This window comes from Schistocerca cancellata, chromosome 3 (genome assembly GCF_023864275.1).
Source record: "Schistocerca cancellata isolate TAMUIC-IGC-003103 chromosome 3, iqSchCanc2.1, whole genome shotgun sequence".
NCBI classification, from domain to species: Eukaryota; Metazoa; Arthropoda; class Insecta; order Orthoptera; family Acrididae; genus Schistocerca; species Schistocerca cancellata.
In genome coordinates this window covers 472631039-472775217 of record NC_064628.1, presented here as the reverse complement: position 1 = coordinate 472775217, position 144179 = coordinate 472631039, and positions in this window count along the sequence as shown.

Sequence of the window (144179 nt, the reverse complement as noted above, 5' to 3'; positions counted from 1 at the left end):
TTATGTTTAAGTAGTTCTAAGTTCTAGGGGACTGATGACCTTAGAAGTTAAGTCCCAGAGTGCTCAGAGCCATTTGAACCATTTTGAGCTAGCTGACGCCCTTCTAGCCAAACAGACAGTTTTGACACACTTCCCTCTTCCGGTGGAGTGCATATGCAGAGTTCACATTGCAGTTGTTTACTTTAAAGACAGCCAACCCCCAGCAACTCTCCTGGGAAACATGGTACCACCGAAGACATCTCCAAACATACCAAGCAAGTACGGCCTCCCAAGAAAAAATAGAATCTATTCCCCAAAACACTAACCAAATAATTTCAGTTCTTAACCACGACATTCATTTAATTAACGAATTAATTAGCCCTGCTCTCAGAATCAGCCATGCTCTGTTACCACAGTGATACATTGCCAGCCGTTAGTGGTTGCTTGGGGAGGAAAAAAATGGTTCAAATGGCTCTGAGCACTATGGGACTTAACATCTGAGGTCATCCGTCCCCTAAACTTAGAACTACTTAAACCTAATTAACCTACGGGACATCACATACATCGATGCCCGAGGCAGGATTCAACCTGCGACCGTAGCGGTCGCGCGGCTCCAGACTGAAGCGCCTAGAACCGCTCGCCCACACAGGGCAGCTGGGGAGCGGAAGGTCCGAGTATTGTGAAACTAAGCGTAACAGATACAATTTATTAAGCTCTAAGGTGCTGCGATTTATTATATATAGGAATTACAATGATGCAATAACTATACCAGGTGGCTTCATGAGTTACAGTGAGCCCATTCCCAGCAAAATATCTGGAGACAGGACTGAAACCCCAGCATTGCTTACACGCACTGGCTGAGATCTCAGGCACAGGGTACTTCTCAAAGACATATATAAAATGCCTTGAAACACATTCATCAAGTGCAAATACAGCGAACAACTGTCACTACTAAAGATGAAACGACCAAAAGAGATACATGACTTTCCCATCAGTTAATTGGTACCCGAAAGATGAAACTAGCAAAAGAGAATAAGATACAAACCCATTCTAAAAAAGATCATGCTACGGTATTCAAAAGGTAGTCTGGCAGAAGTTTATCAAGGTAACGCCCCTCCCAGTTACAGTTCAATGAATGCACAATAATGCTTCGGTAAAATGCGGGATGGAGCAAAATATGCAGCAATTTCTTAATGAAATTTCCTCAGCGATTAACGAAGTGCACTTAGCAGAAATAAAATAGATTCCATGAGAAAGTCCAGAAAACATTTGATGCATAAGAATGATTTCAATAAGCTTCTTAAAAATTATTAATTACAGAGAAGATGATTGAATGTCTGTATGAAATGTACGTCAAGTGAAATTAAGCAGTACTGCTTATGAAGTAATAGTATTTCTGAAAGTTAATAAGTAACTCTTTAAACACAGAGAACAAGAATGACACTCTTTTGTAAATGTAACCTACGAATGATTGAGCTGTACCTCTGATCGAGGCATTGAAATTCTGAACACTTGAAATTACCGCAGGGCTAACCCAACAGCAGTTTAGGTCGCAGCTAAATTCAACACAACAAGCCTCCCAAACTATTTTCTTTATTTTTAATTATTTATTTCTTTGTCAAACCTGATCTGAGTAGGAGCATGAGATCCTCTTATATCGTACCATGGTTTCACATATACAATACGTTTTTTACATCACAGTTACCGAAGAAATAATTTTGGCATGACAAACAGTGTTCAAATTATTTGAATGTCAATAGTGAAAATGAGAGTAAATAACTAATGGAGTGAATATTGGCAGTAGTTGTACAACTGCTTCTGCTGCCATTAATAGATATAATGACAATAACAATAATGGTAGACTTAATAGGTGTAGAATTTATACGTGTACTAAATGCCTAGACGTACTCATGTCACTCCAGATCAAACGATGCATCTGAGAAAGCACGATTTTAAATCTATTCAAAAACGCGCGCGCCTTGTATAGGCTTTTGGCAGGCGTCTCCCCGGTCGTATCAGACTCGTGTACATATTGTGAGATCATGGACGACGGTTACCTCTGCTGACTGCTTTCCACACGGCGGGCCCCCTGTCCAAATCTTAACTGACCGACGCTGTTGTAGCGATGTATATCGAGGCGCCAGTGGGGTCGGCCGTGCTCCAACACGGACTCAGGTTGCGTATCCGTCGTCCCAGCCGGGAAAATTGGTACCTTGGGTGTTAAAGGCGTACTGTTTTCTTCAAGTAAACATGCCCTAGTCCATAGTGGCAGCTTCCGCTAATAAATATCGCGGTGCGGGATTCGCGTCCCCAGTCGGCCTACTCTCTCTGGAATAAAATTTATAAAATCCAGGAGCGTAGCGCGGACAGTCGATCATTGCAGCGCCCCTTGAATAGCACTGTTATCACAGTAACAGACCACATCTAATCTTCGAAACGAATCTGCAGATTTCATGACTGGCACATTCATTACTTAAATTTTAATAGACCTGTTAATTAATATATAAATGCCAAGTAGCTAGCACTGAAAACATTATTCAGTTTTTAAATGAACTTACAAAGACAAAGGAGGAATTACCAAATACAGTTAATGAATGAATCACATATATTTCATCGCCAAATGCTTGATTAGTTCAGATGAGATTTTTTAACATACTCAAATGGAAAAAATTCTTTGTGTAAATATTATATCATAAGTGACCCTAATATTCAACATTTTGTTTTACACGACTAATCGTCATATAATTTTAGATGTTGTAATCAATATGACTTAGCAAAAAATACTTCCAAGGCTGAAATGCTTCATCATCAGCCACTAGTGCAAACTGCAAACAAAAAGCAAACGGACTCGGAACAGATGCATTTCTCTTTCGTTTTAAATGCATTGGCAGTGTATAAATTGTACGTGAACAATACGTACTCCGGATGAGTATTTCCTTTGGTACTTGTTATAAACAGTTAGTCTATAGCCGGCCGCGGTGGTCGTGCGGTTCTAGGCGCTCCAGTCCGGAGCCGCACTGCTGCTACGGTCGCAGGTTCGAATCCTGCCTCGGGCATGGATGTGTGTTATGTCCTTAGGTTAGTTAAGTTTAATTAGTTCTAAGTTCTAGGGGACTGATGACCGCAGCAGTTGAGTCTCATAGTGCTCAGAGCCATTTGAGTTAGTCTATAGTCATAGTTGGTGGCGTTAAATGGCATCTGTGTTTTCCAGACACTACATCATCGTTCACTGAAATGATAAACAGATGTGAAAAAGAGATGTTCCCTAACAATCACGAGTTTCTTAGAATACGTCCAATGACCCGTGAGACAACAGAGAGGAGTAGCTGTATACTAATGGATGAAATTATGGAATACAACATCGGAAACAGTTACAGCTCCCTCACTCATAAATGCATATTTTATGTAGACATTAACGTTGATGAAATCTGTTAGCGCAAAATGGACTCCGTATGAATATTGTGTTCTAATTTGTGGTTGATTTTAATTTTTAAAGTCAGTGTATTTTGCTGTGTAATAAAATAATAAAATAAATAATAAAATATTTAATATATTATTTTTCCATTTTATACTTTTATATCACCGTTTGGTGCTTAAATCAGCACTTGGAATTTTTCCAGTTAGCTTAAGAACTTATCGTAACAGATTGAGAAAACATCTTCGTTTACTGCACAGAAATTGGGAGTCAACACACGCAGCTCCACCCTCCATATCCAAATATTGGATTCCAGGATACGTCACTAGTGCGCATGATGTAGTACTGCAACATCCCGAGGACTACGATTTGATGTGAATAAGCTGTGAATTGTGTAGTGTCACTCAGTGGACTGAAACTGTGGCGCGAATCACACGAAGCAGGACACCGAATATAGAAACTTAGTCCGAAAACACACTATGTGATAAAAGTATCCGGACACCCCCAGAAACATACGTTTTTTTTCTATTAAGTGCATTGTGTTGCCACCTACTGCCATTCACTCCACATCAGCAACCTCTGTAGCCATTAGACATCGTGACAGAGCAGAATGGGCCCTCCACGTAACTCAGGGATTTCGAATGAGGTCAGGTGATTTGGTGTCACTTATGTCATACCTGTGTAAGCGAGATTTCATCACTCCTAAACATCCCTAGGTCCACTGTTCCCGATGTGATAGTGAAGTGGAAACGTGAAGGGAAACGTACAGCACAAATGCGTACAGGCCGACCTCGTCTGTTGACCGAAGGAGACCGCCGTCAGTTGAAGAGGGTCGTAATGTGTAATAGGCAGACATCTATCCAGACCATCACACAGGAATACCAAACTGCATCATCAGGAATCACTGCAAGTACTATAACAGTTAGGCGGGAGGTTAGAAAACTTGGATTTCATGGTCTAGCGGCTGCTCATAAACTACGCATCACACCGGTAAATACCAAACGACGCCTCGCTTGTTGTAAGGAACTGAAACATTGGGCAACTGAACAGTGGGAAAAGGTTGTGTGGCGTGACGAATCACGGTACACAATGTGGCGAACCAATGGCAGGGTGTGTTTCATCTGCCAACTTGTGTAGTGCCAACACTAAGATTCGGAGGTTGTTATGTTGTGGCCGTGTTCCTCATGGAGGGAACTTGCACCTCATGTTGTTTGGCGTGGTAGTATCTATCACAGCTCACTCCTACATTGATGTTTTCAGCGCCTCCTTGCTTCCCACTGTTGAAGAGCGATTCGGGGATGGTGACTGCATCTTTCAACGGGATCGAGCAGCAGTTCATAATGCACGATCTGTGGTGGAGTGTTCACACGATAGTAACATCATTGTAATGGACTGGTCAGCGCAGAGTCCCAACCTGAATCCTATAGAAAAGTTTTGGGGAACGCCTCACCGGGCGGCATCGATACCTCTACTCAGTGCAGCAATCGATGAAGAATGGGCTACCATTCACCAAGAAACCTTCGAATACCTGATTGAATGCCTGCGAGAGTGGAAGCTGTCATCAAGGTTAAGGATGGGTGAACACCGTATTGATTTCCAACATTACGATGGAGGGCGCCAGGAACTGGTAAGTGGGTTTCAGTCATGTGTCCGGATACTTTTGATCACTTAGTGTACATCACGTACGTGACTTTCATGTTGCGAAAGCTTTGCAACTGTGATATCACGACATCAAGCTCCCCACGACATCTACAACAATTGATGAGTCTTATCATTGATATATGACGGATTTGTAGACCTTATTTTCGACAAAGAGACGTCAAACACCAGCATTAGACGTCAAAAACCAGCATTACACGTCAGAGGCAAAGCAAAATTTTTTGGAAGAGACTGCTGAATAGTATCAGGAAGTCAGTAGCTAAGGTCGTGTATTATAAGTTTTCTCTTCAGAATAAAATATTGTTTCGCTTGCAGTATTGTCTTAGATGGACAGCACTGTCACCGGAAAGAAGCAACACATAAATACAATGATTACTCCCCATATCACCCCACCATTTTTGTGTTAACTTGTGAAATAGTATGTAACATGCATTCAGTGCATTTACCATGTTTTACAGATTGATTTCCCACGTCATAACTAATTTAAACTGTGAAGTGGACAGAGTTGCAATCCACCAGTACTCTGTGTGCGTGAACCGATCATAAATGTACTTTGTACCGACAATTCGTTTGCATGTGTTTGGTGGTCATTTGTTAACAATAGTATGGAAAGTACATGGGTAGGGTGCGTCGGTATATTTCCAGCGACTGAATGCCTTTATGGCTGCATGTATTTTTACTAGTGGGTACCCAAATAACAGAATTATTTTTTTAAAAGCTGTATATTTTCAAATTGTTCACAAAACAACTTTATGCCCTTCAAAATACTTTCCAGTACAACTAATTCATTTGTCTCACCGGTGATTAAACTGTTCATTTTTAGAAACGGCTGACAGTTCCTCTCTTTTTTTTCTTGACTTCTTCAATGTCGCCAATTCGGTTTACTTTCATGCCCCTTTTCATGCATGGAAATAAGGAAAAGTCGCACAGGCTATCAAGGTGCTTGGGGCAGCGGAACCATGCCATTTTTTGCCGAAAACTGTCTAACGCAGGTGGCTGATTGTGCAGGTGCGTTGTCGTGGTTGAAGAACCAGTCTCCTGTCTGCCACAAGTTGGGTCTTTTTGGATTAACACTGCAACGGAACCTTCTTAAAACTTCTAAATAAAAGGTTTTATTGACGGTCTGACCTGGGGGAACAAACTCTGAAATAACTACGCCTTTGGGATCAAAAAAGCAAATCTGCATTGTTTTGATGTTGGATTTGAGTTGATGACATTTTCTTGGACAACGTTACGATAACTCCTCCACTGGCTTGACTGTTGCTTTGCTTGTGCGTTGTAACCATAGCACCATGACTCATCACGAGATATGACCTTTGACCGAAATGTGGATCAGTGTCAAGCTGTTGTTGTAAAGCACGACATATTTCAATTCGACGTTGACATCCCTTGTGGCTTTCAGTCAGAACCCGAGGAACAAACTTGGTAGCAACCTCTTTGATTTCCTAATCTTCTGTTAATATTCGCTGAACCGAGCTTCAGGATAACCCACTAATCTGACAATAGATTAACTGTCTGTCGGCGGTCTTTGAGCACAAGCTCTCAAATTATTTCGATATTTTCATCGATTCTGGCAGTTGGTGGACGTTCCGAACGATGTCTGTCATCAATCGACAAGTCGCCATTTCTAAATCGAGCAAACCACAATGGGTAAGCGACTTGCAACTAAAATGTACCCCTGTAAGGGAAATATATAACGGATGTACGATTACACGTTGTGTACACATGGTTGATTACATACTGAAGTTTGGTTCTGGCTTCGAGTCATGTTCAAACACCCAAATGGTATGGCGACCACTCGTGATAAGCGGAATAACGTGTTTAGAGTCCCATTCGGCACAAATTTTCATTGTCCTCGTTCCGTTATGCAGCTGATGGTTATCCATGTTGGCAACTGCGAATAAATTTCATGACTTAATTACAGTGTCATTACTATATTTAAATTTTGGTCGACCATCCCATTTTGTTATGAGACTTCTAAAAATACATTAAATCTTACCACTTAACGCATATTTCGGGAACAATATAAAAAAAATTCGGTATCTATTACTTCCCTTTCTGATAGAGATAATTATTCAGAGGTATTTCGATGAAACGGACTTTGTCAACACCAATTCGTTATTGGTTTTGTGAACTATATGTTGCTAGACGGAAGCCTCATAGCCACGGAACTAGTTAAATTGTGTCGAACGATCGTAGGTACACTGACGTGATGAACTACCTGCTGCTTTGGTAAGCAAAGTCCATATTGACTGACGTTATGCAAACATACATTCCGGGGGCTTCAGCGCTGGCAGTGGCAAAACAAAAAAAGCACGTTTGAGTTTGCCAGTAACTGCGTCTATCGAAGCCATCGTCCTGATTTGTCCCTGTTGGTGCTAACTGACTTCTTTCAGGTACTAAGTTAAATAATAATGTCTTAAATGTCTTACAAAATCACTGATATACGAGTTTCCTATGCAGACACATGACACACCATTTTAAAACAAATTCGTAGTTGTGGCTTCGATGTGTGTGTGTGTGTGTGTGTGTGTGTGTGTGTGTGTGTGTGCGTGTGCTTGTGTGCGTGCGGTATAAAGCCACAATCAGTCACAACGAAAGGGTGGGGGCGAGCTAGCGAGAGAGTGAGAGAGACAGACAGAGAGAGAGAGAAAGAGAGAGAGATACAGTGAGAGATAGAGAGAGAGAGAGAGAGAGAGAGAGAGAGAGAAAGAGAGAGAGGGAGAAGGATATTCACCTATTTTGTTCTTATTTCCTGACGATGTGAAGCGGAAATCTTTAGTCTATTGACATTGCAGGGATTGCACCACAGAGCGTGCTGTTATAGGTAGACATACACAGTGCTACGGTACCATTCTTTTCGCTCCTCTCTTGTTATATTTCCGAAAGGCACAAGGGGAGAATAATCACCTTTCCTTTGTTTATAGTCGAGATTCTCTAATTTTACCGCCGTGATTACAGCATGCAACATACCTTAGACGTCATGTATCTACTTCTCCACCTGTTTGTAATGTAGACGCTCTGAAGTTTGTTAGGAGTGCACAACGTACAGTACCGTTTTTGTAAAGTTTCCCATCGTTTGCGTTGGTACTTTCTTGTTGACTAAAAAAGGTTACAGGAGAATATTGAATGGGGGAAAGAATGAGACACGAGGAAGTCTAACTGAGTTTTGTAATAAATCTCAATATTGTGTTCAAGAATCACAAGAGGAGAAGCCTATACTTCGAAAAGTCCGGGTGATCGGGAAGATTTCATATAGATTACGTCATGGGCAGACAGAGGTTTCGAGATCGTATACTGGATTGCAAGGCGTACCCAAGAGAAGATACAGACTCAGATCAGAGCGTAGTAGGCTGAAGTTTAAGAAATTAGTTAGGAAGGACCAATACGGAAATGAATGGGATACAGAAGTACTGCAGCATGACGCTTAAAGCTCCCTAAGGCAGTTGAAGAGGAATGGACTCCTCTGAAAAGGTCAGTCACGAAAGAAAAATATAGGTACAAAAACGTAATTGCAAAACCGCAGTTAACAGAAGAAATATTTCAGTTGATATATGAAAGAAGGAAGTGCTAAATTGTTCACAGAAATTCAGGAATACAGAAATACAAGTCGCTGAGGAATTAAGTAAATAGAGAATGCAGAAAAGGTATGACGAAATGGCTGCATTAAAAATGTGAAGAAATCGAAAAGAAACAATTGTCGGAAGGACTGAATCATCATATAGCAAAATCAAAATAACCCTCTGTTAAATTAAATACAACGGTGTTAACATTAAGAGTGCAACGGAAATTCCATTGTGCAACGCAGAGGAAAGAGTGGGAATTTGGAAAAAGTACACTGAAGGCCTTTTTGAGAGGGAAGATTTGACAGATATGATACAAGAAGAAACAGGAGTCGACTTTGATGAGACAGGAGATGCAGTATTAGTATGAGAATTTAAGAAAGCTTTGTAGGACTTAAGATCAAATAAGGCAGAAGGGTAGATAAAACTCCATCAGAATTTGTAAAGTCATTGGGGGAAATGGAAACAAAACATGTCTTCCCTTAGATGTGTAGAATGTAAGTGTCTGGCGACATACCATCTTACTTTGGGAAAAATAACATCCACACAATTCCGAAGACTGCAAGGGCCGACAAGTGCGAGAATTGTCGCACAATCAGCTTAACAGCTCATGCATTCAAGTTGCTAACAAGAACAATATTCAGAGGCATGGTAAAGAAGACTGGAAATATGTTACATGATGATCATTTTGGGTTTATGAAAGGTAATGGCACCAGAGAGGCAATTCTGACGTTGCGTTGATAATGAAAGCAAGGCTAAAAGAATTAAAACACGTTTATAGGTTTTGTCGATCTGGAAGAAGCGTTCGACGCTATAAAATGGTGCAAACTGTTCGAAATTCTGAGAAAAAAAGTGGTAAGCTATAGGGAGAGACGGGTAATACGCAATATGTATTGGAGCCAAGAGGGAAAAATAAGAGTGGACGACCAAGAGCGAAGTACTCTGACATGTAGTTTCGCCTCTACTGTTCCGTTGAAGAGGCAATGATCGAAATAAAAAAAGGTTCAGGATTTGAATAAAAATTCAAGGTGAAAGCATATCAATGATACCATTGCTATACTGAGTGAAAGCTAGGAAGAATTACATGATCTGCTGAAAGGAATGAAGAGTATGGTGAATATAATAGAATATTAACTGGGAATAAATCGAAGAAAGGTGAAAGGAACGGGAAATAGCAAAAAAGAGGTGACAAACTTAATATCAGGATTGATTGTCACGTAGTAGATGAAGTTATGGAATTCCACTACCTAGCAGCAAAATAATCAATGACGGGTGGAGCAATGAGGTCATAAAAGCAGACTAGTACCGGCAGAGACAGCAAACCTGCCCACGAGAAGTCTCCTCGTGTCCAACATGGGCCTTAATTTGAGAAGGAAATTTCTGAGAATGTACGTTTTCAGCACAGTATTGTATAGTAGTGAAACATCGACTGTGTGGAAACCGATACAGAAGTGAATTAATGCATTTGAGATGTGGTGCTGTAGACGAATGTTGAAAATAGGTGGACTGATAAGGTAAAGAATGAGGAGATCCTTTGCAGAATCGGAGGTGAAAGGAATGTGTAAAGAACACTGACAAGGAGAAAGGACAGTGTGATAGGACATCTGTACATCTGTTAAGACATCTGGGAAAAACTTTCATGGTACTAGGGAAGTTGTAGTGGTAAAAAGTGTTGAGGAAGACGAGATTGGAATGTATGCAGCAAGTAACTGAGGATGTAGGTTGCAAGTGCTACTCTGAGATGAAGAGTTTGGCACAGAAGAGGAAATCATGGCATGCTGCATCAAGCGAGTGTGACAACTGAAAATCAACAAAAAAATTGATAAGGACGACCATGAACCTATAAAATGAATATGATATTTGTTGTCAAAAGTCACTTTTAATATGAAGACATAAATTTTCGCGTAAATTTTATTGAAAAAATTAAATTTTTTTCAAAATTTGGGAACATAAAATGTCAGACTATCGTATTATTGTTCAAAAAGTTGGTATGAAATACTCCCACCTGGTATTGTCAGGGTTAATGTACAGAACTGCACCCTCACAATTCAACTCAAGCACTGCTTCTCCATTTATATAAACAGATGATATCTCACCCCTTAACAAACTGATGTTAAGAGGCAAATAATCCTGCTGGGAAAACATCTGCAACTGAGCATTAAAGCAGAGTTTGAAAATACCGCTGCAGTTGTAAATTACTTTGTTTTCATACAAAGAGTTTCGGACTGCTTTGAGACCATCTCCCTGTGTCGTACTGGATTTAGCAAAAGACGGGAGTTAATTTTCATGCGCCAGAACACACATAAAAAAGAAAAAAAATTGTAAAAAATTAAAAAAAAATATTTCGAAACCGCTGGTCATGCTAGGTGCTGTGAAACCTATATCAGTACGAAAGTGGCACCAGACAGTGCTACGGGCAACTGCCTGGGTAGGGAAATACACATATACTACAACACTTAATGCTGTGCTGTGGTCCCTGAGCGCCCCGTGTACCAGGTTCGGTGTTCTGCCTATGAGCGCAGAACAGGGAGTAGCGGATGTGAAAGAGGAGGCAAATTGGTAAACCAGAGTGGCAAAAGTGCTGCCACCTACCGAGGGCGAAAAGAATGCAGGGCCACTAGCCCGGCCGTTCACTCTTTGAATTTCGTGGTTTACATTTTTAATGAAGAATAAAGAAAATAATTACAAAATAGCCGAAATAAGTTAAAAGGGCATTCTGCATAGTAAAGAAGTGTGCAATATTGTATAAACTGTCAATCACAATGAAAGTTTCCTTTCACCCCACTTTTAAAGTGTCCTTTTAGTTTTATTGCTGCCAGGTATTAACTGGTTTCGCTACTTACCTTGTTGAGCAGTAAGAGAGCTTGTAAATAAGAATGGCACATGTGTATGTTCTTTTACCTGATGACTGTGGCACTTAGCTCCACATTGCCACTTACATATCCCCACTAAATTTAAAACTTGTTTGCCATTCATTTAACAGGAAAGTTTCATTGCACTTTATGGTTTATATAATAATTTTATATTACACATTCCACTCAGTTTTACTACAGTTCTATACCGACCTGTTAAATAGGCTCCTTTACAATGCATAATGCCCTTTTAACTTATTTCTTCTATTTCTTTGTTTTTTCTTCATTTTAAATGTAAAACATTAAATTTTGTGTGGCTGGGCTAGTGGCCCCGTGTTCTTCTCTCCGTCAATAGATGGCAGCACTTTTGCCACTCTGGTTTACCAATTTGCCTTCTTGTTCACATCCACTAGTCCCATGTTCTGCGCTCATAGGCAGCACACCGCGCCTGGTACACACGGCGATTGGGGACCACAGCACAGCATAAGTGTCTTAATATATGTATATTTGTTATTGTTGTATATTTGTTATTTAAAAAGTATAAGAAAGTTTTATTCATATTAAGTAATCAAAACTTCAGGTTGTAATATATTGTAGGTTTAGTTTTTGTTGAGCTCTGATAATTTAGTGAAAATTTCTACAAAATATTACTGAAATGGAGAAATTTATTTAATAGAGCATTTAATAGATTATTAGCAAAGTAATTCTTCCTGATTTTTTACTCTAATTAATGCAGACGATATTAGAGTGCCACATTTTTTGAAAGGAAGGATTTAAAGTGTGAAACTGAAAATTCTCAAACTCAGGAAGTTAAGAATTCAGTAAAATTATAATTGTTGACCAAATGTTTCAATTTTTAAAAAATTCACTTTTCTAATTTTTTGTTCATTTATGCAATTAAAATACGTTACTAAAAACTCTGTGCTCTGAGTCATAAGTTATATTCTTTTTATTGTACATAATTATTTATTGAATTACATTAAAAGTACATTTTCATTAAAATCTCTATATAATTTCACTGTTGTTTTTTTGAATACTTAAAACATTTATTTTTGCACTCAAATCTATAACATAGATAGGACAGTTACAAATAAAAAAACTCAGTGGCTTGATTTAAATGAAGAAATAATACAAGTTTCTCTATAAAACTATCATTATGTTAAGTTGACATTCCTTTAAGCTAGATTAAAATTGCTATTTATTAATACAAGTGGAGTGATTTTAGGAAAAAATTATTAGTGACTGCTGTCCCATTAATGTCAATAATCTGATCACCAAATCCTAAAATTTGACCAATACAAACATCTTTGTACCTAAACAATTCACATCACATACAATAGTAACTCTGTCTACAATCCTTACAGTCCTCTGTTCTTTAATGCCTGTATTAGGTTTTTTCAATTCAATGAAATTTCCCAAATTATTATAAATATATAGGCTAACTAGAGTTTCTGTCATTCTATTCTGATGTAATATTTTCAGGTAAGAAAGTTCCATAAAAAACGACTATTGACACAATTTTGGAAATTTCTTTTATGGGAACATTTAATCTTCTTTTGGAGCAGACAAGTTATTGCTAAATTGACGTAATCTACGCAGTTATATATAAATTATGTAAATAAACGTTGGGTTTGGAACTAAAAATGAGATTTCCTGGAAAAAAAACAAAATATAAATATGGTATACTTTTACAGCTTTCTATTTGATGTTCAGCAGAAAGACCAGTGGTTATGAAAAACTACATCAATAATCGATAATAATATTCAAGCTCCAGTATGTTTCAAATGGAAAAAATTAATTTAACTGTATATTTATTCTACAACCAAGGTATCAAAACTTTATAAAATAATGTGATTAGGTGGAAGATAAAATTAGTGAAAATATTGATATATTTGTTGAATATAATGATGAAGTAATTTTTTAAATGAATATGAAGATAATTCAGTCATAGCTTCTGATGTCTTCATTGTTGAAAATTAAGATAGAGAATAATTTACTAGAGGTAAATGTCAAGGAAAACATTGTTTTTAATTACCTCAAACTCATTCAAAAATATCAAAATAATTAGGTATAGATCATAAGTTTTTAAATACTTTCAGCCAAGCTATTAGAAATTAAACTCATATTTATTATGAATTCCTTTGTGTATTAAGTGTTGGAAAACCAGTGAATTTGGTTTTATACCTTTAGATATGGCAAGAAAAATTAATTATCGTTAGTTCAGTAAAAAGATTAAGAATTTTTTAAACATTAAGCATAAACAATGTTAAACTTAGATGTTGAAGATCGAAACACTGAACATAAAGGTCAGACATAGGAACTTTCCACTTTAATGTCAGCATTAATAACACTGAATGTAAATATTAAACATAACAACAGTGAATATATATGCTGAACATAAACATATAGAATCGAAATTAAAAAAAATGTTATTGTATTTTTATCCTTAAGAAATGTGTTCAAAACAAGATCCACGATCTGGTAGAAAATGTGGAAGAAATGGAAAAGCAACCAACAACAAGTCATGAAAATTTTTAAAAAGGTGAATAACCAGTCATTGATGCAATCAAACAAGACCAATAATTAGTGAAGCGTTAGGTGATTATGTACTACAATCAACTGAAGAAAACAGAGAAGTTGAAAAATAAAGGGTTCCATAGAATGATCATTATTTGTGAGATTTTAACAGGTTTCCAACAATTAAACAATATGATAGAGAAAAAGGGGATAATACACAAAATGAAATACAAATACATATATTTGTGAATAATTATGAAGAAATTAAAAACAGAAAAATTAAAACAGAGAGATGCTAAAAAATAAATGAAGGTCGAAAATTTTCAAATATTCAATCGTAGTGAACATACGATGTTTGGATTAAGGTATGTTGGTAGTTTTAAATGCAGTGGTGATAAATGAAAAATTGTTGAAAAAGAGTATGAAGTTATAGATTATTTAGGTAAAGGAAATGATTACCTTGATTTACAAAACTGAACTAGAATTTTATTTGACTTATGTTATGGTAATAATCCAAATAAAATTAAATCAAACTTTGGAAATAAATATAACTAATTTATAAATCCAGTTTTTCTAGATAAATTTCCCATTTCTACAGAAAGAAGTTTTAATTATTTTTGTATATGTTGTTGAAGGCTTAGTGAGATAATATTAACAAAACCCAGTTGAATGTATTTGGATGTATGATGTAAGTTAAATGATAGATTACCAGTTATCCATAGTGAGGCATTGGCTGAAATAAAATTTATTTAAACTAAAAGATGGAATAAAAAATGTTTGCTAGTAAGTAAATGATTTCATAATTATCAAACTAAAGGAATTCGATATTTTATTGAAAATTGGGTAAGTTCCCACATGCATTTAGAAAAAATGTCAATGTGGAAAATCATTATTTAATGATTCAATTAATAATATACCATTTGAAATACATTCACTGGTTTTAATTATTGGGGCTGTAGGACCAAAGTAGATAAGAATCTAGTACCTGGTGATCCAGGAAAAATAAACTAGTTGATACATGCAAACAACTACCATGAGCATCTAGACATTGAGCTAATAAAGAACATTAATTAGATGCAAAACATTGCTTGTATGCATCACATGCCCCAATAGTAGAAACATTAGCAGCCACTCTAGTTAGAGGAATAATGTGAGCAAAATGAAGGTTAGGGATTGGATTAAATGATGATGCAATGAATGAGGAAAAATAAACTATCAAATTTCGAAGTAGTATAATAAAACCATAGTTATTCGTTCTGTCTGTGTGCTGTATGAGTTTCGAATACTAGAGAATCCTGCAGATGGTTCTTTGAATCCTCTGACTTAAACGTGATTTGCAGAGCAACCATTTAGATGCAGAATTAAAGTTACTTTCAATAATGAAGAATTAAATAGTTGAGACAATTTTGAAATGTTGCACAGATATAAAATAGAGGTAAACCTTTAGTTGAAATATAATGATTTCATTAAGGGAATAATGTTGTGAGAATAAAGATTGAATATTTAATGAACAAAACAAACAAAATGTTGAAGTTGATTTTGCCATTATTACTAGCTGCACTACCATACCTACCAGCTATAAGGTCACTCACTGGTGGATCAGCAGCAATTTCAAATTCAGTTATCAAAGAGAAGAAAGCTCAAAAAGAATTAGAAGAACAAAACAGACGCACTTAAGCAATAGCAAGTGAGGTAATTATAAATTTAATACTCCTTTATCTAATTCTAGCAATCAAGAATTAGTTCAACAATAAGAAATTAAATATTTTCGTGTCATTTTTATGTCTGACGAATGACCTGAGAAATCAAATATTTGAATATGCTATTTCAAATTTGCATGCAGCATATCATGATGGTACTCATTGAATTTTTTCAATGAAAAAAAGTTAAAAGTATTTTTTGAGTCATATGTAAGAAATAGACCAACATATTGTGTAAATAATTTAGGAAAAATGGTTTATACTTAAACTTCGAATAGATACTAAATTTTAATGAATTTATTTGTGGTCATTTGCATTGATTTGTTTTAAGACTATTATATAAGAAATTTAACTTCAATGCTATTTTAAAATATTACATACACAATATTGGAAATAAGCTACATTCTAAACTCAATACCGACTTAGAAAAAGTAATAGACTTTCTGTCATTAGATTTAACAATGACTTAATTTAGAAATTTAAGGTATTTAAGTCAAAAGTCAAAAATTTTCAATCAACTATTAAAATAATTAATAAATTATACATCAACAAATTCAGGATTAACTTTTAGCTGAATTTTAAAAAATTAAATCATCGTTACAGTATTTAGGAACAATATACAAAACATTGAGTTATGAGTAGGCTCAGAAATGGAAAAAACAATTTAAAAATTTTAAGTACGAATTAAATACCTTTTATAAAATAAATAGAGGGTAATATCAGATTTAAATCTAGTAGAATTGTAAATATTAAAGAACGAATTGACATAAAAGATACAACAATAAAAACGTATTTGGTTCATGAATTAAACAATCTTGCTACTAAAGGTGAATATACAAGTATTTTAATTCAATTGTTCAATTCATGCCAGTAAAGTGGATTATAACAAAAAAATAAAAATAATCTATCTTATTAGTTTACAGAAAAGTTATGGAATAAACAGTTTACTTATCAAACACTGGTTCAGTCACATACTTAATTAATTTAAGTAATGTTAAAGGATAAGTATATGCGAAAGTACTAACTCAATTTACTTTTATGACTGTAAGTGAAAAAAAGGCAAAATTTCATTGAATATGATTTTATTCTTAAGAAGTTGTTGATTTAGGTAAAAATGTGAACAGAGGTTTAACAATTAATGATTCTAATGTTCCAATGATTGTATCTGCAATACGTTGCAGGGTTACTGCTGACATCTGAACCATTAAAAAAACAACACATACAACTGTCTACCTACAAGATAAAAACATTCAGGTAAAATTTTTCCATTTCATGTAATGCTAATTATATTTTATGATGTAATTCAAATCTTTTTTATGCTATACAAATAGAGAATCATAGTCAGATTCACTGTTGGAAATGTGAATACTTTACTCAACCACAATCTTCATAAAATAACAACTAAGATTGGAAATCATAAGTTTGAATGCCAACATTCAGGTTATAAAAATAAGAAAAGGCTGTTTGTTAAAATAGATTGGTAGGTCACAGATGAAGTATTCATGAACAAATTGTTATTGAATTGACAAATGTAACTTCCTTTGGAGTGGGTGATTTACAGTAATCTCATTCAGTCGAAATGGATTCTGGAAAAGTAAATGGTATTTCACAAATAAATAAAAGATGTAATTATTTATTAAGTGATACAGAACTTATTTGATTTTGCTATTACAGATATATATTCAATATGGAAAAATAAAAAAGTTGTGAAAAACAAATAATTTACAAACAGATTATCATAAGGGATTTATAATGAAGAGTTTCACAGATTATCGAAAAAAATTAATCTTGATCATTACTCAACTTTTAGTGAATTAATATCACCTGTTGTTGAGTAATTTAATAGAACATTAAAAGAAAATATGGAAAATTTTGACTCATAAGGAAATTATAAATTGGCTAAACTAGTTTCCAAGTTACTTGATGAATATAATATCATGTAGAAATGAAAATATTTCCAAAGTATGTAAACAAATACACTTCAAAAAATCACATTCAAACTGTGTGTTTAAAAATTTTTGGATACTATTGCTAAATATAATATAGGTGATAAAGTAAGAATAGAAAAATTAGTATATGTTTGTGAAATGAAGTTTTTGAAATTTAAGATGTTATTCATACTAATAGAATCACATGTAAATCGAAAGATTCGAGTAATGAATAAATAAGACGAAAATTTATTTGCATTGAGAACTAATTTGCAGGATCTTGCTGAAATTTTTTTGAGAACAAGTACATGATACATACTTGGTAATTCACACAAAATATTGGGTAATTTGAAGGTATGTAACTTAAAGGCTAATATTCAATACTGAGTATTGATAATTTCAAAACACCTCCAAATTCACTAGGTTTAAAATTTTATATGTAAGATCTTTATAAAACTTATCTAAAGATTGAGTAATTATAATTAAAATTTTTGAAGTTATTACAATAATATGTCTTATGCTTACTATTTCATTAAAGAATGAGATTTTCACTCTGCAGCAGTGTGCGCTGATATGATACTTCCTGGCAGATTAAAACTGTGTGCCCGACCGAGACTCGAACTTGGGACCTTTGCCATTCGCGGGCAAGCGCTCTACCATCTTAGCTACCGAAGCACAACTCATGCCCGGTACTCACAGCTTTACTTCTGCCAGTATCTCGTCTCCTACCTTCCAAACTTTACAGAAGCTCTCCTGCGAACCTTGCAGAACAAGCAATCCTGAAAGAAAGGATATAGCGGAGACACGTCTTAGCCACAGCCTGGGGGATGTTTCCAGAAAGAGATTTTCACTCTGCAGTGGAGTGTGCGCTGATATGAAACTTCCTGGCAGATTAAAACTGTGTGCCCGACCGAGACTCGAACTCGGGACCTTTGCCTTTAGCGGGCAAGTACTCTACCATCTGAGCTACCGAAGCACGACTCACGCCCGGTACTCACAGCTTTACTTCTGCCAGTACCTCGTCTCCTACCTTCCAAACTTTACAGAAGCTCTCCTGCGCACCTTGCAGAACTAGCATTCCTGAAAGAAAGGATATAGTGGAGACATGGCTTAGCCACAGCCTGGGGGGGACCTTTGCCTTTCGCGGGCAAGTGCTCTACCATCTGAGCTACCGAAGCACGACTCATGCCCGGTACTCACAGCTTTATTTCTGCCAGTATCTTGTCTCATTAAAGAAGATAAGGTTAAATAATCAACTGAATGACTGAAATAATGTAAAATTTGAAGTAATGGAACCAGATGGTTTGAATGAAATTTATAACTTAGGTGTATCTAAACAATAAAAATCTAAAAAATTAAATTAATCTAAAATTGAAAAATATTTAGGAAAGTAAGTTTCATTTTCTAAGAAATATTAATTACATTTGTCATACAATTGTTCCAGTGAATGGTGATCCAAAAAGTTTAAATAACTTTGGCAACTTACAATATTCAACTTTTCATTAATACTTCCCTTTCGATTTGTTGAAATTGGACCACAATTAATGTTTATAAATTCTTCACAACTTCAATGTGTCATTCTAAAATTGGATATATGCTTTTCAACACTTTTAATCTTTGTAGGAAAACATAATATCATAATTGAAATTACTACATAATCTGAAAATAACAACAGTGGTAAAAAATTGGTAATATTTTAATATATGTCACATAAAATTCTAATATATATATATATATATATATATATATATATATATATATATACACAAAAACATTTTTGGTTGTAGACTATCAATTTCATTCAGGATTTAATTGTTCCTGTATTCCTAAAACTTTCTTCTTAACATGACGAATTCCATGAACATTATCTTTTGAATTAACACTTGAATCATTATTGTTATTCATTGAGTTCATTTCCTTATGAAACTCTTCACATCTTGTATCATAAATAAAAGTATCTGTACCCATGTGACATATCTCAATATTTTCGATTTTCTTTCACTTTATAATAAAATAATAAAAATCAAACAATTTCAATTTTAGAACAATTTAGAATAATCATTCCAATATTTATTGATTTTTTTATTTTTTACTTAATTTTTTAAACAAACACCAACTACATTTTCTGAATATAAGGTAGCATATTCATAATTTGCTTATTTAATACGTTATGCTTGACCTGTCATTATTTTAACATTATTTTTATTTCTAACATTTTCTTTTCCTTTTTTCAAATAGTGATTTATTCATTAACTCATACAAATATTTTTCAAATTTGTGAACTGCGTTTTCCTCAGTTAATTATTAAAATAAATTTTCAACCTTAAGGAGATATGAGTTTTCGTAAATTTGAATTCAACATGAAAACGTTCTTTAAAGTTTCTATATTGTAAAACCCATTTTTCTTTAATATTTAACATTTGTAATAATTTATTTCCTCCTTCTCATGCTGATGGTTTTTTCAATATTTTAAATCACTTTCTAAAATATACCTGTATTTATTATCATCTGGTATTTTAAGAGCTATTTTCAAGATTCAAACATTTTGGTTCTCTCCTACTGAGATCTTTGAATGGTAAAAATTAAGTAACTGGCCAACCATATTAATTATTTCCTTCTAAATATTCAGTATAATGTGATTGTTCTTCTGCCTCAAAATTTTTCATTTATTTATTATTTGTTTCACTATACCTATGAATACTTTTACAAAAATAAACTCAAATTCTTTTTTCAAGAAATATATTAATATCGTCTTTTTCTAATAAAGCTGATTCAATTATTGTCATTGTTAACATAGAATCCCAATATATATCAGATTCCCTAAAATGGGAAGACTGATACAATTTATTGTAATTAATACAAGTATCTCTAAAATTTTACGGAATATCTGCTAGTACTTAAACATCAGATTTATTACATTATTTTGAATATTATTTTTGATTCTTAATATTAATTTTTTCCAGGTTTAAATGGTTACCTCTAATTTATTAAGCCTAAAAAAATGTTTTTGTGATGGAATTATGTTTCCTTAAAATTTCTTCACAATTCATATATTCATAAAGATAAACTTCTTTTTTAGTTATTAAATTTATTTGTTCACCTTCAAAACATTTTACTGTTTCTGAAAATAGTTCTTTTGTGAGATTAGAATATAATCTATAACTACTTGAGACCATAAATTGGAGTATATCAAGAAATCTTAATGTTAACCCATCTTCTACTTTTCTGCCAAAAGGAACATATTGTGTTCATTACTTGCAATAGCAGTAATATCTTGATAATCTGTTGCTAATACATTTGATACAATAAACGAACTTTGTACTTTACTGAAGTATGTTTATAAACTGGAATAAAAATTGTGTTATTATGATCTAGATTACAATCTACATATTCAGCTACTAGATATTTCTTATACTGTATTCAATTTAAACAAGTACTGTGTTGTTGTTATTATTTATTTGTCACAAGTTACGTGACATATGGTTATTTGTTTTGATGTAGACAGTGAATTGCAGCTCCTTGTGCTAGCTATTTTATGAACTGTTATTTTAAGATATTTTGTTAAACTGTCTTTTAAAAATTAAAACCTGAGCTGGATAGATGTTTAGGGCTATGTTATACTATACATGTTGGCCATTTTATGAAGTCTTTCTGTTTATTACTGGTGTGGTGCTAGTTTTTAAGAATGTATATGGACTGTGCCCCAATATTATCTTGACCTGCTCGGTATGAAAATGTAGGAAAAACAAACCTCACATGCATCAGGTGAGGAGAGATGTTTTATCCACAGATATTTGTCACTTCCAAGTATTTCTTGCAGGTTTCACACAGTCGCCTCCTTCCAACCTAGTGGTAATTACAGGGGTTGGAAAAAATGTGGAAAAACTACGAGAAATTCATGCTTGGACAAAAAGGCAGATGCTAGCCAAGCCCACAGTTTGCTCTGTTGTATTGGACCATGGGTGGCACCATTTCGATATCCTCAATGTGTTGCAAGTGTCAGTCATAGTCAGAACAGTGTTCCATGTGACTAAGAGTGCATAATGTCTTGGCTAAATGAATTCCAACGTGGGAAAATCGTTGGTGCTCTTATGTTTGGTACTTCTCCAACTATGGTAGTCCCAGTGTTTGGTGTTCAAGATGTACTGTATTGAAAATTTATTTTACGTAGAGTGGAAGTGGAAAAACATCATCTTCCAAGTTACATGCAGATGAAAGAGTGTGTTGTGTGATCGTGACAAGGGGCATTTTTACGGTAAATGAGGACTGCAGGTGCAAAAGGCACTGCAGGACTGAATAGCACATTCGCAAACCCTGTCAGCACCAAAACAACACGAAGGGCACTCCATAAGCAGGGATTTGCAGGGAGTACTGGAATGCCAAAACTATCCATCAGTGATTAAAGCGACCATAAGAGAAAGCCTGGTGCGAAAGCAATAAAACCTGGACTGTGGAGCAATGGATGAAAGTCATTCGGTCGAATGAGTCTTGTTCCAGACTATTTCCAGTTCTGGCCGGTTTTACGCCTGGCGAGTGAAACATGGCGGAGTTTGTTGATTATATGGGCAGATATATCGTGGTATTTTATCAGCCCCAGGGTTACCCTACATGGTCACATTGCCAAAAAGGTTTATATGATTATTGTGTCTTGAGGCCCATTCCTTGAGTCAGTGTTAGTTACCAACGCCGATGCTGTTGTCCAAGACGAAGGGGCACCTGTCGACACCGCTCGCATAATTCAAGACTGGTTCTCTGAGTATGAGAATTAATTGTCATATCACAATCACCAGGTATCAATATTATTTAATTATTGCGGTCTATTTTATGGAGAACGGTGCTTGATTGTTTTCCACCTCCCTCATCGTCTCCTCAACTTGCCACCACTTTACAGGAAGATGGTATCAAATCCGCTCGGAAGTCATACTGGACCAGTACGTAAAAATTCTGAGACTACTGGAAGCTGTTTTGAATGCCTGCTTTCAGGGATAAGGCGTACTTCTAATTGCTGTAATCGCCGATTACAACTATGGGTAAGACACATTTCTTAAAATTTAAACATTGTTGGTATATACGTTTTCTACAGTTTCACTTCCGTGCATACTTCATACTTGTAAAACACGCTATTAATATACTAACATTTAAGAGATTAACGGCTGTCAATGTAACAGGCGCCACCTTGGAAGGTCACAGACGCTGCTCAGCTACTTGCTACATTGCCGTAACTTCCCACCAACCGCGATTAACGATGCGCGCACATCCCATTGCAAGGCCCATCGCGTGTCTCGCGTCCGCTAGAGAGAGAGGAGGAGGATTGTACACTTGTTAGAGGTAGTTGATACTTGTCTAGCGCCAACGATTTTAAGGTCTTCTACAGACTTCTGTGGTATTATTTCCTGCGCAACACTACTGATAATGTTCAAATACAAATCAGGATTTAATTTTTGTATATCATAGTGTTTTAGTACGTATTATTATCTATGGATTATAGTTTTAGTGAACATGTGTATTTTAATGATATTAATTACTACCTGCTTAGATGTAAAGATGGTTTGCTGAAGCAGTATGGACGAAGTAGCGGGCTCCACAAAAGATACAGACATATCAAACTGTAAATGTGTGCTGGAAAGCCTGTGAAAATATTCATTTGCAGGACTCAGTTTTCGGGGCAAAGTGACGGTTATCAGACAGGGACGACCTACACTGGGTTTTCCACGTTTAAATACAGTAACAAAAAGTCATATCAGATATCGTCAGGGATCTTGGTATGCCGTTAAAAATGGTTACATGCCCCTAGAAAGTCACAAAAGTGGTACCGTTTGTGTTTAGACAAAGTCAACATCTCACCTCCTATGGTCTCATTGAATGACTACCTGAATTAATTTTAACCATTCCAGGAGCGTGTGCTTCAGCAGAAGGATCAGCTGCTCCGTTCAAGAGGACCAAAATATGTCTTTGAATTACAGAGTCGCAAAACACATTATCTCACCTAGCATTCCAGAATGAGATTTTCACTCTGCAGCGGAGTGTGCGCCGATACGAAACTTCCTGGGAGATTAAAACTGTTTGCCGGACCGAGACTCGAACTCGGGACCTTTGCCTCTCGTGGGTAAGTGCCCTGTCAACATTTTTTTTTTTAATCTCATTTTGTTCGTTATTGTTCGTTTCAATTCTTCGTGGTGGACGTCACCTGACGCCCGTTGAAGTTCGTTATTGATCCATTCACTCACTTTTTTTATTAGAGAAGGCAGCTAACCCTCCGACCGAACACGCTGAGCTATCGTGCCGGCTTAACTGAGCTACGCAAGCACGACTCGCGGCCCCTCCTCACAGCTTTACTTCCGCCAGTACCTCGTCTCCTACCTTCCAAACTTCACAGAAGCTCTCCTGTGAACCAGTTTGGAAGGTACGTAGAGCGCTTTTCCGCGAAAGTCAAAGGTCCCGTCTTCAAGTCTCGGTCCGGCACACAGTTTTAATCTCCCAGGAAGTCTCACCCAACTTTGTTGTCCGTTGAAATACGATTGCTCAAATTTAAGAAACAACTAATGCCATTCTCCAACTCGGTGATCCGATTTTTCGACAATTAGTATCACTCAATTCATCTCACATGTAAATAATTCTGTAAGTATCGAGGCTTTTAATATCATCCACATTAATGTATTTCCCAAGTATCCGGTATGGCTCAGTACGCCTAATCTTTAGCAGGTTGGGCCTCATACTTTATTACACGGCATATGATGGTATTCAGTGTAATAATAGCTCGCAATGTGAAGCAATAATTGATAATCGTAAACAATATCATAATAGTAATAATAATACCATTAACTACAGTATAGTTACTTGGGCAATCATAAACAGTGACATACTGACAATAACAGTGACAATATTAATGACAATAATTAGAAGTGATTACAGTTAAGCCTCTCCCCTGCCAACAGTTTTCCCACAACGCATTAGACGTGGTAATGTGTTATGTTTTTTCGGATCCTCCGTATATTTGTTCTCTCCCTGTACGTGTAACCCAGCATAGACAACTAGACGAGCTTGTGCTCCTTTTCGAGTGGATGCGTATTGTGAGAGGTAAGTGTAGCACCCCGCGTTGCGTGTATCTTCGGCAAATCGACCGCTTGAGAGTGGAGACGTTGCCGGCGGCAGAGATTCGCAGAGGTGTCGCTGGACCCCGGCAGGCGGCCGCGGTAGTGAGATCAATATTGCAGGCCGCCCGCCGGCCTAGCGGTGCAGAGCGGCGTGGCGCGGCGCGGCGAGAGGGACAGAGCCGCCGTGCTTCCGGCGAAGGCCGCGGCCGCTGCCGCTGCCAGGTCCCTCGCGGCCCGTGCTGTCTGCTGCCCCAGCCGCGACGGCGCCGTCTCGCTGGCTGGCTGCCCACTAGCGCAGCGAGCGTCCAGCCACAGCAGCGAACGCCTGTTACAATGCTTTCCTAATGGTGGTGCCAGGTAGAGCAAATCCAGGCCACGGTGCATTTAGTAACTGCATTCTCACCACATGGTCTACATCTACATCCATACTCCGCAAGCCACCTGACGGTGCGTGGCGGAGGGTACCCTGAGTACCTCTATCGGTTCTCCCTTCTATTCCAGTCTCGTAATGTTCGTGGAAAGAAGGATTGTCGGTATGCTTCAGTGTGGGCTCTAATCTCCCTGATTTTATCCTCATGGTCTCTTCGCGAGATATACGAAGGAGGGAGCAATATACTGCTTGACTCTTCGGTGAAGGTATGTTCTCAAAACTTTAACAAAAGCCCGTACCGAGCTACTGACCGTCTCTCCTGCAGAGTCTTCCACTGGAGTTTATCTATCATCTCCGTAACGCTTTCGCGATTACTGTAATGAAGCGCGCTGCTCTCCGTTAGATTGTCTCTATCTCTTCTATCAACCCTATCTGGTATGGATCCCACACTGCTGAGCAGTATTCAAGTAGTGGGCGAACAAACGTACTGTAACCTACTTCCGTGGTTTTCGGATAGCATTTCCTTAGGATTCTTCCAATGAATCTCAGTCTGGCATCTGCTTTACCGACGATCAACTTAATATGATCATTCCATTTTAAATAACTCCTAATGCGTACTCCCAGATAATTTTTGGAATTAGCTGGTTCCAGTTGCTGACCAGCTATTTTGTAGCTAAATGATAAGGGATCTATCTTTCTATTACATTACATTTTTCTACATTGAGACTGAATTGCCATTCCCTGCACCATGCGTCAATTCGCTGCAGATCCTCCTGCATTTCAGTACAATCTTCCATCGTTACAACTCTCGATACACCACAGCATCATCTACAAAAAGCCTCAGTGAACTTCCGATGTCATCCACCAGGTCATTTATGTATATTGTGAATAGCAACGGTCCAATGACACTCCCCTGTGGCACACCTGAAATCACTCTTACTTCGGATGACTTCTCTCCATTGAGAATGAGATGCTGCCTCCTGTTATCTAGGAACTCTCCAGTCCAATCACACAATTGGTCTCATAGTCCATATGCTCTTACTTTGTTCATTAAAAGACTGTGGGGAACTGTATCGAACGCCTTGCGGAAGTCAAGAAACACGGCATCTACCTGTGAACCCGTGTATGTGGCCCTCTGAGTCTCGTGGATGAATAGCGCGAGCTGGGTTTCACACGACCTATTCGAAACCCATGCTGATTCCTACAGAGTAGATTTCTAGTCTCCGGAAAAGTCATTATACTCGTACATAATACGTGTTCCAAAATTCTACAACTGATCGACGTTAGAGATATAGGTCTATAGTTCAGCACATCTGTTCGACGTCCCTTCTTGAAAACGGGGATGACTTGTGCCCTTTTCCAATCCTTTGGAACGCTGCGCTCTTCTGGGGACCTACGGTACACCGCTGCAAGAAGGGGGGCAAGTTCCCTCGCGCACTCCGTGTAAAATCGAACTGGTATCCCATCAGGTCCAGCGGCCTTTCCTCTTTTGAGCGATTTTAATTGTTTCTCTATCCCTCTGTCGTCTATTTCGATATCTACCATTTTTTCATCTGTACGACAATCTAGAGAAGGAACTACAGTGCAGTCTTCCTCTGTGAAACAGCTTTGGAAAAAGACATATAGCATTTCGGTCTTTAGTCTGTCATCCTCTGTTTCAGTAGCATTTTGGTCACAGAGTGTCTGGACATTTAGTCTTGATCCACCTACCGCTTTAACATAAGACCAAAATTTCTTAGGATTTTCTGCCAAGTCAGTACATAGAACTTTACATTAGAATTCATTGAACGCCTCTCGCATAGACCTCCTCACACTACATTTCGCTTCGCGTAATTTTTGTTTGTCTGCAAGGCTTTGGCTATGTTTATGTTTGCTGTGAACTTCCCTTTGCTTCCGCAGCAGTTTTCTAACTCGGTTGCTGTACCACGGTGACTCTTTTCCATCTCTTACGATCTTGCTTAGCACATACTCATCTAACGCAAATTGTACGATGATTTTGAACTTTGTCCACTGATCCTCAACACTGTCTGTACTTGAGACAAAATTTTTGTGTTGAGCCGTCAGGTACTCTGTAATCTGCTTTATGTCACTTTTGCTAAACAGAAAAATCTTCCTACATTTTTTAATATTTATATTTACGGCTGAAATCATCGATGCCGTAACAGCTTTATGATCGCTGATTCCCTGTTCTGCGTTAACTGTTTCAAATAGTTCGGGTCTGTTTGTTACCAGAAGGTCTAATATGTTATCGCCACGAGTCGGTTCTCTGTTTAACTGCTCAAGGTAGTTTTCAGATAAAGCACTTAAAAAAATTTCACTGGATTCTTTGTCCCTGCCGCCCGTTATGAACGTTTGAGTCTCCCAGTCTATATCCGGCAAATCAAAATCTCCACCCAGAACCATAACATGTTGGGGAAATCTACTCGAAATATTTTCCAAATTACGCTTCAGGTGCTCAGCCACAACAGCTGCTGAGCCAGGGGGCCTATAGAGACATCCAATTACCATGTCTGAGCCTGCTTTAACCGTGACCTTCACCCAAATTATTTCGCATTTCGGATATCCGTCAATTTCTTTCGATACTATTGCACTTCTGATCGCTATAAACACGCTCCCCCTTCACTGTCCAACCTGTCTCTGCGGTATACATTCGAATCTGAGTTTAGGATTTCATTACTGTTTACGTCTGTTTTCAGCCAACTTTCTGTCCCTAGTACTATATGGGCGTTGTGACCGTTAATTAATGAGAGCAGTTCTGGGACCTTTCTATAGACGCTCCTGTAGTTTACTATTAGCACATTAATATTGTTATTCCGCGTTGCATTTTGCCTACTCCTACCTTGCCGCGTCTCAGGAGGCGTCTTGTCGGGCCTAGGGAGGGAATTCTCTAACCTAAAAAACCCCCATGTGCACTCCACACGTACTCCGCTACCCTTGTAGCCGCTTCCGGGGTGTAGTGCACGCCTGACCTATTCAGGGGGACCCTACATTTCTCCACCCGATAGCGGAGGTCGAGAAATTTGCACCCCAGATCTCCGCAGAATCGTCTGAGCCTCTGGTTTAAGCCTTCCACTCGGCTCCAAACCATAGGACCGCGATCGGTTCTGGGAACGATACTACAAATAGTTTGATTCCACCCCGCGAGCGAGGCTTTCCGCCTTCACCAATTCCGCCAATCGCCTGTACGAACTGGGGATGACCTCTGAACCCAGACGGCAGGAGTCATTGGTGCCGACATGGTCAACAAGTACTCACGTTACAAGGCGGAAATGTTTTGCCACCATACATGCAATAATACACAAATTCTCTTGCTTATTTCGTTCGATATCTGACTACGATTTACGATGGGTGATCGGATAATTAACCATTTCTTTCGTTGATATGGTCAATACTAAGATCTTGTTCAGCACTCCTTGCGGAGCCCTCCCGGTTGGTCGTGCGGTCTAACGCACGGCTTTCCGGTCGGGAAGGAGCGCCTGGTCCCCGGCACGAATTCACCCGGCGGATTTGTGTCGAGGCCTGGTGAACCGGCCAGTCTATGGGTGGTTTTTAGGCGGTTTTCCATCTGCCTCGACGAATGCGGACTGGTTCCCCTTATTCCGCCTCAGCTACACTAGTCTGTGTTTGTTGCGCAAACAAGTTTTCCACATACGCGTACACCACCATTACTCTACCACGCAAACATAGGGGTTACACTCGTCTGGTGTGAGACTTTCCCTGGGGGGTCCACCGGGGCCGAACAGCACAATAACCCTGGGTTCGGTGTGGGGCGGCGGTGTGGTGAAGTGGACTGCGGTAGTCATCGTGGGGTTGTAGACCACTGCGGATGCAGCGGGGACGGAGCCTCTCCATCGCTTCTAGGTCCCCGGTTAACATACAATACAATACAATACAATACTCCTTGCCTATGCATTTGAGATGCACGCTAACAGCAGGGAACGGTGACCGTTACATGTTACTGAGGGAGAGGGATGCTTTCCATCTCTAAGGAGAACAGAGGGGAGGCTGTGGCTTTACAGCCTTTCTGGCAGCCTCACCGTGGCGAGGCTGGTGAACCAACGTGACGTGCACTCGTGCCATTAGAAAAAACTCAGTGAAGACTTTTGGATTCTGGAGTCCGGGGGTGGAGACTGGCAGCCTATTAGAAGAGAAGGGGACGTCCATTTAGTATGGATTGCACAGGGGTCACGAATGGTGGATGCGAGTTGACCCTTCACAGGTCCTCTCATGGGAGGAGACAAGCCAATTTTCCCGCTATTAAGTGGAGAGGTGAATCTGATTGGTGGAGTACTCGCTAATAGAAGGGGTTCTACAATGTCCCAGAACAGTGTATAGGAGTATGAACTGCACGCAACTGGTTGGTGGCTTCGTGACCCGTAGTGGAGTCACTGCTTTTGTAACAGTTATGAGAATTCATTCAAGGGAGTGCACACTCAGGCATCACTAGTCTTGCCGGAAGCTGGGTTACTGCGTGGAGGGGAACTATCCTGAGTGTGTTGATAGAGAGCACATTGTGCAGAAATTGATTAGAGACCTCATTGGCAAGAACAATGAAAAATCTCTCTGTTATACTTGGCAAAGTGTTGACCTCCCCACTAGGAGCGACCTAAATCGTTTCTCTGTTAGAGTGACGATTCTTTGCTTCTCTGTGTTTTGTGAACCCTCGTCGCCAGTTCTGTAAAGGCATCGTAGCTACTGCTGTAGAGGCCGAATTGCGATTGTTGTCACGGTAGGGCGAATTCGTGCGTTCGCGAAACGGCTTCTGCTGCAGTATATCTCTAAGACTATTTCTTTCTGTCAATATTACACAGCTATGCCACAGGGTTAGGTCACAGCAAATGCAATTTACAACAATTGTCTGTTCACTTCTAGGAGTTTACTAAATGTCTGTCGTGCCTTCCTGTCCTGCAGTTCCGTGTCCCGTGCGACCCGATGCTCCTCCCCCACTTCCATCCAGTCTCTCCATTGACTTCAGTAGTCGGCTACGGTAGTAACGAGCGCTGTGATTGGCTAGAGGCTCATGCCATGTCTCCAAGCCAATGCACACTCACAAACATATTTAAACACATTCGAAATACTGGATTTACATTTAAAAGACTTCAAATTAAATAAATATTCCTACGGCTGGACCAAAAACACGCTCTAACACACATTATTAAATTCGTAATCAGATTAAATAAACATATATCAAAGGAACGGAAGAAAAAGTCAGCCAGTAGCCTACTGCTTCTCTGCTTTCTAAAACACAGTAAATATTTGACCAATTTCTTCATGAATAATATATATCGGATATAGGCAAAGACATAGACAAATAAATATATTTATACTCATGTTGCTACCGTGTTTTCGTGTAACTATGGAGTACTTATGGCCTGACGCGATCAATAGAATTCAAGTTACATGCCTGTAATTCATACCAATTTAGGTTTACACTAATAGCTTCCTAAAGACATGTCGATCGACAAAATCGGATGAACCGATTAGATTTGGGAAATTTATTACTTGTATAATTTACAGTCAGATACTATACTTTAAACTAATGAAGATACTGAAAATCAGATTACACCACCAGAATCATTATTCAAATAATGGTAATGTACAAGTTTCTTTTTAAGGTATCATGATTCCTCTGGCTACTAATTTATACATGAACTGTGAAATGTCTGCAATTTTTGGCACTCCTGACGTACATATCTCCTTCATCGACACAAAGCACAGTCCTCGACACAGCGTCAACATGGAATTCCCAGCCACACGGTCGGTGTGGACCACGTGCTGGGGCTACCCCTCTTGCTCTGGCTAACGTTCAGCACCATGCGGTTTCCGACGAGCCCCGGCTTGCCTAGCGGCCCGTGTTGCCACGCCGATTCCGACCTTAGAACATTTTTATGGAGTCACGACTCGCCCGTTACCTAACAAGGTAAACCAAAATATTTAGACATACTGAGGTGAAAAAAGAGCCATAGGATAGGGACACGCAAGTATACAGTTGGTGGAATTATCACGTGCACAAGGTGCAAAAAGGCAATGCTATGGCAGAGCTGTGATTTGCTCTTAGGTGGTTCATACGAACAGGCTACCGATTACAGCCGAAATAGGGAATTAACAGACTCTGAATGTGGAATGGTATTTGGAGCTAGACGCACGGAATATTACAAAAAAAATGGCTCTGAGCACTATGCGACTTAACTTCTAAGGTCATCAGTCGCCTAGAATTTAGAACTAATTAAACCTAACTAACTTAAGGGCATCACACACATCCATGCCCGTAGCAGGATTCGAACCTGCGACCGTAGCGGACGCGCAGCTCCAGACTGGAGCGCCTAGAACCACTCGGCCACTCCAGCCCTCTTACATGCAATGAACTCGGTCCTCTGGTTCATGTGAACCGATCAGTGACTAGAAATTGTTATGTTCCAGCTACTTGGAGACCATTTGTAGCTATTCATGGACTTCATGTCCCCAAACAACAATGCCACAAATACGGATCGCAACTGTTCGCGATTCATTTAAAGGAACATTCTGGAATATTCAAGCTATTGATTTGGCCACTCAGATGAGGCATAATGGAAATTTCAGTTCATGCAAAACATTGTGGACCGGCAACACTTTCGAAGTTGTGGACTACTACAGGTGCAACATGGCTCAGTATCTCTGCAGGCGAGTTATTGTGTCCACGCCACGTCGAGCTACAGCACCACGCCTTGAGAAAGGAAGTCCCGCGCCCGGGTTCCCGGGTTCGATTCCCGGCGGGGTCAGGGATTTTCTCTGCCTCGTGATGACTGGGTGTTGTGTGATGTCCTTAGGTTACTTAGGTTTAAGTAGTTCTAAGTTCTAAGGGACTGATGACCATAGATGTTAAGTCCTATAGTGCTCAGAGCCATTTGAACCATTTGAGAAAGGAGGTCCAACGCGGTACTAGGAAATATCACGCGACTTTTGCCACTCAGTATGTAAGGTTCATTAGTATATCAATACCCATTTTGTTCTAACACAGACGCTAAAAGGATCGCTTTATGTTTTGATTAACCAACAGTCTTATTGAGAATTAAGTCTGCAGGTTAACATGAGCCTAACACTTTTCACAGCCTTCGAAAACGGGGAAAATGTCGGCCGATGGTTTTGTACTTACATTCCTCATAATCGGCAATCATAAGCAAATATTGACGTCCGGATCAGCCATCGGGAGTTACTCCATGACTTTTTTCCGGCGCAGGGTGTTAATGGCGGAAGTAGAAGTATATCCTAGTCAGAGAATCGAGATACTGGCAGGCAGTCTTAAACAACTTTGCCCGAAGGTCAAAGAATATTTGGATCAAACTGGTACATGGAAAAAAAGTTAAACGTAACAACTTATTACTTTAACGGCATAATACAAAAGTGTCTTTTTGATCGCTTGATCTATGGAGATGAAAAATGGGTCATCCATGATAATCTAAAACGCAAAAGACACTGGTTCTCTGCTAATGAATTGCCACGATGTACAGCTAAACCGTGTTTTATTTAAAAAAAAAAAAGAAAAGGAGAAACGGCGCTTTCTTTGTTTGGTGGTGAGCCGATCTTTGACCGGAGGCCAATGAAACGAGTTTGGCTCCCTCTGGGTGGGGGTGGGGGGGGGAGGCATGGCGAACCACAATTTGGTTTTACGCCTCTCAACAAGGTGGCCTGAAGGAACATTGTATTCGTCGTTTTGCATCTTCGAGCAGCGTGGAGTTTATTACGAGGGAGGTACCTGGCTGTCAGAGGCGAGCGCACTATGAACGACGGGTGTTTTTCTTTGTTCAATTCGTAGCTATTCTCGTCTCCATGGGGGTGGATTTCAGTAACTTTCCTGTGGTTAAGAGAACGAGCTGACATTAAGGTCTGTTAATTTTTTTTCTCTTCTGTGGGACTTTCAAGCTGTCTACTTGTGCTTTTGCTACGATGTGCTGTTTGTATGAAATTTTATTACCTTATTGAATTATCTTACTGATCAGTAATTGATGTCAAGTGTTCTTGAAAAAAGGTTCCACTATGCTCAGCAGCCGTGCCTGTTCCTGTTTTCTGTCTGGCGTTCTGGCAACTCAGCTTGGCATTTAAAGGAACTTCAAATTGTAATTCTCGTGCATGATTGAAGCACGAGTCACGAATTAATGTCGTAAATTGTAGCCTGTGCCAAACTATTTTAGTGGAATGAATTTTCATATATTGGTTGGCTTTTGTTTCTATATCGGCACTAAATTAGGTACTCAGACTATTCTGGTCTTATTTGTTAGTGCATGTTTAAAGGGATTTCGAGATTTGTCTTAAATATCAGCCTTTAATTTAAGTTTCTCGAGATTGTGTTTTTGCCGCAGTGGCTGATTGATGTGTGTTTATTGTAAGAAAGTGGCTCAAGTAGTAACCAGTCTGCTTCAGCAAATACTGTATACAGGTGCCTTAACTGCCTAGCGCTAGAATATATTGTTGGGGAGGGGTAACTTGGTAGTGTCTTTAGAGTAGTCACTATCTTAAAATATCTACTCTGTGCTGCAGGTATGTGTCGTTGAGATTTCTCTAACGGGATCGTCGGGATTCATGTGGAGCAGGCCCATTCTACCTGAGGCTATCTGCCAGGCTGGTCCCGCCAGCATGCTGTCCTGGTACTTGAGTACGGCCGCGGTGATAGTGAAGTACTGTAATTGCCACCATTGTTGATAGTATTTCAAACAATATGGTGCAACATTTGTTACACCCAGTAATATGGGGAAAAGATTTGTATCCATGGCAGCCCTACAATAAAGACAACTTTTATTTGCAGAAGGGCTAGTCATAACTTGTTGTCAACAATTGTCCCAAAGCTACCACAAATATACCATGTCTTGCAGAACGCCCTACAACTTGATCTCTCAGTGTAACTACCAGCCCACCGGCCATAGAAAAATAAGGTCGGGTAGTTTTGTGATGCTACTGGCTGACGCTGTGACGTCATTAAGGGACTGCTTCCTCCTCGGGAATAGCGCTATAATACGTTGACCGCGCGTTTATAAGATGTATTTGTGGTATGTCTTACTTTCTGTTGCAATAATGAGACCTAACTTACTATTTTGCTCTTGCTGGAACGTAGAATGTTACTGCTACATTCTGTAACTTGCCTAACTTTTAAACAGACGCAATTGGGACAAAAAATTATATAAAATAAAATTAAAATAAAATAAAAATGTATAGAATCTAAAGATGCAAAAAAGCGAAAATATATTTAGCTTTTGTAGTTTTCTGTCAAAGTAAGTGGTCGAAAAGAATAGGTGATTTTCTGAATTAGTTAGGGAAAAGTTTTAACAAATAAAGTACCTTATAGCTTCCATTTTCATTTTCTATTCGTCACTAGTTTAAAGGCACTACAATTAGTAGCTGGACGCCGTCGTTTCCACACAAGAAATTATGCAAGCGCCTCATTTGCAGAAGGTTTTTGAATTAGCCAGTCTCTGTAAGACCATCTTCAAGCAACCTGCGTGGCAACTGAAACTGCAGTTTGTCCCAGAACACAAGACTGAAGCTGTAGATAGAGTATATCCGATATTTCTCTTGAGAAAATCTTAATTTTTCTGCGAAACGGCGCCCAAAGTAATCAACTAGTCTTTATGTCTTTCCCAAAGAACCCTTTTCCGACGCTGGAACAAACTTCTGATTTGGTTATTTCAAAATATTTTCCGCAATATTCCATTAATTTCACAAGACACTGCAGCATTTTTACTAGTTTCTTCATCGTGCAGATGTTTTCGTTGATGAGATTTGACTGAAGATTTTTACTGTGTGCTTGGAATTTCATGCACTTGTTTCTCAGGTTATCATTTCTCCCCTGTAGCGCTACTATGGAATTCAGTTAACTGATTTTATCTGAATCCTTACAAACAACTTCGTCAGTAAATTGTACATTTATCAGCAGTTTTCTCGGTGGTGAATGTTTTTCTATGGTGTCTGCCCTTCTTCTACCTCAAGTTTGTAGAAACGTTCCTTCCTCTCTTGAGTGCTAACTCCGGCGCCACTACAAGACAAATTACACGATGGAAATGCTGCATTCCTAAGTGGTCGTTTGCTCGGTGAATTTAGTAGTTCAGAACGCAAGTTTCTAACATCAGCAGCTTCTCTGAAATTAGGAGAACATATTCTAGCCTTTGCAACATTTGCAGCGTCATTTGTACAGCTACAGCGTTTCTACAGTTAAATCGTGTACAGGCTTGGATCGTGAAGGAAAGCGTGAGGCACTAACGTCATTCTTTTGGTGTTGTGATTGTGAGAATTACAGGCAACGACAGCACAATCTAACATTACTTGTGGAAACTGACAATACTATTACTTTAAAATCCCTCACTCTACAAAAGTAACTAAGAGAAAACGACAATACTAATAAAACATAAAGCCAACAACATTATTACCCATGCACGTAAAGTGAGCGGTGTTGTGGTTGCTGTAAGAGTAACAGAAGTAAAGTATTTTTCTTACTATCGCCTGACTAATCTCGGTAATCAAACAAAATCAATTCAATATGGTGAAAGAGGCATCTTACATTGCAGGGTGATTGAATGTTGCCTAGAAACCAGACTTCGCGATCCTATGTTATGCTTAAGCAAGTACTAACATTTTACTACTTCACAGTCATTCATGATATGATGTCGCCTCGGAAACAGACCTTCTTTTCTCTGACGACGAATTTACTTGTTCTTCAGTTCTAGTGCATTTCAACATCAGCCACTGTCCCATTCGAACGCTACACAGGTCTGAATATGGCCGCCAAATGGAGAACAACAATGACATCACTTCCGAACCAGTCAGGTACTGAATACGTTGTCTCACGAATATTCGACATCTGCATGTCTTTCACAGGGATCACCCCAAACATCTGACGCTGTTCACACCCGTTCTATACGTCCTTGGCCTGGTAACAACAGTGAACACGAACACTTTTATGGCTGCTGTGCTTGTCAAAAGAATTACAACTCTAAACTGTTTATATTCCTTCCGGTGGTGTGTGGGTGTACTAAGTTACGCTGACATCCGACCATTTCCCGTGAATGCTTATCTCTTTTTGTCACGAAGGGTATGGTTTAATAATAATGAAAATCGTCAAGGATTATTTGATGTGAAATCCTCGGACTCACTTGCGTAGGGACTGTTTCACTGCATTCCCTAGTAATACAGTTACGCATTTGCAAAAAATATTCAAAGATACTGCGAGAATACGGTACCGTAATATGTTGCATAGCGTGTCGTCACACGGAGCACAAGAGGTAGTGGTTACAGAAGTAAACGTCAGCCAAATGCCTGGCGAGCTACAGCCTTCATTTGCAAACGGCTGTCGACCATGAGTTATTAACTGGTTTACTCGGTGAGAGTGTACGAAAAATCTACACGAAATAAGTGCATAAATTACTATTACTATCGTCAATCTTAATCAGAAGCAACCGCTGGCGGGCTGTATTATTACTTGAAGATTTGGTAAGGCTACCTTGAGCTCTTGTAGTGTGATACTTAAAATTGGAAAAATTGGAACAAAATTTAACTTGTGATCGGAATATGGCTGAGAAGTGTGTTACTTACGAGTCCTATAGACGAAGCAATTATTATGAGCTGTTGCTCTTTCAGAATAACTTTTGCCGCTTAAATTGAAGAAGTGATGATTTTAATATTCGTAAAGAGAAAGAGACATGTTATTGTTTTACGCATCTCTGTGAGATTTCGTACGAAGCGTATTCTTCCAGTCAGTCATGCGTTATTCATGTCCAATGGTCGCGAAGAAAATTACTTCTGTTAGCAATCCAGCAAATTATATTGGACTGGATGTTACTTTGGTTGCACGACAATTTTGTTACTGGATGATTACTTTATTAGTATAAACAAGGTAAAATGATTTAATGGTAAGCTATTAAAGGCTGACTGATTATACACTGGGGCTTCCAAAATTTCCAAAGCGCTTTGGGAACGCATGGCCTGCACGTAAACGATTGGGTGAAGTTTAAATTACCATGTTACAAAGTCCAAGGCAAACGGCCAAGGTGGAGACGATTAATCACTCTCGGTCCCGAAACAGAAGACGGTAGAAGTTACGGAGTGAAAGGTGAGCGGGACGTCGTATTGCCCCGCCCCACGACAGGTGGTCGCGGCATCTCGTCCCGTCCCGCCCCTTCCCGACTCGTCACAGACTGGCGGCCTCTACAGAGAGCCCGCTACGCGGGCCGCTCGACATCTAATTTCCGAAGTGGAACTCGAAGGCAGCTGCGGCGGCGGCGGAGGTTGGGATAGAGGCCTCCCTGCCGCCGCCTCAGCCTCCCCTCCCGCCTCCGCGCCACCCCAGCTGCGCCACCGCCGCAATCTCTCCCCGTCCTCACGCGCCTGTCACCATCGGAACTGCTTCATGGTATTATTCCACTCTCGGAGCACCAAGTCATCTTACGTAGCTGTTCGCCATCTAAAGCGGATTGGTAGTAGCTGTTACCTCACTGCCTCAGAACTCGTCTTTCCTGAAACTCTGCAACCGGTGAAACTTCCTATTGCTACGATATCTCTCCTGACGTTACCGCAAAGAAAACGAGCGCGCCTACGTTTTGCAGTATTTTCCTCACAAATGCTTATCATATACCCTCTCAGCCTAAGAAACGACGCATTATGAAGGAATTATTCGAACGCCACGGAAATCAGTGGATATGATGTACTTGTACAGACAAATGATTACAATTTCAGAAAAATTGGCTCATATTTTGAAGAGAAAGTGTTTCACAAACTGAACAAGTCAGTAGCGCTTTGGTCCTCCTCTGACCCTTATACAAGCAGTTATCCGGCTCGGCATCGATGCATGGAGTTGTAGGACGTTGTTCTGAGGTATATCATGCCAAATTCTGTCCAACTGGCGCGTTATAGTGTCCAAACCCCGAGATCATTAGAGGGCTCTCCCCACAATGCTCCAAAGGTTCTCCACTGGTGAGAGATTCGGCGCACTTGCTGACCCAGGTATGGTTTGACGACCTCGAAGACATGCGGTAGAAACTCTCGGCTTATTCGGGCGGGTTTTATTTCGCTGAAAAGTAAGTCCAGTGTTGCTTGTCATGAAGGGCAACAAAATAGGGCGTAGAATATCGTCGACGTACGTGCTGCACCGGTGCCGCGAATGGCAAACAAATGGGTCCTGCTACGAAAAGAAATGACTCCCCAGACCATCATTCCTGGTTATCAGGCCGATGGCGAGCGACAGTCAGGTTCATATCGCTGTTCGGAACATCTCCAGAAGCGTCTTGAGATGTCATCGAATGGAGTAGAATTGTCTGCAGTCACGAGTTCCTCATTGAACCGAGCCCCAATGGCCAGTGAAGATATTTCCCTCATGTCTGTGAGAAGATACAATTAGATAAGTAAACTGTGGGAAAACATGTGAAACAGCTGCATTTCAAACAGTTATTTGTACAACTACATACTTGAACAGTATTTGTCAGCCACTTCGAGCTGCTCATGTATACATTCTTGAGACTAAGCAAAATTTCCGCTAATAGTTCTCCACAAAACGCTCTGAAAGTATGGCCTAGAGTCTCTTACAGTTCTAATCTACACGACTCGACTATTGTGCAGCTCACATTTAGGTGCATGTCAGAGAGTCTATCGATCCGCCTTAAGACTATTTCTTGACCATTGAACTCTCGGAGAGCGTGCAAAAACAAACAATTTTCACGTGCATGCTCTGAATTTTCTTATGTTTTTACGATGGGCAGTTTTCCCTATACAGGTGACCATCAACGAAATATTTGCATGTGCCGAGGAGAAAGTTTGTGATATAAATTTCGTGAAAACATTTTGCTGCTACAAGAAACAAGTTTTTTAATAACTGCCACCCAGTCTCGTGCATCGAATCACCGTCTCTCTTATGTTTCGAGATAATACAAAACCAGCTGCCCTTCTTTGAACATTTTCGATGTCTTCCCACATCTCGAGGCAATACTTCAGACGAAAATGGAAAAGCATGGTGTACGAAGTCACTTTAGTAAACCACGTGCATTTCTAAGTGCTGTATGTGATTGTTCCAGTTTAAGTTGTTCGTAATTGCAATCCGAAGGTATTTATTTGAAATGACAGCCTTTATGTTTGTGTGACGTATCCTCTAATTGAAATTTTAAGGATTCCCTTTAGCACCCTTGGGAAAGATCTCACACTTTACATTATTTAGAGTCAATTGCCACTTTTCACACCAAATAGATACTTTGTCTAAGTTATTACACAATTGGTTTTGATTTTCTCATTACTTCACTAGAAGGTAAACAACAGCACCATCTGTAAACGATATAGGAGTGCTACTCATATTATTTCCTAAATCATTTATATAGGTTAAGAAAGGCAGAGGGCCTATAAAATATCTTTGGGAAAACAAGACATGACTTCTGTTTTACTCGATGACTTTCCATCAATCATTACGAACTGTAAAATTACTAACAGGAAATCACGAATACAGTTGTACATCTGAGACGATACTTCATAAGCACAGAAGTTCATCAGAAGTCCCTCATGAGGAGTGGTGTCGAAAGCCTTCTGGCAATCTAGAAATATGGAATCAATTTGAGATACCCTGTTGATACCACACATTACTTAGTGCGAATAAAGAGCTGGTCGTGTTTCACAAGAACAATATTTTCTTAATCAGTGGTATGTGTCAAAAGAATTTGAACATTTGTTTATTCTGACTCGGGGAAGCATCTGCTGGAAAATAATGTGTCCGCCGTTTGGTTGTAGTTATCCATCCCCTTTCTCATAAACAGAAAATATACATAGCACATACCTCTTTTGCCTATACACATTTCCTTACAAAAAATAGTATTGGTTAAAACAAGAAAAAATATTCTGCGGTGATATATCTGGAAGCCAATATCTGGTTAGATATGAACCAATCTCTCCTGTCATTCCCATCTACTTGTAACGTAGAGAAAATAGTGCTGTATGTGGTACGTGACACGCATCCTCATACAACCTTCACCCTTTCTTCGCAGTGAGCCACATACTATTTCAGAAACACCTGGCTGCATTCGCATTGCGTCACATGTATTGATCACACGATTCTGTAACATTTGCTCATTTTTGATGGGTTAAGCACATTCGAATGTTTTAAATGTCCCCACAGATTCAGGGCTGGCAAACAGGGAAGCTGTGCTATCTGACCTCATCGCCCAATATATCGCCTACGAAACGTTGAGAAATTCTGCTGCACAATACGTAGAAAATGGGGTATTGATTTCTCACTAATAAACCACAGTCCTTGCCTTTATACAATAATAACGTACTCCACTAACGCTAGCATCTATAGGCACTTCTAGTTTTAATTAATATACGTCCTGTAAGACAATTTTCTCTGAATCACTTTGAATACACAAGTACTCGTTTAAGGGCAAAGGACCAAACTCGAAATCCCGTGTTTCTCTAACCCCTTCACGGTGTTACGAACATCAGTTTTGTAAGTCACTACTGGTATCATACTGATACCTCAGTGCCAAGTGCCAAACTTAAAACACAGGTGTACGTATGTACGTAAATCCGTTTTCAGACAAAAAGGAGGGATAAAATGCAGAACACTCCGTATTCTGCTAATACGTCCACGTGTGGTAGCTGTGAATACTGTGAAATCATCTAGGTTCCGGTACACAGAATGTATACACCAGAACAACTGTAGTTTTGCCATCCCGTACGACTAAGCAGACCTCTCATGGTTGTATTCATATCGGGTCTCTAGACGGAACATACCGTCATTTGGACACAATATTTCCGCAGTACACCTCGCCGCCATCTTCAGGTGAGTAGGCCGTCGCACTAACCCGCCGGAACTGAAATCAAACACACCGACCGTGGGTCCACCGCGCGTGAGTGAACATAACTGCCCTTTAGAGCAATGCACAACATCGCACCTGTGGTGAAAGCTCGCGGGAACAATAAACTGTTGTCAAACACTATTGACACCTTTTCATGACCGAGATAAAGATCGTTGTTTCTTAATGTCAAACAGAACAGGTTTCTGGCTCGTACTTAAGGGATACCCCTTATCTCTGTTTATAATATTGTCCGATACCCTATTTTCAATGGCCTCTTTCACTACACAGTGCTAATACCGCGACGCAGAGCCAACGACTTGTGCCTCACCGTACAACATTTTATGTCCTTTAGTAAGACAATGTTCCGTCACAACAGATATTTTTGACTGAAATAAACGCGTGTGGCGATGATGCTTTACGCAACGACCCTGGACTGCACGAATCGTTTGTCCAATACAGGCTTCCCCGCAATGGCAGGAAACCCCGTAGAACCCGGGATTTTTCAAACCCAAATCATCCTCCACTGAGCCCAGCAGATCTCTAGTCTTAGCTCGCGGACGGAACACCCTTTTAATATCAAATTTCCTTAAAAGTCTTCCTATTTTAGAAGATATGCTCCCGAGAAAACGCAGAAATGCCATCGATATGCTTGTATCTTCTTTTGGTTCTTGTGAAGGTCCGATGTGTAGAGCACGACGGTTCTGCTTGTCCCTATAACCACTCTGCTTGAACATAGCTTTTAGAAGATCCAGTTCTTGAGTCAAACTATCTGCATCTGAAATGGCGAAAGCTCTTTTTATCAATGTACGTAGGACCCCATTGCATTGCAACGACAGATGACGACGCATGGAGACATCGGTCCTTACGCGTAGGCTTTAGATAAAAACTATGTCCTAATGTCCCATCATCACTCCTGTAGATCACGACATCTGAGAATGGAAGTTTTCTATCCTTTCCTACTCTCATCGTAAACTTAATATTGGGATGAAAACAACTATAATGATATAGGAAACTATGCAGAGCACCCCTCCCATGTGGCCATGCCATAAACGTATCGTCGACGTATATCAAGAAACAAGTCTGTTTTGAGAACGCCGTCTTTGGTGCCATGTCCTCAAAATCTTCAATAAAGAAATTGGCGTGTATGGCGGATAATGGACTGCCAATAGCCACTCGGTCAGTTTGTTCAATGTAATTGTCATTGAGTAAATATGGTCAAAGACATAAAAGTTTTCAGGGTTTGGTACCGCGTCATAATGTAAAAACCACTGCTGCTGGAGGAAAACCACTGCTCTACCACTTCCGTACCGATTCTTATCGTCCCGAAACGTCCCTCACCCCCTCACACCAAGTTAAGATCTTTGGTAGGCAATCTACATTTGACGAAATAATGCACAGATCTAGGGACCAAAACGGCAAACGGAATTTTTTACTTTTCATTGTAACTTCAACGTGAGGGATTCTTTTGAATTAAAATTCATTTCGATCTGCGACACTGCGTTTGAAGTAAGTTTGTAAACGTCTTGCAGCTCAATGTGTAAAATTCAAAATTGAAATCCATTCTGAGGGACAAAATCTATGTAAAGGAATATGACGTAATACATTCACTGAAATCAAGATTGGGAGGGGTCGCAGAATTCTGAAATATTCCTTACATTCTGATACGCGGTTACCCCAAATAATCCTCTCCCGTCACGTTAACAAATTCGGAAAACGATCTACATTTGACGAGATAGCGCATAAACTCTCGGATCAAGTGGAAGACCCAGCACAATACATTAAAGTGGCTTACCGAACTCAAAAAACCTCAAATGGGTAGCCCAGCTCATTGCTTTAAAGTAAAGTGACTTACAAACGTCCAAAAACCATATTTACTACTTCCGACATTGATATTAACAGTTACGGCGATTACTGTTAGAAAAATTTACTCACTTTTTTGCCATCTGTCCCGTCCTCATTCGACGGCTCCTTTTAGACACCATTTCACCTAGGAATTGTTCAGCCTACTGAGAACCGACATTTTGCGTATGACGTGCCTGACATAGATTGTTTGATATAGACTTCGCTGCAATACGTTCTCGCAAAATACAATCCAAGAATTGCTTTACTGTGAGTTCAAATAGCTCAAATTACCTTGAATTAGGAATATGGAAAGCAATTAACGACTGTGGCATAACTTTGAAGATGGTAAAGAGCGGCAGAAAGTTGTCGTTTCCATTCTATCATTATTAAAGTAGATCGAGGTTTCCGCTAGTAACTAGACATTATCAATGCTAAAAATATAAGTACATAAAGTGCAGTACACAAAAATTACATATGTCTACAGCTGTTGCTCTGGCTTCTGTCACGGTTCATTAAGGACTCCTGTGTAGTGAAGGTAGGCTTTGCAGAGAACACATCGGTTGGCTGGGGTTTACAAGGACTTATAGACCTTTGGTGCCAGTAAGTTACTTTAGTCTGTTGTGACATGTCTGTTGGATGGTTAGTAGGTGTGGTGAGTTAGTTATTTAGCTGGATAAGACGGTTGCAAATTGTAAGGTAGAAGCCATAGAGGTGGAAGATGCAAGTGATTTCTCCTGTATTTATTGTCTGGATTGTGGAGGGTTGAACTTGAGGAGCAATTAACTACAGCACGAGATAAAGTGATTGATGTGAATTTGGAGGAATCGTTGGGTCTTGTAGAGTGTTGGGTAGAGGATGAGGAAAGCAGTGTCATCAGCATACTGGAAGAGGTGGGCTGTTTGGGGTAGAAGAGATAGAGGATAGAAGAGAGGACAGAGCCTTGGGGCACTCCTGCAGTGAGGTGGAAGGTACAGGTATTGGTATCGTCAGTTGTGAGAAGGGATGGGTGATTAGATAAGAACGATGCAGTAAGGCGGATGTACGTAATTGGAATTGTGTATCTGGAGTTTGAAAACGAGACCGTTCTACTGGAGTTTAATTGGTGGGGTAGGAGATGAATGATGTGCAGAAACTGGTCATCTTACGAGAAAGTTGTATGGAAGCCACATTGGTTAGTAGGAAGAAAGTGGAAATGGTTGAAGTTTGATGAATGAATCAGAAGAGGATAGATTTGAAAACCTTCCTAGTCACTGAGGCGAGGCAGATGGAGAAGAAAGCAGTAGGAGGTATGTGGAGTTTGAGGATGTCGGATTTTGGATATTTTCCATTGTTGAGGATAGTAATTTGGGGAGATGATAGTTGTGTAAAGGATTGCAAGAGTAATGAGAAAGTAGAAGAGACATTCTTTAAGGTGTGAATTAGTAATGCAGTCCTGACCAGGGGAAGAGTTATTTTTTCATGGAGTACTTTTTTTATGTCCAGTAATCAAAATGTGGGACTTCAAGGATGGAGAGGTTGTCTGACATATAGGATGCAAACAGATTAGCTTTACTCAGGTTGTCAGGTAAGGTTGTCAGGTTTATCATGGAGAAGCAAGCAATATGGCATGAGGTAACTGCCAGTGAGTCGATGGATTTATTATTCCCAGTACTTGGTGTGTAGTGTTGAATTTGGTGTATGTCTGGCACCAGTCCCAGTGGTTTTTTTTTACATTTAATAAATTCCTCATATGTCACCATATTTGCTACTGGTATGTAAGTGTATCCTGGTCACGAGTCTGCAAGAAGGAGCGGTATGTATGACAGGATTCTAAGAGGAGTAGCAGGGCTTTTGGGGGAGAGAGGGGTAGTGAGGATATATGGTCTTGGTAGAAATGTGGGTGGATACAAAGTCTGACAAAGTCTATCACAGGAAGGATGTGGTCTGAGGGACATCGTCAGGTTGCTGAAAGAACATGTGGTGGCTTCTAATCTCGGTTTTAGTGGATTTCAGATAGACATTCCAGTTGGCGACTTGGATAACTCATGGATGGAGATACATATGGGTTGTAAAGGAGTGAGATGGCGTGGAGGAGATAGTGAGGAGTACAAGCAGATCTACACTTCTAACCAGATCAGCAGTGATGCATCTTAGGGGATTGGGAGATGCTACAATGATATTTGGGTCGTGTTGCTTTCGGAAGACTGTGGTGGTGGATGGGGACAATGTCACTTTGCAGGGAATCAGTAAACTGAAGCCACTGCTGGAGTCCTGTAGTGGATCTGTTATGAATGTTGAGGTCAGCAGCAATAATCTGTGTGTGGGGGGGAATCATACAGGATGGGTTGATTAGATCAGATTCATATGGTGGTACAGGTAATGGTTAGGGTTTGGAAAAAGAGGGTAAGGATAAGATGTTCAGTGCGAGTATTGTATAAGGGTTTTGGTCGAAATGGATGTTCTTATTGTGGCCAAGTGTAACTCTACCTCTGGCCAGGGGAAGGGGGTTAACTGTGCAGTGAGGATACTGGGAGAGGTTTCGATGTTATGATAGGGTTGGAATAACGTTTCTTTAAGGATAAATGATGGATGATATGATGGGGTAGTGTATGCTTCAAGAGGTGTTTATTGGCGGAGAGGAAGCGGATGATATGGTACACGATTCTATAGTGCTGTCATGCCATTGAAAGAGATAGGAGTGGTAAACGAGGTAGATCTAGTAGTGGGAGTTTATGAGTGTGTATGTATATTAGAATGGATGGATGTTTCAGAGGACTATTGTAATAAAGTTGATAATATCTTCAGCAGTAGGAGATGGATGGAGGGTCTTATTGGGTTGAGTGGGGCTATCAGTTTGATGGTTTGGGACAGTGAGCTCAGGTTTTGTAGGTTGTGACTTAGCTTTGCAATTTAGAGAGTAAGTGGGGTGGGAGTCATTCTAGTTTTTGCAGGTAGGAGGGGACGCTAGGTCAGGGAACTGTTTAAGAAACTGGAAGTTTTTACAATATTGACAGGTAGGTAGGATTTTTATAATCTGCTTTGAGGTTGTCACTGTACTGAAGACGTTTTTGGCGGCAGTAGGACTGAGAATGCGATTTTGAAGATTCGACCATGTGGCAGTGGTAATAGATCAGTACTCTCTTTTTAGGGAGAACGTGTATGGTATTGGCAGACTCTGAAAAAGAAACAGACAAGGCCAGTGGAGCCTGGGTCATTATTTATCCATAGAGATTTCAGGACTTCTAAATCACTCTGGTTGTTCAGTTCACATACGACCTTCTCATCTGTAATCTCAAAGCTGACTTTTGTGATATCTGCAGTGAGGATTGAAGGACAGCAAGGATGTTGTGGCTGTTTGTATCTGGATGTGATGGTGAGAGGTGTCAAGGAGGCTTTGTGATCAAAGGTAATGAGAGGAATTTAGGGCAGGAGGGCAGTATTGAAGCTGCAGTGAAGGGGCTTTAGTAAGATGGAAACTTTTCGTGGGATGATTTGTTGGATGTGGAGGCTGGATAAGTATTTTTTGATTTCGAGGATGAGTGATTTGGGTTTAAGGAATTTTGGGTAAGGGTCGTCTAGGTAAAAGGTGTGGACAGTAGGGGAAGAAGCTGGAGACCTATTTGTATCCATATTATAAGTGTTCCGTTTGAGGCTTTTTGGGCGTGGGAGTGGGAGAGATGGCAGTGATTTCATGTGTTGTACTTCTCTTAATGGCTGTTGGAGGGAACAATGGGGGTGGGATGGGTGTGGTGAATTATGACGTAGTTGGTTGTTACAAGGGAGATGAGCAGGTCCATCAGCATAGTTGGCATTGGTCAGCGCTGTGAGGCTCAATGAAGTGATGCCTGGTACATCATGCATTACGTCTGTCATTCAGCATGTGGCGACTAATATGACAGTTGTGGTGGTGGCTAGTGAGTTAGGGCTGAAAGAGAAAAGATAGGGGGCACTGAGGACTGAGATAATTGCATGTGAAACTGCTGCAGTAGGACAGAATGTGGTAGGTAAGTTAGGTTAGATGTAGGGAGTTACGGGACATGCTCCATGTGGTGACAGTAGGGCAGGAGGTGGAGAGGTGTAGACGACTGACGTAGTAGGGTGATCCATGATGGCGGAGACTGATGAACAGCGTTGACGGTGATGAGCGGCCGCCAAAGTGGCGTTGGTACGGCGTTGACGAACTGTGGTGAAGTTGTAAGCAATGAGAATGGCACCAATGTGACGTGGATGGAAGCAGCTACATCAGACGTACTGCAGGGCTGCGATGGACAGATGGAGACAGCGGCGGTTTCAAACTGTCGATGAGGTGGCGGTGACGCTTATTGAGGCGAAGACTGATACTGAAGACCTGGGCTAGCTATGATCACTGGCGAGGGCGAGTTGTAGATGTGAAGATGATGATGGGTAGCGCAAGTAATGACGTGTAGCGAGTGCTGGCGATGCCACGTAGCGAGATCTGCCACTGAAGGCGACGGCGATGACGACGTCTGGAAACAATTCCCTGTCGTAATGTAAATCCTGAGATCAGCGTAGGCAGTTCTTATTCCCGTGAGAAAGAGGGCTTCCGACCCTCAAATGTTGAAGCCTATTTAATACTTAATATTAGAAAATACAACGAACTCCAGATTCACTCCTTGCGAGCCAATTACTTTGTTAATCCTTAAAATCGTAGCTTATGTCAGTTTCATATGGAAATTTTCATAAACTTCTTTAGAAATCCCTAAGAGGCACTTGATGTGTGCTTTGACAATTGGAATTGATTTGATTTGAGTAATTTCTCTTGTACATTTTAATCGTAGTGGTGGGATTGGTGGCTCCTCTTACTTAATGAGTAATACATTGACGGTGACAAATATCATCAAAATAGATCGTTGGTGTGATTTGCCATTCCGAACGGTTGAAGAGAGTACTGACCTCTGTGCTGCTTCAAACAGATTTTTAATTATAAGTACAAAAAAGAACTTCCTGGATCGCTGTTGTTAACAATGAAGATACAACTAAATCAATATAGCACGAAAAAATTTATGTACGTTCTATACCATAACCACTATACTCGTACAGTATTAAGTCGGTGGCTGCTACATGTTGCCCCAAAGGACGGACTTATTGTGACCTGGTGATTTGGGGACCTCTTGAGCCGACTCACACTCCCTCCCCCTGCCATCAACGTCCAGATGTCCTTGAAACTGTTATCACCCAAGGACGTGGGATTGACCCCCGTCTTGTTACTATCAATGACTTATCATCGAACCATGATCCTTTTCTGGGGTCGCTGCCACGGACGAGTCACCTACCGAACCAGCGAATTTTCCAGGAAAATAACGGGCCCCAGTTCAAGAGGTATATAAATAAGAACATCGTGCCTACACTGGAGGTTCAGACGCCGGCCCAAATCGATTATGCCATCGATACCTTAACGCTAAAGCTCCGGAAAGGACACAAACTGTCCGTACCCACGATCCGCTGCCTCCCTTACCTGAAAAACTACGGATACAGCAGAACCAATCCCGGAAGTTATGGCAGAGGTCTCGCAATCCAGCTTACCGCCGATGGGTGCATACCTGGAAAGCCAGCTTCGACGACAATTACTCGAATGGCGAATAGAAACGTGGCGGGACAAGATGTCATTCGTCCTCCTGCAAATCGGAGAAGAATGGCGGTTAGTGAAATACTTGAGGGCCAACGCCATGCCCAAACGACCGCTTCAGACTTCTCAGGGATTAACAGAAGACACAAAAGTGGAAATATTGGCGATAGCATTTGATCGACAAGTGACGCTTCTGAGTGAGCCTCGGAGCCCAGAGAGACCACAAGTATGCCACCACACAACTCGTCGATCAGATCATCATCTCTCCTGACCGGTTCCGTCCCCGTCTAAATATACCCAGCGAAATTAGAACCATACCCAGGAAGCAAAATGGGAACAAGGCACCTGGAAAACTTACCATGTAAACCATTGGAGCTCTCGACAAGAATTTGAAATGGCTGTCTCTTGACAAAGTATATCACCACTGTGTGGAAGATTGCCAAGGTAGTTCCAATTCCCAAAGCACACAAGGACGTTACCTTGTGACTGGTTTGGGCAAAACTGTTGAGAGAATCATCCAGGTTCACCTTCCGGAGCCGCTGGTAGGAGACGGTACAATGAGGCCAGGACAGTATAGTTTCCAACGTAAATTGCCGGTGGAGCAGCAACTACTACGTCTAGTTGAACACATCGCCAGAAATTTCAATATGGTGCTACTGCAGCGGTCTTCTTAGATATTGAAAGGCCCTATGATAATGTTTGGAGTAAACAACTAATTCGGTAACTGAATAAAGTGACGTCTACACCCAAATGTTACGTGAAACTTGTAACCAGTTTTTTGAAAGACAGAAAGATGATCGTTAGAGTATATGGCCAATCGTGTGATAGCCGACCGGTGCAGGAGGGGCTGCCTCAAGGATCCCTTTTATTCCCACTATTATTTAATCTCTATGTGAATGGCAAGCTAACTGTCATATTGGTACATATTGAGGAATTGGCCGATGTTACTGCTTTCCTCACCAGCGGCAGGCATACTCACGCCACCTTTCAGCTAGATGTTACAGATACCTGGTGTAAGACCAATAAAGTGAAACTAAATCTCACCGACAGCCATCTATTTCAGCAAGAAACGCCCTTTGAGACTGCATGGGCGGGATACCCCCACGAAGGGAACGGCGACTTACCTAGGTCACCTTGGACATGGTATGGCGAAGAAACTCGTCCCTTTTTTCAAGAGTAATGACCTCAGTAGCACAGCAAAGCTTCGATTACATAAGACGACGGTACTGTATGACAACTCGGTCTGGGGTCTCGCTAGTCCAACAGAAATTGGGCCGCCTACAAGTCTTACAAAATATAGTACTCAGCTGGATACTTCGCTATACTAGCATCGTTCACTTGCACCTGCCCTCCATATCGATGCAGTACTAGAAGCAGTACTTAAAAGCACGAGGACCTTGCACAACAAAATAGACATTTCGCATAACTTGGCGTACCACATAAGAACTCTGGGCAATACTCCTCCCATGGCATGGGTACAAGGTACCACTTTCCTCGGTACTATGACATCCTACCCCATTCCCCCAACTGGCGATATTTTACGGTGCGATCGATTTATAGGCCCTAATAAGTTGTCCCCATACTTTTATTCATATTAAAGTGAACTCAAGCACTTAATTACCCTCCACCATGAAGTCTGGATCGCTGGACGTTGTCGACGATGGTACTTTGATTTACAGCGTGTCAGAACAAAACCACTAGGTCGTTTTTTCCACTGCTTCCAAGCAAGCAGTTCAAATAATTCCCAAATATGGGCATTTTTCATTATGACCACATCACTAATGTAGCTGCATGCACCTGAGGTGCCACTGGCGACTCTCAGGGGCTGCCCTTCTGTGCCACCCAAGGTGTAGAGATTGGCAAATGGCTGTCAGGATCTCAGGAAATCCTTCCAGGTCTTGCCCGAGGTTCCTCTCCTCACTGCTTCCAGAAGGTTTTTGCAGACGGGTGTGTTGCCTTGGCGCGTCTCGTTGTCATGATGTATGGCCTCTTCTTGATTATCTCTTAGCAATGTAATCCTGCAGTTCATAACGTGATATTTTAGCTGTTCAGCTTATGCCACAGTTCCTCATTTCTTGTTATATTATGATCTGCAGCATTTCTGTCTTGGTCTGTAAAATCTTGTGTAATGGCACATTTCCAGGCAATGTGATTCAGTAACTTCACGTACTTCGTGATCATCAATTATCATGTTAAGTTTCTCTCTGTCCTCATTTTTTCTACTTCTCATTACTTTCGTCTGTCTGCGATTTACTCTCAAACCGTATTCCGTACTCACTTGACCGTTTATTCCATTCAAGGTGTCATCTAATCGTTCTTCACTTTCACTTAAGATAGCAATGTTATCAGCGAATCTTATCATTGACATCAGAAAACTATTATTCGCATACCGCTCTAGTAATTCAGAACAAAGTTTATGATGCCATGCTATGTCTTTTATCGTTGTGTCGTTCGAACACAAAGTTCTGAGTATGTAATGACGTCTCTCCATCTGTCGTCATCGTCGCGTCTGATCGTCTCAGGGTTGATAATATAGAGGGAGATTGAATCTTATTTGTGGTAAGATCGTATGGAAAAACCAAATCATCTGTTACCGTTTGGTCCTTAACGTAATAGTACGATTTTTTACTCTTGTTTTAGTAGTGCTTTATATTGGCTTTTGACTGTTCGATACAAATAGAGCCTTTTTGTCGTTCTGTTCCCAAAAGAGATCTTTGGTAGTATCTCCCCGCCTGCTTTGTTCTGCGTCATAGGGGCTGTAGTGTGGGACTCAAGGGGATTTTAAATCCTCTTCATTTCCCAACAAATGTTTCGATATTCTTGTCTTGCACTGTCTGCAGTGCTCGCATCAATTCGGCCACTTTGTCGTCTGCATGAAATCCGATGACCTCCAGTGGTTTTATCTCGAATTTTGCCTTTAAAATTTCCAAATTCGCTTTGGGTAGATTGTTTAATAACTCGGGCTGGATGTTAGTGTCTAAGTCATTATCATTTGCTTTTGTAATTGTGAAGTAAATGGGATTATGGTCACTTCTAAGTCCATCACAGTTGGCAATGTGTATGTAACTGACTTTCAAATTTGCGATGTCGATATCTATATTTATTGCTCCACGCGATTTTGGAAAGGAGGCGGGTTGAGAGGCCTATTTATGACGTGAACGCCAAATTCTTGTATAGCGTCCTGAAGGAAGACACGTTTTCATCTGTTACTCTGCTATACCACAATGCTGATTTCTCTTTTGCGTCGATTACGAAAATGTTTCTGTCATGTATACTCAGTATTGCTGCAATTTTTAACTTTTTTATATATGGTTGTATCTCCTGACTGTACTGAAGATATTGGTTGGTCATGTAAAATTTTCATATGGCATCAATTATTTCGAATGTCACCACGTGCTCGTTACAGATTCAATGTATCTTTGTCACTATTGTGTATTTATATGGCACCATAAAGGCGCCGTTGGATGATGACCCGATGTTATATGTGCTACACCTGGCATGTAGAGTAATGCCCCGTTTCCGGAATGGTTCCTGTACACATAGTATCTGTTGGTCCAACTCCACCAACACTTTCCCGAGTTCATCCGTCACCACGACAACGTGCATAGCATTTATATGGCCGGTATTAGTCATCTGTCTTTGTTCCATCGCCTGGGAGATGCGCTCTGATTGCTGCAGGAACCTAGTGAGCACATAGCTATGGGGTCACACTAGTCTGTAACCATATACAGTTTGGTTTGTGTTATCACTAATTGTCTATGCAAATGCTCAGTATCAAGCGTCTTCTGGCTCCTCTTACAGACGACGCTAAGTGAAGTCTGCAGTTCATTTGCATTTGTAGGCTAGTTATTGACACTGAACTAAATGTGATAAGCTTTCTCCATATCCTGCCAAAAACTTCTTCCAGTTTTCATTTCGTGTCCATTACTATTTGTATCCTTTTCGTAATTCCCCTTGTCACCTGTAGGTTGTATGATATGTGTATTCTCATAATCTTCCTCTACCAGCTGTTGCGTGCTATTAACCTCCGCTACTGCAACTTATTACGTGCTCTCGCACTTTCCATTCAGTGCACTTTCTACTTTTTCAGAAATTGAGAGTAGGTCCTCCTATGTCTTCCTTATCTAAAGGTAGGCATACTGCCCGTTTCTTGTTTCCCTTTCTTCTTAACCACTCCCAGAAAGTCCACTCCTACTTTCCTTTCTTCTAATTATTGGCCTTTTTATTGACCACCTAGTTATCACCATTGGCCGTACCGTCAGTCAAGATTTCGGTTTGCGTCGCTATGTATATTCTCGTTCTACTCTTCAGACTGGACCAGAATATTTTGGCTGTTCCTCATCTCACTTTCCCTTCGGTGGAGGTTTCCGTTTCGCACGAAGATGACAGGTAATTTTATAATCCTTTTGATCAGTGGATTCGATCAATGATTTTCTTTTTGGACAGTGTTTCATCTTCTTCGACTGTCATCGTTATATTTGCTGCGTTTATATTTACTCTGTGATTTCCTGTGATGTTCGCCAGTGGATTACACAACGATTCAGTATCCACATTCGGCTGTTTGAATTTTCCGCTCTTACAACATTTGGTATATCGCACATTATATATTTACCTCGCTGGCAGCATGACTTCCTCCTTTTCGCACACGGGATGCACACTGGAGATTGCTTGTTATTTTTACAGTTTTTTATTGTCACACTCTCCATAGTGGGAGCATGTCGAATGTTTTCCTTAAAGTACTTTGCAACGTGCCAGTAGTCAAAGCAGATATACCATTTGGTGAGTGCAGCTTAGTATTTCAAAACCGGCAAAGACAAATGCCTGAGTTAGTGCCCAGGAGCCCACTGATAACGTTCGCAGCAGAGACGTTCATGAAGAACTGGTAAAGAAATATCTGGCCGGAAAGATGAGAGCACAAATGAAGAGATTTTCGAACAAAGGAGACGCAAGCGCATCGTTGTGCGTTAACTGGAATCCATAGGATCATTTCCGGTGAGGATTAATAATCTGACCCTGCGTTCTCATCTGAAAAGAACGTCTAATTGGGCCGCTGAAACGTTGTCTGTAAATGACTGTGTAGTCCGACTAGAATATAACGAAACAATATGTCGTGGAAGCTGACACCTTTTACTTTTAAGGAATGATAGCCTATGCATGTGAAATAACTTTGTGAAAAAAATAAAAAACATGAACGGATACAGAGACAGTGGAATAATTTCTGGAAAGCAACTACAACGAACTCCACGGGCCACTAGTAACGAGCCAAGTCCACCTGAGGAACGCCATTGAGGGCGAAATTCCACGGGTGGGGCCGGCGGCTATAGCCAGAGCTGCCTTTGATCTCCAGATCGTCGTGCACGGAATAAATTAATCCACGGGGCCCAACCCACCCCATGGCTGCGAATTCAATTTCACGTCAAGCGATTACGCGCATAAACGTCACCCAAATACCTGGCCCGCTACAGCCTGCATATGCAAACGGAGCCTAACAGCTTCTGTTGACACGCGGCTCTCCCGCGGCCAAAGCTAATTCCCTTTAAATTAGAACGAAAACTGCAGAATATTTTTTTGATGAAGAGGTTCTCCAAAAATCAACTCATGTTTTTCAGAGCCTGCGTGCACGGTTAGTTGCTATAATACTAGAGAAAAGGCTCTGTAGCATTATTTGGCCCCTGGAAATTGCATAGGGAAAGACAGTGCTGAAATATTTACAGCAATGGTTTGTACTTTCCTTTTATAATATTATTTCTTCACCGAAGCTACCTACCAAATGCTTGTGGCAGCATGTCAGAGGTAATAAAATACCCCGTACGTGTTAAAATATACTGGATTTAGTTCGACGAATGGCTGAAACATACACAATAATGAATGAGTGGTTTCCTGCATTGGCAGTGACAAACAGCACCGACATATAGTCGTTCACAAATAAAAATAGTTCAAAATGAAATTAATTAAGGAGCAAAGTAATAGTTATCTTGAACTCAAACTAAGATATACTGAATATACATCTGTATCCATCTCTACTAAATGCTAACACGCGAGTATTAGACGTACCCGAAGGAACCGAGAGAGTTATGGTGTGCCCGGAAGCGTATCTCAGTTTTTGTTACTTTTAAAGATTTTACCACCCACGTTTAATGTGATTATAATCGTAATACGCAGAATCAGTTTTTCACCCTCCCGCTTTATGTGCTTTAGTTGTGCTGTTTCCCCCAAGTAATAACTGCTTGTAAGGATCTCCGGCGTTACGTCGTGAGGTGTTGTGGAAACTGAAAAGTATTTCTGTACCTGTACAGGGTAAGGGGAATAAGGTTGTTGCATCTGGCTAACCGCGACAGTCAACAGGAGGTCAAGCGGTCAGGACTTGTGAATGGGCATCTAGGGCTGCCCGTTAAATGACAGAATAGAAAATTTGGTAAGGCGAGGGCCTACGGATAATGTTACCAGGTTTAGGTCAGTCTATGGGGCGAAAAGCTGAATAAGTGGGCAACGGAAAGGCAGTCGGTTCATGATATGTTGGTGGCCGGTTACGAAACGGAGAGCCAGAAGTGCTTCCCCCCAAGGAAGGCATCTGTTCTGCTCGAAGTCTGGATCACGAGAGAGAGAGGTTACTGTGCGCTGCACTGCGGAATCATCCAGGCTTCAAACAAGTGACCTGTATCCCACGCACGCTATTGGCTGTAACCGATGGCATGAATTCGCTAGCAGTTTCAGCAGAGTGCACAAGCTGCTTCTTGTCAGCAGCTTCAACTGGACAGGACTTATTCGAGTCTGAAAGTCAGGTAACTTGTGTCACGTAGGTTACTTTCGGATAAAACTTGTAAAGATATGACAGGGGCATATGTAGTAAATTTTTTAAAACAATTCCCTAAACGAGCTGCCATCCTGTACATTTCAACGACACAATTGCTCGTCGTGTTCAGATGCGACCTCAGCAGTCAGTGATGTGAATAGGAAAGCGGCGAAGGGAAATGAAAGGATGATAGGGCTTTCCGGTCATTCGATTATAACGCAGTATCAGCACCAACAGACAGATGTATAACGGGTATAAGCTGCATAGAAGGTCGTGTCAGTTACTTGGGACAGTTCAGAGATAGGGTTTTTGTTATATGAATCGACAATAAATCAAGCTCAAGAACAGCACTTCAGGTATATACGCTACATATAAAACTGCTACCTGTGAGTTTTCAGGCGCCAGACACTACTCGTCTCCCTAGGCTGTCGCTCCAGGCATCACCGGAATTGATCTAGGCAGTTTGCCCATTTTTATACAAAAATCATCATCAATGGTGGCGGAAGACTTCCAGCGTAAAAAGAAACCTTCATTCTGCCAATGGCCTTGTCGAAGAAGAAGGAGGAGCAGACCGAAGATCAGGGTTCTCTCTTGCTCTTGGGATGGGAAACCGCCGCCCCCACCTTCACCGCTCTTCACCCATACAAGAGAAATGACGATTGGAGAATCAGGAGCGACAATGGCATAAGGATTAAGAAGTAAAATGGAAAACACTTCATTACAAATGTTTAAAGTATATCTATAGAATACGCAGCCTATAACAGAAATAGTGTCATGATGATACATCCATTGACTAAATAATCCAGATTAGTCCCCGCACTCGAATCAAGGGAGGAGCCCACAACCAGTGCCCCCGTGTCAACGAGTGGACGACTGTGGAGACGGTGCGCTGTCTGAGAATTCTTTTTGGTTACTAGTCACAGTCGTTACCTCTACACTACGAGTCCTTCCTCAATCGTTGCTAGAATCCGATAAACAAAAAAAGTGGCTGTGGACGCAATTGTAATGTGACTTCAAAAATGGTTCAAATTGCTCTGAGCACTATGGGACTTAACTTCTGAGGTCATCAGACCGCTAGAACTTAGAACTACTTAAACCTATCTAACCTAAGGACGTCACACACGTCCATCCCCGAGGCAGGATTCGAACCTGCATCCGTAGCGGTCGCGCGGTTCTCGACTGTAGCGCCTAGAACCGCTAGGGCCACCCCGGCCGGCTGTAATGTGACTTGTTTCGTTTCATATTATACTGGTTAAGTATCTGACCTTGCCAGGATTTGCTTTTATTTCAATTCTCTGTTAGTCTATTTCCTCTTTCCCCCTTTCCCTGTCCACCTCCTCTGCTCGTTGTTCATTGCATGGACTGTGAATGTGTAGGAGGTCATAAACAGTTTTCCCTTCATCAGCTTGTGGGGGATGTCAGCGAGAACGAGTCTCCCAAAGATTTGACATTATGTCCTAAGTTGATGCTCACATTGTCTAATACCGTATGTATATAGTATTGCTATTTGCGTGTCGCTATTAACACTTCTTTTTCACGCTCATTCCCACCCCCTTTGAGAGGTAAGTAGTTTTTATCCATCGTGATTCTTTCCAGACGGTAGGTGATATGTGTATCAAATATGGTTGAAATCAATCCCGTAGTTTTAATAAGAGATGTGAAATTCTCTTACGTACATCCTAAAAAGCGACAGGCTCGAGCAAGTCTGCCACTTTATAATCCTCATTAAGCGCACTCGTTAGTCTATTCAGAGTTAAAGAGTTTCTTTTGGTGTCTGTGTGGGTAAAATGCAGGTCTCATTACACAAATGCACTATAAAATATGATTGCGGAGGGAGACTATGGCCCTGATATAAGTGACGCGGTAGGTTTTTGGGTGTACATATCTGTGTTCAATGTAGACATAAGACAGCGTGTTAATTGCACTGTGCCTCTAGCCCCTTAGTGAATGTGTTGTCGTTTTCGTGTCGTGACCACAACATACATTACTATTTCCTCGCCTTTCTATCTCTTTGTCTTGTCAAGAAGATGGAGGAGCAGACAGAAATCTGTTAGTCTTAAAGTGTATTTGCGTTTGCAGGAAGAACAACGAACTTGATGTGACGTCCCATAAGTCGGTATACATCACATGTACAAGATTAAGCCTTTCATGGAGTAACACTATGGATAGTGAAGCAACAAGCATGCAAGAGGCGTTTTGGTCAAATAGCTAGGTTTCGGTAGCCAAAATTAATTTGCAACTTAAGTTCTGATTAACGTAACTCCACTAGCTCTGTAACACAGGTTACGCAACTTCCACTCATTTCGCAAACAGTTGCGATTAACATCTGTAATGACCCAGAATGGCTACCAATAAGGTGGACGTAAGTTCTTTCAGAGCGAAGACCCCGTAAGTAGCAAACACAACTGACCTTCAGGGAAGGGGGAACTAGTCGCAGCATTATGACCTTAACAAACAAGGAGCAAAAGCCACAGAAAGTGTCTCACCAAAAATGTGTGATGGATCTTTAGCGAAAAGGCACACAAAATCTATACCTGCTCGGCAGAATTAAAATCCCAGCGGCCCATTCCACCACAGCCAACCAAAACCACCGTCTTCGCGGACCGAGGTCTGTGCTCTGCCAAAAACCATTTACTGTCGGCTCCAGACAGGGGAGGTGTGCCAGCTTCGCTGACCCGCTAGTACTCCTTCCATTTCGACCCACCTTCGTGCAGGTTAAAGCTCCTCTCGTGGAGAGCCACCAAAGGTTATGCCCCACTATAGCGATGTAGGAATCGATTGATTGACGTGAACAGGACGTCTCAACCTCCCCCACTGAAGTTGGAACCAACCCCCCCCCCCTCACTCCTCAAGAATAATGAAAGGGGCTTCAGTTTACTAAAACACTGAAACGTCCTTTTAGAACAATTGTACAAGACTGTGCTTAAACTGACACACAATATTTTTAGCGCAACGCAATCTGACTATCAAAGATCCCTGCAAAAGAATGGCCCTGAGTAACATTAAACTATACCTTTCACAAATCACTTACCTCACAAAAATCTTCATTACTCGAACTACTGCAATACAGCGAGCGCCACTACTGCCAGCTAAATAAAAGATTCAAACTACGGAAGGCACTAACTACTGATAGGGATAGTTAGCAAATGAAAGATATTAACAGAGAACAAACAATGTATTTACCTTAATACTCATAATATATATAGCAGTTCATGACAAATTACAAAACTCCGCCATCTCTCTCCCCACATCCACCACTGCTGGCGGCTCACCTCCAACTGTGCAACGCTACGCGCTGTTCACATCCAGCTGCCGCTGCCCAACACTACAATGGCAGACAACAATGCAAACTAGCCACAGACTGCACACAGCACAGCCAGTGATTTTCATACAGAGAGCGCTACATGACGGCGGCGTTACCAATATAAGAACCTAAACAGCCTACTTACATAAATAAAACATAAACAGCCTACTTACATAGCCCCCATGCTCCCCACAAAAAATTTTACAAAATATTTTTGGGCAGTGGCCAATAATGATTTGATAAAATTTTTCATCATTAGAATAACAAAGATATCAAATGCACACACTTATTTATACAATGTTGGTCAAAAGCTAAAATTTTCTCACAGTCCATAAAGATAGTCCTGATCATTCATCATAATAGTAATTACAGTTTTTGTTTTTCACAAAGTCTCATTAGTAAAAAATTTGCACACAGAAGTAGTGGATTTCCATGCAGTCTTGAAGTAGTAGTGGTGTCCTTCCAATGGAAAGACAGTGCTGACTCTTGACATGCTGACAGGTAATGGGCCACAATGGAGCAAACCCACAGCAGAGTCATTCGAAGTTCTGAAGAATATTGGTAGGTAGGTCATCCCAGAGCAGACCCACTGTAGTCCTGGTAGAGATTACGGTATTGGTGAGCCACCAGAGGTGCAGACCCACTGCAGTCCTTGTAGAAATTGTGGTATTGGTGGGTCATCAGAAATGCAGACCCACTGTAGTCCTTGTAGAAATAATGGTATTGGTGGGCCACCAGAGATGCAGACCCACTGTAGTCCTTGTAGAGATTGTGGTATTGGTGGGCCATCAAAGATGCAGACCCACTGTAGTCCTTGTAGAGACGGCCAGCAGCCATCTGTTGCGACTGTGCAGGTGCACAATCACCATCGAAGAGTCTTGCAGAGAAAATAGCAAGTCCATAAACCACCACTTGTGCACTCACAAAGTTTGTGGAATTGCCCTTAGAACCAGCAATGCTGTTATCCAGTCACTTGCTGAATTAGTAACACACGTGCAAACACTATCAGTCCTTACTTCTCACATATTGTGCATTACTATGACCAACAGAAAAGTGTGCAGTGAAATGTAACTTACAAGTTACTTAATTAGAAGAACTGGTGTCAATTACAATTTTATAACATAAAAATACAATAACAAAGGTACAAAATACATCATTAAAAACATAACAATACAGATAACATTTGTTTTAATATGGGCTTTACAAAAGAATAGAAATAAACATATACATCAGTGTTACAGGAATTATGACATAAGTAAATACATAAACGATCAGAATAACTTTTGAAACATCAACTTTACACATGAGCATTAAAACAAAACAGAATAAATAATGTCTAAGCATTTTTACAAGGTAAATAACATATTATTAATGCCAATTATATTTGAGGATAACAGTATTCCTCATCATAGTGAATATAGCTTAGTATTAGAAGAAGAAAAAATTCTATGGAACTACACAGAGACAGGAAGAAAACAAATACACAAGGGTACACAAACACATAGTGGGATAACACAAAAGGAAAGGACAGGGTTTGTTTTACTGCAGTATTTTGCATGGAGATCTCCCTTCGTTCATCATTATTCCCAAAAAGTCTTATCTAAGCCTACTTTCTGTATTCTGTTCACATCCTCTGTCAAAAAATAGTTTTTCTCCACTGTACACTATCCTTTTTTTTTTTTTGCCCAAACCATTTTCATATAGCTTCTCAATACATTTCTTCCAAGTCATCATAGTTAGTTTCTTATATAGTCTACCCCTCTTAAGCTAACTTAAATCTCCTGAGCTCAGATATGTATACCAAGGGACGAGGCAATGCAGCATCGCATAAAACAATTAATATAAACAGCAATGAAAAAAAAATGGAAAATTGCAAAGCAAGCTACAGTAAATCTAAATTACCAAGCAATGCAACATTACAACTAATATGAGCCAATGTGCAGTAACAATAAAAATAAATCATTAGTAAAACTAGCTTAACAGAATAATACAAAGTCAAATTCAATAACACTATGCCTGGCAAACAGCAGCAGCAGCAAATATAAAAAATATAAAAAATATAAAACTTATATCTATACATGACAAAGCTCAAGCAGAAAAAATATTACAGTAAAAATGGCCATGTTTAATACCTATGTCATATCTTAACACTAAAGTGATGCATCACGAGAACTTACACTAGCAGATAAGTTACCAAATCGTAAAGAAATTATTTATGCAATTCCTGTGAAGGGAAATGTCTATTTATGTGCCCTCGTTTTCTTGGAAGTAGATCATAAATTTCTTATTGACTGGATCTGTAGGCATAAAGTAACTATATTAGTACATATATTAAATTTTATTTTAACCAATGCTGCAGTGCAGCTAGAAACTAGATATTAAAGAAAATGAGCAAATATGTACAAAGGACGGCATGAAACATCATTCATTAGCCATATGGCATTTCATAATGCAGTAAAAATTCCCTCAATTCTAGAGAAAGACGCTTGTCATAATCAGGTGTGCAGATGTAAGCGTGTCGTGTTTGCGGTGCTTTCTACAAAGGTATGTCAAAAGCGAGGATAATGGCCTCCCTTATTTTTTCTTTTCTACCTGAGCGTCTGAAAAGGCTTGTTCTCCAGGTGTCTGATGCAGCTGTGTGCCCACGACGCACGTGCAGGTGGTCACTTAACTTTCTTACGGAAATATTTACGACAGCAGTTTCCGCTACAGTGACAGTCTCATATAAAAATTTCACAGGTCGAGAATTTGCGTTGGAAATATGTAGAAACAAAACCCTATGAATATAACAGTGTCCAAAAAATTTTCGCCGGCATTGTGATACATTCACGCATTTACACACATTTCATAACTCTTAAAGTACGATTCTTGGTTTCCAACATCCTTTTTCACAAGTCAAGAGTCCCTATACATTACTCCTTACCTAATTACACATATACGTATTCATCGACACTCTTCAATATTTCATCATTACAGATACATAGCATAATCAAATAACTCATATAGCATCAGCTTATGGATCATAAACTTACCGCAACAGCATAATACATATAGTCATCGTAGTAATAACATCATAACACCTCAGTCAACTCTCAAAATCGTCGTAGCTTCCTCCAATAATTTCCAAACCAAAAAAAATTCTCTGCTTATGTCAAAAGAGTCATCTGCCTCAAACGTAATTTAAAAATCGTGATCTCATAGAAAATACATCATTCAAAGCTCTCATAGTATCACAATGGTTCAAAAAAAATATGAACAGTTCACAAAGTACAGAAAAAATACAATTTCTTAAGTGTGAAGTTATCCAACGGTGTAATTACGTAAACATCTGTCACTGCCGTAGTAAAAAAGTTTTTCTCTCTCAGTTAAATGATCAGATAGCTGTGTAATTTATGTGTTAGAGGAATATGGTACCGATGTGCAAAGTAAGCATGTACCCCCCTGAGGATTAATGTAATTATACCCTCAGGTGTTACAAAATACAGCAATGGAAAGAAATGTATCACAGAAAACTTTATTTCAAAAATCTTGAAAAATAAATGGTTTAAGTACAAAATTAAGCACTTAAATGCGTGTCCTGTAGCGCTAAATGTGCATCTTGTTGTAAGATAATCTCTGTGGAAGTGTCGTAGTTATTTTCCTCCGAAAGCTAAGTTCTGCAGAAGCCAATGTACTTACCTCATGATAAACAAAAGTGAAATGCTTTGCGTATAGATATCTTAGTTATTACGCTTATTGTTGTGATGATGAAAGTACTGTGCTGTAATGTATTGTTGTGCTATGGAAAAGGCTGTCTCCTTGTAGCTATACCACAAAAGTTACTAATAAAACATGTTTTGCTTTCCAGAAGAATTCAGAAAAACTGTGCAGATATAAAACAGATACACCGCAAAAGCAACAATGTAAATTATGTCACACATTAGTAGTGTCGTAATATAACCGTGTAGCTGTCAAAGAAACCAAATACTAAGTCATCTTTAATCTCACAGAAAGTACTTTAATTCAGAATGTATTTTCAAGTAAACCAAAATGTTGCATTAAAATCTCATTAGCAGTACTGGTAAATGTTCTAATCGTGCAACTAACAAGCAAGAATGTACACACACAATTACACTGTGTCGTCTGTTTGCAATAACAATGCATTCGTAATTTCTGTTTAATAAGTTCTCTTGGTTCTTGACTGGATATTTAACTTCAAACATTGTTGCATGGTGACAGTTTCTAAAGCATACTAGTAACGTGAAGTGAAACGTTTTATGGCAAAGACAAAGTTAAAAAGCAGATTACCTTTCAATAAACGGTTTTACATGTGAAATGTGGTGTAAACCTTTACTCTTCCTAGTACGCGGAATTACAACTTGAATGCAATTATCATGCGGTATTCGTCCGTAAAGAATACTGGAATTTTGCTCAAGGTTAGCGTCAATGTTATTTTTCCCTGAGCCAGCGGGCGCAGGTGGCTGCCTGCGGTGCGAGTCATTGTCTGTTTCTTTGTTGGCGCGCGCCATTAGTGGGATTTAGAGACCTAACTTCCACAAATTCGCCTTGCCGAGAGGGCTCTGCTCTGTTTAAATCCCCCCAGTTCTGATGCAATTCAGGTCTGTCGTTATGATCATATCGTCTGTTGTCATGTCGGTAGTTCCTGTAGCTTCTTTCTTGTCGGTTAAGTGGTGGAGAATTTCTCCCTGAATCGTAACTGCGCACTGGACTGTGGCGTCTGAAGTTATTCTGTCTCCCGTGATAATAATTGTTCTGGTTGCCAAATTGTCTGTTTCTATGATTATCTCTGTCATACTCATTACTACGGAAATGCGATCTTTCTCTGTAACTATTACTACTCTGCCAACGGTTGTCATACGGGTGGTGTCTGTTTTGGTCACGATTTGTGTTGTGAGAATGGACTTGTCGTGTCCAGTTATTATTCCTGTCATCACGGAATTGTGACAGATGTGACCTGTAATGATTGTTTTCCTGTTTTCGCATCCCGCGACTGTCTGTTTCAATTTCTAATTCTTGTAACAGTCCCTGAAAAGCTTCAATGTCGTCTTTGCAACGTCCCGCTAAAATAACATGTCGTAAATGTTCAGGCAGTTTGATTAAGCAAATGCGGATGAGTTCTGAGGGGCTGTATGGGTTTGAAAGATACTGATTCTAATGCAACATGTCTTCAAAATTTTTCATAAGACTGGAAAGTTCAGATTGTTCGAAACGTTTCATCATTATGAAGCTATGTTTTACTTGGTCTTGCATAGCTTGAGACCAATATGCTGAGAGGAACGCATGGTAAAATTCTCCTTCACTGTGACAGTTGTGAATGACCGATCGCATTCTTACAGCTGGTTCATTCTCATTCAAGTAGCCACACATAAATTCTAACCTGTGCTCCAATGACCAGTTGGGAGGAAAACAATGAGAGAATTGATGGAGCCACGCTTGTGGATGAATGTCGTTGGCAGAATTCTTAAACGTTTTCAATTTACGTGTAGTAATGAACAGCTTATAGTCAAAATCATCATGTCGGCGAGTAGCATGTCGGTCATTGTTACGTTGTGTCGGCGGTTCCATCTCAAAATTCAGTGCACCTTGCCAATTACTTTCATAATTACCGAAATGCCCTGTGTTATTATTTTGTGGCTTTTCCGTATTTCTAAGTTCCTCATCCCGTGTTGGAGCGCGAGTGTCCTCTGAAATATGTAATTCTTGTATTACCTGCGTCAACTGATCTTGTACTTCCCGGATTTCTCTTTTGTACTGTGTATTGATTTGATTTTGATTTTGTTTGAATTTTCTAATTTGTTCATACTCTTCTGTATCAGTGAGGGCTACGTGTCTTGTGTCATTCAGATCATCATCTACCTTTGTAGATAAGTTAGTGACCTGATCCGAAAGTTCAGCTACTTTCTCCGATAGTGAACACATTTCCTCAGTGTGTTTTTCTGAACCAAGTTTCAGAGTGTCCATTTGTGTTGAAATCGAATCTACTGTGTTCTTTAAGTTTTCCTGAGTTTTTGCCAGTTGCGTAACCGAATCGGTAGATGCAACTGAGTCAATTTTAGCCCACAAGGTCTCATGATTTTCATGAACAATGGTTTGCAGCTCTTTTATGGCTGGTTCGTGATTCTGTAATGCATTTTCATGCCGCGAAAAAATAGGCTGAAAATGCTCACAAATTTGTGTTTTTACGTCATTGCAGACTTTTTGACATTTCGATTCTATGTTATGTAACTCAGTAGTTAAATCTTCACGTGTTAGTTCAACCTTATGTTCCACTGAGTCTAACTTTTGAAGCTTTTGTTCCATTGCGTCTAACTGTTGCTGTGTCTGTCTCTGGTGTTGTTCCATTGTGTCTAACTTTTGAAGATTCTGTTCCATTGTGTCTAACTTTTGAAGATTCTGTTCCATTGTGTCTAACTTTTGAAGATTTTGTCCCATTTGTTGCATTAATTGTAATAACAATGCATTAGTGTCTGGAATCTGTTCCTCTACGCTTTTCGGCAGTGCATTTGCACCAGCAACATTCACATTTTGACAAGCAGAAAATGTGTCTTGACTTATTTGGGAAAACGGTGAGGACCCAAAACCTAAGTCTACAGTATTTGCAAAATTGTGTCCTATCATTTCGGATTCCTGAGGCGAGCTGTTGCCGAGCGATCGATCGATAATGCTTCCCTGTTCACTAATTGTTTCACTGCTTACGCCATTGTTTGCCGCCCGCTCCATTTCCCTATACACAATTACCAAATTACTACTTGGAATGTCTGTTAATTCACTACACAGTGGTGCTGATAAGCTACGCTCGTCGTCACTATTATTTCTCAGTTTACTTTGGAGCCTAGTGTTACGTTTTTCACACGCCATTATTGTCACAATATTTCACACGATAACACAGAAAAGCACAATTTGAAGAGCAAAAATATGAGAACACATTAACATAGCACTGAAAATAATATCTAGTTAATTGCAGCTGCGAAATACTTGGTGCAAATCTACATGCATGCCACAACTGTTTCACTGTACAACAATGAAAGACTGCAACTACAAAGGAGATTTTCTCTACAATTATGCACTAGCAATAAACAAAAGCTACACTAAATACACAAACTACAAGAAAAAGTCAGAAGATTCCAGTAAGGTATCCTGGCAGGGTCGCCATATGAAACGTCCTCTTAGAACAATTGTACAAGACTGTGCTTAAACTGACACACAATATTTTTAGCGCAACGCAATCTGACTATCAAAGATCCCTGCAAAAGAATGGCCCTGAGTAACATTAAACTATACCTTTCACAAATCACTTACCTCACAAAAATCTTCATTACTCGAACTACTGCAATACAGCGAGCGCCACTACTGCCAGCTAAATAAAAGATTCAAACTACGGAAGGCACTAACTACTGATAGGGATAGTTAGCAAATGAAAGATATTAACAGAGAACAAACAATGTATTTACCTTAATACTCATAATATATATAGCAGTTCATGACAAATTACAAAACTCCGCCATCTCTCTCCCCACATCCACCACTGCTGGCGGCTCACCTCCAACTGTGCAACGCTACGCGCTGTTCACATCCAGCTGCCGTTGCCCAACACTACAATGGCAGACTACAATGCAAACTAGCCACAGACTGCACACAGCAAAGCCAGTGATTTTCATACAGAGAGCGCTACATGACGGCGGCGTTACCAATATAAGAACCTAAACAGCCTACTTACATAAATAAAACATAAACAGCCTACTTACAACACCTAAACTTGCCGGTTTAGTCCGGGAAACGTGTACCCTAAAACCTTGTCAGTGACGAAGTTGTACAATGAGAGGCTGACCAGCTTAACACGGGTGTCTTCGCTGGATCCTACAAAATGAGGAGCCAACTTACTAGATATGGTCTCGTTGCCTCGTCCCTGGCCACGAAAGTTAGAGATGAAGACTCGATCACTAACCTTCACCGAACATGCTCTGTGGCCCTTGCTATAACGCTGTGCAAGCTGCCCCCAGTGTGCGAGCTCAGTGTTCTTCCTGGATCTCTCCCAGTTTATGTGAATGACTTCTGGGGTGAGTTGGCATGACAAAAGATCATTCATTGACCACAAACGTTCTAGAGAAGAATTGACAGGGTAGCTCAGTATCAATGAAGCAGGTGTTGCCTTCAAAACTTCGTGAAGGTTACGTTCAGCCACGGAATGGACGCATCCCATCTGCGCTGCGACTCAGCGTGGAAAATCATCAGCGCCGATTTCAAGTTAAATTTCACCCTTCCGGCAGATGACGTCTAAATGTAGTAAGGTATGGTGGTGAGAAGGGCAATGGCATTATTAAAACAGAAGCGCTTAAACAGCCTCGATAGAAATAATTCATGATTTTTGTTAACGTACGACCGGGGAGGGGCGAAGGTGGAAAAAATTCTGGATAGATGCCGAATAGTTAAGGCCGGTAGTAACTCCTCTGATCTGGATCAAACACAAACATCAGCTGAAGGCATACACCACCATGAAAACGTAACGATTCCCATATTTTGTACGTGGGACTGGCAAGACGTAATCAATGAACATTTTGTACATGGGATTACCTTCTTCGGTTGACTGAAGCAACTCTTCCCTGGGATTCGAATTCGGCTTGGCAAGCTTACAATCTTCGCACCTCCCCTCTAATTTACGCACGTCTTTACGCTTTGTGGGTAGCGTCAGGTGCTGCTTACCTTTCATCACGATTCACGCACAATTACTCGTCCGTTAGGGAACTTGGAAAATATTTGAAAATATCCGGAACAAGTTTTCAGCTAACCAGACCTTAAACCACTTATCACTCTTCGTCTTATTACACACAACGCCTTTTCTTAAGTAATAGCCTGATAGCTGTTGCCTAGCAAGAAGCCTTTGCCTGACCCCCAGAATTAACGGATTCTATCTCTGCTTGTCCTTTAAGTTCCCGAAGAGATCGGGTACCTCCGCTGAAACCACGTCAGCGCCCAGAGACCTTTGACACGGCTGCTACTCAATTTTATGTTCCTGGAACACGCGGCTGAGGGCGTCGGCTGCCTGATTGTCCTCTCCCCGAATGTGTTTGACGACGAAGCGAAATGCATAAATACGAACAGCTCACCTCGCTATACTTCCTCCCACTTTGCCCCTTTGGTATCAGAATCATGGGCGGCGCACAGTACTTGGCCGAAGAGCGTATCACGCCGTCGCGAAGCAAGTAATCAATCAGCTGTCTCAAAATTTTGGGTGTCGACAACCGATATGGAGGTTGACGAAATGGAGTACCATTCGTCAATCTGATTTTATACTGGATTCTTTTAGTGACTCCCAGTTTATTGGGCAATATAACAGGAAAGTGCCAAAATACATCTGCAAAGCTTTAGCTTCGCACTCCCAGAAATGACTGACCTGGATGTATCATACCTTGTGAAAATATTAACCCGTTGGATCGTCTGATAAGTACATAGCTTAAAATCCTTGCCAGGCAATAATTTAAAAGAACACTTCTGGTCAGCATAATTAAGAATTAAGCCCGTTCGAAACCTGAAGTTACAGCCCAGTAACAGATTAACTGATAATATTTTGATGACTATTAATTCCACTGGCCACGAAAATCCCTGTATAGCCACTCCTTCTTACAGACAACACCGTTGACGCAACACCTGCCCGTTGGCAGTACGACATCTCCGCTGATTTCCATAAAAGGGATCGTACTTCCAGTGCCGAAACTTTCCCAATACCGAACATGATCAATAGGAGGAACACTGCTTACTGAATCTATAAGGACACAGACAGGTTCATGATTGACGTAAGCACAACCAAGAACTCTCTAGTCACTGCCCTGACACGGTTATACTGTTCTGCTCGTACTATTTGCTCCAGATAACGGAGGAAAACCGGCCTCGGTCCCCGCAAGTGCTCTTTTCGATTCGGACCTCCAATTCTGTCAACCTTCTTGCGGGTCAATTCTCCTCGCGCGGAGAACCACCGAAGATCACGCCCCGATACCGCGATGTAGCGATCGATTGGTCGATTTCTTGTTGAACAAATGGTAAACTAGGTGTGGTAACTGTCATGTTGTACCACATGTGAAATCAATGGCATACGCTGATCTCCCGAAAGAGGTGGGGCTTCATTGCAGTTGGAGACGTTTGTGTGAGATGGATACGTTATAACTAATATAAGGTACAGTATTACTTGGTTAGTGACAGATATGAACTAATTCTTCTTTAATGCGGTCGAATATCGAAGCTAGGTTTTTGGTTTGAGTTATCCGTAGTGTAGTAGAAAGAGTGTTTTAGGTTACAGAGTGATTGTTTTAACTGCCCACGTCAAACACGTTTTGGGATTTTTATGAAGTATTAATTACCAGACGTCACGAGTTTACGCGAACTTTGTAATGGAAATGATTATGTTTTTGTGTGGCTGTTGTAGCCTATGGGGAGCCCTACACGAGATTATTAGCAAGGCAGCTACTTGCATTACGCTGTTTTCGACGGGAATACTTGTGAGAATCGAAGAGGTGTCAGGCAGCAGGAAGCGAAGCATTAGAAAGTAAAATCTAGCCTTCACTTACATCCGTGACTTCTTCGTTTTGTTTTGTTGTTGTCTGCATTAGAGAATAGCAAGTTCCAGCTTGGAGAGAGAACAGGTAGAGGAGGAAGGGGCCGTATTGTCGACGGAAACACCGTATTACAGTGTCATAGCCATAGACGATCCGACGAGGTGTAAGAACTTATGGAACCATGTTATCAAGGTACAAGATGGAATGAAGCAGGGATGAATGTGATATACAAGTAGATATGACTGAATGAGATTTATAGGCCTGTTGCTGGGTCAATGTCTCTCGTGCTTCTCCTTGAATGTTACTAATACTGACAGGGGAACATCCCCTGGCACCCCCCTCAGATTTAGTTATAAGTTGGCACAGTGGATAGGCCTTGAAAAACTGAACACTGATCAATCGAGAAAAGAGGAAGAAGTTGTGTGGAACTATGAAAAAAATAGGTAAAATATACAAACTGAGTAGTCCATGCGCAAGGTAGGCAACATCAAGAATAGTGTGAGATCAGGAGCGCTGTGGTCCCGTGGTTGGCGTGAGCAGCTGCGGAACGAGAGGATCTTGGTTCAAGTCTTCCCTCGACCCTCGAGTGAAACGTTTACTTTCATTATTTTCCCAAAGCTATGGTCTGTCCGTTCGTTGATTGACGTCTCTGTTCACTGTAATAAGTTTAGTGTCTGTGTTTTGCAACCGCACCGCAAAACCGTGCGATTAGTAGACGAAAGGACCTGCCTCTCCACTGGGAACCGAAAACATTTGATCACAAGGTCATAGGTCAACCGCTTCCTCCACAGGAAAACACGTCTGATATATTCTATATGACACTGGTGACGGCATGTGCGTCACATGACAGGAATATGTTGTCAACCCACCTAACTTGTACACTTGGCGAATGGGTAAAAAGATTCTTTTACCTTGCCCGATTTAGGTTTTCTTTTGGATGTGATAATCACTCCCAAAAAAGTGATGAAAACATAAGTTTGAACATAAACTGCAACAAATGAATGCAACAGTTTCACAGTCGCACAGTTTTCCCTGTGCTCTGTCAAAACATATTTTTTTAACGTTTTCACATTTTTCCGTGTGTAGACCGTCAAATCTTACATATGTCCAAGCAAATCTGAACATGTCCTGGAATTTTGGAGAGCGAATTTGATTATGTGTGAGTGCCTGAACTTTGATAATTGACACACGATCACGTAAACAATGCTGCTCTGTATACCTGTGCAGCTTCTCAAAATAATTGTCTGAAAATAAAAAATTAAACTTTTCACTCGAGGAAAGACTAGAACCACGGATCTCTCGTTCCGCAGCTGCTCCCGCTAACCACGGGACACGGCGCTCCTGAGCTCACATTATCCTTGATGTTGCCTATCTTGAGCATGGACTACTCAGTTTGTATATTTTGCTTAATTTTTTCATAGTTCCACACAACTTCTTCCTGTTTTCTCGATTGATATGTGTTCAGTTTTTCAAGGCCTATCCACTGTGCCAACTTATAACTAAATCTGAGGGGGGTGCGATGGGGAGGTTCCCTTGTGAGTGTAAGTAGTTACAACCGTTTCAGTTCTGACCAGTCGTTGTATGTTGGTTGTGTATTATGGTTCAGAACCTTGTATCTGAATAGGACATCATGGAACAGATGATGAAGGTACAAGGGTGTGACAAGGGAGTGTAGCAGTTGGTATGCATAGGAGTACATTTTGTAAGTTAGTATGTCTGGAGGCATGAACTACATAATGTATGAAGACCAATGTGTATATCCATAGTTATCTGGAATATTATAGAGGGTATTGATGGTATAACGTTTACTGACATATAATGACGTTTAACCCTACGTAATAATTATATGTGCACTTGGTAATCATGGAATTATGCAGTTTATTTTTACTTCTTCTGAATCATTGTGTGAATGAAAAGAAACCTACTTTAAGTTTGTTGCTTATTAAATGAAAGATGATCATGAACTATTGGGATTATTATTAATTCCTGACTGAGAAGAAAAGAAGTTGTTACTCGTTATTGTAACTACCCACGTAAAGTAAAACAGGTAAATCTTCTGAAATATATACATTGTAAAGGGTCTACGGCTATGATATGTGTATTTGTTAATTTAGAGATAGGTTTGTAACGGGAAGGTCATGAGTTCCGTGCAGAAACCACAAAAGAACTGGGCTACAGACTACCGGAAGTCTGATCAATCAACCACAGGGAACCTCTACAGCCGGTTCGCAGCTGGGGTGTGAGGGAGCACGAGTGGACGCCCCGAGAAGGAGGTCACTGCACCAGCGGTGAACCCACCCCTCCACAGCTGAGAAAGGGTACCGCAGCCATAGGCTGAACCTGAGCCATCTTTGCCCGCCAGCCCTCGAGTATGAACAGACCGAGTCGCGCGGGTTGGGCCACAACAAGCGCTACTGTGGGCAGCAAGTGTCGGCAAGCCACCATCAGAATGGAGTTGCTACCCAGACGGCGTCTAGTCCCACAATTTCTTGTGGGAACAAGTGCAAGGTTTCGGCCCTCAGTAAGCAGGTGCTCTGAGAGTGGCGCGGGGACAGTTTTGCGGCAGCGGCTAGACTCTGCATAAGGTCTTACAAAACCCAACTATTTTGTTTGAGGAGTGCCACTTGCTTCCTCCGAAACTAATCTGTCAGAGGTATTCCGATTGAATGACTGGAATAATAAATTCTGGTAATCCTGTTCCAATAGTCATAACTTTCTTGGCTCTCTATGAGTACTTACAGCATCCCACTGTGACTGTGCAGATCGAGAAACAAAGACTTACAAACAGTGTTAAGACAAAGCCCATTATCACACCGTGGTGTCTGTCAGTGTAACCTTATTCTATCTAAGAAAGATAAATCTAATATATATGTGGGAAGTAGACACAATCTTGAGGAGTACGTAAACACCACCACTGAGCAGTGATGCGACATTTTACATCACCATCAGAGACCAAGGATGCATCAGAATAGGAGACAATGGACTTTTCAAGAGAGACACCACAAGGCAACAAAGGCAATCGTCTGTGAGCGAGTGAACGCACCTGTCGTTCAGCGGTAGCGTCCTTGATAAGTAATTTAAAACGTCCTCAGTCCCAAGTGCAAACATCACTACCGCTTAAATTTTTAATAACTATTGTCAGCAAGGGTGGATGACGACTTCCGGCACAAGAATTCACTCTCCACCTGCCACCGGTTTTGTCAAACAGGGATGAGGAGCTGACAGGGTTTCAGGGCACTTCTTTGACCTTGGAGTGGGAAACTTCCCATAAAAGGAGCAAGTCAGCAACGATCAAAGGCAAGAGGATGCTGAAGACAATAGAAATCACAGTATTAAAGACATATAACGTTTATTCACGGGATATGTGGCCTGTAATTGGAAAACTTCATGATGATCCCTCCATTGACAAACGATTCCGGACAGGTATCCCATTCCTATCTCCCGGAAGAAACTGCCAGGGCAGAAGTGATCATTAGTAAAAGATTGAAGATCCAAAGAAGGGGTAACGTTCTGTGAGTCGGGGTGTGGAATGACAGAAGTTTGAAGGTGACAGGGAAGGAAGAAAATCTGAAAAGGGAGAAGCTAATGCTCATTCTATATATAGTGAGCGTCAGTGAACTGAAATGGAAGGAAGACAATGATTTCTGGTCAGATATATCAACAGCAGCAGAAAATGGTATAATGGGAATAGGATTTGTTATTAATAGGAAACTAGGGCAGAGAGTAGGATTGTGTAAAGAGTTATATGGTGGGGCTGTTCTCATCAGAATCGACAACAAGCAAACAGAGTTCAGGTTCACATGCCTTCATCGCAGACAGAAGATGAAGACATAGAGGAAGTATATGGGGATATTAAACTGGTGGTTCAGTAAGTAAAGGGAGGGGAAAGTAGAATAGTTAAGGGGGACTCGAATGTAGTTTAAGGGGAAAGAGTGGAAGAAAGGTTTACGGGAGAATGTGTACTTGGTACCTGGAATTAGAGAGAAGAAAGACTAAATGAGTTCTGCATGTATTTCAGCTAGTAACAGTGAATTCTCCATTCAAGAATCACAAAAGAAAGAGGTATACTTGGAAATGGCCCGGAGATACGGGAAGGTTCCAGTTAGCCTACATCATGGTCGACCAGAGAAACCGAAATCAGATATCGGACAGTAAGGCATATCCAGTGGCAAATATAGACTCAGAACACAATTTGGTAATGATGAAGAGCAGGTTCAACGTTAGGAGATTATCAGGCAGAATGAGTGCACGAAGAAGTAGAATACGGAAGTACTAAGAAATGAAGAGATACTCTTGAAGTTATCTGAGCTATGTGTATTGCGATAAGAAGTTGTTCAGTAGGCAATTCAGTTGATGAGAAACGGATATCTATAAAATGGGCAAACACAGTACGTAAAGAGGAAAATAGAGGTACAAGGAAGATAAATGAGAAGAAATCGTGGGTAACAGAAAAACTACTTTACTTGACCTAAGAAAGAAGGAACTACAAAAATGCTCTGGGAAATTTAAGGACACAGAAATACAGATAAGTTAGGGATGATATAAATAGGAAGTTCAAGGAAGCTAAGGGGAAATGGGTACATGAAAAATGTGAAGAAATCGAAAAAGAAATGATTGGCGGAAGGATGGAATCAGCATATAGAAAAGTCATAACAACCTTCTTTGAAATTATAAGTAAAGGCTGTAACGTTTAGAGTGAATAAGTGGAAATGGCGTCTATGGGGTTAATGACTTACCTGGTGACGTGATAGGAGAAGAAACAAGAATCCATAGAGAAGAATAGGGGATCTAGCATCAGAATTAGAATTTAAAAATCTTCTAACTACTTAAGGTGAAATAAGGCAGAATTCCTAAAATAATTGGGAAAAGTGGCAACAATACCACTACTAAAGTTAGTGTTTAGAATGTATGAGACTGGCCATGTACCACCTGTCTTTCCGAGAAAACTCATTCAGACAATTCCCGAGACTAAAATTGCCAACAAGAGCGATAACTATCGGACAATCAGCTTTAACAGCCCTTGCAGTCAGCTGCTGAAAAGAATAATACACATAACAATGTAATAGAAAACTAAAGATGTGTTAGATGATGATGAGTTTGGCTTTACTAAAGGTTAGGACACCAGAGAGTCAATCCTGTCGCGGTTGATAATGTGAACAAGACTGAAGATAAATCATAACACGTTCATAGGATTTATCGATCTGAAGAACGTATTCGAGACTGTTAAATGGTGCATGTCATTAGAAATCCTGAGAAATTTAGGGGTAGGCTATAGGGAAAGAGGGGTAACATAGAATATGTACGGGAACCTAGAGGGATCAGTAAGAGTGGAGGACTAAAAACGAAGTGCACGGGTTAGGAAAGGCGTAAGGTAGGGATGAAGTCTTGGCCCTGAATGTTCAGTCTTTACGTCGAAGAAGTAGTGACAGAAATAAAACAGAGGTTCAAGAGTAGTATTGTAATTCAAGGTGAAAGGATATCAGCCCAATATACGTTGATTGCATTGTTACGCTAAGTGAAAGTAAAGAAAAATTACACGATCTTTTGAGTGGAATGAACAGTCTAACGCCGGCTGCTGTGACCGAGCGGTTCTAGGCGCTTCATTCCGGAACCGCGCGACTGCCATGGTTGCAGGTTGGAATACTGCCTCGGGCATAGATGAGTGTGATGTGTTTAGGTTATTTAAGTTTAAGTGGCTCAAAGTTCTAGGGGACTGATGACCTCAGATGTTTAGTCCCATATCGCTCAGAGGCATTTGAACCAACAGTCTAACGAGTACACAGTGTGGATTAAGAGCACATCGAAGAAAGACTACAGTAATGTATATTAGCAGAAATGAGAACAGAGAGAAACTTAACATCATAATTACTGACCACGAAGTAGGTTAAGGAATTCGGCTACTTGGCAGCTAAATAGCAAGGGGGACATAAAAGACAGAATAACCCCGTCAAAACAGGCGTTCATCGACAAGAGAATTCTACTAGGATCAAGCAAAGATCTTAATTTGAGGAATAAATTTGTGAGATTGTACATTTGGAGCCCAAGACTTTATGGCAGTGAGGTATGGATTGTGGGAAAACCGGAACAGAAGAGAATCGAAACATTGGAGATGTGATGTTACACACGAAGTTTGAGAGGCAGACCGGTAAAGTAAGGAATGTCGAGGTTCTCCGCAGAATCGTCCAGGAAAGGAATATATGAAAAATGCCGCCAGGAAGAAGAGGCAGCATGATAAAACATCGTTTATGACTTCAGGGCACATCTTTAATGGTACTAGAGAGAGTTGTAGAGGGTAAAACCCATAGAGGAAGACAAAGATGTGGATGTATCCAGCAAAACACTGAGAATATAGGTTGCAAGTGCTACTCTAATGTGAAAAGGCTGTCACAGGGTAGAAGTTCTTGGCGATCCTCATGATACCAGTCAGAACGCTAACGGCTCAGAACATCAAACGAGTGAGGAGAACTGGCGCTATCGTCCTGTGATCTATCTATTTTCACACCCACGTCATACGTCAAGACCGCTAGCGTACTGCGTGAGACATCTGAGTTGAGCTTTAGTGCATTCAGGTAGTACAATTTTACTGCCGTCAACTTATATTTCGCTGAAAGACCACAAAGATAAGAGATATTAGGGCTCGTACAGAGGGATATAGGCAGTCATTTTTCCCTCGTTCTGTTTGGGAGTGGAACAGAGAGAGAAGATGCTAGTCGTGGTGCGAGGTACCCTCCGCCACGCACAGTATGGTGGATTGCGGAGTATGTATGTCGATGTAGATGTAGATTTTTGTTTTAGCATAAACTCACATACTTAAAGTCAATGAATTTCTTTCTTTCAGATTGTAAGCTATATATAATACTGTTCTTCTGCTTATAGTGTGATGTATCCTCTTTTGTTTTGAATGTGATGTGGAAATATTCACAAAAGACTCTCAATTTAAATCGTTGGATGCAATATTGAACACACATAACCCGTTTGTACCTTTGTTTGTTGTTCTCGATATATTATGTTACAACGTCATGTGTCTCGTGTATGTTACGTGTTCTCTTTTCAGGATGACGCCTTTAAATAGTTAATCACTTTACCTTAGGCGACTGGTTTAGATTTGGACCTTTCTCTCTTTGATCTTATTTCATTAAAATTGTTGGAAGTGTATTTCATGAGAAATTCACTTGTGTAACAGTTCGGTATGAGTACTTTTCTCCAGCAAATGTCTGCATTTTTGTTGAAGCTTAAAGCCTTTTGCTGACATTATGTCTCATGGGATTTTGTAATTCTCTTTTTCTCGTTTGTTTAGGAGCAAGAATGGATCTCTCTGTGGTTAAGTCCTCTAAATGAGTATGCAGAATATGTTTGTTCCATTTTGCTTGGCTACGTTTCATTCTGTATTATTATTGGAGTACGTTTGTGTTCGTTGTCACCATCACTCAGTTTAGTGGACGAATGTTTGCCATTATAAAAGTGTGAGAAGTGTACGGTAGTGTCCTTGCAAAAAGTTTCACTGAAAAGAATGAGTGTGACTTGGGTTGGTATCATTTGCCTTTGTATAACTGAGTCAGTGTTCACGCCAGCGGCATGTATGAATTAGAGTGACGGCAGAATCAATGTCTGTGAACATTATGAGGTCAGTAACAGTAAGTAAATACGTGTTAACTATTTTCTAATAACTAACGATGGCAGATCCGGACATCAAAATTTTCTTAATGACTGCCGTACTGCGATCAATGTAAATACAACGTCATCGACAAAAATTTTTCCTAGGCTGGAAGGTTATGAAAGGCGTTACGCTCCTGTTAGCTTGCTGATTTCATTCTCATTGAGAGTCTTAAGTAATCGAGAGAGAAACAGATCCTTTTAGTTTCTGTGTTGGTGCAATGTTTTATTTATATACCAATGAATCTTATACACTGGGGTAACGAAAATCGTGTGATACCTCCTAATCGAACCATTTATCTTTTTGCCCGGTGTAGTGCAGCAACTCGACGTGGCATGGACTCAAAAGGCGTTGGAAATCTTTTGCAGAAATATTGAGTCATGCTGTCACTATAGCCATCCATAATTTCGAAGGCATTGCCTATGAAGAAGTTTGTGCACCAGCTAACCTCTCAATTATGTACCATAACTGCCCGATGGGATTCATGTTGGGTGATACGAGTCGCCAAATCATTCGCAAGAATTGCCCAGAATTTTCCTCAAACCATCTGCGAACCGTTGTGGTCCGATAACATGACGAATTGTTTTACAAAAGAATTGCGTCGTTGTTTGGGGAACGATCGTTACAGTAGGACCAGAGGACCTAATCCATTACAAATTAACACAGTCCACATCGTAATCGAGCCACCACCAGCGTGTACAGCGCCCTGTTGGCAACTTGGATCGATGCTTTCGTGTGGTCTGCATCACAATCGAACCATAGCATGAGGTCTTATAAAATGAAATCGGCACTCATCCTACTAGGTTAAAGTTTCCGAGTCGGCTAGGGTCCAAGCCACATTTCACTGCACCTTCCTAACGGATAAGTTCGTCGTTCGTCCCATATTGATTTCTGCGGTTATTTCCGTTAGGACTGAGAACTCTATGCAGGTGCGGCTGCTCTCGGTCGTTAAGTTAACGCCGTCGGCCAATGCGTTGTCTGTGGTAAGAGGAAATGCTTGAAAATTGGTACTGCAGGCACAGTCTTAATACTGGATCTGGGAATATTGAATTCCCTTGCGATATCCGAACTGGAATGGCCCTTGCGTCTAGCTGCAGCTACCACTCGCGTTCAGAGTCTGTTAATTGCCGTCGTGCGACCAAAATCATATTTCAAAGCCCTTCAAGTGATTCTCCAGAGTACAGATGACAGCTCCGCCATTGCACTGCCCTTTTGTACCTTGTGTAACACCATCTATAGACGTACATACAGCTATTTCAAGATCTTTGTTGCCTCAGTGCATGATGGTTTACATTTAAGAAAATATTTTGAATTAACTGCCGACTGGTTAGTAAGTGGGTCTGGCTAGTGGTTTTTGTTTCTGAGCTCCGGTCACGGGTGACAAAGGGTTCCTGGGGGGGAGACAACAAGGTTGTACTGGCATAATTGCCTCCCCAGGTAAAATCGCCAGTGTAATTGGTTTTTCAGCTGCCCAGTCCCTTAGTGAATCACATTCACAGTGCGATGTCTCGGCAGCCTTTTTAACACGGGAGGTGCTGCGTTGGTGAACAGTGGCCTTGTGTTAGGATTCTGGCAACTGCGCCGGCTGCATATATAGAAGGAAGGCAGTCACCTGCACATTAGACCTTGCCAGGAATTCGATAATACTGCCAAGCCGATGAGATAAGATAGTGGCCCTGGATATGTTAGGGGCTCTTTGTTCCAGAGATAAGATCATGTGGTGACCGAGGATCATTGTCTCGCATTAGGCCCACCTAAAAATTTCACCATCGCCTCCCTGGACCTGACGCTTAGAGGTTATTGTCCCGAGCATTTGTCGTGGGACATTGCCCTCTCATCGACTAGATGATGTCCTAAAAATTTAGACCGGATGATGAAGCTGGGTTCGTCTTTCACAATTGGGGAATTTCGCTTTCTTTCGGACTGGCCTTCGCTGTCTGCGCTTTCGAGGGTATCGGTCTTTTAGGAGAGGGATCGGAGGAACATAGTTTTAACTTTACTATTAGCGGGAATGCAGGGGTAAACAGGTCTCTGAGTTAGGACTGCAGCTGCTGAGGTCACAGTCGATGGCATAACCATGACTCAGTTATCTGGGCTTCTGAATGTGTGTTCCTGAAAGACGCAATCATCATATCCGAAGTAAAACCGGTACTTCATTTAATTGACTGTAATTTAGTTACGAGATTATGTTCTTCCTTCCCCGTAGACTCTGCTGCTTACTTTCTTACGACTGAGTGATTATAAGGATTTCATGATACGTTCTCTGCTCATCTCCAGCGCATGAGTCAGTTAACTATTAAGTTGTATATCGCGTGGTATTCCTCCTTTTGAACATTTTGTAATAAATGATGGTCTCAGTTACTGCTTCATAGATGAACATCTGATCCCTTTCAGAACTGCTAAATTCTTCAAGAATCGTACCGTGACTCGTTTTCTGGGGCTACCCTTCTCTTTCCTCTTCCTTTGCGCACAGTTCCTTAAATAAATATGAGTTGTGGGAAGTCGATCTGAGTACTGAGCGGGTTCACTCCATTTAAGCCAAAGTACTCTGTATGCTTAGCAGCAGTCCAGTGGCGTCTTGCAATCAAATTTTGTGACAGCAAAAAGTTCTTTATGCACTCAAAAAACAAGTTCTGTACGCTGTATGCTTATCAGCAGTCCAGTAGCATCTTCCAATCAAATTTCGTGACAGCAAACAGTTCTTTATGCACTCAAAAAACAAGGCATTTCACCCAAAGGATTTGTCTGATACCCCTACAATAACCGGTAAAGGAACAGGAATAAACCTGCAGAGAAATATTTAAAGAATGTAACCGTTGGTTTATCTCGTGCAGTGCGGGTCATCAGACATAGCAGCCCTGTGTAAGGGTGCTGTCAAAAACTGTGAACACAGCACCGGAGCAAGTTTTTGGTGATCGATTAGCACAGATACAGGGTATGCATTGTTCTGATAGAATCAGAAACGACTGATGGTACCAGCAAAGAAAACTGCAACTTCGGTGAGCCAAATGTGTGTACAAAGACATTAATGAAAAATCAATATACTAGACAGAAAGAGCTACATACGCGTTGAATAAGAAATACATTGTATAAATATCATTACGGAATCCTGCCCAACACCTGAGACATAGTATTCAAATACGTAAACTTACTATAATGAAGTAAAAAATATTTAGAAATAGTTCCAAGAACTATGGCATAAGTGTGTAATACAAAAGACAGAGTGGCGAAGTTGACGAAGTACAAGAAGCTAAGGTAACAATAATTATGCAGTACAACATGCAGACCAAGGATACCTAAGCGGGAGCGCTTCTCAGAGATAGTAAAATTTCTTTCGTCTAGAATAATTAAAACCAGAAGTATGCCAGCAATTGTCAAGAGGGTATAGACCAAAACCAATAGTCCTAAAACTGGCACGTATTTCTGCTGTCGTTAACAGGAACCTTCAGTATACAATCAGGCAAAACTGTGGACCTCAGTCTCTTCTGATTCAATTAAAACTTATACACTATGAATTTGTGGACACGCCACCAGCTTTTTGCTCCGGGGCTATGTTTACCATGTTGACCATGACCTTACTCGGAGCTGCTATGTCTGATGACCCGTAATGCTCGAGGTAAACCGACGGTTACTCAATCTAAATAATTCTGTTTAGGTTTATTCTTCGTGGTACGTTAGTTTACCGGCGGTTTCAGGCGTATTTGCAGCACGATTTATAACATTTTTATATTCTTTCGTATTCTTTACGTATTACATATTTACGTTTTTGGATTCCTCTTCGATTCTGCGCAGAACCTTCTCATTCTTTACCTTATCATTCCACCTAATTTTCAACATGCGCCTCTAGCACCACATCTCAAATGCTTCGATTCTCTGGTACGGTTTCCCACCGTCCATAGACCTCTCTTGGCCAGGAATGTCTTTCTTGCCTGTGCTTGACGGCTTTTGATGCCCCCTAGTTCGTTCCGTCCTTGGCTGTTTTGCTGCGTAGGTAACAGAATTCCTTAACTTCATCTACTTCGTGCCGATCGATCGTGATGTTAAGTTTTTCGCTGTTCTCATTTCTGCAACTTCTCATTACTTTCCTCATTCTTCGATTTCCTCTTAATCTATATTCTGTACTCATTAGGCTGTCCATTCCTTTCAGCAGGTCATGTAATTTTTCTTCACTTTCGCTCAAGATAACAATCTCATCAGAGAACCACACGATTGATATCCTTCCACCTTGAATTTCAGTCCGACCACTGAAGCTTTCTATTACTTCCATCATAGCTTCTTCGACGTACAGATTGAACCGAAGAGGCTAAAGGCTACATCCGTGCCTTACACTCTTCTTAATACGAGCACTTCGGTGTTATTCGTGCACTGTCATTATACCTCTTGTATATCACATGCCTCCCCTCTAGCTTACACCTAAGTTTCTCAAAATCTCGAACACCTTGTTCCACTTTACGTAGTCGAATACTATTTGCAAGTCGACAAATCATATGAACGTGTCTTCTTTTTTCTTTATTCTAGCTTCCATTATCAACCGAAACGACAGAATAGCCTCTCTTGTGCCTTTACCTTTCCTAATGCCTAACTGATCTTCATCTAATACAGCCTCAATTTTCTTTTCCATTCTTCTGTACATTATTTTTCTAAGCATCTTGGATGCATGAGCTGTGAAGATGATTGTGCGCCAATTGTCGCACTTGTCCGATTTAGCTATCTTCGAAATTGTGTGGATCATATTTTTCCGAAGATCACATGGTATGATCAACAGATTCGTGCTGTCTACACAACAACGCGAAAGGTCGTTTTGTTGCCACATCCCCAATGATTTTAGAAATTCTGATAGAATTATTTGATCTTAAGTCCTCCAACGATTTTTCAAATTCCGATTCTAATATTGGATTCCCTATCTGTTCCAAATCGACTCCTGTTTCCTTCTCTATCACATCAGACAAAGCTATCCCATCACAGATGTACTCTTTCCGCCTATTCGCCCTCTCCTCTGTATTTAACATTGGAATTCCCATTGTAACCTTGATGTTACCACCTTTGCTCTCAACTTCATCGAATGCTGATTTGACTGTCTGATATGCTGAGTCAGTCCTTCCAATAAGCGTTTCTTTTTCGATTTCTTCACATTTTTCACGCAGCCTTTTGGTCCTAGCTTCCCTCACTTGCTACATATTTCATTCCTCAGCGATCTGTACTTCTGTTTTCCTGAAAAAGCCTTAACGTTTTTGTACTTACTTTTTCCATCGATCAACTGAAAACTTATTCTGTTACCCTTGGTTTCTTCGCTGTTACCTTCTTTGTAGCCATATTTCTCTTTCCAGCTTCTGTGATTGCCCTTCAACTGTACTGTCTGCTAACCTGTTCCGTATTGCGGAATGTACAGCCTTGGAGAACTTCAAGCCTATCTCATTCCTTAGTACTTCCGTATCCCAGTTCTTTCCGTATTGAATGTTCCTGGCTAATCTTTTAAATTTCACCCTACTCTTCATTACTACGCTATTGTGATCGTAGTCTATATCTGCTCCTGGGTACGCCTTACAGCCCAGTATCTAATTTCAGATTCTCTGTCCGGTCAGAGATTAGTCTAATCTTCCTGTATCACCTGGCTTTTTCCAAGTATACGTCCTCCTCTTGTGATTCTTTAACAACGTATTCGAAATTACTAGCTGAAATTTATTACAGAACTCAATTAGCCTTTTCCCTCTGTCATTGCTTGTCCCCAGCCCATATTCTCCTTTAACCTTTTCTTCTACTCCTTCCCCTACAACTGCATTCCAGTCCCCCATGTCTTTACATTTTTATCTCTTTACATACTGTATTATCATTTCAATACCCTTATATTCTTTCTCTATCCCTTAGTCTTCAGCTTTCGACGTTGGCATGTACATCTGAACGATTGTTGTCGATGTTGATTTGCTGTCGAGTCTGATGAGAACAACCTTATCACTGAACTGTTCACAGTAACACATTCTCAGCTCTATCTTCCTATTCACTTAACTGACCCCTGCTCTGTCTACTCTGAGCCTTTACATTTCCTTTTCAGATTTTCTATCTTCCCTACCACGTTAGAGTTTCTGACATTCCACGCCCCGACTCGTACAACGTTATCCTTTCGTTGGTTATTCAATCTTTTTCTCATGGTCACCAACCCCTTGGCAGTTCCCTACCGATGATCCGAATGGAGGACAATTGCGGAAGCTTTTGCCCAGTTACTTATTATGTCCCTTTTTTCCTTCTACTTCCAGATAACCTGGATAAAACGTGTTATTTTTGAGCGAATGAAGAACTTTCTTCTACCTAGGGCTGCCTGCTGATATTAATCACTACACAAATTTGTTCTACCACTGCACCGTAGTAGATTGTAATACATTTTAACATGATATCAATATTTATTTGATTCGCAGATTGCTAATTACAATTACTGTAGTAGTGTGGTTTTATGTTGGTTAGTAAGTCCAAGTACATATGGCAAGATGAAGTCATTAACAGGTAGTGCCCCTTCAGCAGCAAGCCAGGTATTTAAGTGCGGACTTGTAGGCCCGAAACGATTAATGGCTAGCGACAACCGTAGACACCTTACTGGTGCAGTTACGACTATACAGAAAACAGCAGGCATTAAATTATGTGATATATCACCAGGAAGACTGTTACACGCAAAGTAAAAAAAATATTAATTCACTAAACTGAGTAGATATTAAGGTACAAATGGTCGCCAGTAATGCACTTATACCGCTAACACCATTCGCAGTTTCTTTTTTTGCAATACGTATTTCTTCTAGAAAATTTTAATTTGTGGGCATCACTACTCATATTGCTAAAGCCGGTTTTCATATGAATGCTGTTTGATCACACTATAGTATTATCCCTTATTCCTGAGTGTAGAAGGCACTGTGCATTAAATTTTGGTCGACGCAGTGAGGCATAGTGATGCAGGTTAGAATTCGTTAGCGAGGAAACAAACATTCGGTGGAAAACTGCTCATCTCACTCCATTTTCTAATCATGAGTTTAACATGTGGCGCTCACTGACGCTATTATTATCCATTTCCATTATTTCGTCTTGGGTAAAATATGACTAAACTAATTGCCTGAATGCATATTTTTCTAATAATGTATGATTAATTTTTGAAATAAATTGAATTTTGTACTGCACGTTTTTAATCAAGTTGTCTAAACAAAGTCAAATCTTCCGTTACAACATTTAAAGGGTTGAAACTAACAATCAGAAAAACAGCAGTTGCAGCTATATTCCTTTATACAAGTAGCATAATGCAGAAGACAACGAGGAGAACTGTATCATTCGTGTATTGATACTGTACAGCCATTTTTTCTAAGCTGATAGTCATACATAGCCTTTGCAGTCTAACACACACAACAAACTGGTATTAAATAATATTTAATTTCATGTTGCATTCGATTAGGAAATGACTCTGTGAGAACATACGTGCTTCAGTTTCACGGTTGGGTTACAGTTCAGTTGCATAGAGTTATCTAGCACTACCTAACCCTCTCAGACTCTCTGGCTACAATCCTGTACTTTAATTTTACTGTATCTTAGCTGCAACACAAGTATTTTTTCCCAGTGGAAACCTGAGGTACACATTTCTGAGCGTTCAAACTTTTCATCGTGCGCAAGGGCTGCCAACTGTTGGGCATCACTATGAAAGCATTAGGAAGCCAATGTAGCAGTGCGCAACGGCTAGTGACCACCGGATTACAAGGCTGTCGTTAGTCGCTGTATTCCACTGTATAATTGAATAATGTTATTGTTTTTTCATAGTAATTACTGAATGATCTCTTAACTATTTATTACAGTCGAAAATATTTCTTTATTAGTTATTTTTGTCTATAAAATAAAGCCAAGTGTGAAAAGTACGTCTTGGAAACGAGTACATATATTTGATTAACTTTGCATCTAAAATCATTAAGAAAACCACCTAATAATATTGCGTCAAGAGGAAAAATTATCCGTCCTCCAAAAAAATATTCAGGTCTACTAGGCTGCAGAAATATTTTTCAGAATTTTTATAAGAAAATACTAAGAAGAAAGGAAGTAGTTATGAGATGTTATTTTGTTTTCCGAAATGCGTTAGTTTACTGAAGCCGTTAACCCCTAATGAATTCAGAGAATTACTTCTATAACTAAATTCCCAATGTTCTGGAATTCGTTCCATTGGATTATAATTGTGACATCTTAATCTTTTCGTTCTCTGTTTATGTTTGCTATTGAATATGTTATCTGTGTCTCCAAAAGGCTCAATTCTACTCAGTAATGTGGACGTCTGGTGTTACTAGAACGCATTATATGTGAAAGGAGCCCATTAGTGCACCAAGATGAACGCCAAGCGAGGAAATGAAGTTGTACTAAATTAAGTTACATATGTGCAGATAGTTGGTAGTTCATTTCGCCATTAATATATTTCAGTCTCTCCAGATAATGTAGGAAGATATACACTCCTGGAAATGGAAAAAAGAACACATTGACACCGGTGTGTCAGACCCACCATACTTGCTCCGGACACTGCGAGAGGGCTGTACAAGCAATGATCACACGCACGGCACAGCGGACACACCAGGAACCGCGGTGTTGGCCGTCGAATGGCGCTAGCTGCGCAGCATTTGTGCACCGCCGCCGTCAGTGTCAGCCAGTTTGCCGTGGCATACGGAGCTCCATCGCAGTCTTTAACACTGGTAGCATGCCGCGACAGCGTGGACGTGAACCGTATGTGCAGTTGACGGACTTTGAGCGAGGGCGTATAGTGGGCATGCGGGAGGCCGGGTGGACGTACCGCCGAATTGCTCAACACGTGGGGCGTGAGGTCTCCACAGTACATCGATGTTGTCGCCAGTGGTCGGCGGAAGGTGCACGTGCCCGTCGACCTGGGACCGGACCGCAGCGACGCACGGATGCACGCCAAGACCGTCGGATCCTATGCAGTGCCGTAGAGGACCGCACCGCCACTTCCCAGCAAATTAGGGACACTGTTGCTCCTGGGGTATCGGCGACTACCATTCGCAATCGTCTCCATGAAGCTGGGCTACGGTCCCGCACACCGTTAGGCCGTCTTCCGCTCACGCCCCAACATCGTGCAGCCCGCCTCCAGTGGTGTCGCGACAGGCGTGAATGGAGGGACGAATGGAGACGTGTCGTCTTCAGCGATGAGAGTCGCTTCTGCCTTGGTGCCAATGATGGTCGTATGCGTGTTTGGCGCCGTGCAGGTGAGCGCCACAATCAGGCCTGCATACGACCGAGGCACACAGGGCCAACACCCGGCATCATGGTGTGGGGAGCGATCTCCTACACTGGCCGTACACCACTGGTGATCGTCGAGGGGACACTGGATAGTGCACGGTACATCCAAACCGTCATCGAACCCATCGTTCTACCATTCCTAGACCGGCAAGGGAACTTGCTGTTCCAACAGGACAATGCACGTCCGCATGTATCCCGTGCCACCCAACGTGCTCTAGAAGGTGTAAGTCAACTAGCCTGGCCAGCAAGATCTCCGGATCTGTCCCCCATTGAGCATGTTTGGGACTGGATGAAGCGTCGTCTCACGCGGTCTGCACGTCCAGCACGAACGCTGGTCCAACTGAGGCGCCAGGTGGAAATGGCATGGCAAGCCGTTCCACAGGACTACATCCAGCATCTCTACGATCGTCTCCATGGGAGAATAGCAGCCTGCATTGCTGCGAAAGGTGGATATACACTGTACTAGTGCCGACATTGTGCATGCTCTGTTGCATGTGTCTATGTGCCTGTGGTTCTGTCAGTGTGATCATGTGATGTATCTGACCCCAGGAATGTGTCAATAAAGTTTCCCCTTCCTGGGACAATGAATTCACGGTGTTCTTATTTCAATTTCCAGGAGTGTAGTTTTTAGAAGTTTCAGCTGCATAAATTTGGGAACACTATCCAGGGGACGATGCATATTTCCGTTTCCAAGTTCCTACGCCAAATGAATTGATCCTGGTATTTGATTTCCCAGATCCTAAGACAGAAACATATAATTCAGGAACGTTTTTGAAAGTAAACCAAAGAATACTAAAGCAGAGTAGAACGTGTGAGATCAATAATAAACATAAAATCAAAATTGGAGAAAACAAAGCAGAGGCAGTGGATTATTTATGATATCCTACAAGGAAAATAAAGTATCGTGGACGAAACATGTGGGATCTCGAAATTAGATTAACAACAACCCAAAGGGAATTTCCGGCTAAAAGATATCTACTAGTATGAAAAATTGGTCTTGATTTGAAGAATAAATTTCTGATTATATACATCAGGAAGAGAGCACTGAATGGAAGTGAATCACGGACGACGGCGACAATGGAATAGAAGTAAATCGAATCATCTGAAACGGGGTACTAAAGAGGAATGTTCAGAATTAGGCGGACGGATAAGATACGAAATGATAAGATTCTCCTCAGACACGGCGAGGAGAGGAACATACTGAAAACACTGAGAATAAGTTGGGAGAGGATGGTAGCACAAGTACTAAGCCATCAGGGAATAAACTTCATTGTAGTAGTGAGAGTGCAGAGTATAAAAATCGTAGAAGAAGTGACAGACTAGAATATATCCAACAAATAACTATTGACTTTGATTGTAGTTGCTACAGTTTCAGTTAAACCACGAACACACATGATATAGACAGAGGTACGCTACAGGATGCACTCATGCCGTGCGATCGTTTATCGTAAGTCTTAAGAAGCGCAGTAGAGGTTTCTAAGTCGTGGTAGCTCGCTAGACGTCGTTTTCTTAGTATTCCGCGTAACCACCCTGGCTCCATGTCATGTTAAGTGCCCTTTATTGCAGCGGCCTCCTTCATCAGTGGGAGTAAACCTTGCCCAGCCGCCTTGAATAATAGCCTGCCATTATTTAGGGGCCAATAAGTGGCGAGAAGGGGGGCGAGGGCGGTTTAGAATGGCAGCAGGATCCATCGCTCCCCAGGTCACCATCTTGACTTTCTCTAACTACATTTACTGGGGTAAAGTTACGCAGTCGTACTACGAGAATCATCTCTCAGCCAAAGCACCTGCGGCGAGCAAGCTATATATCGGAAGAGTGACAGACGTTTAGCTATTTTATATAGAAGAGGCTAAATGGAATACAAAATTCCATTTATCCTCTTCTTAGCGTTCATGTGACACAAAGAGAATTGAAATGTTCGATGTAAGCGTTTGTTGAAAGCAGAAACTTAAAATATATATTGAGAAACTGAACATACAGATGTACTGACCTAGAAAAATACATTCAAAGTGTACCATAACTCTTTTTGAGAAACCACTGAAAAGGATAAGCTGAATCCTTTAAAAAGCCTATCTTGTCAGTAGATGATATTATGTTTCCATGGTTGGATTGTATATTATAAAAGTAGCTGCCAAGCGCTAACTTGATGATATTCTTCTTTAACACGTTTTATTGTTTCTTACCGTTACTCGTTTCGACCATTTGGTTCATCGTCGTCAGCTTTAGAGTGCTTTGTTATGGTAAATGCAATGAAATAATCGTTTGGCATTATTGGCCGCGAGACCCCAATTGAGGTTCTGCGGCAGCGTGGTTCGTCTATTATTTTACGCCACTTCGGCGTGGATGACAATCAGTTGAAATGATTAGGAGAGCCCTACAGATCAAACATTTCATGTAAAATTTTGAACAGAAATTGAAAATCTTGGACTTGCATGTTATATATATATATATATATTATATATAGTATTGCATTCAACAGCAGATTAACAATTTGTCCTGTAAATACAATGCAGACGTCTGACGATGAAGAAAATGTTCGAAACACGGAATAGCAAGAAACAATTAAACATGTTAAAGAAAAATGTCATCAAATTAGTTGTTGGTAACTTTTTGTAATTTACTAACGAACCTGGCAATGCTAATCACGTATGGGAATTGTATATATATCCGAAACACATTTCTCCCTCTCTCTCTCTCTCTCTCTCTCTCTCTCTCTGGCCTCTCCTATCCCAGCTCTCTCCTCATCTACTACTCTCCTCTCATTTGTCCCTCTCGTGCTCCTCCGCTCCCTCTCTCTGTACATTAACTCCTCCCTCTTCCCTCTGTTCACCTCTTTTACCGACCCCTCCACCTCTACGTCTGTTTTAAGGGTATGAGAGAGGCCTTTGCAGTTGCTGGATGTGTGAGGATAGTAACTGAGTCACAGTATTCCGCATAATTTCAACCTGCGGACGGCTAGGATTACAAAATTTAGGACGATTCAGAATCCGTAACATATTCTAAAAATAAGCCAGTAAGTATAGATATATATTATCTGTTACCCTTAAATCAGACGGCAAGGAAAAAACCAAAACAGCAAGTTGTTGCTCAGCCTGTGGTTCAGTTTCGATCTTTCCTTCCATCCCATGTCCAATTATTGTACCGCCCTCTCGTTCGGTTTTAGGAAACCAAACGAAGGACACGTTTGGCGACAACATCTCTGGCGGGTCTGTAGATATTGCGCACGCAAAGGTCTGATTGGCTAACGTCAGTGCTAATTAACACGCACACGCTGCAACGTAACAAATTTCTTTCTTGACAGTTATTTCTCAGCAACCCATCCTGCAACACACTTAACAACTTTTCAGACAGTTTCTGACCATCCTCTTTATTATGATTCACATGCTTTCACGTGTAAGCTTTCATGGTAACGCCATTTCGATCCTCATTTGTTGTCTTCATGAAGAACCGAAGTTTTAATATAAGATACGGCCGTAGCAAAAAGAAACATGTACTTTTCAAAACAATAATAATGTAATAAATAAACGTGATAATGCAGCGTAAATCACTGAATCTTGCGCCGAAAATATTGGGGAAATGGAAGGTACGATTGATGTGCGATTTTCATAAAATGGTCGTATGGTTATCCAACGTACAGATTATAACAATACTCCGAAAGTATATTTTTTGTGCAAACAAACACTTATCTAAATGAAACAACTCCTGTTGATATTAACAAAGTAAAAGAAGGGCGAGTTAGAGTGTCAATGGTGTTCGTTGCGGGGTTCTAGAACGAGATATCGTATTTCGAAGATTCCACACCGACACTCGTTTGTGCCATTCAAACGGCGTCGTTGCTAGAAACGACATCGTTATGTTTGCTTTGAGTGGGCTTGCGTGTTTGTTGAGTACATTGTGAATTGCTACTCAGTTAGTGTGTGACAGTCAAGCAGCAGGTCGCAAGTCGCAATGTTACTTACCAACGCAGAAAAACTCGACATAGTTATGGTCTATAGAGATTGTAGGAAGAATGCTGTTCGTTCTTGCAATGTGTATGCGGGAAGGTATCTCAATAGACGTCAACCATCTCGGCGATCATTTATCAACCTCTTCAACCAGTTACTTGAAAGCGATAGTTTAGCTCATAGACAACGTAACAGAAGGAAACAAGTGACGAGAGTAAGGGGTATTATTGTTCTTCCTGCTGTGACAGTTGATCCTTACGTTAACTCCTGCGTAGTCGCACGAGGAAGTGGTGTCAGGGAAGTGTCCTACGCACTCTCCGTCGAGATATGTTCCATCCTCGTCGCATCTCTCTCAGTCACGAGCTGGTATCAAAGAAGTGTAAATGTGTCATGTCGAATAATGAGCCATCAGTTCACAGGCCCGTTTATCATAAATGGAACACTTAACAGCCTCCTAACAGACTATCTTCCACGGATGCTGAGAGACGCTCCTCTGCAGACTAGGAGGAACCTGTAGCTCTAACATTATGGATGTCAAGTCCATAGTGCATGAAGTATTACAGCATGCCTCCACGAACTGTTTCCAATACGTTGGACTGGACGCAGAAGACATTTACTTTGGCCGACCCGATCCACGGATGTGACGCCCGTAGAATGTTTTCTCTGGTGAAAGCCGAAAGATCCTGTCTACAAGGACGTACCAACTACACCCGATTATAAGCAACGGCTCTTTACTGCAGCCTGCTCGGACACATTTGCTGAATGCCAGCATGTGTGCAGCAGCCGTTCGATACCAGCCTGGAAGGGTGTGTTGCCGCTGCCCGTGGTAATTTTTAACACAGCCTGTAATGATCAGTTGTCTCGTTATTAGTCAGAATCCATATAACTAGTGTATTCTCGTATGTTGTTCTTTACTGTGTGTGGTATCATTGCACAAATGCCGGTGTGGGAACTTTTCAAATATGATATCTCTTAAATTACTGGCATGGGAATCCTGCAACAAACATCCCGACATTTTAATTTGTCCTGGTATCAGACAGATTATGTAATGGTAAGACAGAGATTTAGGAACCAGGTTTTAAATTGTAGGACATTTCCAGGGGCAGATGTGGACTCTGACCACAATCTATTGGTTATGAACTATAGATTAAAACTGAAGAAATTGCAAAAAGGTGGGAATTTAAGGAGACGGGACCTGGATAAACTGACTAAACCAGAGGTTGTATAGAGTTTCAGGGACAGCATAAGGGAACAATTGACAGGGATGGGGGAAAGAAATACAGTCGGAGACGAATGGATAGCTCTGAGGGATCAAGTAGTGAAGGCAGCAGAGGATCAATTAGGTAAAATGACGAGGGCTAATAGAAATCCTTTGGTAACAGAAGAAATATTGAATTTAATTGATGAAAGGAGAAATTATAAAAATGCAGTAAATGAAGCAGGTAAAAAGGAATACAAACGACTCAAAAATGAGATCGACAGGAAGTGCAAAATGGCTAAGCAGGCATGACTAGAGGACAAATGTAAGGATGTAAAGGCTGATCTCACAGATACAGCCTACAGGAAAATTAAAGAGACCTTTTGAGAAAAGAGAGCCACTTGTATGAATATCAAGAGCTCAGATGGAAACCCAGTTCTAAGCGAAGAGGGGAAAGCAGAAAGGTGGAAGGAGTATATAGAGGGTCTATACAAGGGCGATGAACTTGAGGACAATATTATGGAAATGGAAGAGGATGTAGATGAAGATGAAATGGGAGATACGATACTGCGTGAAGAGTTTGGCAGAGCACTGAAAGACCTGAGTCGAAACAAGGCCCCCGGAGTAGACAACATTACATTAGAACTACTGACGGCCTTGGGAGAGCCGGTCCTGACAAAACTCTACCATCTGGTGAGCAAGATTCACGAGACAGGCGAAATACCCTCAAACTTCAAGAAGAATATAATAATTCCAATCCCAAAGAAAGCAGGTGTTGACAGATGTGAAAAATACCGAACTATCAGTTTAATAAGTCACAGCTGCAAAATACTAACACGAATTATTTACAGACGAATGGAAAAACTGGTAGAAGCCGACCTCGGGGAAGATCAGTTTGGATTCCGTAGAAATGTTGGAACACGTGAGGCAATACTGACCTTACGACGTATCTTAGCAGAAAGATTCAGGAAAGGCAAACCTACGTTTCTAGCATGTGTAGACTTAGAGAGAGCTTTTGACAATGTTGACTGGAATACTCTCTTTCAAATTCTGAAGGTGGCAGGGGTAAAATACAGGGAGCAAAAGGCTATTTACAATTTGTACAGAAACCAGATGGGAGTTATAAGAGTTGAGGGGCATGAAAGGGAAGCAGTGGTTGGGAAAGGAGTGAGACTGGGTTGTAACCTCTCCCCGATGTTATTCAATCTGTATATTGAGCAAGCAGTAAAGGACACAAAAGAAAAATTCGGAGTAGGTATTAAAATCCAGGGTGAAGAAATAAAAACTTTGAGGTTCGCCGATGACATTGTAATTCTGTCAGAGACAGACTTGGAAGAGCAGTTGAATGGAATGGACAGTGTCTTGAAAGGAGATTATGAGATGAACGTCAACAAAAGCAAAACAAGGATAATGGAATTTAGTCGAATTAAGTCGGGTGATGCTGAGGGAATTAGATTAGGAAATCAGACACTTAAAGTAGTAAAGGAGTTTTGCTATTTGGGGAGCAAAATAACTGATGATGGCCGAAGTAGAGAGGATATAAAATGTAGACTGGCAATGGCAAGGAAAGCGTTTCTAAAGAAGAGAAATTTGTTAACATCTAGTATAGATTTGAGTGTCAGGAAGTCGTTTCTGAAAGTATCTGTATGGAGTGTAGCGATGTATGGAAGTGAAACATGGACAATAAGTAGTTTGGACCAGAAGAGAATAGAAGCTTTCGAAATTTGGTGCTACAGAAGAATGTTGAAGATTATGTTGGTAGATCACGTAACTAATCAGGAGGTATTGAATAGGAATGATGAGAAGCGAAGTTTGTGTCACAACTTGACTAGAAGAATGGATCGGTTGGTAGGACATGTCCTGAGGGATCAAGGGATCACAAATTTAGCATTGGAGGGCAGCGTAGAGGGTAAAAATCGTAGAGGGAGACCTAGAGATGAATACAGTAAGCAGATTCAAAAGGATGTAGGTTGCAGTAGGTACTGGGAGATGAAGGAGCTTGCACTGGATGGATTAGCATAGATAGCTGCATCAAACCAGTCTCAGGACTGAAGACCACAACAAAAACAACAACAACCTTTACTTGGCTGAAGTCAGCAGGTACTGTCCCATTCATGATAGTGATGATGATGAAATCCCATACTCCTTGACAGAGCGTAGGGGACGATGCGGGAGACCCGCACCTCTGTACTAGGCAAGATCCTAGCGGAGGTTTGCCGTTGCCTTCCTTCGACTGTAATGGAGATGAATGATGGTGATGCAGACGACGGCTGCTCTCGGTGGAGGTTCGAGTCCTCCCTCGGGCATTGGTGTGTGTGTTTGTCCTTAGGATAATTTAAGTTACGTAGGGTGTAAGCTTAGGGACTGATAACCTTAGCAGTAAGTCCCATAAGATTTCACACTCATTTGAACATTTTTTTATGAGGACGACACAACAACACCCAGTCATCTCAAGGCAGGTGAAAATCCCTGACCCCGCTGGGAATCGTACCCGCGGCCCCGTGTTCGGGAAGCGAGAACGCTACCGCGCGACCACGAGCTGCGGCCATTCATGATATTGTATATATACACTAAAAATTCACTTTCTAAGTATTAATACAATCTCTTGGTTGGGTAACAATACAAGCTACTGACTACTAGTCCAATCTGTGAAAACAGCAAATCAGTAGCACTTCCCATTTCCGCAATGATTTCGGTACAAGCTTTGGATGATTCACCCTTCATAGACGGAAGAAAGAAAGACTAGATTGAGATATATTTTCGGAAATACTTAAAATAACAAATGGGGACGCACTGAAAATTCCTTAGAAAAATACAACTGCAATCACGAATTCTAGAAATCATGTATTGAATATTTCATTGTTCACTTGTGTACATACATTGTGCACATCCCACACACGCTTAAAGTTACAGAAATCAGAGGTAGTTCCTCCCCATGTACGTGTCGTAAAAATAATTCTCATGAAAGCGAAGGAATTTATCCTGTGACTTACACAATTGTTATTCACTTATATCAAGTTAGCATCATACTCGGCGAAAGTAAATGATAAGGGTAATTCAGAAACAACTAATTCGGTAGCCACAAGAAGTAGATGTGGTCCGTTTTTTATTTAGCATTTAATCTACACTTTAGTAACTGCCGTATCTTGATGAGGAACCGGAGATTTTTCCTTCTACTGAATAATTACCTCTTGTGTAGATAAAGAACAAAAAGATAACAAAGATTGAAAGCAAGCAAAAGGATACTGTAAGAGGGTGATGAAAGAGGAGGGTTTGGCGCTTTCTTGTGGAAAGAAAATAAGTTCTCTCCATAAGACCTTTCCACCAATAAACGGCCGGTTCCAATTAATAAGTACGCTTTTGTTGTCTATCGAATCCTCATTATGCCGGCATTCTTATTAGACAGCTGAAATGCGCGCCAGCACCGTGAATGCCATCGTAATGCTTTCCCCTGCGGCGTCAGACAGAAATAGCTCAACTTTCTGACAACTCCGACATTCTTCTCACAAATTAATTCGGGCCACTTTAGAGGTTCATCTGAAAACCTAACAGTTTCTGATTCACATAAAAGTAACTGTATTTCACTCTCTAATGGTTGAAATGAGAGTACCTTAGCATGCTACTCGACGTTGAAATATATTTTACCTCCACACTATACGACTGCGTATGCCTATGATGTGGAACTGTTACAACAAATGAATAACTCTACATATTTCCTTGCAGAAATAATGGAATTTTTCTTAATTTAATTGTACCTGACTATCACTGAAATATGCAATGTTGATGACGATACATAATATGACAGACCACACCAGTATGCTTTAACTTGATTATAAATTATTCATTAATGTGGAGCAACAGCCAAGTACACGTGACAGTGATGTGAGACACTTGCCAGGAATATATGGGACCATTTATTTCACGTGGTTCATTTCGAAGTAAAAATATATAATTGATAATCTGTGTCTGCCGATATCCCAAAACAAACTCTTATAAAACAAAATACCAGTCGTACTTACATGTTAATCACTATGTAAACTATTTGTCTAAGTATAAATATGTTTCACATTTTATTGTAGTTACAACCAGGAAGAATATATTTCCCGTAGTAAATATACAGTATGTTTGTTGGTTATGTAACGATGATCACATAGAGAGGTAAATACATTTCCTTGTGTTACTTTTGTATTTTTTCAATCGCTGTTTCTTTTAATTTGATGGTTACGGTGTGTATTGTTTGATACAAAACTAATTATTAAAGAAAGTTAAATTGTAATATACCACATGTGAAAATTAGTGAGCGAAGAGTTGAGAGTGGAAGTACCAGGTGACAAAATTAACATCATTAAAAAAAAATCTATTTACTCAGACCAGGATTGCGTTAACTGAACTGAACCACAAATAGCTGCCAAAAGGTGTGCAAAAAAAAAAAAAGTGTGCCGAGCGCACCGGCAAAGCTTTTACAATAAGCCGGTAACTCACCCAATGAGAAGTGGACGTCAGTCATCATATTGATGGTGCCATCCCGCATCATAGCCCATTTAGGATCCCGCAGCCCCTGGTCGTATTATAACATTCACAAACGAATTCATTAAAGTAAATGCAACTGTTTTAGACAACAACCGCAGCAATTTCATTAGCGATTATTAAGTCCCCAACGTTGATGAGAATTAAACACCAGCAATGTAAACTGTTTTATAATAATAAATATTCTAGAAAAATAGAAACAGTTAACACTGCTGAACTAAATGTGGTCAGTTTTTTATTTAGTATTTCATCTACAATTCAGTACTTCTCAGATCATGAAGACAAACGAGAGATTTTTCCGTCTACTGAATTAATTATCCATCGTGTTGATGAAGAACAAAAAGGTAACAAAGATTGAAAGCAAGTAAAACGATGCTGTAAGGGGGAGATGAAATTTATTGCTGTAAGTAATATGAAACTGAAGTTGAAATACAATGTAAACTAATCATAATTGCAGAAGTAGCTGCACTCAAAAGTTTCAATAGATCAACACCGTAATTTTTCTAGTTCATTTTCTCATATCAATGGACAAACCCAGATATTTTTAATGTACTGCCTTAGAAACAACCTTCTAATCAAAATCTATATTTATGAATGGTATTATGCCAGTTACTCTACGGAACAGTATAATTATGCTGTGTTTTCTCTAAATTTGTGAGAGTCCTTTCGCAGAGGACCACTCTATAATTCCTGAAAGATAAAATTTACCATTTGCTCAATAATTTCTTACTTTTTTAACATAATTATTATATATATATATATCATCAGCAATAAGAACTGGCTTTACGTCATGAATATAGAGGGGACAATCATTAATATACTTATATTAAAAATAATAATAGACACAAGACTGAACCCTGCAGCACACCATTCTTGATACTTGCCCAATCTGAGGACCCTCCTGGTTTTGCAGACTACCTGTACCGTTATTTTGAACCTTCTGCATTCTTCCAGTTAAATATGAGTTAAACCATTTGAGCACTGTCCCACTCATACTACAACACTTAAGCTTATCTAGAAGAATTCCGTGATTCACACTATCAAAAGCCTTTGAGAGATCACAAAAACTCCTAGTGGGTGGTGTTCCGTTATTCATGGTAGTTAATATTTACTCATTAAAAGCATATATAACATTTTCTGCTGAAAAGCCTTTCTGAAAACCAAACTGCCTTTTTGTTAGTACTTCATTTTCACAAACATATGAAGCTGCTCTTTAATACATTGTTTTTTGAAGGATCTTAGGTACAGCTGTCAGAAGTGAGATTGGTTGGTAGCTGTTAGCCTCAGACCTATCGCACTTTATATGCAATGGTTTAACAATTGCGTATAGGAACCTGTCTGGAAAAATGCCCTGTTTGAGTTAGCTACTACATAAGCGGCTGAGAATCCATCTTATCTTTTAGGAACAAACTTTTAGTGCTCTGTTGAATACGCTATCAATTATATGCGCTCTTGTATTTCGCGTGAATTTAATATTTACCTCATTTCAGTATCATAGTTGGGTTGACCTTCAATTTTATCGGCTAGGATATGTGCTGTCTCTTCTTTATACAGCCCCGCATTTTTAGGAACAGCTGTATCCTATTTTCTCTATAACACTAAAATATGAATATGATTACTAACTTTTCATTGAGTTTGGTAGGAATCCAGTCTTCCTGTGGTTTTCGTTGCCTAGTTTCTCTTTTAAGAATATGCCTTACTGCTTTAATTTTATTTTCCGTGTTGCTAATATCAGACATAATGCACATACTTCTGAACCTCTTAATACTTTCTCTAGATACAGTGAAACAGTTTAATTAACGTTTGACTGTTTCAGGATCACTGCTCCTTCTAGCTCTAAGTTAAATTTCCCTGTTCTGTTTACAAGATATTTTATCCCTTTAACAAGCCACAGATTTTTAAATAGTTTGTTACAATTACGTTTCTATGTTTTCTTAGGGAAACCGTTTCCAAATATACTCACGAAGGTATCATGAAATGGGTTAAATTTTAAATTAGCACCGGGTTCCCTGTACACCTCATCCTAGTCTGACTGTTTTAAGCTTTCCCTAAAATTTTCATTTGTTAAATCATTAATTGAACACTCTATTTTGCAAGACTGGTTTGCGTTACCATATGAAGCTATGTCATGTACTGTGCTTACAAAATTATCTTACTCCTATGATAGCTGGAATTGATCACGGAGTGCCGAGTATGCTTCCACAGCCGAATCACTAGCGATTCCAACCACAACTTGTGGCCAACCGTGCCAGCCGACCCACTGCGCGTTACAGCCAAATAGCCTCTGCCCTGCTTCCTCTTTTGACTCCGCATTGCCCCCCGGTATGCTGCCCTCGACCAGGACTGCGTCCCCCCGTCCTCTCCAGTCTGAGGTCGAAAACACAACCGCTACAAACGGCGTGAAATGTACTTTCAAGCTTCACAGCCAGATAGGTCATGGCCCGTATGCACTCTCTCCCAATCCTATTGTGGCACATTTACCGTAGATAGTTGTGGAGAAACACCATCGTTATGAGCTGGCATGTCTGAATAAACCTCCCACCCCACACCCAAAAATAAGAAAAGGAGTAGAAACTAGGGTGTTTTTACTATGATAATATTTGGTGGACAGTTTTAACCTAGCTAAGGTGAACCTCATTTGTCTTATCAGTAGACGGGATTCTAACCAAGAGGCTAACTGTGGTCAACGCTGCCACGACAAGCCATACAAAACGTGGCAGTAGCTTAGTAGAAATAGTTGCATCCCACAGTACTTCGGATAGAAATTGCTGGTAAAGTTGACATCACCCACATTCAACCTCGCAGGAGGTCATTTAAGAGCTTAAGTTGGACAGAGCGGTGTAAAGATCAAAGCTAGTGGGTTTTGTTTTACCGACCTCATGGGTGTCGGTATTCCTTAAACTTTCTGGAAACAAATGGGGGTGCGTTTTCGCAAACTAAGGTATTAAGTGAGCGGAAAATACGAAAAAAAAACGTTAATGAGATGGCAAATGGCCAGCCCAGAAGTCATCATTGTAGTAGGAGTTAGACAAGTTAACGAAAAAATACGTCAGTAATTAAAAGTATGTGTATGTTCCCATTTTGAGTGGAAGACGGAGGCCTCACATAATCGATAAATACTTTTTGCACGGGTCACTCCTCACAAGTCGAGTAAAAGGCACTTTCATGATTATTTTGATTTCGCTTTGCCCCTATACAGGCCCCTCATTCACCATCTAGCCTTCTAACTCCTCTATTTAGTGCAGACGAAGAGAGATGCACCGTGATTTTCAATGCAGTTTTGTTGATTCCCCGGTGTACCCCAAGTAAGGATTGATGTGAGGATTTAGAAACAGCAGGAACAAAACCTCAGAAAGAAAAATCTTTAATTTATCATCACAACCAGTGAGTTAGCAAAGCGGCCTTTTGCTGAGTTGGCAGCCTGGTGCTTGTTCCCCAGGAAGAATGTTTCACGTTATGAATCATCAGGTCCTGATCCGTTGTCAATGCTCTCGATACCCAAGCTCCATCCTCTGTACACTCCATACCATCGAGATCACTGCTATCTCTCTGGAACATGTGGCATATGGTATCGTCGACTTGTCTATCAAGTCCTGTTACAAGCTTATAGAAAATCAGAAGGGGGAAATGTCAACAGCCCAACGGTAAATTCACACAGTTCAACGTCCAATGTTCCAGACAGAATTAAAATTTTTCTTACCCTCCCCCCGGAGGATCGAGTACTCCCTCGGGCATGAGTGTGTGTGTTGACCTTAGCATAAGTTAGTTTAAGTAGTGTTTAAGTCTAGGGACCAATGACCTCAGCAGTCTGGTGCCTTAGAAATTCACACACATTTGAACAATTTTTTGGAAGTTTTCTTAGGCGAATGAGACCACCAACACCTCCAACTCATAAACAGTGTACTGCAATTTAGCAGCCAACAGAGCCACAGAAACGTATGCTACTAGCTACCTGTTATCCTCTTGCTTCTGGAGGAGGACCATAGCATCTCTATCGCTGAAAGTCCAATTGCCCAGACAGATTTTAGAGCATCAAACACAGTCTGTTCAAATTCTATCCACTGGAAATCTTCTCCTTTTCTGTGTAACTTAGGGTGCACTAACTGAGCGAACTTGGTTATAAACTCACTAAAAGAATTTACCATCCAACAAACTGGGCGATACCGCTCTTACTCTTCGGTGGAGGGAAATTACAGATTACCTCGGAATGCTCCTTATTGACCTTAACTGTTTTGGCAAAAACTAAATACTCCAGGAATGCAAATTTCCTAACGGACTATATTTACCTTAGTGGGCTTAACGGCCAAGCCTGTGCCACAAAAACAATAGTAGTAGTGACCTAACATGCTGTGAATGTTAGTAATATGCCCTACCACACACCACTAACGTTCTTCCATATGCCACTACGCCACCTAAATGGTTATAAACACTTTTAAATTTTAGATTCCCCGTAATGGAGTGCCGCAACTGCGAAAGGACAATGGCACCCATCGACTATCCTAATGGAAAGAATCTGACCACGAATCAACTGTAACTGATGCAGAATATTATAACAGACTTCAAACCCTCAGCCAAAGCAACCCAGACTTCAAGTCCACAGACAAAGCGAGCTGATGGCAGGCTTTGTTAAGGTCCAGAACTATAAAATAATAATCCCCTACGAATCAGGCAAAACTGTTATTTTGCAACGGAACTGGTTGTAAAAACACCTTCTGATTAAGGACACAATAGTTTACTGCCAGCCTGCAGCCTATTGCTTTTCCCTTGGGTGCAGAAACATAGTTATATAAAGCGAGGTTGAGTGCCTAATAACGCTTTGTTCAATCATTTTGTCAGTTATCTGATGCAGTACCCTCATCTCTGGAAGGTAGAGCAGTTATTGTGCCTGACCATTAGGTACCCCTTTGGGCAATTGTATGGGACAATGAATCTCACTGTTGATTTCTACCTGTTAGTTTATACGTCAGGGAACCGTTTAGCCTAATCTTGTTCCAAATGGACAAGTTCGAATCAAGCATCAGGAATGGAAACGTTATAAATTCCATGGGAGCAACTACGATCACATAACCGACGAAGCCTACCTAGCGGAAATTTAAAGCTAAATTGTATACTGAAATAATCAATAACCAATTTCTTGTCCTGGATTAAATCATAGCCTAGCAACAGTTTTGTAGATAACTGCCAACCATCAAAATCACGTACCATGACAACCTATAAATTTTTACACTTCTGGGCACACAGCCTACCAAGGGCAGCACCTGTCGGTTAACAGTACACTTATTCTGATTGTCTGGTTGTAAACACAAATTCTTAGTGATATCATAGTACTTTAAATGCCAGCTATAATCCAGTACGGAGATTTTGCTCCCTGAATCCAGCAAGGCCAACATGGTTCGCGATTAAGATCTGTAAACACAAAAGAAAGGAGCTGTTTTGTGACTGCATTAACATTATGACGCCCCTTCGGTAGGAACATGTGTTTGCACTGGCTCGCATTTCCTTATGTCAGCCTTTCCGAAATTTCTCTCGTCTGGTTGGAGACTCGCGTACAAAATGCCCTGGCTCCCCACAACGATAACAGAGGGGTCACACTTTCATTTGGTTACCGTGTCCACCATCTCATAACTACCTGCTTCTTTGTATCAAGTTTTCTATCACCAAATGAAATCTATCTTTACTTGACACAACTCTATCAAAGTCTGTGAAAATAGTGTACATGAATAATCTTTGCGTCACATTGCTTCCAAATGTTATCACAGCTTTTGTGTCGGTGACCTGTGCCCAGATAGCGCTTCAGATCTGGTCAGTACACTTCACATACAACTCATAATGGATTTGATATTGCCTCGTAACTTGGTTCCTGAATCGACTAGATAACTTCCCCTGTATAGTCTTCTCCCCTAACTCCTTCAACGTGTCTCAGTTCCACAAAATTATACTAATCATCTTAATCAGTCAAGCCTGAGTAAAAAGGCAATTGACCTGACGAATAACGAAATGAGTAATACCAAGAATATCCACCTGGTGTTCAACTGACCGTGGAAACCTGTTTCCTGCTATGCTCAACACACAAATCGCTAATACTTTGAAACATTGGCAAAATAGGATTGGGTAATTTAGGAGATTGTTATGTTCCATTACAATATCCTCCTTCGTCATGCTGCCAGCTACTCATGTCCTTTCATTCATAAGAGAGGTTACTACATTAACCTAAAAGAAAAAGGGTTTCGCTCCATTCCCATGCATTGATTTCGAATTGCTATTGCGTAACCAAAGCCGCGTCGGATTAGCAGAGCGGTCTTGGGCACTGCAGTCATGGAATGTGTGGCTGGTCCCGGCTGAGTTTCGAGTCCTCCCTCGGGGATGGGTGAGTGTGTTTGTCCTTAAGACAATTTAGGTTAAGTAGTGTGTAAAATTAGGAACTGATGACCTTAGCAGTGCAGTCCCATAGGATTTCACGCACATTTCAACATTTTTTTGCGTAACCCAAATCTGTAAATCGCCAATAGCATAAGACTGTCCGTTACTGATATTACTGATAAAGTCTTGAATTTGGTCGTACCAGTGACTAATTATGACTCGTGCATATAAAATATGAGGCCAGGAAAGACTGCAGCACTCCCAGAAGTTAACGTTTTCCGGCACACTGGAGAGTATGAACAATAGGGGAGGAGCTTACCTCGCCAACAATGTCCGTGGTAACATGCACCGAATAGCTCTAGACCCCATTCATCCATGCTCGCACCTCCACAAACTTGGTCTTTTTTCCAGCTGATCACATATCCACAACTCAGACTGGAGTTACTCCTTTTTCAACTACAAAATCCCAAATAGGCCTCTTGCTTCCAGAGCTGACAAGTACCTAAAACACACACACACACACACACACACACAGATAGACTCCGCACAAAATACGTTGAAATTTTAACCAAACAAACTTATCAGTAGTTCTTAGCTGTAATTACAGTTTCAGACTGCACACGGACAACTATGTTTTGCTATTATTTAAAAATGGTGAGATAGGTACTGGAAGTGCAAGGTCACCAAAGAAACATCGTTCCAATAGAAGCATAAAATTTTATTCACTCAGACCAGAATTGGAGTAACTGAATTATCCTACAAATAGCAGCCAAAATCGTAAAATTGAAACCAAATATACTGAGAATAGCATAAAAACTTCTAAAAAAATGCCGTTAATGATCTGGGATCAGAGGAAAAGGTACATTACTCAAGTTCCACTATTAGTGCATTAAAATACATCCTCTTCTATGAAGTTACTTAATGGTGTAGCCAACTGCACAAAAGTGGGGATGGCATTTAGAAGAAAACAGACCATATCGTATTATAGGGATACCCCTTCCCCCTCCCCAAGAACCCTGGACCTTGCCATTGGTGGGGATGCTTGCGTGCCTCTGCGATACAGATAGCCGTACCGTAGGTGCAACCACAACGGAGGGGTATCTGTCGAGAGGCCAGACAAACGTGTGGTTCCTGAAGAAGGGCAGCAGCCTTTTCAGTAGTTGCAGGGGCAACAGTCGGGATGATTGACTGATCTGGCCTTGTAACACTAACCAAAGCAGCCTTGCTGTGCTGGTACTGCGAACGGCTTAAAGCAAGGGGAAACTACGGCCGTAGTTTTCCCCGAGGGCATGCAGCTTTACTGTATGATTAAATGATGATGGCGTCCTCTTGAGTAAGATATTCCGGAGGTAAAATAGTCCCCTATTCGGAACTCCGGGCGGGGACTACTCAGGAGGACGTCGTTATCAGGAGAAAGAAAACTGGCGTTCTAGAGATCGGAGCGTGGAATGTCAGATCTCTTAATCGGGCAGGTAGGTTAGAAAATTTAAAAAGGGAAATGGATGGGTTAAAGTTAGATATAGTGGGAATTAGTGAAGTTCGGTGGCAGGAGGAACAAGTCTTTGGTCAGGTGAATACAGGGTTATAAATACAAAATCAAATAGGGGTAATGCAGAAGTAGGTTTAATAATGATTAAAAAAATAGGAGTGCGCGTAAGCTACTACAAACAGCATAGCGAACGCATTATTGTGGCCAAGATAAACACGAAGCCCATGCCTACTACAGTAGTACAAGTTTATATGCCAACTAGCTCTGCAGACGACGAAGAAATTGAAGAAATGTATGATGATATAACAGAAATTATTCAGATAGTGAAGGGAGACGAAAATTTAACAGTCATGGGTGACTGGACTTCGGTAGTAGGAAAAGGGAGAGAAGGGAACGTAATAGGTGAATAAGGATTGGGGCTGTGAAATGTAAGAGGAAGCCGCCTGACAGAATTTTGCACAGAGCACAACTTAATAATAGCTAACACTTGGTTCAAGAATCATAAAAGAAGGTTTTATACATGGAAGAAGCCTGGAGATACTGCCAGGTTTCAGATAGCTTACATAATGATAAGACTGAGATTTTGGAACAAGGTTTTAAATTGTAAGACATTTACAGGGACAGATGTGGACTCTGATCACAATCTACTGGTTGTGAACTGTAGAATAAAACTGAAGAAACTGCAAAAAGGTGGGAATTTAAGGAGATGGGACCTGGATAAACTGAAAGAACCAGAGGTTGTACAGAGTTTCAGGGAGAGCATAAGGGAACAATTGACAGGAGTGGGGGAAAGAAATACAGTAGAAGAAGAATGGGTAGATTTGAGAGATGAAGTAGTGAAGGCAGCAGAGGACCTAGTAGGTAAAAAGACGAGGGCTAGTAGAAACCCTTGGGTAAGAGAAGAAATACTGAATTTAATTGCTGAAAGGAGAAACTATAAAAAATGCAGTACATGAAGCAGGGAAAAGGGAATACAAACGTCTAAAAAACGAGATCGAGAGGAAGTGCAAAATGGCTAAGCAGGCATGGCTAGGGGACAAATGTAAGGATGTAGAGGGTTATCTCACTAGGGGTAAGATAGATAGTGCCCACAGAAAATTAAAGAGACCTTTGGAGAAAAGAGAACGACCTGTATGCATATCAAGAGCTCAGATGGGAACCCTGTTCTAAGCGAAGAGGGGAAAGCAAAAAGGTAGAGGGAGTATATAGAAGGCCTATACAAGGGCGATGTACTTGAGGACAATATTATGGAAATGGAAGAGGATGTAGATGAAGATTAAATGGGACATGTGATACTGCGTGAAGAGTTTGACAGCGCACAGAAAGACCTGAGTCAAAACAAGGTCCCAGGAGTAGACAACATTCCATTAGAACTACTGACGGCCTTGGGAGAGTCAGTCCTGACAAAACTCTACCATCTGGTGAGCAAGATGTATGAGACAGGCTAAATACCCTCAGACTTCAAGAAGCATATAATAATTCCGATCCCAAAGAAATCAGGGGCTGACAGATGAGAAAATTACCGAACAATCAGTTTAATAAATTACGGATGCAAAATACTAATGCGAATTCTCTACAGACGAATGGAAAAACTGGTAGAAGCTGACATCGGGGAAGATCACTTTGGATTACGTAGAAATATTGGAACACGTGAGGCAATACTGACCATACGACTTATATTAGAAGCTAGATTAAGAAGAGGCAAACCTACGTCTCTAGCATTTGTAGACTTAGAGAAAGCTTTTGACAATGTTGACTGGAATACTCTCTTTCAAATTCTGAAGGTGTCAGGGGTAAAATACAGGGAGTGGAAGGCTAATTACAATTTGTACAGAAACCAGATGGCTGTTATAAGAGTTGAGGGGCATGAAAGGGAAGCAGTGATTGGGAAGGGAGTGAGAAAGGGTTGTAGCCTATCTCCAATGTTATTCAATCTGTATATTGAGCATGCAGTGAAGGAAACTAAAGAAAAATTCGGAGTAGGTATTAAAATCCATGGAGAAGAAATAAAAACTTTGAGGTTCGCCGATGACATTGTAATTCTGTCAGAGACAGCAAAGGACTTGGAAGAGCAGTTGAACGGAATGGACAGTGTCTTGAAAGGAGGGTATAAGATGAATATCAACAAAATCAAAATGAGGATAATGGAATGTAGTCGAATTAAGTCGGGTGATGCTGAGAGAATTAGATTAGGAATTGAGACACTTAAAGTAGTAAAGGAGTTTTGCTATTTGGGGAGCAAAATAACTGATGATGGTCGAAGTGGAGAGGATATAAAATGTAGACTGGCAATGGCAAGTAAAGCATTGCTGAAGAAGAGAAATTTGTTAACATCGAGTATTGATTTAAGTGTCAGGAAGTCATTTCTCGAAGTATATGTATGGATCATAGCCATGTATGGAAGTGAAACATGGACGATAACTAGTTTGGACAAGGAGAGAATAGAAGCTTTCGAAATGTGGTGCTACAGAAGAATGCTGAAGATTAAAAGGGTAGATCATATAATTAATGAGGAGGTATTGAATAGGATTGGGGAGAAGAGAAGTTTGTGTTACAACTTGACAAGAAGAAGGTATCATCATGTTCTGAAGCATCAAGGGATCACCAATTTAGTACTGGAGGGCAGCGTGGAGGGTAAAAATCGTAGAGGGAGACGAAGAGATGAATAAGCTAAACAGATTCAGAAGGACGTAGGTTGCAGTAGGTACTGGGAGATGAAGAAGCTTGTACAGGATAGAGTAGCACGGAGAGCTGCATCAAACCAGTCTCAGACCACAACATCAACAGGGATACCCCATTTTGTCTTTCCAAGGTAAAGTATCATGAATGGTCTTGGTCCTTTCGAACACATCAATAACTTTGGTGTCCGAGGAAGGAAATTTCGGAAGAAGCTCAGTTAACTATGCTAGGCTCCCTTACGTCCTCCACAATTTGCCTGATTAAGATATTCTGTAAAGGTTTCACTGTAAATGACCATGCCATCCAAATAATTTGTAGAAAACGAAACTTTTTTTCTCTCAAGGTGGATTACAATTTCGGGGGGGGGGGGGGGGGGTTAATACTGTTGCTGTTGCCATAGAGGCTGCATAATGTGATGTGGAAGGCCTCAAGACTCTTTCCTCTAACAACTAATTTCGCTTTTAGTATACACACGATATCCTTTTGTGTCATTACCTCATTCCACTATCTGCCTTTATTCAGGTGTTCATCAAAATATCTTCTCAAATTTCCTGTCGTAATTGGAAACGGTTTTGGAGTGAAGACTTCATTTTTAAGACTTTAATAAATCCCTTTAGACCTATATTTGGTGAGGAAAGCCTTGTCAAAATCTTCGTATGTTTAACATATATCCATCATATCGGTTGCCCAGAGGGCTCTGTTTGTTTGGATATTTCCTGAGACATGGCTTATCTTCTGCTGCTCAGCCCAAAACTTGGGGACTACGTCCCTAAATCCACAAATCAATACTACTGGGTTAACCGTCAGTGCATCTAGCGAAAACATATGGAATCGACGATGATTTGGTGCCACTGTTGTTCTTGAAATGAGACCAGAAACTCTTCCAGAGATCTAGAGCAAGCGACTACAGATTCTGTCTCATAGATTTTCCACTGCGAAAATTCAGAGCCTTTTTTTGCATGTACTCCTTGCCATTGTTCTTTAATTGGGTTGAAATTAGTAAATCGTCAACAGAAAGTAGCTCAACAGCCTCCTTGAGGCTCTTGTTAACGTAATGAATTAATTATTTCTCTGACCTTTAGCTCCATTATCTGGCTGAACTGAAAAATTTTCTTGCCGTTCTTGAAACATTTGTTCCATAAGCTTACCACATGCTGTAGATTATCCCTGTAATGCTTTTGATAATTAGTCTATAATCGTTTCCACTTCCTGATGATTAGTCTGCAAGTCCTGAAATCCTAGATTAACTTTTGAGAACTTCAGCGGAAATTATTCTTGTACTTTACGAAGCTGAAATACCTTGTTAGAAATTTCCGACTGATTCTGTACAATTGTATTCACTTCAGTTAGAACATTTTAGAAATCTTGCTGCAACGACAATTCCGAGTGCTGGGTACCTACATTGTTTATAGTTGTACTCAAATTAGTTACTGTCGATGACAAAAATCTTTATTTAATCAATATTTCAATCATGGTATCTACAACAATTTGATTTCATGCTGCAAGTTGTTTCATTTCGTGTACCTCCCTAGCAGGCTAAACCTTGGGTTTCGTTCGCATTTCATTTTGAAATACTATCTAGTGTTTACTTTAACCTATTAAGATACCCTGTTTCGGTAAAATTATTCTACCGGGGCCTCTACAGCTCTTCATTATATCTAGCACTACTCAGTCAACATGAAACAAATTCCAACATAAATATTAAATTTCAGTAATGTTATAACAATACATAATACTAATGTAACATAGTGTAACACTCATCTGTGATTTACGTGTCCTGTCACAATGGCCATTTAAACAATATGAATTACACCCCTTCTCTGAGTTTTAGTTAAGGAACTGACTCTAAGTTCATTATTAAAATATTTTTTTTAGTTAGTATTATGATTGCTATTCTCAGTCATCATGTGCAAGTATTACTTTATTTAGTTATTGTTTTATTTAGCTGTAACTATGCAAAATAATGTACGATCACCTAAAATTGATAGTGTATTTACTCTCACTCGTAGAACGTCCGGAGCCTGTACTAGCGCCATTACAGATTTCAATTGAATGATGGATGTCATAGCCAATACGTACATTTCTACAGAAGAATAACGGGCTGTAAATTCCAGTGATGAAGATTCGCCAGGAAAAATCAAGAAGCTAATGTCCGAAAAATCTATGCTAATATTCAATGTATACCCTCAGGTCAGTCTTTTGGATGAGTAAAAAGTGCTATGAACCATAAACTTCTGTTGTTCTATTTTCTTGATGTTATTACGTTTCCTTAAATCTCGATTTTATTTGTGTCGAAAAATTAACTTTGAATGAATACTTGCCAAAATAGCAGCCAACAACGGTACAAACTGATGCTAACCAATATACACGTCTCCGAAACATAGTAAGCGACAATCGCTGGAAACGTTCATTACACGATTTGCTTAACGCACACTTACGAGATAATAGGAGACGAACAGAGATTGATAGACTGGGAAGAACATCGGTCATTTGTTTTCAAAGGCTCGATTCCGGCATTGGCATATCGCACTCGCCAACTCCAAAAACTTATTCTTGACAGCAAGATGAGGATTCTGAATGTGGTCCAGAGATAGAATATTTGACCAGTAATCGAAACTTCCTTGATTTCTGGTTCGGGTTCCATAGAAGTGCGGACTGAGCCTAACCTCCCACCAAACCTTTGCATGGTTTCAAAGTTACCTGACGGTCCTTCCACCAGTGTTTCGTGAAAATAGTTAAATACGCACGGAACCAGGTCCTACTGAAAGGCTAGTTGTCGCCTAAACATCCTCGAGCTGTGCGGCATAAAACATTCCCCTCATCAGACACGACTTAGCGGTCCTCCAACTTCACTGATGCTCTTTAGTAGAGGCACAACGTTTCACCTATTTCAGTTCCAATGACTTGCACTTACTCACCCCTACATGTATCTTCCTCACTTTCATTGCCAAACATTCGGTTTAGGCTGTAAGCAACATATCCCTCACATACGCTTAACCTTACATTGAAAAGCAGCTATCCTCACCGTCCATCTAACTATACGCCACATACGCCTCGGTTGCGCGAGCACACAGATGAGAGCCTGATTATGAGTCTCTACCTGAAACTTCAAACTTCACCAAAGCGCTTAAAATGGCCATGACCTCTTGTTCGTGCAATGAGTACATATCTTCCAGTGGCGAAAAATGCCGAGGGACATACGCTACCGGTCTTCTCCATCCTGGGTTTTCATGTAGCAAAATGACTGCCACTGCTGACGTCGACTCACCAGCCTAGACAACGAACTCCCTTTCAGAAACTGCCACCGCACGTACAGCCTCATTTTCCAGAGCTGTATTCAGCCATTTAAAACACGCCTGCTGCGAGGGACCCCTCTCAAACTTACTTCCCTCTTCCTGCAACTCGTTAAGAGAAGCTGCTAATTCCGCAAAATTGGGAGAGAACTTATGGGAGGAATTTGCCATGCCTACAAATTGTGCGACCGTTCCTCAGTTCCTAGATGGAAGGTAGGTATGGATTGCTTCTTCGAGTTTGTCACTACTGATGCCCGAAAAATATCCTACATGACACGAACAGGGTTCTGTGGCGATGTATATTTGACGTTGGAGGGTTTTATCGTAAGTCCGGCCTTCCTCTGACGCTTAAATACTTCATTAATATGTCCTACGTGTTCTTGAAAATCCCGGCTAAACGTGACTAAATCATCCAAATCAACGTAAATAAATTTCAGATCACAGAAACATCATCCAAAATACATGACAACAATGCTGCCCCATTTGACAGGCTGAACGGAATCAGATTGTACTCGTACAGGTTCCAGTCGATCGCAAATGTGGTTATTGGCTTAAATTGTTCCCATAACGGCAGCTGAAAATACACCTGGTTCCAATTAAATGCTTTATATACCTTAGCTTTCTGATACTACGCAAAGCAAAACTACAAATCCCCAAAAGGCTTGAATGCAGTACTATTCCCTTATTAAGCACAAGATAATCAGCTAACAGCCAAACGCTGCTCTGCAATTTTAGGCCTGAGAAACTAGAAAACGTTACCGGTGACTTACTTAGGTGGTCTAGTGTTACCATCCCTGAACATTTCAACCTCTGCCCCCTTTAATTATTTCATGGGTGGCTAAGGCAGCCGATATAGACAATATCTCACATGAATGTTACCACTCATTTCTATTTTACACTAGCCACTCTCAACCCGAGCTAGCTGGTTAGCAAAACCATATTTAAATTCCCGGCGTACTTCCTCTCACTAATAACACTGTAAATGACTTCATCGTCTTAATTTGGAAACGGATCTTGTGATGGAGTCAATGGTATTAATCATCGTGTGTCGTTAAATCTTATATGTTCACAAAATTCTAAGGTGGAGTGTAAGTCAAAATGAAAGAAAAAAATTCTTATCAAGCAATTTAAGACATACTGCCTATTGGCTTCCGTCTCGGGTTCTTCGGCCGACGTTCATCTAATGATTTTTCTGACGTTTCGCCAGCACGAGTGGCTGGCATTGTCAAAGCTTCACCCTCCATTGCCGGTGGTGAACTGGAGGCGAGCTCGCGGCCGCAGACTATATGTACCTGGCGCGCCAACGTCCGAGGGCTTCTCCACGGTCATTTCCGGTGCGGTTCTCCTCTTGCTACCTGCGACGGTCGTTCGCTGCAGTACGGGAAGCCAGGATCCGTTTACCTTAAGGCTTTCCTCCTTCTTGTTGAAACTGTTCGCGTGTTTTTGGATTTCTACAGCTTCTCTGAACAAGCGCGTGTGATAGTGCTTCTCTACAGCCAGAACTTCCGTGTCGGCGAATTTTATTGCGTGGTCGGTCTCATTCAGTGCGTGCTCTGCCACGGCCGATTTCTCCACCTGCCCCAACCTGCAATGTCGCTTATGCTCTTTGATCCTGGTGTTAATGGATCGTCCAGTCATTCCGACATAAACTTTTCCGCATGTGCAAGGTATACGGTATATTCCCGACATTGCAAGTGGGTCTCTTTTCTCCTTCGCCGATCTAAGACACTCTTTGATCTTCCTTGTCGGTTTGAAAATCGTCTTTACGCCGTGTTTGCGCAATATACGGCCGATTCTGTCCGTCACTCTGGGAATGTATGGCAGAAAGGCCGTACCCGACATTTCTTTTTCTGGTTCCTTACTTCGCCGAGTGTTTGGCTCTGTTACACTTCTAATGTAATTTGTGGAGTACCCATTGCTCCTCAGAACAGTTTCCAGGTGTTGCATTTCTCGTTTGAGGTGTTGAGGCTCACATATTCGTCCTGCTCTCTTTACGAGCGTACTAATCATGCCTCTTTTCTGGCTCGGGTGGTGGTTTGACAGTTTGTGCAGGTATCGGTCCGTGTGTGTCGGTTTTCGATACACGCTGTGTCCCAGGTTTTCGCCGTCCCTTGTGACCAGCACATCTAGAAATGGCAGTTTCTTGTCCTTTTCTACTTCCATGGTAAATGTTATGTTGGCATGGAGGCTGTTCAAGTGTCTCAGGAATTCACCGAGCTGTTCTTCACCATGGCTCCACACCACGAAAGTATCATCGACGTACCTGTACCACACCTTAGGTTTGCAAGTCGCCGAGTCCAGTGCCTGTGCTTCGAATTGTTCCATGAAGAAGTTCGCCACCACTGGACTGAGAGGACTACCCATGGCGACGCCTTCCAGCTGTTCGTAGAAATCGCCATTCCACGTGAAATAGCTCGTGGTGAGACATGCATGGAAGAGCTTTTTGATGTCTTGCGGGAACATGGAACCGATGTGCTGCAGAGCGTCGCTGAGTGGCACTTTCGTAAATAACGAAACAACATCAAAACTGACCAGGATGTCGTTTGGCGCAAGTTTCAGTTTCTTCAGCTTCTCAATGAAGTGTCCTGAGTCCTTAATGTATGTGTCGGTCTTTCCCACGTGTGGCTGGAGCAGAGAGGCCAAGTGTTTCGCCAGTTTATACGTTGGTGAGCCAGGAGCGCTAACGATCGGTCTCAGTGGAACGTTATTCTTATGGATCTTGGGTAATCCATACAGCCGAGGTGGTAGGGCTTCTGTGTTGCGCAGGTTTCTCTGTATGTCCGCCGGCAGAGAAGACGCCTTGATTAATCGATTCGTATTCCGAGTGATACGCTGCGTCGGATCTGCGCTTAGTTTTCGGTACGTCGTCGGATCTAATAGGTCTCGGATCTTTTGCTCATAATCTTCGGTCTTCATTACGACGGTCGCATTCCCCTTATCGGCAGGCAGTACCATGCATGTCTCACCACGAGCTATTTCACGTGGAATGGCGATTTCTACGAACAGCTGGAAGGCGTCGCCATGGGTAGTCCTCTCAGTCCAGTGGTGGCGAACTTCTTCATGGAACAATTCGAAGCACAGGCACTGGACTCGGCGACTTGCAAACCTAAGGTGTGGTACAGGTACGTCGATGATACTTTCGTGGTGTGGAGCCATGGTGAAGAACAGCTCGGTGAATTCCTGAGACACTTGAACAGCCTCCATGCCAACATAACATTTACCATGGAAGTAGAAAAGGACAAGAAACTGCCATTTCTAGATGTGCTGGTCACAAGGGACGGCGAAAACCTGGGACACAGCGTGTATCGAAAACCGACACACACGGACCGATACCTGCACAAACTGTCAAACCACCACCCGAGCCAGAAAAGAGGCATGATTAGTACGCTCGTAAAGAGAGCAGGACGAATATGTGAGCCTCAACACCTCAAACGAGAAATGCAACACCTGGAAACTGTTCTGAGGAGCAATGGGTACTCCACAAATTACATTAGAAGTGTAACAGAGCCAAACACTCGGCGAAGTAAGGAACCAGAAAAAGAAATGTCGGGTACGGCCTTTCTGCCATACATTCCCAGAGTGACGGACAGAATCGGCCGTATATTGCGCAAACACGGCGTAAAGACGATTTTCAAACCGACAAGGAAGATCAAAGAGTGTCTTAGATCGGCGAAGGAGAAAAGAGACCCACTTGCAATGTCGGGAATATACCGTATACCTTGCACATGCGGAAAAGTTTATGTCGGAATGACTGGACGATCCATTAACACCAGGATCAAAGAGCATAAGCGACATTGCAGGTTGGGGCAGGTGGAGAAATCGGCCGTGGCAGAGCACGCACTGAATGAGACCGACCACGCAATAAAATTCGCCGACACGGAAGTTCTGGCTGTAGAGAAGCACTATCACACGCGCTTGTTCAGAGAAGCTGTAGAAATCCAAAAACACGCGAACAGTTTCAACAAGAAGGAGGAAAGCCTTAAGGTAAACGGATCCTGGCTTCCCGTACTGCAGCGAACGACCGTCGCAGGTAGCAAGAGGAGAACCGCACCGGAAATGACCGTGGAGAAGCCCTCGGACGTTGGCGCGCCAGGTACATATAGTCTGCGGCCGCGAGCTCGCCTCCAGTTCACCACCGGCAATGGAGGGTGAAGCTTTGACAATGCCAGCCACTCGTGCTGGCGAAACGTCAGAAAAATCATTAGATGAACGTCGGCCGAAGAACCCGAGACGGAAGCCAATAGGCAGTATGTCAACAAGTGGCCACGAAAGCCTCATCAATTTTCTAAGCAATTTAAGGGCTGACACCACGCTGTAAACAAGGTCCACCTCCAGAATCATTGGTCCTACGATCCTTCTGTCAACATGACCTAAAACGGGCTTGTAAATTTGTCATTGGGAAAGCTTGAAAGGGGACGGTCCTATTAGCCATGATGGTTTTGGGGTAGTTTTGGACATAAACTTGAATTAAGCTGCGAATTTGATAAAGGTACTAAACCTCTGTAATATTATATTCTTTGGTCAGAGAGCACATGGCTTTATCTTATAAATTAAAAAAGTTTCAATGAAGGAATTTGTATACAGGAGAGTTATTAAGAAAGGTTTTGCCAACTTGTCTAGGGGTGAGAACTTTATGAAATGTATATTGTTGCCATGGCTTTATGAGGCATAGTTAAATTTGGAGTCTTTGTTCCCATTTATCAGTCGTTAAGACTAGCTCCCTCTTTTCATTTACTTTCATGCACACTCGCATTACACTCTGCGCTTAGTGTACTGAGAGGCGTTTATGAGAACTGGTAAGATACCGTCTTGCATTGGATATTGCAAATATGGCAAATGAAATTAGAATCTGACGGCCACATAATTATGCAACAGTTTGCAGAGCACACGAGTGTTCTTTGAGTACAGTTTTGCCAGTAAATTTAATTACAATCAGACCGCATCTCCACTGTAACGCACAGTGATTTTCAGAGTGTTTTTGCGAAAATATCAGTATCAATTATGAGGCTTAATACCAATAACAGATTTCAGAAAAGTGCTATCTTGTGAATTTTCAAACAATTTTATCAGAAAGTTAGCTATGTTAATTTCTATGTTCATTTGCTTTGTAATTACAATAACAGTTCTGGCACGGTTATTATTTGCAAGACTAAGAAACAGATTAGCTTCATTCAGGGCCCACATTTTAATCTGTCATTTGTTTTTCAGTCAGATAGCATATCTAATTTTCATAGAACACGGATTGCTTTCTTTCAAGTGTACTGTAGCGAGTAGTGTGTGGTCCTCACATTTCCGGTAAAAATTGAATTTTAACACAGTTGTGTTGTCCTGGACTGAGATTTACGTATTTCGATATCAAAATACGTTTTACATATTTCTCAGATACCAACCGGACACAAATACAAGTTTAAGAACTACAATAACTTTTCAACCTCATGTCGAACCTACCTACTTAAATTGCCCACCTAGCACCTTCCTTCTTCCCTAGTCGGGATCCAAACTTAGAAACGTCTTCAAGTGTGTTACATAAAGACTCTCTTATACATGTAAAGTAACCACCTATATCCACCTCGAACAAGCAGGATCTTTATTAATCTTAATGTATGCAAGAGGGACCCTGGTTGCAGGTGTCACAGATATCCTATTATAAACTAGTGGGAGCACCCTCGTTTTCTGGCATCATCTGCTAGTATGTTTCTGCTTGTCAGGATAGTTCCTGGCCAGATGACTTGTACAGTTATATGCGTAACACCATACATCCTCCCCCTTATATTTCCTACCTGAAAACTATTTACCCTTCTGTTGTACCAATTCTACGTTATTTTCCTTGGAAACTGCACATGCGTCAGGAGCCGTCAAAATATACATATTTAAAAAAATACTTGCTTGGGTATTAAACAAGATTCACATCCTGTTATCAGGGCACACACTTTTTAAGATGTTATTAACAATCGAAGACATACATCGAGCAGTTATTTTTTATTCTGCTAACATAATCATTTAGTGACTCGTGAGAATTGTGTACCTCAAGGTACGAGGTGCATTCAAGTTCTAAGGCATCCGATTTTTTTTCTAATTAACTACTCACCCGAAATCGATGAAACTGGCGTTACGTAATCGCCCTGCAGACGTACACATTTTTGACAACGCTGACGCCATGATTCATGGCAGCGGCGAAGGCTCCTATAGGAATCTGTTTTGACCACTGGAAAATCGCTGAGGCAATAGCAGCACGGCTGGTGAATGTGCGGCGACGGAGAGTGTCTTTCATTGTTGGAAAAAGCCAAAAGTCACTAGGAGACAGGTCATGTGAGTAGGGAACATGAGGAATCACTTCAAAGTTGTTATCACGAAGAAACTGTTGCGTAACGTTAGCTCGATGTGCGGGTGCGTTGTCTTGGTGAAACAGAACACGCGCAGCCCTTCCCAGACGGTTTGTTGCAGTGCAGGAAGGAATTTGTTCTTCAAAACATTTTCGTAGGATGCACCTGTTACCGTAGTGCTCTTTGGAACGCAATGGGTAAGGATTACGCCCTCGCTGTCCCAGAACATGGACACCATCATTTTTTCAGCACTGGCGGTTACCCGAAATTTTTTCGGTGGCGGTGAATGTGTGTGCTTCCATTGAGGTGACTGGCGCTTTGTTTCTGGATTGAAAAATGGCATCCACGTCTCATCCATTGTCACAACCGACGAAAAGAAAGTCCCATTCAAGCTGTCGTTGCGCGTCAACATTGCTTGGCAACATGCCACACGGGCAGCCATGTGGTCGTCCGTCAGCATTCGTGGCACCCACCTGGATGACACTTTTCGCATTTTCAGGTCGTCATGCAGGATTGCGTGCACAGAACCCACAAAAATGCCAACTCTGGAGGTGATCTGTTCAACAGTCATTCAGCGATCCCCCAAAACAATTCTTCCATTTTCTCGATTATGTCGTCAGACCGGCTAGTGCGAGCCTGAGGTTGTTTCGGTTTGTGGTCACACGATGTTCTGCCTTCATTAAACTGTCGCACCCACGAACGAACCTTTGACACATCCATAACTCCATCACCATATGTCTCCTTCTACTGTCGATGAATTTCAATTGGTTTCACACCGCGCAAATTCAGAAAACGAATGATTGCACGCTGTTCAAGTAAGGAAAACGTCGCCATTTTAAGTATTTAAAACAGTTCTCATTCTCGCCGCTAGCGGTAAAATTACTTCTGCCGTATGGTGCTGCCTTCTCTGGGACGTATTGACAATGAAAGCGGCCTCATTTTAAAGCAATGCGCATGTTTCTATCTCTTTCCAGTCTGGAGAAAAAAAATCGGAGGCCTTAGAACTTGAATGCACCTTGTACAATCCACCAATCAGCTCAGGGCACGCTCTACCAGAGCGGTGTCGGATGCAAGTAAGTTCAAGAAAATATGCATATGTTAGATTTCCCTTCATGACTTCCCATAACAGCCGTTCTAAACGGCCAGAAACGATTGTAACCAACAACAGATAAAATATAGAATCCTTCAATCCCACATATCCATGATATTGTAACTCTAGAAACAACTATAATGTGTGTTTGATACCCTTGCCTCCTTTAACTAATAGGACCCCACCTTCATCAACAATCCTGATAAGGATTTAGGTGGCTTGGTAAAGAATTCCATTTACCCCCACATTTTCTAGCTCAACTTCATAATACCTTTTAATATGGAAACGATCGGAAATGTTACCTTACAGTGCCTAGTTTAGATCTTTCAAGCATTTCTCTTGACTTTGCAGTGGAGAGATAGATTTGTAAAATTGATCTACATCCTGACTTTGCAACCATACTGAAACAGAACAGTAACAGAGTAGTGTTTGTCACACCAAAATACTGAAATACTAAACTATCCTGTTTATTACTCACAGCAGGCCACACTCATAACCATGGTGTGCTACAGGTCTGTCGCAAGAGGGAGTGGTAGGACATGACTGAGCTGTGAGTGGTTTGCCACAATTACAATTTTTATCCGGCAGATTCTCAAAATTCGACAGATTATTTTGAAACATTTTAAATTTGCCTTATTCAGTGTAGTCTCTTTAACAGTTCAATAATGAGGAGAGTCACAATATGATATCACGAAAAGAAGAAGAGACCAAAATACACAGAATAAGCAATCATTGCATCCCTGGCGTCAAAAAATTATTTAAAATACAAAATCAACAGATTCACTGAATTTTTCTACAAGTTCTTGGACCATAAAAATTGCCCAACGGTATTCAACAAACATACACTTAGCGAAACTCTTTGAAAATCAACCAAGGTCGAATTCGGCAAAGAATGTAGTGTTTAACAGAACAAGATTCAAGAAGAACAGTAAGTAATCTTACATATAAGTTAGTTCAAAAGTTGTACGTACGGCCTGGCCCCTAAAGCTACTTTAATAAGTGGAACATCTTACGCGACGTGTCAGATATGAAACCACTTCTTCGTACAGCAGCTGGACAAGAAATTTAAAAAATCTTAAAGTAAATTAAAATGAGTATTTGGAGTGGCTTCACTAGATCACATAAAATTAAAGAAATAATCTTCTCACAGAATTGAGTGAGAAGGTAATCGGCCAAGAGAAGTAGACAGTAAAGGAACTATACTACATGTATGTTGAGAGGCACCCACATGCCTTGCTCATACTGTGGCATCAAACAGTCAGGCCTGCAAGATGAGTGGTCTGCCAAGTGAGTGGATTCATTCTTAGTTATCGAGTAATATTAGCTCTAGTACTCTCACTTAAGTTACAAGTTATCCTCCTATATGATTACTACGCAACGGAAACGCATATCTGACTATCAGTGATTTACAGAACTCTGACTGTACACTACGCACTGGCAGTACAACATTTTCTTTTTGTCTTTTATTTGATGGCTTTTATTAACACGTGGCCATCCCACTGAATATGAATGGCGCACACATTATAAATTCGGGACATTATGACAACATACAATTTGAAGGAATAGTCTACCAATCTCTTTCTTTTCACTATCTGATTTATTCCGATAAATTCCCTAACCTAAACACACAAATTCTATAACCTACAACAATAACATATGAGAAATTCCGCCCAGTGGGCATGGCTTTACATTAGTGAATCTCTATATTATGGTCTCGTAATTTATTTAACGCTACAGTGCACTTTCTGGGTAGGTTGGTGGATCTTTTATTTTACCTCACACTTCGATTCTCACAATCATCATCACGAAACTTTCCTCCAGACCGAGCGGTACAGAAGGAACAAGCATAACCCACTAATCTTTTGAAACTACTTCGATACACACCCATGGAAACCACACATACCCAAATTACATGACATACACCACACAACAATATGAAATACTACACAGAGAATGGTTACAACATTATCACTTTCAGCTTTCCCACTTCAATTAATATTGATCCCAGTTACACACGACACTGCCCCACTTTGTAATTCTACTTTCCTACTGTGAACTCTGGAGATAAATGCACGTCTTCCTGTGCAATGCAAGCCATGTGGCATTGCTGGATAGACGGCCGACTCACCTTTCTTGTCTCTCAGAGTTTGAATCTAGCGTCACACGTAAAGTAATATTAATGTATTCATCACACACGTGAGTCCTCAACTGATACCATGGACGAGTACTTCTCTTTATCCTTTGTCTCATACACAGATTGAGACTCACACAGTACACACCACGTGGAAGTACTCGTCTCTAATTTCAAGTCCTGCACACGCCATTTCTTAAATATTTCAACTTATGGTACACACGCTATCTCTTAAATATTTCAACTTATTGTACACACGCTAGTGATTCAGCTTAACTTAAGCACACGGTAGTATTTCAACTTATTGCTACACGTGGTTTCTTTGTGACCGTTGGTCACTTCCGAAGATTACTACAATCCCATTAATATTACCTGCCTGACATTTAATTCTCCCCACAAAAGTTTCTGAAATAGAGAAATTATTATTTCAAACTACTCTTAAATATTCCACATGCATACCATGCCTCCACTCTTTCGTCATTACGGAGCACATCTAAAACAGGTGTTAACAGCACAGGATCCAGCGGCAGAGTGCCTAAAACATGGCCGTTCTCGAGGTCCTCTCCACCTCTGCTGAAGTGGGGGAGCACCTTACTACCCTATTGGTCAGCCACATTTCAGGCGCTTAAAGCTCAGGTAAATTTCATCTCTTTGGTCCCACCAAAGGTGGCCAAAGGATCGACTCAAAGATGATCATATATTCACATTCACTATCTGTGGTTAGCAGACGACCATACATTCATTCATTTCAAAAGATCTCACCAAACTGGATGTAGGGATTTATTTTGTGGGAGTGCACATGTGATAAATTAAATAAATAAATTGTCATTCTTCCCCACACTGGTATCCAGCTTCGCTGTATTAATTGAAATTGAGTTATTTTACAAAAAAAAAGTGTTGTTCTGACAAAAATACTGAAGTATGTTGTACCTATATTCAATGTCGGGCGGTACTGTACCCTTTCAATGTTGCCACTAAATTTGTGCACGTGCCGAGATAACAAGCACAAAATTTGTTTAGTGTGCCGAATGCTACGGCACTACTGCACTGACTGAATGTATCTTGCGTAGAGGCATCATTGTTCCATATCCAATCTCTGTAACACACAATAAATAGAGATGAGCTTAGTAAGGGCAACAAACGTTGCACGTAGAAATCACTCCGTTCTTCTCTATTTTACACACTGCTTATAACAGTTGGGATAGAGGTAACCACCACTTTTCACCGAAGGCTAGAATACATCTGTCTCATCACACACTCACACGGTCTAAGTCGCTGTCTCCAATGTGGCGGACCACAACCGCTCGGTTAGCCCATTTTTCATAGCACAAGCCGACTCCACCAAGCCGCCTAGGTGTACAGTTAAATCGTTACTGCCAGCTTCTCGGGTGGTGTCCCCAGGTTTCTTCTTGATTTTTGTCATTGGGGTTCCACCATCCCCTGCCACTCTCGGCAGCTGGTTTCTCTCGTCGTGTGTTGTCGTGCCCCCTGCAGAAGGGCCTTCAAGAAGACGTTTACCAGTGACCGCAGCGCCGCCAGCGCAATTTTTGAATAGCTGTGGCTCAGTGACGTCCAATGAAGGCACGAAGTCCCTGTGTAGAGTCTGGGAGACGGGCACCATGCCATCAGACTTTCTAGAAAATAATATCTCACAATTCCAATCATACCAAGAGCATAGAAGCGGCTGAAATACCGCACAATCTGCAGAACAGCTCATGCATCCATTTCGGTGGAAATAATAATGTACAGAAGAATGGGAAAGAGCATTGAGTATCGTTTAGATGATGATCAGTTTGGTTTTAGGAAAGGTAAAAGCACAAGAGGGGCCATCATAGCGTTGCATTTGATAACAGTATTGCATTTGGTAATAGAAGCAAGACTGAAGAAAAACGAAAAAAAGTTCATAGAATTTCTCGACCTGAAAAAGCGTTCGAAAATGTAAAATGCTGCAAGATGTTCGAAAATCTGAGAAAAAATAGGAGTAAGCTACAGGGAATGATGGTTAATGTTCAATATTTACAAGAGCGTTGAGGGAACAGTAAGAGGGCGAAACGAAGAGCGAAGTGCTGGGATTGAAAAGGACGTAAGACAGGGATTCAGTCTACTGTTCAATCTATACATATGGAAATGAAAGAAAGGTTCAAGAGTGGAGTAAATATTCAAGGTGAAAGGATATCAGTTTTACGATTCGCTGAACTACATCCTTCGAAACGGCGATTTAACCATTCTACTAGATCGTGTAGGGTGGCATCAAGATTTGTTTCTTATGGGTTGATTCGCGCATGTACTGCACATTTGGAGTCGAAGACACTTTCTCACCGAAATTCAGAGTGCTCTTCTGCAACCAATGTAAATTACACTTCAGTTAATCGTCGTGTCTCTCACTATATTCAGTTTTTACTGTGTAAGAACCCAATACAACGAGGAAAATGTTCACGGCGGTTGTCCAAAACCTGATATTTACGCAATTTCTAAAGATATTTGAAGACAGTGATAAACAGGTTGTAGTGATTCGAAAATTTCAACTTAAATTACTTAATCTTGATGTTAGATTTGCTAGAAGCAAGAACAGTTTTTGAATTTCTGGTAGTTATTAAACCCACCACATTTTAATTATAGTTAATAGTATCTACTTGTTGATTGACGTAACCGCATATCCAGAGAAGAAGATCGGCTAAACATTTCATGTAAGTCAACTGTAGTAAGGGAAGTGTGAAGTTCACAATCCAGTTTTGCACCGCTTCCCTTGTCGCCGAAATCGTTAGAAGGTACCGCAAGGTCCATTTGTCTTACATTTATTGCTTCGTTGTCAGTTGTTGTTGTTGTGGTCTTCAGTCCTGAGACTGGTTTGATGCAGCTCTCCGTGCTACTCTATCCTGTGCAAGCTTCTTCATCTCCCAGTACCTACTGCAATCTACATTCTTCTGAATCTGCTTGGTGTATTCATCTCTTGGTCTCCCTCTACAATTTTTACCCCCCAAGCTGCCGCCCTCCAATACTAATTTGGTGATCCCTTGATGCCTCAGAAGATGTCCTACCAACCGAGGCCTTCTTCTAGTCAAGTTGTGCCACAAACTTCTCTTCTCCCCAATCCTATGCAATACTTCCTCATTAGTTATGTGATCTACCCATGTAATCTTCAGCATTCATCTGTACAACCACATTTCGAAAGCTTCTATTCTCTTCTTTTCTGAGCTATTTATCGTCTATGTTTCACTTCCATACACTCCATACAAATACTTTCAGAAACGACTTCCTGACACTCGATGTTAACAAATTTCTCTTCTTCAGAAAAGCTTTCCTTGCCATTGTCAGTCTACATTTTACATCCTGTTTACTTCGACAGCGTCAGTTTTTTTGCTTCCCAAATAGCAAAACTCCTTTACTACTTTAAGTGTCTCATTTTCTAATCTAATTCCCTCAGCATCACCCGACTTAATTCGACTACATTCCATTATCCTCGTTTTGCTTTTGTTGATGTTCATCTTATATACTTCTTTCAAGACACTATCCATTCCGTTCAACTGCTCTTCCAAGTCCTTTGCTGTCTCTGACAGAATTACAATTTCATCGGCGAACCTCAAAGTTTTTATTTCTTCTCCATGGAATTTAATACCTACTCCGAATTTGTCTTTTGTTTCCTTCACTGCTTGCACATTATAGAGATTGAGTAACATCGGGGAGAGGCTACAACCCTGTCTCACTCCCTTCCCAACCACTGCTTCCCTCGACTCTTATAACTGCCATCTGGCTTCTGTACAAATTGTAAATAACTTTTCGCTCCCTGTGTTTTACCACTGCCACCTTCAGAATTTGTCAGTATACGACAGATATATGCCGAGAATATGTTACCTGATAGGAATTTGTAGTAAAACACTTACAGTCCATTGAAAGGAATTAATATGTCGAGGGTACTGAAATAGATGTTAAAATTTTGGGCAGGCAGGGAAAGAACTTATAAGCCAAACTCTGCGTATCGTTATTGTAAAATGATTTTTTGACCGAAATTCCTAACTCACTAGTAAATCTAGTAAATCTAGAATTGTCATGTTATCGTTTTCATGATGGACTGTTACACTTTTGTCAAACACCCTCACAAAGTTGTGAACTGTGTCGCTTCCTCCGTGACAATATTTAATTGCACCCAGACGGATTTTCTGTCACAGTCTACAGAGTACGTTCTTATTGGTACAAACCATTTAAGGTCATCCTAGATTTCCTATAGGTTGTTTGCGTCCTGTGGATGAGATAACGTCTTTGATCTAATCATGGAGTGACTGTGACGCAGTAAAGTAAGTGACTTCTTGTTTCTTTATTAATACATGCCATCTGTTGTATTATTTGTAAATATAGCTTAGCAGTTTCTTTATTGCTATGTTTCATCAGTAATACTATTCTTTATTTATTTACTTTTTAACTGAAGGAAAGTTGCTGATGGGAGTATTTCAGCACACTGTAAGGGCAGTGCTAATAATAAACGTCATTGTGACAGAATAAGGATAGAAAATATAGTCAGTCTAATTTACATTTTTCGTCAGGAATAGCTCACACTTGAAAAGCTTCTAAATATTTTTTTTATAAGACATTGATACCCGTGGTCTAGGGGTAGCATCTTTCATTCATAATCAAAACGTCTTCGGCCCCGGGTTCGATCCCCGCCACTGCCTAAATTTTGATAAATAATCAGCATTGGCGGCCGAAGATGCAGTAGGCAATGGAAACCACTGTATTAAAGACACGTAACGTGTATCCGCAGGACATGAGGCCTGTAATTGAAGAAGTGTCATGATCTCTCCATTGGCAAAAGATTCCGAAATAGTCACCCATTCGGATCTCCGGGAGGGGACTGCCAAGGGGGAGGTTACATGAGAAAAGATTGAATAATCAACGAAAGGATAACGTTCTACGAGTCGGGGCGTGGAATGTCAGAAGCTTGAACGTGGTAGGGAAACTAGAAAATCTGAAAAGGGAAATGCAAAGGCTCAATCTAGATATAGTAGGGGTCAGTGAAGTGAAGTGGAAGGAAGACAAGGATTTCTGGTCAGATGAGTATCGGGTAATATCAACAGCAGCAGAAAATGGTATAATGGGTGTAGGATTAGTTATGAATAGGGAGGTAGGGCAGAGGGTGTGTTACTGTGAACAGTTCAGTGACTGGGTTGTTCTAATCAGAATCGACAGCAGACCAACACCGACAACGATAGTTCAGGTATACATGTCGACGTCGCAAGCTGAAGATCAACAGATAGAGATAGTATATGAGGATATTGAAACGGTAATGCAGTATGTAAAGGGGGACGAAAATCTAATAGTCATGGGTGACTGGAATGCAGTTGTAGGGGAAGGAGTAGAAGAAAAGGTTACAGGAGAATATGGGCTTGGGACAAGGAATGAAAGAGAAGAAAGACTAATTGAGTTCTGTAACAAGTTTCAGCTAGTAGTAGCGAATACCCTGTTCAAGAATCACAAGAGGAGGAGGTATACTTGGAAAAGGCCGGGAGATACGGGAAGATTTCGATTAGATCACATCATGGTCAGACAGAGATTCCGAAATCAGATACTGGATTGTAAGGCGTACCCAGGAGCAGATATAGACTCAGATCACAATATAGTAGTGATGAAGAGTAGGCTGAAGTTCAAGACATTAGTCAGGAAGAATCAATACGCAAAGAAGTGGGATACGGAAGTATTAAGGAATGACGAGGTACGTTTGAAGTTCTCTAACACTATAGTTACAGCAGTAAGGAATAGCGCAGTAGGCAGTACAGTTGAAGAGGAATGGACATCCCTAAAAAGGACCATCACAGAAGTTGGGAAGGATAACATAGGTACAAAGAAGGTAGCTGCGAAGAAACCAAGGGTAACAGAAGAAATACTTCAGTCGATTGATGAAAGGAGGAAGTACAAACATGTTCCGGGAAAATCAGGAATACAGAAATACAAGTCGCTGAGGAATGAAATAAATAGGAAGTGCAGGGAAGCTAAGACGAAATGGCTGCAGGAAAAATGTGAAGACATCGAAAAAGATACGATTGTCGGAAGGACAGACTCAGCATACAGGAAAGTCAAAACAACCTTTGGTGACATTAAAAGCAACGGTGGTAACATTAAGAGTGCAACGGGAATTCCACTGTTAAATGCAGAGGAGAGAGCAGATAGGTGGAAAGAATACAATGAAAGCCTCTATAAGGGTGAAGATTTGTCTGATGTGATAGAAGAAGAAACAGGAGTCGGTTTAGAAGAGATAGGGGATCCAGTATTAGAATCGGAATTTAAAAGAGATTTGGAAGACTTACGGTCAAATAACGCTGAAGGGATGGATAACATTCCATCAGAATTTCTAAAATCATTGGGGGAAGTGGCAACAAAACGACTATTCACGTTGGTGTGTAGAATATATGAGTCTGGCGATATACCATCTGACTTTCGGAAAAGCATCATCCACACAATTCCGAAGACGGCAAGAGCTGACAAGTGCGAGAATTATCGCACAATCAGCTTAACAGCTCATGCATCGAAGCTGCTTACAAGAATAATATACAGAAGAATGGAAAAGAAAATTGAGAATGCGCTAGGTGACGATCAGTTCGGCTTTAGGGAAAGTAAAGGGACGAGAGAGGAAATTCTGACGTTACGGCTAATAATGGTAGCAAGGCTAAAGAAAAATCAAGACACTTTCATAGGATTTGTCGACCTGGAAAAAGCGTTCGACAATATAAAATGGTGCAAGCTGTTCGAGATTCTGAAAAAAAGTAGGGGTAGGCTGTAGGGAGAGACGGGTCATATACAATATGTACAACAACCAAGAGGGAATAATAAGAGTGGACCATCAAGAACGAAGTGCTCGTATTAAGACGGGTGTAAGACAAGGCTGTAGCCTTTCGCCCCAACTCTTCAATCTGTACGTCGAGGAAGCAATGATGGAAATAAAAGAAAGGTTCAGGAGTGGAATTAAAATACAATGTGAAAGGATATCAATGATACGATTCGCTGATGACATTGCTATCCTGAGTGAAAGTGAAGAAGAATTAAATGATCTGCTGAACGGAATGAATAGTCTAATGAGTACACAGTAAGGTTTGAGAGTAAATCTGAGAAAGACGAAGGTAATGAGAAGTAGTAGAAATGAGAACAGCGAGAAACTTAACATCAGGATTGATGGTCACGAAGTCAATGAAGTTAAGGAATTCTGCTACCTAGGCAGTAAAATAACCAATGACGGACGGAGCAAGGAGGACATCAAAAGCAGACTCGCTATGGCAAAAAGGCATTTCTGGCCAAGAGAAGTCTACTAATATCAAATACCGGCCTTAATTTGAGGAAGAAATTTCTGAGGATGTACGTCTGGAATACAGCATTGTATGGTAGTGAAACATGGACTGTGGGAAAACCGGAACAGAAGAGAATCTAAGCATTTGAGATGTGGTGCTATAGACGAATGTTCAAAATTAGGAGGACTGATAAGGTAAGGAATGAGGAGGTTCTACGCAGAATCGGAGAGGAAAGGAATATGTGGAAAACACTGATAAGGAGAAGGGACAGGATGATAGGACATCTGCTAAGACATGAGGCAATGACTTCCATGGTACTAGAGGGAGCTGTAGAGGGCAAAAACTGTAGAGGAAGACAGAGATTGGAATACGTCAAGCAAATAATTGAGGACGTAGGTTGCAAGTGCTACTCTGAGATGAAGAGGTTAGCACAGGGAAGGTTCGTGGCGGGCCGCATCAAACCAATCAGTGGACTGAAGACCAAAAAAAAAAAGAGATTGTTTTTCTCTCGTGTTCCGCCGTGGTAAGCCCATTTTAAATATTTCTCCGCATATTCATTACATGCGGCGCAGTATCATATGGAATCTCTATGTCCTCGTAAGTACTCAGTCGCACGCTATGGATCATGTTAAGTGGTAACGGAACAGTGTCTCAAACGAAAGAATTCAGGTAGCGAATTCTCCTCCGACGCACCGTATTTTGCTCCCCCGTTCTCTCGTGCTGCCATACTGTTAAGGAAGCCCTTAATAAGCGGCCATCAACGCCAGGTCTGGGAGGGCTAATGCCCGTGAGGAGCCTTGTTTCGCGTTTCGCAACGGAACTGGCGGGGCATCTGGAGCGGTAATGAGACACGGCCTACCCCAGTGGATCGCTCTTAAGACGCGGCGCAAGCTTTATTGAAAAAGTTGCCCCGCAAAATATTACAGCCAGCTGGCTTGCTCGCCCTAAGTGGAACGGCTAAACGACGACGGTTCACGCAGCTGGCATTAACGGTCTCGTATTTCCACCGCCAACCCGGCCAACGGAGTTTGCCCGAATATCGTGACTGCAGCAGTGCGAAGGAAGTTATTTCGAGAGCTGCTCGCAATTGCGACCGATAACAGGCCTACTCTGACTTATGCATCATCGCAACGCCGAATTACCGATATTATCTTGTTCTTCATTCTTAGTAGTAGTAGCAGTAATGGTAGTACAATGTACGTGCATTCCTACAGTGACCAATTTTGAGTTGTAATACTATCGCTTTCTTAAATTTTCTTGTGGAATAAACAGACATATAACATAAAAAGAGGAAAGTAAGTTATATTTCTTTCTTTTAAGTGTTGTTTATTTTGTACCTCAAAATTTTATGAGACCGTAAACTTTGCAGCGTTTTTCTATAATTTACTGCAGTGTAGTGTATGTTTCTTCTTATATCCGCCAGTAATGTGGTGTGATTCTTTGATATGTTGTGGTATGGGGTTTCGACTACTTGCTAGAGCATGGATTTTCCTTCATCTAGGATTCTTGCCTATTTTCTGCCGTTTCAGCAGCTTACGATATAGGAGTATCAATCAACTGAGCGTACCACCAGTTTTCGATCTTTGGCTAACTATAGTATCTGAAAAGCCACATTAAAAAGAAAAGGAGTGAGAGAGACCAAATGCACGAGACTCTGAACTACATAATAAACAGATATTCAGAAATGAGATATGCGATTGCAAGGTGTATCCAGCAACAAATTTACGCCCAGACCACAATTTAGTAATGAAGGATTGATTTATATAGAAAATACAATGTGGAAATCAGTGAGATACTGCAGTACTGAGGAATAACGATGTACGTTTGGATTTCTCTAAGTCTGTAGATAGTACGAATAGAGTACCACAATATGCACTTCAGCTGAAGAGGTACGAACCTCCAAAAATGTTTTTCACAGGGACAACAGTAGATAAAAGGGAAAAAAATGGTGCAAATGGCTCTGAGCACTATGGGACTTAACAGCTATGGTCATCAGTCCCCTAGAACTTAGAACTACTTAAACCTAACTAACCTAGGGACATCACACAACACCCAAGCATCACGAGGCAGAGAAAATCCCTGACCCCGCCGGGAATCGAACCCGGGAACCCGGGCGTGGGAAGCGAGAACGCTACCGCACGACCACGAGCTGCGGCCGATAAAAGGAAATGTAGTGTCTTGCTACACTTAGCAGATACACATGGCTCCGACTGACAATGTATTTAAATTACTTTGTTGACCTTATACACCTACGTGTAAACTACTACTTCTTTATTTTTGTTATTTATATGCTTGCAGGTTCGACTTCTCTAGACAGAATAATGGCACTTGTTGATAAAGACTACTTGTTAGAAATTTATATGAATTTCGTTATATAGTTGCTTATTGCCTCGTTGCTTGTAACCCAACCTGTATTTATTTTTAATAGTGTGCTCCTTAATACAATGGATCTCCAGATTACGCCCTGTCAGTCAAACTGTGATCAAATGGTTTCAGCATTAATATACTCGGTTTCTAATAACGTCTACACTACTCTTCCATAACACTTATTATTAAGCTAAACCGCATTCCGTCTATCCATCTGAAGGATTAAAGATATTTTGCTTTTGTACTTTCCGTAATAGTCATCATTCTAACTCTCCGTCTGTCCAAGGACATCACTCGTCGCGTTAATTATTCACGAAGCCACAGTGTTAAAATATTTTCCATATATATACTTTCAAAAATATTCACCATTCCTGGAATTTTTTACTTCCACAAAGCCTTTACATTAGTTTACTTATCAGAACATACCAGTAACAGTGCCATTTGGTTACAGCTCTTCGTAGTGATGTGTAAGGTACTGTTGCCAAATGTAAACTAATAACACCTTTAACATCAATATTTTGGTTTCTTTTTGTAACTTCAGTTTGTCTTATTATTACCATGGCGTGGTGAAAAGTGATACCTCCGAATTTTTTCTCTGAAAACGCTTAAGGCTTTTTAAATAAAACTAACTTTATTAAAATTCTACACGCTTAATATTCCTTTCTGCACATTTATTTTTCTATCTAGTTACCATGTAATGAACACATTTCTCGCAACGTGAAATCAGTTTACTGATACCGTCGCTGTAGAATGTTTGAATTTGTTGACGGAGCCACAACCTCACCTCTACTTGCACCGCTTCATCACTATCAAAGAGAAGTGCTCGATTGTGTTCCTTAAGTTTTGGAAACGGAAGGAATTTGGATGGGGCCAAGTCGGGATTGTGCGGAGGATGATCAATGACAGTGAATCCAGGGCCCCACATTTTTGCAGATATTTTAGAGCACATGTGTGGTCTGGCATTATCGTTCTGAAGGCGAGGGCTCTCCATTTGGTGACAAACTCTATGAATCCGTGCTCATAGATTTGGTCTCGCATTCGATGCACTCGTGTGGACACAATTTTCGGTTCCGCAGTTCCGCAATGATGGCCCGTAGACGCTCTCGTGATATGCCATATTTACTGAGAGCCTTGTATGCGTTATCTGACGATTTTCTTCGATGAGTTCATCAACCACATTCCAATGTGTCTCTTAACTTACATAGTTTATGGTGGCGCTTTTATGTATCAGTTAGAAATGCACCACACCTTGAATATCGAAGGACACTGAGCGTGTCTTTGCCTGATGGTGGCATGGTCTTGCACTTTCAAGGACGTCGGTGATCCTTCGTGGGGGAACTCCAATGATGGTCTCTTGTTTTTGGGTTCAAAATGATGAGCCCAGTTTTCACCACCTATCACAATATTGATAAGGAATCCATCACCCTCGCGCTCAAAGCACAAAAGAAACGGTTGACGGGTGTCCTCTGTTTCAAGTCATGTGTAAGCTTTCGATTCACCCACGGTGCACACAGTTTCAAGTACCGCAGTTTTGCAATGCTGGCTTGTACACGCTCCTATTATATGCCACACTTACCCGATAACTGTGCGTATGTTATCCGGCGATTTTCTGTGATGATTTAATCAACTCAGTTCCGGTGAGTCTCGTCGGTTGACGTACGCGATTGTCCACTCCGAGCTCTGTCACACACGTTGAGGTTAGGAGTGCTATTTCCTTTATTATGACCACAGCCAACAAACCATCGCACTTTATTGATGTCGATACAATCATGACGGTATACGGCATTCATTCAAGTGTTTAAACTTAATTAGCTACTACTGTAAAATGATTAACATACGTATATGACGCACAGGATGATCCAGCTGCCGTTACCCAGTGGTTTTGCGCAGCCCTAAACGCATTCATATACCGCGAGCAAAATTTTCATATTCTCTCACTCGTTAAGGGCAAACTGTTAGTCAAACAGAAAAATGAACATGATATTACTGCAGAATATTTAGCATAGTTAAGTTTTGTACTGGGACACATTTCCTCTAGACGTTGTATTTTTCGAATTATTGAAGAAAAACTTATAGAGGTGGCCCTCAAACGCTTTCTTTTTGAACTACTCCTAACGCCTGCCTCCCAGCGAAAATACATCCCAGTACAGAATGTAGCTACGATAATTTTCCTTCAAAAGTGTCCTCTTCATTTTTTTCTGTAGCTTAACAGTTTGCATGTAGTCAGCAAGAGAGTATGAATACCTTGATTGTTGTTTCTGTAGGCTTTGCGGGTTGTGTAAAACCCATTACAAAGTGAAGCAGAATCTTCCAGTATTGCATAGTTTACCGTATGTCGTGGAGGGTGAATAATTGGCAGTGGTACATCCTGAAATCTCTACCACTATGGAGGGTAACAGCGAAGGTAAGATGGATGACAGAAGAAATATCTCCGTTGATTGTCGAAAGAAGAGAGTACAAAAATACTCAGTAAAAGATATAGCAGTATATCACTTAACATAAAACTACACTGGTACACAAAACATAAAGACGAAAGTGAATTTGGCTCGAAGTGTCGCTATCAAGTGAGACAGCTCAATGAAACTAGCACTGTATGTAGAAAAAAGTGATAAATGTAGTACAGACGGTAACTGAAAGGAATACGCAATGACAGAAATTGAAATGAAGTCATCGCAATATAGGATGATTCCCTGGACATTACAAAAAGTGGAAAGTGGTCCTTATTAGGTAGCATGTTCACGATGGATCGTAATACCCGCTCTGCAGTGTGATTCTGTGCTATCCACAAGGTTGATACGGAGTTCTCGTGGTAGCGCGTTCCACTCCTACATTAGCTCGGTTAATAGATACCGGCTGGCGTTGGTTCATGTGGACTTGCTGCCTCACGTCTCTCCAACACATCCCACGTAATAGGCTTCAAGGCACGGTCACGGTCAAATCAGTCCATTCGCTCCATATCCTCTGGTTCCAAGAGCTGCTCGACCTGTGCTGTTCGATGCAAGCAGGGAACGAGCATGCACCAACATATGGCGACAGGTGGTGTTACAGGAAAGTTTCTACCAGAATTGCTCCGAACCCTAATTAATAACCCATTATTCAAATTAGACATTCAAGTCAATTCAAGTTACAAGTCACGTATGAAAATAGGCATGTAACTGAAACGAACGTGAATGATTCTGATTTTAAGTAGTGCTTTATTTCATTTCTTCAGCGTGTCCCCCCCCCCCCCCAAAAAAAAAGCATAGAGAAATTTTGGAGACAGTTTCATTAGTACAAAGAAAGAAAGGAAGTCCTAGTAAAGAACGACTCTAAGGTCCAAACCTTAAGAGATATGGACACTTGTTCGTCTTCATCTTCGATACTATGAAACACATCTTATTGTAATGTGAGCTCTTTCATTTTCATATTTAGTTAGAAGGTAATATGGACCGAAACAAGAAAAAGCTTCTACTCTAAATTGTATACCTTCAGTTGAAGAGACGTGTTTCACTCTAGCGAAGATAACCAAGTGTTCATAGCTCTTAAAGCAGTGGTTCCCAACCTGGGAGCAAAACGAAATTTTCTGAGGAGTAAAAACTAAACGATTTGATTCATGTTTCAGTAACGAAACTAAATTATTTTCAAAAGATGATAACTATTATCAATGTTTTCTGAGATTCTAATATTGATTATATAAGTTATCAACAATTACGAGGGTTATTCGTAAAGTAATGAACGATCGGTCACGAAATGGAAAATACAATGAAAATCTGATGAAGCTTTGCACAGATGCGTTGGGCACTGTCTAGTACGCCCGTCGATTGCATCATGTCGCTCTTTTCAGTTCTGAGCTCACAGTGAGAATGTAAAAATGGCCAAGTATGAGAGCCTGGCGAAAGATTTCTCCTGAAGATATGCAATCCACATAACATAACTGTCATGCGGTTCGTTCTACACGACAATTCTCGGCTGCACTCTGCAGGGGCAATGAAGATGTTCCTGCAGCGTTTTCGGTGGGAGGCGTTTGATCTCCCACAATACAGCCCGTAAATGGCTACCTCTAAGGTTCATCTCTGCTCAGATGAACCGCTGGCTATGAAGACAATTTTTTGACACAGACAACGAGCTGCAGTCCAGAGTAGAATATTGTCGTAAAGCACCGGCAGCTGTCTTGTACAACGAAGGACTTGAAAAGTTGGTACAACGCTACGACAGATGTATAAAGCGGAGCGGCAACTGTGTAGAGAAGTAGCTGGAAGGTGTCGCTAACCGTTGCAAATAAAACAGTTTTGATTTTCTGTGTGGTTTCCATTTCTTAATTTCCGAATAGCCCTCGTACATCATCTCATTCAGAAGCATTAATACAGTGGAGGTCACAGGTTCTTCACATAACTCATCCACTACACACGTATGTTGTGCCCTACCCCATACATTGCTGATGATGAAAGTGAGAAATATACGTAACGAGTGTTAAACATCCAGAGAAAATGTCTTCTCAAAGTTGGAGATAGTGCATTAAGAGAGCATTAAGAGCCTTACGTCTTCCAATTTTCGACAATTAATAAGTAAGGAGCGCAGCAAGCAAGAGCCACAATGGAGAGAAGTACTGCAGGGGAACTATGTTTTGTAACAAGTGAGTACACTCACTGTCGATAGTTAGCTTTCTTATCAAAGAAGGAGACGTGGGTAGCACTTGCGAAGCTCCACGTATTCCTTCGTCGTTCATTCCAATACTCACACAAACACAAACTAAATAACATTCATATTTTATCAATTTGTAAGTAAAAGAGTTCCACGAAATTGCTTCATTCTGTAGTTTAAATAGGTGCTCAAATATGTGATAATGAGGGGGAGGGAGTGCTACTGTTGGCAGAAGAGGGGTGCTAGCTAATGTCTAATTGTACTCAGAGGTATTCAGAGGTACTCAGAGGCCTGAGAAAGGTTGAAAACCACTGTCTTAAGGTATGAGCTTTAGACGCCATATTCAGTACACACTTTTTTCTTGTTTTTGTAAATACTTCCTCTTCCCAGAATATGGAAACCAAAGACCTTGCAGTAGAAGAGGTATTTTCATAGTATCTAAGATGAACAAGTGCTCATGTCTCTTAAGGCATGGATTTGCATGTATTAACGGATAGTCATCGAGTGAAACAGAAGTGATTTCTGGCGTTCTCCAAGGTAGTTTTATAAACCCATTACTGTTCCTTATCTATATAAATGATTTGGGAGGCAATTTGAGCCGCAGTCTTAGGTTCTTTGCAGATGACGCTGTCGTTTATCGACTAATAGTCATCAGAAGGTCAAAACAAACTGCAAAACTATTTAGGAAAGATATCTGAATGGTGCGAAAATTGGCAGTTGACCCTGAATCACGAAAAGTGTGAGGTCATTTACATCAGTGCAAAAAGGAATTCGTTAAACTTTGGTTGCACGATAAACAGTCAAATGTAAATGACGTAAATTCAACTAAATACCTAGGAATTACAATTAAGAACAACTTAAATTGGAAGCAACACATATAAAATGTCGTGGAAAGGCTAACCAAAGACTGCGTTTTATTGGCAGGACACTTAGGAAATGAAACAGATCTACTAAGGGTATTTCCTACACTACGCCTGTCCGTCCTCTTTTAGAATATTGCTATGCGTTGTGGGATCTTTACCAGATAGTGGTGAAAGCTGTGTGTAATTTTTCTGAGAGCTGAGTCCGCTGGCTGACTATGAGAACGGGAGGTCCACAGCAATAAAATAGTGGGTCATAAAACTGATATTCGTTAAAAACTGAGTCCCTGCCAGTTATGCACTGGGAGTGGGCGCTCTTTGGAACAGTGTTCAGCGCCCCGGTGACAGCGACAGCAGGGGAAAAGAGGTCGAACTAGCCAGTCGTAAACTCGCGTTGTGAGAATCACTGTAAAAAGTTCATTCCACAAAGACAGGGATCTTAGAAATCTGTAAGAGGATGGGAAGGAATGAAGCACGCAGAGTGAGAGGAACATGTTGGACTCAAAGGATGTCAGCACTAATTAATGAGTAAATTTTGGGTTAGGGAGCTCAGAATTGGTTCGCAAAAATTCTTTTCAAAGCGGACATGAAAATCTGCCTGTGTCTGCATGTAGTTGCTCTCTTTGGTCGAATCGTGAAACAAATAGCATTTTGGGAGGGAATTCTGTTTCTTGCCCATTCTAGTGCGTAAATAGAATATGGGTTACTGGTTAATCATAGCAGATTCTTAAGAGGGTATTTTTATGAATTTTTTCATTGTGTGGGTCTATGAAGGTCCACAGCGATTTTCAAACGAGAACCCGGTGCTGGAAGAACCAGCAATATTTTGAGGAGTACATATAAATCAATAGTTTCCTGTGTATATAGGTCCACATCCACAGCAAATTTTTATTACAGGGACGTCATTAACCTGTGTAGGCTGTCTTTATGTTTGATATAAAGACTTTACCGTATGATTTTTGCTTGTAGCTCATATCGCTCCCTAGAGAACTTTGAAGCTACACAGATGTTAATTTCGTATGTTCAGTGATAAGACGGTATCCTCATGCGTGCCATTTCTGGCTGGAGCAGCGTCAGCCACACTTATGTTGGCACGGTAACACAGACCTGCATGTGGATTCATGTTTACCATTTTACAGGCTGGATTCACATCTGTATAGCCTCAAAATTCCCTAAAGGGCGAAATTAGCTAAGAGCGAAAACTCTTGAAATAAAATGTTTATTTGAAAAATAAAAACATCATATGCTGGACAATGACTGCCTTGAATAACAAACAGACACTTGGTGGTAGAGCTCTAGGGTAGGGAGTTTCATCTTACAACTCCAGATAGGAAAAACATCACATTCATCTGCATTTATAGCAAACAAAGCTTTAGCTGATGGTCGTCTTTGGACTGTTTCACAGCTGATCTCAGACGCTGGGGCCAAACTTATAGCTTTCAGCTGCCACTGCAGCCATTGCCATCAATTAAAATGGTTGAAGCGTGTGAAGCACTTGTGCCTGATGTGACGTGACGAAGCGGACACTACATCATTTGTCTGAAGTGAATTAATTGACGCACTCACGAAGTTGAACGCCACATGTGCTTATGAAAGGGGACCTGTTTTCATATGTGCTTTACTGGCTGTATCCTTCACTCTTTAGCTGATTCCGCAAAACGTTGGATGTTTACGTGTACGTAACTAACTTTCCATCAGTATTATCATTTTCTTTACTATTCCACCCACTTTGGTCAATGTTTTTCCGTGTATATTTATTGTAATCTATAGTTTTATTGCATGAATGAAACCATTTCTCATTACATGGTACCTATATTTAAAGTTTTACCTGGCCGCTCCAGGTCAAATTCAGATGTGCAGTACCATCCGTTGCGTGACTTTGTCTTATCACTCAACAGCATTCTCTGGGGAGCGGACTGTTAACTCGCCGGCCGGAGTGGCCGAGCGGTTAAAGGCGCTACAGTCTGGAACCGCACGACCGCTACGGTCGCAGGTTCGAATCCCGCCTCGGGCATGGATGTGTGTGATGTCCTTAGGTTAGTTAGGTTTAAGTAGTTCTAAGTTCTACGGGACTTATGACCACAGCAGTTGAGTCCCATAGTGCTCAGAGCCATTTGAACCATTTTTTTTTTTTACTGTTAACTGCCCATGTCACCGTGTTCAGTTCTTGAAAGCGTCAAACGGTTATCCTTGAAACTCAATTTAAATCTCACATTGGTAGCATGTAATGTACACAGGTACACTGTCCAACATGGTCATTTTGATGGTCGAGATGTTATGATGAGGGGACACTTCAATTTGCATGGATGTACTCACCTCTAAACTTTTGAATTTGCCACATTAGTCGGTCAACGTTATCTTTACACTGTACTCTTTGATCATAGGAATCTTTCTAGGCCATAACTGTATCCTTATGGGGGACAATGCGTGACTGCATCGAACTGCGAAGTTGGAGGAGCTCTTGGAACGAGAGGATATTTAGCAAATGCCCTGCCCTGCCCTTTCTTCTGACTTAAATCCCATCGACCACATATAGGAGGTATTGGGGAGATGTAGTGTACCGCTTCCACACGCACCAGCCAATAGATGTCAGCTGCGCTAGCGGAGGAATGGAACGACATAAAACAAGGACTCCTTACCGACCTTGTGACCACAATGTGATCACTCTGCAGAGCGTCTGTGGTGATCACACACCCTATTAAGATCCACGTCAGGCATTTTGTAATGTCCAGGGCACCACCATGAATCTCGATGACTTCAGGGTACATATAATCTTTGAATAATAGGGTCATTTCTGTTCGTCTCATTGCGTATTTTTATATGCCAACCTGTACTATAATGTAGTAGTTGTGTCTATGTATGGCTTAAGTTACATCGATCCGTGTTCCTTAGCGGTGGCAAAATATGCAAAAGCTACTTCCCTCCTCAACTCCTGCAAGATTGCAGCAAACCTTAGCACATATTGCGGATGCAAAAATATTCACAGTGGTACAGCCTGAATTCTATTTCATTATAAAAGGCAACTGCGAATAAACCTTGGGTAACAGAATAAATGCTTCAGTAGATCAACGAAAGAAGAAACTACATATATGCTCAATAGAAGACAGTAGAACAGGAAAGTGTCAAAAAAGAAATGGTCAGTCGAATCGTAGATTCAACATACCGAAAAGTTAAAACGCGAATCTGTGAATTTAATGGCAAAAGCATCAACATAAATTATGCAGTGGGATATCTTCCGTTAAATGCAGTAATGTCGTGTGACTAGGGCCTCCCGTCGGGTAGACCGTTCGCCGGGCGCAAGTCTTCCGATTTGACGCCACTTCGGTGACTTGCGCGTCGATGAGGTGAAAGGATGATGACTAGGACAACTCAACACCCAGTCCATGAGCGGAGAAAATCATCGACCCAGCCGGGAATCGAACCCGGGCCTTTAGAATTGACGTTCTGTCGCGCTAAACAAGCAGCTACCGGTGGGGAACTTAAACGCAGTGATAGGGTGGATAGGTGGAAAGACAATTTCGACGACTTGTTCGATGACGCGAATGCGGAAAAAGTGGGATACAACATGCAGCATATAGGAAATCCTGTATTGCAGTTCAACAGGGATACCGACGCTATTTGAGGAGCTAATTGATTGACAAATAACTGATCGAAGAGATAGGGATATGCTGACCTAGCACCACCGGACTCCGTGGTCATCCTTACCATATCGAGATGACGCCAACGGCAAAGAACGACATTGTGTTGGGTCGATCTCCATTGGCCAGTGTCAGCCAGAGCTTCGCTTGTTCTATCGGTTTATTTTCCATGCATAGAAGGTACTCGTTAGACTGTACATTCCATTAAGCATGTAATGTAATGTAACTCTAATGAATTGCCTGTTTTACATCTCAGAGAAGTGGCCTACAATAATCGCCCATTATATAAAAATTCCCTTGAGCCTGACACCGTCTTTCCATCTTATCAACGTAAAGAATGACATTGTGTTGGGTCGATCTCCATTGGCCAGTGTCAGCCAGAGCTTCGTTTGTTATATCGGTTTATTTTCCATGCATACAAGGTACTCGTTAGACTGTACATTCCATTAAGCATGTAATGTAATGTAACTCTAATGAATTGCCTGTTTTACATCTCAGAGAAGTGACCTACAATAACGCCCATTATATAAAAATTTCCGTGAGCCTGACACCGTCTTTCCATCTTATCAACGTCTTTATCAAAGTGCACATTTTAGTTTCTGAGCGACATACGTTTCCAGTGAAAAACTTAAGGTTACTGTTTCAAATGTGTTTATTTTTATCTTCAGTCAACACTGTGTTTGTTACGCTACGTTGTGTTTATTAGCTAAGATCTTGGTAACGAAGTAAAATGAAATGATCGTAAGCAATTATAGGACGAGCGACCCATGATGGGTTTGTTCACCTTCCTGATGCTAGACTTTCCATTTGACGCCACTTGAGCGACTTGCGCGTCGATGAAGGTGGTATTAAATTATTAGGAGTGCACAAAAACACAGTCCGCGAGTGAAGAAAATCTCTGATCCAGTCGCAAATCAAAGACAGTACCCAGGATCTAGAGGTAGTGACCTCAAGCTGCGTACCTAATAAGCAACAGTCTTTATTTGAGAAATGCATGGCATAATGTAGTCTCGCAATAAATAAGAATTACAATACAGCACTGTATTATGTATTTCTCCACGTAAAGGGTGCAAAAATTTTATTTGAAGGTAGCTCTTCGTCATTTTATTTTATACTTGACCTGTGATCAAGCGATCTAATAGGGACGTGTATGGTATAGTTGTGTTAGTTTGAAGATTCGTGTTCGTGTGTCGTAGATATAAACGTAAATGAAAGATTTACGTCCTCAATCGCGTCTGAAGAAGACTACCAAATCCACCGATTAGTCCCTCAGCCGTTAGGGGTAACACCCAATGGGACTCGGGGCAAGTAAGGCTAGCAACCTGCTTCCCTGGTACTTTAAATATGATGCTGGCAACAATCAGAGCAAAATGCCTCGGACCTTTGGAGGTGAAAGAGTCCCACCTCTAACTGATAAACCAGGGACTCCTAAGATACAACTTGGCAAACAAATGGTAATGAGATGGGGAGCTATTAATATCAATGGGAGCTACTCTGGGAAGAAGGTAGAGCTGGCAGAGGCTGCAAGTAAGATGGGGCTGGACGTTTTAGCTGTTAGTGACATTCGGGTAAGGGGTGAGAAAGAAGAGGAAGTGGGAGAATACCGGTCAGGAATCAAAGCAGGAATAGCACAATGGGGAATAGGGGTTTACATAAGGAAAGTAATGGAACCCAGCGTAGTTGCAATAAGGTATGTAAACGAACGACTGATGTGGATAGATTTGACAGTTTCTAGCAAGAAAATTAGGATTGTGTCAGTATATTCGCATTGTGAAGGGACAAATCAAGATAAGATGGATGGTTTCTATGAGGCACTCAGTGATGTAGTTGATAGAGTAAAGGACAAGGACAGTGTTCTGCTCATGGGTGATTTTAACGCCAGGATTGGAAATCGAACAGAAGGGTATGAAAAGGTTATGGGTAAATTTGGAGAGGATATGGAGGCCAACAGGAACGGGAAACAACTCTTGGATTTCTGTGCCAGTATGGGCTTAGTAATCACAAACTCTTTTTTTAAACATAAGAACATTCAGCAGTATACTTGGGAAGGCAGGGGAACCAGATCTGTCATTGACTATATAATAACAGATCAGGAATTCAGGAAGGCAGTGAGGGACACACGTGTATTCAGGGGATTCTTTGATGACACTGATCATTATTTAATCTGCAGTGAAATTGGGATTGTGAGGCCGAAAGTGCAGGAGGTCAGGTCCATATGTAGGAGGATAAGAGTGGAGAAACTTCAGGATAAGGAAATCAGGCACAAGTACATAACAGCGATCTCAGAAAGGTACCAGTTAGTTGAATGTAGTCAATTACAGTCATTGGAAAAGGAATGGACAAGGTACAGGGACACAGTACTAGAAGAGGCTAAAGAATGTCTTGGAACAGTAGTATGTAAAAGTAGGATGAAGCAAACAGCTTGGTGGAATGATACAGTCAAGGCAGCCTGTAAAAGGAAAAAGAAGGCGTATCAAAAATGGCTACATACGAGAACCCAGGTAGACAGAGAAAGTTATGTTGAACAAAGAAACAAAGACAAACAGATAATTGCAGCATCCAAGAAGAAATCGTGGGAAGACTTTGGAGACAGGTTGGATACTGTGGGACAAGCTGCTGGAAAACCATTCTGGAGTGTAATTAGCAGTCTTCGAAATTGAGGTAAGAAGGAAATGACAAGTATTTTGGACAGGTCAGGAAAACTGCTGGTGAATCCTGTGGATGCCTTGCGCGGATGGAGGGAATATTTTGAAGAGTTGCTCAGTGTAGGTGAAACTGCGATCAGTAATGTTTCAGATTTCGAGGTAGAATGGGATAGGAATGATGATGGAAATAGCATCACATTTGAGGAAGTGGAAAAAATGCTCAGTAGATTGCAGTGCAATAAAGCGGCTGGCGTGGATGAAATTAAGTCGGAACTCATCAAATACAGTGGAATGTCAGGCCTTAAATGGCTACACAGGGTAACTGAAATGGCCTGGGAGTCGGGACAGGTTCCATCAGACTGGACAAAAGCTATAATCACACCAATCTTTAAACATGGAAACAGAAAAGATTGTAACAACTACAGAGGTATCTCTTTAATCAGCGTTGTGGGTAAAATCTTCTCAGGTATTGTTGAAAGGAAAGTGCGAGTATTAGTTGAGGACCAATTGGATGAAAATCAGTGTGGGTTTAGGCCTCTTAGAGGTTGTCAGGACCAGATCTTTAGCTTACGGCAAATAATGGAGTAGTGTTATGAGTGGAACAGGGAATTGTATCTATTCTTTATAGATCTATAAAAGGCATATGACCGGGTTCCGAGGAGGAAGTTATTGTCTGTTCTACAAGATTATGGAATAGGAGGCAAACTTTTGCAAGCAATTAAAGGTCTTTACATGGATAATCAGGCAGCAGTTAGAGTTGACGGTAAATTGAGTTCATGGTTCAGAGTAGTTTCAGGGGTAAGACAAGGCTGCAACCTGTCTCCACTGTTGTTCATATTATTTATGGATCGTATGTTGAAACCAATAGACTGGCTGGGTGAGATTAAGATATGTGAACACAAAATAAGCAGTCTTGCATATGCGGATGACTTAGTTGTGATGGCAGATTCGATTGAAAGTTTGCAAAGTAATATTTCAGAGCTAGAACAGAAATGTAAGGACTATGGTATGAAGATTAACATCTCCAAAATGAAAGTAATGTCAGTGGGAAATAAATATAAACGGATTGAGTGCCAAATAGGAGGAACAAAGTTAGAACAGGTAGACGGTTTCAAGTACTTAGGATGCATATTCTCACACGATGGCAACATAGTGAAAGAACTGGAAGCGAGGTGTAGCAAAGCTAATGCAGTGAGCGCTCAGCTACGATCTACTCTCTTCTGCAAGAAGGAAGTCAGTACCAAGACTAAGTTATCTGTGCACCGTTCAATCTTTCGATCAACTTTGTTGTATGGGAGCGAAAGCTGGGTGGATTCGGGTTACCTTATCAACAAGGTTGAGGTTACGGATATGAAAATAGCTAGGATGATTGCAGGTACTAGTAGATGGGAACAATGGCAGGAGGGTGTCCACAATGAGGAAATCAAAGAAAAACTGGGAATGATCTCTATAGATGTAGCAGTCAGGGCGAACAGGCTTAGATGGTGGGGTCATGTTACACGCATGGGAGTAGCAAGGTTACCCAAGGGACTCATAGATTCAGCAGTAGAGGGTAGGAGGAGTCGGGGCAGACCGAGGAGAAGGTACCTGGATTCGGTTAAGAATGATTTTGAAGTAATAAGTTTAACATCAGAAGAGGCACCAATGTTAGCACTGAATAGGGGATCATGGAGGAACTGAATAAGGGGGGCTATGCTCCAGACTGAACGCTGAAAGGCACAATCAGTCTTAAATGATGATGATGAGGATGATGATTAACTGAAATACAGATTGAAACATATATCATGAAAGTAGCTGATAATCGTCTTTTTAAATATTTGAATCTTAATCGTAAAACAAAACGTTGGGTAATACGGCTATTTTGTTATCATATTTGCGCTCACGAGAAACTACGAGAATAAGTAATGTACTTTATAAAAGTTTTTTCACTGTTGGCCTCTGCCATCAGCAGTGAAATAACACGCGCTGAGTCATCAGCGGAGAAGACTAATGAGTTGTGATTATTCACCGGGAATGTTAGCAGATTGGCCTTCTGCTGCATCACTATCGCACTCATTTAGTAGTCACATTAAAACAGATGCCCAGGAATGTTCGATCAACCCAAGTTTGAAGAGCGGAAACTGTATGGCATCTTTCGTCGAATAGGGCAACTGTTCTGGGGAACTCATAGTTTGAGAGGAAAAATTTGATGGAATATATTGCGAGGTGCAGAGGCAAGCTACGGTCGAACTTTCCGTTACATACTGACGTGTCAAATGCAGCAGGAAAACCTGAATTCAGCTTCGACATAGAGAAAAGGCCGTAATTTAAGTGTATCACCAATAAAGCAACTACTGCTCTTTCCAAGGCTTGACTTAAGTTTTTACAAGGTGGTAACCAAAGGTGGGATCATGTCGTTAACAGTACCTGAACATAATGATCCTCAGGTGTCTGGGAAATACCCCCGCTACTGGTCTGAAGTGTTGTGGTCACCTCAGGTAGGTGTCCAGCATAAAAACACCTGGAAACTAAACCCCCGCAACTGATATCACTCGGTAATTGGACGCGAACTGCTTGCAGGCTGGCTTTAAATTTTTCAAGGGTAGTATCTCTAAAACAAATTCGTTAGGCAGGTCGTGACAAAAGAATCATTTACTGTAATAAGATGCATCAAAAGTACTCAGCTTTGACAAGCAGAATGGTGTAGACTGATGTAAGGTAATACACCTAGACCAATGACCATCAAACTTTTTTTCTTGAGTGCTCATACTGACACTGTTAGGTGCTATGTCGGGCCGCATCGCATAGCTAGCACGGTACGCAGGGAGTCAGCGGGCAGTTAGGTAGGGTGCAAGGCGGTGTAAAGTGAGAGCTCAAATGGAAACTGAATTTTAACAAAACCATGCAAACTTACCACTTACACATTTATCGTCTACGTAATTTACAACGTATCACATTAAATATTTTAATTGAAAAAAATATTAGAGCCTACATGGTCGCTTCTGAAGGCTTACATACAGAACAATTCTTTCTTATGTAAGCGGGTAATATGGCCAGCACTATCAAAACAGGATCCCTCGTTCGTTTTTCCTGATGTCCGAGCACATTTTGCAAGGTTTACACGTCCTACTATCTGAAAAAATACCAGGCGGCTGCAGTCCGGCTTTTTGTATTTGGCCAAATATACCAGAACAGATACGGTTTGGAATAATATAAATAAATTAATTAATATGTAATGTAATAATGAGTGTCGGATGATAGCTATGAGTTTAAGAGTCAGTTACGTATGTTCTATTATACCTGCTTTCAGGGAGTCACTAACTGTTATTGGGGTAAACATCTTCGCCGCTTTTCCCGACGACTTGTGTCATCATTTTTCCATATCGGACGCTGTTTCGGCATTAGTGATCCACAGAACATATTAACAGACTGACTGAAATAAGAAGAAACTAATTTGTAGGACAACAATGGCATTACGCTAAATTACTATTCTCTGTACAAGTAAGGTAACAAGATAACATAAATAACTTATGTGAACAGGGCCCCATGCGGCTTGTGGGCCGCAGCTCGACGACTACTGATCTAGGCAGTGATCATGCAACATGCAGTGTGAGTAAAGAAACAAAGCAACGTTATCTCTTCAAGTGTTTTGCGTACAAACCAGTTAAATTGGTTTCCATTCCTCTCGAAACTCCCAAAGAGTTTCTTTCTAGATCAGGAAACTCAAGATCAAGAAACGTTTTACTAAAATGTAACGGATCAAGCTTTCCCTGTCAATCCCACAGTAATGGCTAGGTGTATTAGAACTGGTGTGACCAGTTCTTGCCAGGCAGCGGCTTTGCTGAGTGTAAAAACTGTGTACTGACCATTTTTCCCAGCCTGACCACTTTACCACACCTTTTCGTACCGATTTTATCATTAATTTGTTAT